Source organism: Camelus bactrianus, chromosome 9, assembly GCF_048773025.1.
Source record: "Camelus bactrianus isolate YW-2024 breed Bactrian camel chromosome 9, ASM4877302v1, whole genome shotgun sequence".
In the NCBI taxonomy this organism is placed as follows: Eukaryota; Metazoa; Chordata; class Mammalia; order Artiodactyla; family Camelidae; genus Camelus; species Camelus bactrianus.
The window spans coordinates 73,787,168-73,931,346 of record NC_133547.1 but is presented as its reverse complement, the minus strand read 5'-3'; positions in this window follow the sequence as shown (position 1 = coordinate 73,931,346).

Genomic DNA, 144,179 nt, shown 5'->3' with positions numbered 1-144,179 from the left:
ATTTATAAATTTATATATATATTTTGATATAATCTTTACAAAAGCCCCATGAAGTGGCTATTTTGATTATCCACATGTTCCAGATGAGAAAACTGAGGCAGTGAGCAAAGTCCTGTAACATGCCAAGGTCATTCAGCTGGTAAGAGGCAGTGGAATCTGGGCCAAGAAGTCTGACCCCAGAGTTTGAGCCTTGAAAAATCCCTCTCAAGGTAAATGGACAGAGTGGGACCACAGGGCCTCTAATCAGCATAAGCTAGATATAATCTGCAGGTAGGAAACTATGATTATACTTTCGTAAATGCCAATCCAGTTGAGTGCACTGTATCCTGCCTGGAGGAAAAACCTTGATAAACAGAAGGAGGTGGCAGCTTGAGAAGCAGAAACAAGGAAGCTCAGAAAGCTGGAAGCTGCCTGGGTGTCTCTAGCTGTCTTTAGAAGAGATGCTGACTCAGGGCACAAACATTCAGTCTCTGTTCTTGCTTTTCTATCACAGGGGCTCAGCCCAGCTTGGGTAACAACATACTCCTCACTTTGCCCAGTGTAACCGCTCTCATGCTTCCCAGGAATTCTGATAATAGAAAGAGAACTCTGGAAAAGGCATCTGATTGTTTTGGTGCCTAGGATAAGATACCCTCAACTACATGCTAAAAAATGTTTTTGGTGGTAAGTTAATAGAAACATATTTTTCATTAGTTTCACTAACATGAGATGGAATCCAAGTGTTAGGTGTGTTTTGGACCCTTTAAGATCAGATTGCTACATCTTCTGTTCTGTGCTGACGCCTTCATCACAACTGCTGAGATTCCCTGAGGGTACTGAGGACTTACAGTCTCCTGGCCACTTTTGGTCCATGGACCGTACTTGATTCCAGACCATGTCACCCCAGTGTGAGTATCAGCCTCTTCTTAAATTCCACAAACTTCCAAGTCATGCAAACATTCATGAGAATAGCATACTTTTCTGAATGTTGGGTCATGGGGGTGGGATAGAAGGTATTTATATCACAATATACCACACTTTATATTAAGCATTAAACATTTCCATTCCTGAAACTTCTAACTGCCCCCACATCACATATTTTTCATTGGTCACTTCACACCATCTCACCGGCTTCTATGTCTCTCTGCCCCTCCTCAGGAGCACAGGAAGAACCCTCTTCCCAAATACAAATATAAACTAGGCTGCCCTGTGGTCAGCTTGACCCTTGATAACACATCTATTACCTTTTTTATCCTATTCCAGTTACCAAGATTTTTTTTTTTTTGCATACAAATTCAGTTCTTTCTCCCAAAAGAGTTCCAGTTCTACCAACTTAAAGGCATAAAAGTCTAACATGTTATAGAGATAATATATTTAAAGCAATTTAATATATTTAAAATAATTCTCTGAGGCAGAGTGATATTTTTAAAAACCAAAATAAGATCTTCAAGACCTTTAAATTGTTTTCAGGCGGACTTAGAATGAACTTAAACTTCTTCCCTTGGCCTTCAAGGCCGTGCATGGGCTTCTCCTGGTTACTCTAACCTCATTTGATTCCACTCTCTTCCCCTCTGGCCCCAGTTCTGATCCTCGTACCTCCTGTGCTCTCCCCATCTTGGGGCTCCACACTTGCTATTCCCTCTGCCTGGTCTTTTCCAGGTTCTCCCCAGGCTCCTTCTATCCTCCAAGTCTCAGCTCCAGGTCACCTCCTCAGAGACTCCATCCTCCTCTGACTCCATCCTCCTCTGACTCCATCCTCCTCTGACTCCATCACTAACGTGAGCTCTGCCCACTCTCACCAGTAGTTCTTCCAGCTCCTCTCGCCTGTTCTTCACTCAGAAAACATCTATTGTTTCATCTGTTCATCCTCTTGCTTTATCCTCTCTATAACCAGTCTATGAAACAGCACCTAGCAGAGTGGGTTTTCCATATGTTTTTGTTGGATAAGTGAGTGAATGGAATGAATGGGCAAACAGTAAATATGCTTTCCCTCCTTCCATATAAGAAATGTGTGTGCGCATGTCCATAAATGTGTGCATCCACCCACAAAAAAATGAGTGTACACACACATTCATATACTTGACACATACATATATATATATATATATACACCTTATTCTTCCACTTACCCTTATTTCTTACACTATCTCAGTGATCCTATGAGCAGATATTATTATTATTATTATCATTTTACAGTCAAGAAAATTGAGCAAGTAATTTGTTACATTACTAAATCTTCAGGCCACATAGCTTATTAAGGTATGCACGCGCACACACACACACACACACACACACCCCTGTGTGTCTATGTGTTTCCCATAGATTAAATGAAAAGATTATTTAGGTAGACCAGCATACTTTTTTTCAGTTTTCTTTCATTTTTCAATTGAAGTATAATGTATATCTGTATCCTCATGTATTTTATACTCACATCATCCCCACCCAGATGAAGACAGGGACCATCTCAGCACCCCAGCGGGCTCCTGTGTGACCCCACCTTCTCCTCAAAGGTGACTGCTATTCTGACCTCCATCAGTTTTGCCTGTTTTGGCATTTTATAGGAGTAGAATACAACTCTGGGTATTCTTTTTTTGTTTGGCTCATTTCTCAGCATTTGAGATCCCAGCATCTCCTTTTTCATCTTAATTAGATAGGAATTCAGGGGATTTAAATATTAAGACTAGCAAGTGTACAGTGAAACATCTATTAGAGTGACATCACAGACCTTTCGAATTGAGCACACCCAAGCCCAGGCCCGCAGCTCTGGCTTCCTGCTTAGTGGTCGTTTCCCACTGGCTCCCTCCCACCACCATGACTTTTAGATAGTGAGCCCAGAGGAGATGGAAAACAATTGCAGGCTTCAGCCTTGTCATGAGGGTGAAACCCATTATTATGAAGAATGTTAACCTTTCCTCTTCTGGGCAGAAATAGCTCCTGCTGTCAGGGGATGCCTTGTTTAGAGAACCCTGTGGTTTCAAAAGAACTTTTATAGTTCCAAAGAGAAAGAGAGAGAAAAAAAAACTATTCATCTGCTCCAGAGTACCATTTTTATGTTATTTGACCTGCTGATTTGTCACCTAAATCTGCAAGACAAGACTAGTCATCATGCAAGAGGTGTCCCATATCAAAGACAGGTCTCTCTCTGTTTTTCATACACAAGAAGAAATGATTTAAAGCCAATTGGGAACTCACTGCCTCATATCCTCACTATGACTCACTGTCAGGAACATCATGGACCTGCCTTTTCCCTGCATCTTTCCAAGAAACTCCACTTTTACTCAAGGAAAGGAAATAGGTCAGCCAAGTAACTTTATTTGGTTAGGTGAGGTGCTCAATTTTGGGGCAAAGAAATTCAGGTTGGGGCTACTTGTTTTACCCAATGTGGAGCCTCATTCTAGCAAGCAGACTTGAAACCTCAACAAGGTTGATAACCTTCAATGACCCTCTGCGCTAGTCATTAGTGCTGCCTGTCGAGTCTCTCCATCCAGCTCCCTCCAGGCAAGTAGTAAGATGGCCCTTCCTGGCCCCTCGTGTTTAGGTGGGGCCATCGGACTAACTCTGGCCAGTGAGTTGTGAGTAGAAGTGACATGGACCCCATCTGTACTGGAGTTTTAATTTGTGGTCTCAGATGGGTCAGAGCTCACTCTCAGCCTCTGGGTGGGGAGAGCAGCTCTCAAGATGAAGGCTGTTCTATCCATGGGGGACAGAGACCTTGTGGTTTGCTGTCACTCAGACTTCTGTATCATTTGTCACTGCAGCTCAGCCTCACCTGTGCTAGTTGATACAGTCTCTCACTCAGCTCATACCCTTGCTTAAATGTGTGCTGGCTTACTTCTTTCAATCCCTAAGGAACTAAAGATTCTAGAACAGGGCTTCTTTCAAACAAAAAGTGCTAATATGGAATAAAAACTGTGTCGTTCTAAATGTTGTACTTAGCTTGCCATCAATTGTTTAATATTTAAACAATAAGTGGTGTACATCTTTTAAAACAGGGATCATGTCAGTAGCAGGAAAGGAAATGTGAAGAGGAACTGAAAGGAGATGAAAGGAACACTGCTTCGTTTGAAGATGCTCGCGGTGAAAGGCTGACACAGGGGCTTCCTGGCAGAGCTGACAAGAGGAAGTGGAGAGCATTTAGAAAGCACAGGATCAATTATTCAGACTTGTCCTACAAGATGATTTCTCACTCGCTCGCATTAAGGGGGAAAGTGAGAGGGAAGGGAATGAGAAAAGAATGAATATCCCCGAACGATCCTTTATATATACCAGGAAGTCTAGGCGCACACAATCATGAGCACAGAAAAGAGGAGAAACAACCAGTTAGTAGGATTGTCTTATTTCACATCACCTTTGGGAGCCAAACAGGTCAGATCTAAGTGATTCTTAATGGGGACAGAAACTGTTTCTATTTTCCTCACTGTTGTAATCTAGGTGCTTAGTGCCCAGCACACGGGATGAGCTTGATAAGGGTTATAAGATGAATGGATATATGAAGAAATAAAAGGATGGGTGGGGGGAAAAGTTGACATTGAAATAGCTTTCACTGCCAGTCCAAAGCCATAATTTTCTTTCTTGTTCCAAAACTTTGTGGAAATTCTCCCAAGACCGATCTCTACTGAGGATCACAGATGCTCTGAACTCCTGAGTGTGTGACAGGCCTACCCAGCTCAGTGGACAGAGTCAGGTAGCATTGTAATAACTGTCTGCCAAATCTGGTGAAGTACAAACTCAATGGACCAGGTGATACTGGTGCAGGTGCTTTGACTGCCGAAAGCCAGATCCTGCTCTTCCTCTCCTAGGCGCACTCAGCATCAGAGGCGAGGGGCTACTTGGGCTCTTGTCCCTGCTCTGTCACTGTGCCCTTCTTTTCTTAGGGTCTTTCTTTCCTCCTCTGAGGTGGCTAGATTAGATAAGGAATTGTGTATTAAGAATCACCAGGATGGGAATGTAAATTGGTGCAATCACTAATGTGAACAGCATGAAGGTTCATTATAAAACTAAAACTAGAGTCACTACATGATCCAGCAGTCCCACTCCTGGGTATATATCCAAAGAAAACTCTAATTAAAAAAGACACATGCATCCCAATGTACATAGCAGTACAATTTACAATAGCCAAGACATGGAAGCAACCTACATGTTCATCGACAGATGACTGGATAAAGAAGATGTGGCATATTTATGCAATGGAATACTACTCAGCCATAAAAAGAATGATATAATGCCATTTTCAGCAACATGCCTGGACTTAGAGATTATCATACTAAGTGAAGTAAGTCAGACAGAGAAAGACAAATATATGATATCATTTATATGTGGAATCTAAAATATGATACAAATGAACTTATTTACAATACAGAAATAGACTCACAGACATAGAAAACAAACTTATGGTTACCAAAAGGGAAAGAAAGGTGGGGGAGGAAGTTAAATTAGGAGTTTGAGATTAGCAGATACAAACTATTATACATAAAATAGATAAATAACAAGGTTCTACTGAGCTATATTCAATATCTTATAATAACCTATAATGAAAAACAATATGAAAAAAGAATATATATACATGTATAACTGAATCACTTTGCTGTAACCTGAAACTAATACAATATTGTAAAAATTAAGATTAAAAAAATTAAAAAATAAATTCCCTATTTGATAACTAACAACAACAACAACAACAAAATCACCAGGAGCTTTGTAGACATGTAGATTCCCCAAATGGCATTTCCAGAATTTCTGATCCCTGAGCCCTGGGGTGGGACCTAGGAACCTATGTTTTAACAAACCAGCGAGATGATCCTGCCATGGTTGATTTCTGAAACCACAATTCAAAATAGATTATCTTTAAGTTGCCTTCAAAGTCCAACATTTAATGGTTCTATCACAATTATTTTATAAATACTGCATTCTCTCCCAGAAGGTATTTTTAGATGCTAAATAAGTTAGTCCCTGCTAATGTGAAGTTACTTTGAGTAGTTGAACATCTTAACCCATAAAAGTAATCTCCCCACTTCCTCTTGTCAACTTTGCGAGGAAGCCCCTGTGTCAGCCTTTCACCGGGAGCATCTTCAGATGAAGCAGTGTTCCTTTTATTTCCTTCCAGTGTCTTTTCACAGTCCCTCACCATCAACTTAGAAAGGCTGGCACAAGGAGTTTGTTGAGAAAGCCAATTCCTTAAATTGTTTTGAGATAGAGCCCCAGATTCCTTTGGAGCATTTGTTAAACTCAAAAGCAATAATTTTGGGCTCCTGTCAAGTTCCATGCTCAAGAACTCATAGGTTTCCAAGAGAGAAAAACCACAGACATGGTCAAATGAGCCCCCACCCCCACCATGCCCAGGAATACATGAGGTACATGGTAAATGTGGCATGTGACAACCCTCTGCCCAAAACTGAGTAAATCCTAAAGGCTGCCCTAAAAGTTTGTTTTCAAGAAAGGTGGGGGGGAATTTGGGATAGAACACGTGATTTTGTCCTCTATCCCAACTTTACATGGGCCTCTGATGACGGCAGATCTCTAAATCCTTTCCACATAGGTTTCCCCTGCAGGTCAGTTCCAGGGTTGCCTTGATTCCCAAGCACTTGCAAATCTTTTTGTCATCCTAGATGTCTCACTCGGGGAAATCTAGGGTTAACCATGCAGATAGTCTACATTTCAATCCCAGAATTCCAGTTTCCTGCCTGTGGCTCAAGATGGGAACATTGGGCTGGGTGCCCACCCCATGGCCCGGAGCAGAAGTGCTGAGCCTACAAGATATGCAGTGTGAGCTCGTGCCCCAGCGACATCCGAAATGGACCCTTCTGGAAAATTTCATGAAATTCATGACCAACTGTTATCAGCGACAAAGAGGCTGAAATCCTAGAGTCTGCAGCATCCTGTCTTGCTATGATTCTTTTCTTGGTGACTCGCTGAGACTATCCTCTTCACCTTCCTTTCCAGCTTGGTTTCATTTTCCTCAATTCAAATGTTAGTATTTTGCAGCTGCTTCTACTGTAACAATGACAATGGTTCAATTATGTTCTTGCATATGTCAGGTATAGTACGGTCTAATTTAATCTTCATTACACATCGCCATATTGCAATTATACATGCTATCCAAGTGTTAACACATATTTAAACCTGCTATTCCTTTGTCACTGATTTACAAAGGAGGTACCTGAAAAGAAGCAGATGTCATAATTACACGCTTATTCAGCTCATTTTAAAGTAAGTCGCAAAGTAAATTGCAGATGAGCCAGGCATGTCTTGAAATTAATGTAGTGATAGGACACTAATGCTGCGATTCATTATGGTTTGTCAATGTGCCGTACTTCTGGAATGTGCGATAAAATTATATTAATACTCTGTGCTAATGAGATTAATGAATATGAACATGCAGGAGAAGAATGGAGTCCTTTGTTCAGCTATTGAAAAAATAACATATAGGTAATTAAAAAGAATTAATCAAATCATGTACAGCCTCATTTATATTAAATTAATTTGTCTGGTTTCATTTCTAGTAATTAATCACTTTTTGCAAATTACAAAGCACTTCAGGCGGATGGAAGCACTACTGTAGGAGTTGTGATTCAGAATATTTAGAACGATCAAGGTGGTCCCTGTGGGTTCATATTAATTAAGGTTTAACAGTTTGGAAAATTGTAGCAATATTTTATGATTCATGTAATTAAACTCTGTAACAAAATGTCACAACTGCTAGTTACTTCTGCGCCTGTGATTTATATCTTCCTCCTTTTGGAAAGGAAGCAGCAGAAATGAAGTCTTCTGAAGCGTGCCAATACAGTCAATGGGAAAACAAGCTGGTGGGTTCAATGCAAACTGAACCATTTTGTCTGGGGCACCATACACTCTTCTACCTGCAAATTCTGTCTTGGAGTTATGCAAATTAGATTGGGTCATATGATCTGACATACGGTGGAAATCTCAGAGGTCTCTTCTGGTACACTTTCTTGGATAAAAACTAAAAGGCAAGAGCTGTGTGTGCCTCCTTCCCAACTGAACTGGGTGCATTACAAACTCCCACCGACTGAGGCAACTCCCAGAAAGAAAGCCTACTGGGATCTTGGACAAAAAATGTCTGGTTTATATGGCCTGGGTACATCCTACAAACCACTTTCTCCAGTCCCTGGTGTCCCAGAGAAGGGACTGCAGTAGGAAGCACCTCCTGAGAACTGTCGTGTAGGTGAGCTATCTGTGTGCTTTCTGGCCATGAATGGCTTGCTTCACTGGCAGCTGGAGGAGCTGGAGAGAAGGCCGATGGGGATGCCTCCTCCAGAGCACGGGTCTTATTCCTCACTGTGCATTAAACCCACTCCATGCCCTTCTCGCCCTGGTCTGTGCCCAAGAATGCTGACTTCTGATGACTGGGTCTCTCTGCTCCCTTGCCAGCTGGATTACCGCTGGATTCTGCATGGGGGAGGCACCAGCTGGAGATGGAAAGGCAGGAAGGGAAAGAGGTCAGGTGTTTCTTTCCCACGTGGTGCTCCTTGAGACTGAGCCACAGTGAGAGACCGCGATCCCCTCGGGCAGCCCGTCCTCCAGGGTTCCAGCTCTTCCTGGCTCCAGTGACACGGTTCCCTCTCCTTCCTCCAGCTCAGCAGTGCTAGTGGCTTCTCACTGTGGCCTCATGATCCCTGTCTGATCGTTTAATCCGACTCTCTCCTCTGGAAACAAACACTTCGTTAAAGCTTCTTCTTTAAGTTATATGATAGTGAATTCATGCCTGGGCCTCACCCCAGAGATTCTGATTCAGTTGGCTTGGGGTGGGGACCCAGCATCTGTATTTTTTAAAAAAATCATTCCTGATGATTTCACTGTATAAGATGAAGAACCCTTACATCAGAGAGATTCTGGGAAGAGTTGGTATCTCCAAAAACAGTTCATGCTAACATAGATAGTACTTATTGCTGGTGAACTTCTAAGTACTTTAAATATGCTGATATATTTCATCCTCACAACAACTGTAAGAGACAGGTGCTATTATTAGCCCCATTCTACAGGTAAAATAGTTGAGGGCTGACAGCGGGAAACTAATTTGCTAAGGTTATATGGTAACCAAGTAGTGAAGCTAGGATTCAATCCAGAATCTGTTCTATCACTACTGTATGCTATAATGACGATTTCAATTTATTCTAAGGAATGATTAGGAAACAGGGAGAACCTACTTGTTTATTCACATTTACAGTCAATTGTGTCTTTACACATTCTTTTCAAAACATTTTAATGAGCAACTATTTATGTTCTAGGCATTGAGGGGACTATACTTATCAGGGCTAGAGGGAAAAAAAGATTTATAAATAGGTAAATAAACAAATATATAATTAGATGAAATTGGAATATTCATGATAAGTTGAATATATTGTGTTGAGGGAACCTCTGGAGAGTGAAAATGTGTTCACATCAGGGACATGAAGAAGCCTTCACAGGAAAGGGGACATTTGAGATGGGTCACAAAAGAAATAGGGCCATCATCAGAAAGTGTGGCACGGGGCCAGAGCCACACGCATCTTACTACCACTTGAGGACAGGATGGCTCATATGGCTGAGGCTGGGCCTGAAGGGTGATGTGAAGGTTTGAAGGATCATTTATCCTAATCATTTGGGTTTTGAATTTTATCCTTTAAGCACAGAACAACCAAAATAGTTTTTAAGTGAAGGAAGCGACACGATCATTTTGGGACTTAAGGAGATCACTTCATCCACAGTATGGGGAGCAGATTGCAACCAGCTTCATCTAGACTCCGTGACACCCTTTAGGTGACTTGAACCTCAGGTGAGAGATGATGGACTTGGAACGAAAGCCTCCATGGTGTGGAGGAAGAGGGTGGCTGTTCCTGAGGAACTTTTAATTCATTGACTTTTCTCCTCTCTGGTCCAGGGCAGAGTCTGGCTATTAAACCTAACGTGTGTGGTCTGGTAATGATGCTGATCTGCCCGGTTCTGCCAGGCCCTTCGGGAAGCTCTGGTCCCTCTCAACCCACACTCAAATTGGATTAACTTGGAAATGAGAAAGACCGTGCTTTTTTTATGCCTGTGAGCGGGTGCTAGGACTTTTGGGACTCCCATGGGAAAGGAACATACACCCCCGATCAGCAGCCATGGTGTTACATGTCTGTAAATAGCACTAATTGGGAACATTTTATTTTGTTTTGTTTTATTTATAGAGTGTACAACCCCATTGTTTCACTCACATATAAAATCCATCCAGGGGTGCTCTGTAGGTAACAACTCTATTCTGGTTGCGCCATGGTGGAGGTAATACTAATGGGATGGAGAGTAAAGTCTGCTCGTAGACAAATGATGATAAAGTGAAATCTTTAAGAAATCATCAAAAAAATGAGGCAGGGCCATGTGAGCTGTCTCTCCTAAGTGACAAGGCTAAAGAAGCTGTCAAGTCACCAGCCCAAGGCCCTGAAGCACATTTATGATTTAATTCCCATTTTGACATCAGTCAGTACATATTAATAACTTCAGCCAAAGAAAGTAATGTCCTGGATGTGCTTTTACAATGACATTTCTGCAACTAGGAGGCAAATTTTTGATTGCCAACTAAACCTCAAATAAGCTCAACCATTTCCACTCATCCCACTGTACAATTTTGCATTATATTTCGAACAGCACTGTGGGGCCCACTGTCATAACTTTGGTTTGGTATATTCCCTTAGAAACTGACACCAATTTTATTAACCCAAATCTGGTCTTATGGAATAATAAAATCTGTTAGTTGAAAGTGAAGGGGAAGGGTCTTATAAATCACAGAGTCCAACCCCCTGCCTGAAGCAATACTGTCTCATACTCCCCCTGACATATGGCTGTCCCACTTCAATAACTCAAGAGCTGAGAAGCCCCTTCACCCCAGGGAAGCTATATGGTTTGCCAGGGAATCTGTGGGTTTTAAGTCAGAGTCCTAGCTCAATCCCAGATAAATCTATCTACCTGTCTGTCTGTTTATCCGTCCTAAGTATGTATATATATATGTATCTTGTCCTATATATAATATAAATATATATATAACATATATAATATATATCATTCTCAACTAAGGGCAATGTTGCCTCCCAGGTGGCATTTGGCAAAGACTAGAGATACTTTTGGTTGTCACACCAGGGTGTGCTATTGGCGTCTAGTGAACAGAAGTCAGGGATGCTGCTAAACATCTTACAATGCATAGGATGGCCTCCCACAAAGTCCCCATTATCTGAACCAAAATGCCAACAGTGCTGAGGTTGAGAAGCCATGACCTACACAGAGAAAAATATGTGAACACATACACATAGTTGGCAAAGTGTCAGGCACAGTTCCTTCTACTCTGATTGTTAGAAAATTTATGGTTCCCTTAAGCCATTTAGCCTTAGATCTGCCCCCTTGGAAAGATATAGATTAAGCTTAATTCCTCCTCTAATGACAACCCTTCGAATATATGAGGCCATATATAAGCCATCTTCCAAAGTTACAATCTCCCCAAACCATGCACCCTCAGTTCCTTTCCATAATCCTTGTATATCAGCATTTCCAATTTACACATTATGATTTTGGTGAAAAATCATAAAATAATAAAAGCCACTTAAGAAAATTAAGGGGAAAATGGCAGGGGACAGTAGAAAGACTTGGGGTTTGTTGGAAAGACATTGGTGTATCTCAGAATCCAAAGGAACACCAAAACTATCTGGCCTTTGGAAGAGAGAACAAGATCGAGAACTCCAGTCTAGATGAGAGGCTAGGTTTGTCTTTATTAATCATTGAATTCTCAGGGCCCAACACAGCGGCTGGGAAGTTGTAGGCACTTGATAACTATGTGTTGGATGGCAGGAGGGAAGGAAGGAAAATAGAAAAGAAAGAAGGAAGGAAGGAACCATGAGAAGGAAATTTTTCATTAAAAGAGAATTAAGAGCAATAGCCAACCTCCTGGAACGTTCTTTGTCCTTTTTAGAAGCCAACACTCTCTGAACAACAAGGAAACTGTAAGCAAAAACAAGCATCCAGAACATGTGTGAAGCACTGACTCCTACCCTTTAAAGACCTCCTAGCTTTGATTCTTTGATTTCTGTTTGTGATGCTAAATTTCTCGCTGCCTCTTTAAGCTTACAACATGTTTTGGGGCTTTGCAACATGCAAGTCTGTTATTAGAGATTCTGTTGAATTATTCAGGGCTAAATCAAGATGCGAAGACACCTTTTTTGAGACAGAAAATTGGCAAACACTCTAAGATGCCTTACAGCCAAAAAGAAAAAAAAAAAAGCCCACAAATTCTTCCACAGCTGTTGTATTTACCATAAAATTGATAATGATAAAAAAATTGTTACCTGCATAAGAAATGACATGCATTCCCTAAGCAGTTCTTTTGTCTCCAGCGTCAGTTTAAGCTTTTGAGAGTTACAGACCTACAAGAGATGTGCCTAATCTGAGAACCAAGCGGTTAATTCTATCCTGGGAAGCTTCTGAAACACAAATGGGGTAATGCTCCATCAATATTAGAAATCAACATTAAGTGAAAAGATTCCCGTCTCTTTGACTTTCTATTACAGGCCCAGGAATATTGAAAACCGCAATGACTCAGGGGATTGTGTCAAAACACATTTGATGCACATCAAAAGGAATTGCATCAGCAGGGCTGAAGGAATCAATTGTTTTCCCTTCCAAAATGCTGACCCCAAAGCTGAGGGCTTCTGCAAAGTGCAGTGAAATTTCCTAGAAAGCTTCTGAATGCAGTCCAGGTATGGTACTGTGCAACAATTCTCTGCCAAAAAAAAAAAAAGCATCCTGGCAATGTTCAGCAGCCAAAGTGTGTTCCATACATCAACAAACAAAGAAAGAAGGTAGGAAAAGGAGACAAAACAGACTTGAGAGTCAGCAATACCTAAGGGTTACTGGCTACCAAAAGCATGGGCCATGAATGATAAGAGTACATCAATCTTGGGCATGTAAGCCAAGGCTCTAATTTCTAAAAGCTGGCATAATTTAGTGTCAAGGAATCAAAGTGACTGTGTCTCTGTCATCTTAGCAGTGTAACTTAGCTTCAGTCAAAGGTATGCAGAGAGAGACACTCCTTTCTGGAAGAATTCTCCTCTGGACTAAACTCCTTCAAGAAATCTTCTGTATAGTTTTCCATTTCACTGGCCCCTACATCAAGCCGTCCCACTCCTCCCCCACGATACATGAATTTGAGTTGTGTGCTTACGTTCTGAGAATTAAGTATCATGCCAACAAGCTGACGTCCACTAGCAATCAGGAGATTTGTAGATCTTCCCTATTTGCAAAATTGGAAAGGAGGTCTCAGCGAAAGATTTCAACTGATGATTGAAGTCTTTATTGAGAGAGATTAAACGGTCTTCCTGAAGCTGCTGAAACATACAATCTTTGGCTGTGGTCCTGATTATCATATCCCACCCCCACCCCCCACAAACCTACATAACCACACCAGCACCTCATACACACAGCACTTTCAACTTACTCATGTCCCAAATGTGCCACCTGCCTGACAGCCAAACTTCTGCTTGTGTGTTTTGGGCCAGAACCTTGTCACATGACCACCTCTAGCCACAAGGGAAGCAAGAAAAGTGGGTTTTTTTTTTTTTAAATCTGGGACATTGCCACAGTGAACAAACTGGAAGTCTAATAGTGAGAAAGAAATGAAGGTGGATTTTGGGTAACCAGCATCAGCTACAGTATTTTATTTTAATGACTTGCTTACTCATTAATACTCCCTATTGGAAGCTCTATGAGGGACGGGACCATGTCTGTCTCTTTCCTCACTGGATTCCCAGTGTCTTTCGCAGTGTATGGCGTAGCTCATATTAAAAGAAAGAACAAAAAGGAAGGAAGGAATGAAGAGAGAGAAGGAAGACAGGAGAAAGAGAGGAAGGAGAAAAGGAAGGAAGGAAGGGTGCTGGAGGAAGATTAACGAAACAGTAAAGCTAACACAGGAGGGGGAATACATGATTAAATCGAGTGGGCTAACTATAGGCCAGATCTTGCCCACCATCTGATTTTGTAGATAAAGTTTTATTGCAACATGGCTGCGCCCATCCCTTTAGGTATGGTTTCTGGGTGCTTCCCCCTAACAGCAGGGTAAGTGACTATGACAGAGACCGTGTGTCCCACAGAAGCTAAAACATTTACTATCTGGCCCTTCCAGAAGTTTGCAGACCCTTGGACTCAGTGACTGATGATGCCTTAGGCAGCTTAGGAGATAAGCTTTACAAAATGTTATTTTAAAATAAATAATATGGCTGCTTGTGTGTGGAGGGGCTGATGGAGTTGAACTCCTCCCCACTGTGCACTTTTCCAACCATATTCTCCTTTCACTAAACCCAGAGATGCATCTGTCAGACCCCATCCTTCATGCTCTAAGGGGCCTCCTACCTATACATGCCCCTGTCTCACCATCGGACTCAGAAAATAAGATGGCTTAGTATCTCTACGTTTATCATGGTGCTCAGTTCAGACTGAGTGAGTAAGCGGGCCTCATGGGGACAGCAGGACGGCAGGAGTACTGCGCCCTGGGGCACCAGCTGTGGCTCTGCATTTTTGGCTTTGCTTTGCCGGTGAGGGTAAAATGGGAGGCTGCCCAGAGCTGGCCCTGCTGCTGGGAGCTTTCTGGTCCCTTTTCTGGGAAGACTGAAGGGAACTTCTGGTGGGTGGGGTGGAGGCCTCGCTAAGGCCCAGGCTCCCTTCTTCCCACCGACCGGGGTAGGCAGGGAGGTGCGCTGAGCAGGCTGCAGGCCCCACCCTGAGCGCCAGGGGCTTCTTAATGACCTTTGCCCTCCTATGAGGGTTTACAGGACAGTCACCCCGCCTGGGTGGGAACGCTCCCACACACTCAGTCCCAGCCTCGGCCCCCCTTCCCTTCCCTTGCGTGTCCTCAAAACCAAGGCCAGATATTTATTTCCCTTTTCCAATTTCTTTAAATTTGGACAATTTTTACTTTGCAAACAGATGGTGAGAAGAAACATGGGCATCACCCCCAAGCAGTCCTGAGAGTCTGACTCCCCTGTGGTCCACGTCGCCAAACCCCCAGCACCTCTCCCCAAAGGGCAAAGGCCACTCTGAGCAAAATGCCAAACCAGCTCTTTACAAATAAACCTGTGACCAAACTGCAGCCATAAAACTTGGAAAACCACTCTGATTGAGGCATTTGGACTAATTACCAAGGAGCAGCGGCTATGGGCCCTCTCCTAATGCTGTTTATGACATTCCCTCGTTACGGGGACTCCCTGGGGTTGGTTTCTGAAATAAAGATTTAATTTGAGGGTAAATCAGAACAACAAAAAATGTAGCTCATTGTAAACAATAGTATCCCCAGCCCAGCTGAGCCCATCAGTATAAAAACAGAAGTCCTCCTCATCCTCTCCGTACTGTAAACACGTTAAATGCTATTTATTGTGACTACATGTGTGTGGCCCGGCATTAGTGAGACTGGGCGCATTTTCGTGACTGAGAGACATAAACATCAAATACTGCTTCCATCATTCTTCCAGTTTTAAAGTTATAAAATCTAAATATTAATTTTAATAGAAAGGTTAGGAAATTGGAAACTGCAGTACCCACTGAAGTCATCAGAATAACACAGAGCTCACAGACGGAGTACCAGCATTCCAAGGAGATTAAGGAGGCAGGTGGGGTCCAGACGTGGTCCATGAAATATGACATGTGTCATAAACAGTGGCTTAGGCCCCACGGCTCCCTACTAACCCTGAGTCCTGCCCAATGTTTTTTTTTTTTTTTTTTTAAACTCAAGGCAGGATATACACAGATACAAAGAGCGAGAGAGGAGAAACAGTTAATCTGCTGCCCACAAGAGAGTCAACTTGTGAACCTTTGATCTGGAGTCTGGAAAAAGGGCAGTTTGCTTGTCATTAGCCCAACATCCATTATCTCCAAACTCCATGATGGGTTAAGGCAGGCCTGTTGGAGGAACATTACAATTTTTCAACTCCTCATGTACAAACAGTCTCGATTCTAGATGAAACCAAGATGCACATATCATAGGCTTCTCATCTCCAGAGACTGACTCATATGGTCCTCTCTATTTATGAGGAAAGATTGCTTCCACATCTAGTCCCCTCCTCTCTGGCTGCAAGGTACCAGGCTTTGGCAGAAACTACCCAACTGTGGGTCATTGTCACTGTGGATAGTTGGTGCTTGATAAATATTTCCTGAGTGGATGGATGGATGGATGGATGGATGGATGGAAAACTGAACGAAGTATCACCTAGTCAAGACACCTGACTTTTCTCTGGGCCTTCTTTAGTCCTCACTTATAATGTGGGGACAATGCTAACACCTGTTTTATAGATTCTATGGGATCCTTGTGAGGAACAAATTATGTGACTCCTGGAATGACATTTTAAGGAGTGAGTTTAGGGATCAGTGGTCCTTGGAACAAAAGAGACTCCATTTTTTCTACAACCCACCTGCTGTCTCCCATGGTTGACTTTATACCAAACCAACATGCATCCTTCAATAAGTCAGGAAGCAGCATATCTGCCCATTCAAGGAGGATCTCAATCCCAAGTTGCCGTAGGGTCTCTGACAGTAGGTGGTGGGGGTGGAGTGGGGTTTCCTAAACTCTGAATCCCCACACATCCAGATCTTGCCAGGTGCCTCATCTACAGGATGAAAGAAAGGCTGAAACATCCCATGCTGTTTGCAGCCAAATTATTTTCCTCTTGATAAATATCAAAGAGAAAAAGATGACTGGCCTCATACTAATTTTGGATGGGTTATGTAAATTTCACATAGTCTCAGTTGACTAGGACCCTTACTAGCTCCCACCCCATCCTACCCACCCCCACCCCTACCACACTTAGCATTTCCCTATGGATTTCCATGGAAGAATATTCCATGGGATAATTCTTGCTATGACATGAATTCTATGGTCACATAAAATTGACAAATGCTACATTAAATAAAGTTAGACAGATTGTTTCTAACTTCTAGGACTTTTCAGAGCCTTTGATGTATGTTTGGAATTTTTATTGGCTATAGTATATGTATCTCCAAATTCATTTGAAGACTGAATCTTTTGTTCTCAGTTTACCTAGAGAAAATTACGTTTCCAAAAAATAGCTTGGGAAACTCCGGGGAAAAAAGAAAATTCTGTTTTGAGAAGTGATTCCCCTAGCTTGCTTTTAAAAGGACCAGTCCACATGGAGAAGGGTCTCCCATGCACAGTCTGCTTTTAATCCCAGACCTGGGCTCTTTGTCTTAATGGCTCAGTCTCTGGATGTTCATTTTGAAAGCTCAAGGCCCCCTGGGGAACTAACTACTGTGGACAAAGCTAGAGGACACCATATACTGACCTCACATAGCACACCTCAACAGCGTCCAGCCTGAGGGACTTGCGATTTATATATATGATAAGCTAGCAGCTAACCCTGTAAGACAGCATTTGTGAGAGCAGTTAAGTCAGCATCACTGCCTGAGAATGACTCAGCAGCTCAGAGAAAGGAAGAGAAAAGCTACAACTGAAAAGTGCAGGGAGGTTTCTGGGAGGAAGTGGAAACTAAGGTGGATCTTGACTACCTTGGAGAAGCAGAAAAGACCTGGGCTCATAGTTTCAAGTCGAAAAAGAAAAAAAGCTACTTTAGCAGTGTCTTAGGTCATGTTCCCTGAAAGGAGAGCATGAAATACAGATTCTAACGCATAAGTTGCATTGCGGAATTTCTCCTCTTCAAGGGAAGGGGGCAGGCCTTTTGAACCCCATGTCTGTCAATCATTGGTTATGGGAGGTCCCTTCATGGGAGGGGGTGACCTCATGAGCAAGGCACCTCAGCAGAGTGTGAGCGAGCCCACTGGTCAGATAAAGGGATCTGGGTGGGACCTCGCTAGCATCTGTTACGAGCAGCAAAGACAAAAATGTTTAAGTGAGCATAAGATTTCATGGAACGATAAGAAAACAGTTTGCGTACAGGGGAAGATTTGAAAGGTGGTATCAAATCAGGCATATATAGGCTGAAGGGAAGGACACATGAATACTTTTCAGAAGCATTCTGCAGGAAGCAACATATGCCCTAAGGTAGAGCCCCCGCCCCATATAATGTATTTTGAATGTGACCTACTCAGTGATTTGATTGCTTTTTCCCTATATCTGATTTTATTGCTGCCATCCATCTACATTCTACAACAAACACTAACAGGACCTTTCTAGTGTGCTGAGGCTTCAAATAAAAAGCTACATGTGCAATTCGCTTTTTCCTTTCTTGCATTTTTTTTGGCCTTTGGTAAGATTTTCCTCTAAAACTCTTCTTTTGGATAAACTAAATAATGGTCCTCAGGGAGACAAAGAATAAGACAGATATGGGATATGATAATGTCTAATATTTGCAGGCTGCAAGAGGAAATGAGTCATTTGAATAACATAAGCAATGATAACTCAGCTGAATATGACTAAGATGTTAAAAATAAGGTGTGTTTACAAGTGAATAAACTTCCTGATCATACTGCTACTCTCCAGAGAGATGGAAAGGGAATAGGCAAAGGTCCTCGACGTCCCATAAATTTCACTCTGTTTTCCACTGGTCAAGTGTGGTCCCAGTGGGTCGCTCATTGTGGCCTCTCATTGCCTATTGGTACAAAACTGAAGTATATGCGCACTATCAAGGGATATTCTTGACAGTCTACGTGATGACTCCATCTTTGGAGTCCTTTGCCTCTGTTTTCTTGAAGATTCCTAAAGTAAAGCATTGGATAGCTATCCTTTCTTGAGGAACAAGACCTCTGTATTCATTACCATTTAATTCTCCTTTCTCGTCCCTTCCCCCACTTTCCTTATTGAATCTCAGGATCCTGGCAGTTATACCTTACTCATCAGATCCAGAAAATTGATTAACACAAATCTGTAGAAGTATTCTGAACTTGGATCTTAATGTTTTACAATGGCTAAACATTTCTGCTACCCAGAAGACACTAATGACTTACCAAGGGTCTTTTTCCCTTAAGCCCCACTGCTGTCGATTATATGAAAAATATTAAAAGAAATATATTTTGGTAAGAGACTCTGTCCATCCAGCACTTAGATAACTTTCTTAATACTGCTTTCTGTCCCTTGGCATGCATTCTCAAGAGGTTGGTAAGATCAAAAAATTACTTTTCCAAGACCAACTTGCAGTCAGAATTCTGTGATTTGAGTTCTGGGAATGGAATGGATTCTCTGAGATTTGAAAGGTAGAAGGTAGACAGAAATACTATTCTCTGGCAACACTGGCTGACAGACAAACTACACTGGGCACGTGTGTTTGCAGTTGCCCCGTTTTATGTTCCATTGTCTGGGAACCAGATTTGTGGGTGCGAGACAGCTGTGGGGAAGCAGTTTCCTATCAGGTGATCCTGAAGTAAAAAAATCAATGGTATTTTCTGTATGTACATTACAGTTCAATAAAAGTTAAAAATTTAAAAAACACTAGTATCAACACTCTGACTTCTGAACCACTCAACTGAAAAAAATCAAAGTAGCTAAGTCCCTTTATTAAATATCTCTCTGATTATAATAGCTAGAGTGCTTTCTATTTCCTGCACAGATCCTTCACCAGTACAATAACTTTCTCCTTCATTGCAAAGACCACACATAGGGGACAGATGTCAGTTTGGTTAAGGGAGTTGCCCAATAGTGAAATGCACCATACTAATGGCTAGTGAGCTTTGTCACAGAAAGCATCTCAAAAAGAGACAGGCCATATGAAAGTGATGTTGTAAAGAGGATCTGAGTACCAGGCAGTATCTTAGGCTCTATAATTGCTACCTTCCTGTCCAACTCTGAGATTCTCTGATCTAAGGACAGCTGAGTCCCTCTGAATGTGGCCTCTGTGAGACTGTTGCAAGGGTTAGACAGTTAGCCACTCAAAAGAACTCTCTGGCCTCAATGAAAATCACAAGGACTCAACAGCACACGTGTTCAGGCTCTTTTGCTGGCTCTGAGTTTGAATGAAACATGACAGAAGGCAAGAACGCCACCAACAACAACTTGTAGACAGAATCTAGAAGAAACTCTTCCTAGCACAAAGGCAGCACAACAGGATTGAAGAACCCAAGGATAGAAAGATTTCTCATCCCACTTTTGCTGCCTTTCACTGGTTCAGAACTACAAGGATGACAGCAATCAGAAAACTGCTGTCTCTTTACTTCCATGAGTATTTCTAGTTGAAACAACTAGACTTGGGGATATTTCATCAGCTCTTGTGAATGATTCTCCTTTGATCTCCATCCATAGATTACAACTTCTAGAGAATTCCTGAATATAAAAGGGGATGGAAGACTGGAAATAATACATCAGCCCAGGCAGTAGTCATGCATAAAGAGAAGATAGGACGATCAGTGACAGTAATGTACATGCATCCCATCTGCCCAAAGCATCACAGACCTAAGCACTGAAGGAAGGAAAATAACCCCAGCAGACAGGGCCACAGCTGATAAAAATCTGCTAGGTGGTGGCCACGTCAATCTACTGTTTAGCTCTAGACACTACAACAAATTCAACAAATACTCACATGTAGAGAAAGCTGAACCAATGAGAAAGTCCATACACTTTGTTGCTATACTCTGGAACCAGGAAGATTTCTTCTCAGTTGGAAAAAAAAAAAAATCTTTTTTCATATTCACTACACGTCAGGCACTGTGCTAAGTGCTTTCTATGTATTATCTCATTTAATACTGAAAACTACTCCATTAGGCATATAACTATTCTTGTTGTACGAATGATGAAACTTATCCTAGAAGGGTATACTTAACTACTCCAAAGATACATAGAGAGTAATTGCAAGAGTTAAGATTTGAATGCAGACAGTTAAATATCTGAGTTTGTACTTTTAAGAACTCTATTACGTCATTTGCGGTTGAGTCCATGGAAAAATTAAAACCCGTGAAATAATGAAGAGAAAATACAGCTTTGCTATTCTGAAGACCTAAAGGAAAAATCAGAATTTGGAAAGTATTTACTATAAAAGCCCTATAACCTTTGAAAACTATTTTCTATTTAGAAGACAACCATAAGCCATAGCTTCTTTGAAGCTGAAGTATAAAGTCATAAAGACCAGAACAGGTTAAGATGAAAGGAAAATGTAAACTAGAGAGCACAAGCTCTCACAAGGGGCAGTGAAGGCAGAACTGGGGCAGCATGAAGTACGGCAGTGGGCAGAGGATGAAACTGAGATGCTCCCCCAAAAATCCAAAAGAAAAACAATGCTCAAGATAATAGATGTGGAAGATAAAGAATAGAGAGGCAAATTTTAAGACATTTTTTAAAAGGTCTTCTAAGGGAAGAAATCAAAACAGTTGGAACTATGCAAATCATCCAAATAGCTGAGCTGATGAAACACATGCGTATCAGAATGGTTCACCACCATCCAGCAAAAATCAGTGAAGAAGACGAATGATAAATCTCATCCTGATGACACTTCCAAATTTTAAGTACAAAGAAAATTACTGTAAGTGTTCAAGCAATAAACATGAGTTCTTCAAAGGAACAAAATCAGGCTGCTCTTGAATTTCTTTGAAACTTTTAAAGTTCAAAAACAACATTATCAAAGCTACAGACTTTGGAGAGAAGAGGTGATGGCAACCTAATATTTTTCTACCCACCTAAGTTGTCTTGTTTAGGGGAAGACAACAGAAGGGTATTCTCAGATATAGAAAAGTTCAGAAAACAAGCCTCCCATATGCTTTTCTTGAAAAGACTGGTGACATACCACAGGCAGCCATGGAACATACTAAAATGAAGATGGCAAGATGCCAGTAGAGAGATGACAGCAGAAAGGGACCAGCAGACTTGTCTGTGGAAGAGCAACATGAATAGCATCCAAACATCTAGATTTCTGAAGATCATCCCTCCACACATCAGACTCAGCTCAGTTTATCACAATAATGAACTTCAAAGAACATGGAGATCTGGGTGCCTCCTTTCACAATGTTATAGGAATAAAACCTAAAATAAAGTTAATTCTTTAACAGCTTTGTTGAGGTACAATTCACATACCATACCATTTACCTATTTAAATCATACAATTCAGTGTTTTTAGTATATTCATAGATATGTGCAAATTTAGGGCAACTTTATCTCCCTAAAAAGAAACTCTAGACTCGTTAGCTACCAATCCTGAGTAGCCAAAGCTATCCTGAAAAAGAACAAAGCTGGAAGTATCATGTGCCCTGATTTTAAACTATACTACAAAGCTACAGTAATCAAAACAGAATAGTACTGGTACAAAAAAAAACAGATACATAGATCAATGGAACAAAACAGAGAGACCAGAAATAAATTCACACTTATAGGATCAATTAATCTATCACAAAAATATACAATGGGGAAAAGTCAGCCTCTTCAGTAAAAAGTGATGATGATGGGAAAACTAGATAGCTTCATGGAAAAGAATCAAACTGGACTATTTTCTCAAATCATGTGAAAAAATAAACTCAAAATAGAGCAAAGACTTAAATGTAAAACTTGAAACTATAAAACAAATTCTTTAGGAAGTATTATCATTTATCATGGAAACAACTCTACTTGAATTCAATAAATTCCTTTGGTAGACTCTCTCAGGTAAGGTTAATTACACATGTAAATAAAACATCTTAAAAATAGAGACAGATACAAAAAAAAAAAAAAAAACCACTGTGGTCATTTTGGGATTAAAGGTAACACATATTTTCTATGTTTATGTATTTTCAACATTTAAAAAAGGAGCTACTCTACCTTAAAGTTTATTTTGAAAGTAAAAGACACAGTCTCATGTATGCAATTTTGAAAACACAAGTTTTTTCCCAATGTGATTGCTCTATTATGGAACAATTCAAATATCATGTGAATTTTTCTTATGCATAATTTCTTCTGCAAGAAACACTAGGTGAACACAGAAAACTGCACCTTACTCATGGGAGCCATGTAGGAATATACAAGACCCACACGTGCAATCGCCTTGGACATCTACCAGCTACTTTGGCTCACCTTGTGTTATGAGACACACCTAACCACATCTCATGTTTGAAGTTTCCATCAGATTTCAGGTGCTCTTCCTTTTACTAATTCACAGAAACTCACAACCTACATCCCTTCCAACATCCACTTCTACAAGCAGACTCTAGGTCTTTTGCAAGTCAAAGTGCCATATTATTGTAGTACTTATGTATTTTTTAGCCGCTTAACATGTTTAACACTCTGCTGCTATTTTTAGTAGAGTCTATGGTTTTTAATTTTTTAAAAAACATGTCATTGATGTTTTAGAGTGTTGTACCCTTACCCCCATTTTTCCCATAAGGCCTGTGGCTTTTCTTGTGTGATTTTGCATAATGTGATTTCTAGGAATACATATGTTGAATCACAGCAGGACTTACTGTTCAGATAATTCGGATGGCCAACTGGAAATCAGCGATGTGAAGGGAACTTACTTTCCGTTGGTTTTTCTTTTGCAATGTGTTTTCAAAAAGAAACAGATTTAAGAAGTAAAGTAACATTAACCAAATACTGTGACAAAAGAATCAAGACATGAAATTTTCTCTTTTCGTGGAAACCTGACTCTGCTGAACATCTGGAGTACAGCTAGGCAGGGAACTGGAAGAGGTACACCATTTACAATTAAAACTAGAGTTCACACAGTTCTCAGGCAAGGGTCCCTCCAGCGAGATAAGATTATATGAAGGACTTAGTAGGATACTTGGAGCATAGAAAATGCTTAATTAAAGTGGGTGCATGAGTGAAAATGGAATATATGGACAGATGGGTGGATGGATGATATTTAGGGAAGAAGGCCCTTTGCGAAGATCCCTGGTGGTCTGAATCCAAATCTTAGGTGAACACCAGAATTTCAGCCTGAAACGAGGCAAAGGTATCGGTGAAAACCAGCCAGGAGTCACTGGGGAAACCTTGCAGTTTTTTTCTTTCATTGTGCACCAAGGCCTTCTAATTATTGTTGCTATCTCCTGTGCTGTAAAATATTTTATCAGCTGCACCACTTTGCAGCATTTTGTCTAGAGCTCTTAACTGTCATAAATGCATCCAACTGTCTGCCAATGTGGAATAATAAATAATTATTATGTGAGTGACTGATTTACTTTGAAAAAACATGAAAGGCCTCTAAACCTGGAGTTTCCTGCCCCACATAATGTGCGTGAAAGAAATGAGCATCAGTAATCACTGTCAACAGTCTCTTGTAACTAAGAATTGAATCATTTATCTGTCCAGCATGTGTAAATTATCATCATCGTCTATTCCGCGGGAAGGCCTAACGGCAGTTTATGTTATAAAAATAATAAGATACGAGGGCTTAATAGAAATCACTTCTTGTTGCTCTGCTCAGGAGTACCAGACTTCGGGAACACCAGCAAGGATCGCCTTCCCTAAAAATGCAGGCATATCATCCAGCTGTTTATAGCTGACTTGCTTATTTGTATATACTCCCCTTACCTCCTCAACCAAACTAAGAGCAAAGAGCTTGCTTATCATATTTATGAGATGACATTTCCCTATCCGCTTCAAGGATACTTCCCTTTATGACCAACAAAGATAATGCCAGGGAGCAAGTGAGCTCTAAGCACTGAATAATTGTAAATGTTCCGACGTCCTCTGAAAATATTATCAGGGCTTAAGCTGCTACATATCCATCATGCCTTTTCTGGGAGAGTTTCTGTTTTTTGAACTTTGTTTTTTCCCTAAACTGATTTTAACTTTAAATGTTCAACAGTCCTTGGAATGTGCCGATTTTCTTAGTTACGTTGACCTTGAGGTAAGATTCCTTTGGATACCCCAAAAAAGGGGCTTTGGGAAGGAGACACTTATATGTTTGAAAGTGCTTAAGTATGTGGAGTGAATTAATCTTTTTGTTCTTTGGGCTGAGCCTTCAAGGCTTAACATCCTGAGAATATAATGTCCATTCTATGCAGAGGAGAAAACATTCTGTTCATTGCTTAATAGGAGAAATTTTTCACTTATTCTCCTAGGTAAGCTCCCAAATGAAGTTCAGCCAGATCAGCAGGTCCAAGGGGGTAGCTGTGCATTGAAGCTAGAGGATACAGTCTGGGGGACTGGGGAAGCTTGAGTGCTCACTAGAGGAATGAAAAGCCATGCTTAAACAATTCTGCTCCTTGTCAGTTCTGAGCTGTTTATATGGTCAAATTAAAAACACCCTCTTGACTCAGGACACTCAAAGATGTCTAAGGTATGGTCTCTATCCTCAAGAAACTCAGCCTCATGGGTAACACAGAAATGTGCACACATAATATTTTCTTCTGGTACAGAAACTATACTTTTAAGAATTTTCCCCCACTATAGTCAAATTTGTACTTATACGCAAAGAGTGGTTGCAAAGATAATTCTTGAATCTTTGTTTATTGGCCGTAGAATGACAACACCCCAGAAGTCTCTTAATCATGGATTGGCAAATATGCCATATACCATACACTGAGAATACTATGCTGGATTTACAAAGAAGGAGGTCATCTGTATATACCAGGTGAGGACTCCTGCCCCAGGAGAGAGGTCATGTTCTCAGTGAGGCCTTTCCTGACCACTCAATTTAATGTTGCAGCTCCATCTCCCAACATTTCCTATCTCCTGACCTGGCTTTATTTTCTACTATAGCAGTACCATCTGTCACAATGTACATTATGTTATATAACATAATATATTAAGTATATTACATATACATAAATATATGCATTGTGTGTATATACACACACACACACACACATACATAATGCTTTTGTTCTGTATTGTGGAATAAATCACTGAGGGTAGTGATTGTATCTTTTTGTTCGAACTTGCATCCTTAGAGGCTAGAGCAGTGCTGGCATATAGCAGGCATTCAGTAATGTTTGGATGAATGAATGTGCTGAAGTAGAAAAATCTTCAAGATATATTTTCAATATATAATATTTCAAAACAGATTTTCAGTGACAAGAAAAGCAAAGTGAGGAAATGGGTATAGTATGCTAATTTGTGTACTAGTGTAACTGATGCATACTCTTCACAGAGGACCTCAGGAAGGATATACAAGGGACTGGGAAAAGTGGTCTCCTCTGGGGAGAAGTACCAGGGGATGTGGGGTTAAAAGCGGGAGGAAAACTTAGGTTTTACTGTACATCTTTTCAGAAACTCTGATCTTTTTGTTTACAGTGTGCACCTTTTGCCTTTTAATAAAAGAATGAAATACTACCATTTGCAGTAACATGGATGGACCTAGAGAATGTTATGCTTAGTGAAATAAGTCAGACAGAGAAAGATAAATATTATATGACATCACTTATATGTGGGATCTAAAAAATAATACACATGAATCTATATACAAAACAAAAACAGGCTCACAGACATAGAAAATAAACTTGTGGTTACCAAAGGGGAGAGGGAAGGGAGAGGGGACAAATCAGGGATATGGGATTAACAGATGCAAACTATTATATATAAAATAGATAAACAACAAGGATTTCCTGTATATCACACGGAGCTATACTCATTACCTCATAAGAACTTAAAATGAAATACAACCTACAAAAATACTGAATCACTATGTTGTACACTTGAAACTAACACAATATTGTAAATCAACTATACTTCAATAAAAAACATTTAAAGTTAGTTTTAGAATCACGATTAAAACTATCAGATGATGACAGTATGATGAACTTCAAAAGCAGGAGAAACAAGGTAGCAAGACCTAGAGGAGAGCAAAATTAACTCTTCCTTTGAGAGTCAGGAGGTTGCTCAGAGTGCTGGGAGTTAGTAGATACCATTAGATACAAAAGAAGAACTACAAAAGACACCCCAGTCAGAAGGAGTTAACATGAGTGAGACAAAATGGCACAAAAGAGAAATACTTGTTTTGGGAAATGGTTTTTATTGTAGGCTTAAAAGAATGTTCTGAGGGAATTGCTCTATGGGACAAATGCATCATCCCCTCTTTGGAATCAAATATATGGTAAATAAATAGGTAGTTGGATTAAAAATAAATGAAGTAGGGAAAATAGAAGATCATCAAACTAGGATCTGGGAATCACTATGATGACTGGTTATAGAAGAAATGAAATGGGGCTTCACTGTAAGGCAATTGTCCAAGTTGCAAACCTCATAAAGAATTCTGTGCTGGATGTTCCCTTACAGTAAATCTGGACCCCTTCAGAGGTCTAGCATGGTTGTGTACTAGACAGATACAGGGAGTGGTACCTGGACTATTTATTTAGCATTTCCAGTCTAAATACCTACAGGAGTTAAGGTGGTGATAATTGGGATGGAAGTAGGCAAGGATAAGAAAACACCTGGGAGTAGTGATGACTTCGCTTAAGTTATAGAAAAGATAGACAACACTTTGTCTATCTTTTGCTTTCTACTTTTTTGGAGACATGGAGATTTCTCTATTTTAAGAAAAAAAACGGAGTCCACATGCCATGATAAATAAGTTTTGACTCTGACCTCTACTGTGGTTTACTGAGGGCAACTATCAGGCTATGAGAGGATAGTCTCTTGTCAACTCTAGTTTGTCACCAGGCAGGATTTCTGACTCAGTGTTGCCAGATCTGAATTTTTAAGAGAAACTAAAAATTCTAAGTGTTCATTTAAAATGTGCTACATTAAAAAAATACATTGATGACTAAGTGGAGGTTATTACAGGATTACAAAGCTGATTCAACTCTCAAAAATCAATCACTGCAATTTATCACATTATATGATTATATCAATAGATGCATAAAAAGCATTTGACAAAGTTCAACACTCATTTCTAATAAAAACTCTCAGAAAACTAAGACTAGAAGGAAACAATAAATACTGTCTATGAAGAATCCTACAGCCAACATCATATTGAATGTTTTCTCCATAAGAGATCAGGAACTAGTCAAGGATATCCACTTTTACACTCCTGTTCAATGCTGTTCTAGAAGTCCTAGCAAATTCAATAAGTCTAGAAAGAGAAATAAAAGGCACTCAAATTTGAAAAAAAATTAAAATAGCCCTATGTAAAAGAATCCATGTATGATTTTCTACATGGGAAAATCACCAGGAATCTACCAAAAAAAAAAAAAAAATTCCTAGAACTAATAAGTGAGTTAGGCAAGATTGCAGAATAAAAGATCAATATACAGAAATCAATTGTATTCTTATATACTAGCAATGAACAAACTATTGCAAATAAAATATTTTAAAACAGTGCTATTTACAATAGCTCACAAAAATGAAATTACAGATGTAAATCTAACACGAATATGTGCAGGATCTATATACTAAAACCACATAATGCTGATGACCCAAATCAGAGAAGACCCAAATAAGCAGAGAGACATACTGTGCCCATGGAGTGAAAGATTCAACATAGTCAACATGTCAGTTCTCCCCAAATTCATTAATAAATTTAATGCAATCTCAATCAGAACCCCAGCAGGCTTCCCTGTACATACACACTAGATAATTCTAAAATTTATTATGAAAACAGTCAGAATAGTCAAAACAATTTTGAAAAAGGACAAAGTTGGAGGATTCACACTACCAAATTCTAAGATGTATTATAAAACAATGGTAGTCAAGACAGTGTGGCATTGGTGAAATGATAGACCCATAGACCAATGGAATAGAACAAAAAAAACAGACATTCTCTAGTGTACATAAATGTCATCAACTGATTTTTAAATTTTTGACAACAATTCAAAAGGAAAAAGGATAATGCTGTCAATTAGTGGTGCTATAAAAAACTGGCTATCTATATACAAAAGAAAGATAAAATTTACTTGAAACGTGTCATAGGCCTAAATATAAAACATAATGCTATAAAACTTTTAGAAGGAAACACAGAATTAAATCTTCGTGATGTAGGGTAAGGCAAAGACTTCTTAGATATGACATCAAAAGCACAGTACACAAAAGAAAAAAATGATAAACAGAAAAAATGATGGGTCTTTATCAAAATTAAACACCTTTTTTTCCCCATAAATAACATAATTAAGAGACTAAAAAGACAAACCAAGGACTGGGAGAAATTATTTGTAAATTACATATTCAACAAAAGACTTATATCCAGAAAATATTTTTTAAAAAACTGTTAGAACCCAAAAGTAAATAAACAACCAATTTAAAAAAACAAGTGAAATATTTGAACAACCACTTCATCAAAGAAGACATATGATGCCAAATAAACAGAAGATGCTAAATGTCATTAGTCATTAGGAAAATAAATATTAAAATGAGATACTACTACATACCTATTAGAATGATAAAAATAAAAAAAATACTGACAATATCAAGTGTCAGTGAGGATGCAGAGGGACAGGAATTCTCATACATTGCTGGCAGGAATGAAAAATAGTACAAACATCTGAAAAACACGCTGGCAGCTCTTTAAAAAGTTAAAAAAATACTTACCATCAGATTCAGCAATCCTACTTGGAGATACTTATACTAAAGAAACAGAAACTTACGTTCACACACACACAAAAACTACACACAAATGTTCATGCCACCATTATTCATAACCATAAAAAAACTCAAAAAAGCCCAAATATCCTTCAGTAGATGAAGGGGTAAAAAAGACAGTACTAGATGCATGCAGTGGAACACTATTTAAAAGGAGGAAATTATTGACATATACAACATGGATGAATCTCAAGTGAATTGTGCTAAATAAAAGTATTTGGCCTCAAAACATTATACAACTATATCATTTTACTTATAAAACATTCTGGAAAAGACAAAATTATAGAAATAAAGAACACATCAGTGGTTGTCAGGGGCAGGGCTTGATTATCAAGGAGAAACAATGAGGGAATTCTTTGGGATGTTAGACTTGTTCTGTATCCTGTGTGCAGTGGGTGCAAGAATTCATGCATGTGTCAAAACTCATGCCAAAAAGAGCGTATAACAAAAAGAATGTGTTGTACTGTATGTAAATTTAAAATAGTAACAAATTAACTTTTAAAATAAAGTAGGAAAAAAGCTAATCAAATTAAACAAACAAAAAACAGATACTTTGGAGGCCAAATGAAACCCATCTGCAGATTGAATCCTACCCATGAACCTCCAGTTTACAGCTTCTGATTTGGACAAATAGTCTGTTTGACACAGACAAGTACTTAAGACTTCATCTGACCCAGTTTCTTAAAATGAGGCTCAGAGAGGGAAAGACAATTGCCAAAGCCACACAGCTAGTCCATGCAGTACTGTGAAGTCAAGTTGCCTTATACCTAATCCTTCTTACTCTCACTCCTGTCCTGTGATGAAGGTTGTGTATAGAGTTGCACCTGAATGACATCCTAAAAATCTAACCTCACTCTCAACCGCAGATTTTTGATGAAAGATAACAGGGGTAAGAAATTAATCTCATAAGAAAAAGGACAAACCCCTCAAGGTGTAGCATTTACAAGAAATATATTAAAAATTATGACTGCAACAAACAATTCCAGTGAAAGTCTGGGAATAACAGACCTAGAACGATTTAACTGTTGAAATAATTCTGTCAAAAAAATTAGCAGTATTACAGGGAAGGCTGTGGGCCTGACGGGTCCCCAACAGAGACGTGTCTGCTCAGGGCTGGTATTGATTCTGAAACAATCTCGCACATGATAAATGAGAATGTGCTTAGGAGAGGATTCAGTCACGAGAGCCCCCAGATCAATCAGCTTGTCAACAGGCAGACGAAATTCAATTTTTATTCTTAGTAAACTCTTATTTGGTGGCAGACCATCGTTTCTGTGGAAATTGCTTCACAAAGGCCGAGGGGCAGGCGTGAGAACATGGAAAAAGATAATCTTTTCAAAGCATGTTCAAAGTGAAGAGTTGGGGTTTATGACTAGGAGAGAGAGAATGTGATTACGGGGCAGTGGCTACCACTGCCCAAAAGGGCTAGTTAGAGCCAGCTCTCTGTGTCCTACTCTATGGTCTGACCCAACCATCTTGGAAGGAAACCTACTGAGAATGGGACCCTGGGCTTGCAGACAAAATTCCATGACCCCATGACAGAGCTGAAAGGGGCTTATACAGAGACTTTCTATTCCACTAGTTTAAACTATATAAAATTGCCACCTCAGTAAGTTTTGTTTTAAAGGTAAAATATTTGTAATTTTTATATGGTTGAACCAAATAGCTCTTCTCTCTCTTTTTCTAAATCTCTTCCTTTGCCGTGGTATTAGGAACTCCAAGGCATTTTTTTCTTGTTATACTCTATTCAAAGTCACCCAAGAAATTAACTTCAGGACTGGGACTAGGGCCTAGGATTCTTGACTTTCAGACCAAAGTCCTATCCAGCATTCTTGGCTGCCTCTTCCCAAAGAAAGATATGTTTCTCCATTTGGCTGTCGGCCCTTGAGTCAGCACATATGTATGGAGCACTTACACTGTGCCAGGCACTGAGCAGTGGTCCCATATTGTTCTTACAGCCTGGCAGGTGACATTGACCTTAAATAAACAAAAGCATTTATCAAATGATTATGAGCGTACACAGTGCTGCAAAGTTGATGTTCAAGAACACCGTGCAAATCTGCACGTTACAGGGGACCTCACATAACATGAGGGATAAGCAGAGGTCCCTGAGGAAGCTGCTCCTAAATTCAGGCCTGAGGGATGGAAGGGAGTTAGAAGGCAAAGATGAAGGTGAGGGAAGGGGGCCAGTGGTGTCCAGAGAGATCATTCCTAAGGAAACAGTGTGTGTCAAGGTGCTGGGGTAGAAGTTGCCACAGATTGTGGGGGATATAAAAGAAGGCTCATATGCCTAGAAAGAGGAAACAAGGGGGGAGTGTTATAAGACAAGATTGGGGAGGGAGGCAGCCCTGCATCATATAGGATCCCATAGACTTGCTATACCCACAGATCCCTCTTCTGTAAAGTGTAACTTTGGGGCAAAGATTTTCCTGAGCCCCCTGTCTCATTCAGACATACAAGACCAGAAGATCAGGGGGTGCGGGAGGGTGAGTAATGTCCTACTATATTCAGGCCTCCTTCAGAGAGAATCCAGCCCAGATATTCTTTCAAGAGGGTGTCGAGTTTTCCTGCTTCAAACCAACTAATACTCAACCACCCAGAGCCAGATCCTCCACAGACTGGGAGGCTTCAGACTGCCCCCAGGTCCTGCCTCCACTCTGTCCTGCTTTTCCCTGCTGCCTCCTAAGTGTTTATGTGGCCCAGTGGCCCCAGCAGTCCTCCCAAACTCCTGCCATGTTGCCATCAGCCACCCAGTTCCACCAGGGATTCCAGGCCTGTGGAATCTAACCTTCTAGTCCAAGAAGAAGTATGTGGCTTTCAAGACATTTATCAAATGTTCTTCACTATTCCCAAGCAGAGAAAATTAGTGCTGATTCTGAACCAATAAAAGGGCTCAGTCTTTCTTCAGATCATCAAAAACTCTGATGCCAATGACTGAAAGCACAGGGGGAAAACAAATGGAACTCTACCAATACTGAACTTGCAGAAACTGGATACTGACACAAACAGTCTTCACTTGTGGGACTTCCTTGAGCCTTACTGAGTGAGAAGTTAGAGAAATGCCATCAAAGAGCGTACAGCCAACTTGCAGGAAGAACGTGCAACCAGCGGACAAGATATCAGCCCCTGGGTTGAGGCCTAGTGGAAATAGCTTTTTGATCAGAGTTAAAATTCAGACTGGCTTTTCCAAACACTTTGTAATATTTTCCTCCAGCCCACAGTACAGTAAATACATCTTTGGGGCTTCTTTTACTCTTCCCTACCCTCCCACCTAAAAAGGAATGAACAAGGACTATATTGGTCAGGTCCATTCAATGAAAGGGCAGTGAAGAAACAATTTGTCTACTGGATAATTTGATAAATGTTCAACTCATCTCTAATTTTAATGTCACTATTTTGTGGGGAGCTTTTAAGACTAAGACATCTGGATAATGAGTTTAACCATGCAAAGAGTCATGCAATCCCACTTACACTCGGCCCTGGGCCTGGTACCTGAGAGTGTCTCCACTCTGGCCACAATACCACTGGGGCTAGAGAGATGGACCTGAGCACAGCTCTGTTTTAACCCCAGGCCACATTCCACAAGCCCAGGACCCTGATTTCCCCTGATCAATCAGTCTGGACTCTGCTTTTCTTGCAGGTCTGCTTTCCTGAGGATGGATGGTAACACTCAGCGTGCATACCCCTAGGCCTGAGGGGGAGCTACAGCATGGCCCCTCCAAAAAGGGAGAGACAGAAATCAGAAATGAGGCCAGATTGCCCACACTCAAAAGCTGGAGGCTCCCTGAGACGTGGGAGGAAGCTGGTGATGGAAGAGCAGGTGGACAGACCGCACACCACAGACAGAGCTAAGAGGTTCGTTCTCCGGGAACTACCACGTTCCACCATGCAGCTCTGCGGACTTGGGGTGTATATTTGTCAAGGATAGATCATACTCAGCAGTTTGTTAGCTTGGTTTATAGTTTTAAATATTTAAACATATGGTATATGTGCCTTTGTCTCCTTTCCCCTGAGCCCCAACAAATGTGACACGTTGAGTTCATAGTAGTTATATCGTCTTAGGTCACCTGCATTTGGGGGCACAGCTAATCCCCAAGCACTGATAATCCCTAAGCAAGAGTGATCCAGAAGCTTTTCTCCCTGGATTCAGAATTTTGTATTTAAAATTCCATTTATCATTATGTTTGAGTAAGGTATTGAAGTATATGGTATACATGATACATATAGCATATAAAATATGTGTGTATGTAGAAATGGAAAAACTCTCCATTCTCCTCTGTTCTCTATTCTCTGAACACAGTACTTCCAGTCACCGAATATGTGGGTTTTTTCCTCCATACCAACCATTTCTCTGACACCAGCGAGGTGTCCTGCAATTCAACTCAGTTCTAAGACGGTCTACCAGGAGTTAGCACAGACCCATGCCCCCTGCCTCTCCTTCCCCGGTTAAGGTCTCAGTCCCACAATTTCCCCCACTTCAGATACCAACTGCAAGTCCCAGGGCATCACTTGTATTTCAACCAATGGGCTATGAATCAGGGATAATCACAATCCCCTCTTTGGTTTCAATAATTAGCTAGAATGTTTCACAGAACTCAGGAAAACACATTATTATAAAAGCTATGATAAATGTTACAGATAAATGGCCAGATGGAGACGTACATGGGTCTAGAAGGGTCCCAAACTCATGAGCTTCTTTCCCCATGGAGTTGGGATGTGCTAACCCCCTGGCATGTGAACACATACACCAACCCAGAAGTTCTTCAAACTTCGTAGTTCAGGGATTTTTATGGAGACTTCACATAGCCATGATTATTAGCTCAATCTCCAGTCCCTCTCCCCTCCCAGAGGACAGTGGCTGAAATTTCCAAGCTTACAATAGTTGCTTTGTCTTTCTGGTGACCAGCCTCCATTCTGCAGCTATCCAGTGGGTCATGAAGAGTCACATCATTAGAACCAAAGATTCTCCTATCACTCTAGACATTCCAAGGGGTTTAGGAGCTCGGTGTCAGGAATAAAAATCAAAGACCAAATACGAGAACAAAAGATATTCCCAGCACCTTTATCACTTGGGAAGTCTCAAAGGCTTCAGGAGCTCTGGCTAGAATCTGAGAATTAACACCAAAAACATATATTTATTATTATATCATTACAGCATAATAGGTACATGACTAAGTGGTCTTTGAAAACCCATCTATGTCCAAATTATGTTTGCTTCAGAAAAGAGAATACCTTGTGATCACTTGATGTATGAGTTAGGAGTGTTAGCCATCAGGAGAAGCAGACCCTACACATCACAAGTGAAATTTTCTCTCTGTGGAGGTAGTTAGAGCTGGCTCTAGTCATTATGTATATTTTGGCTTTATTAAACACCTTGCAGAATAAAATGACATGTAAGGATGCCACCAAAAATATCTAGAGCCACCTGCAGATAAACCAGAAACACCTAATTCTGGAGGTGCCTAGAAAGAAAGATACATTGCCTTGTAAGTTGCACAGCCATGCCTCACACGGAGTTCAGTTCCTCCACTCTGAGGAATCACCGAGTCCTCTCCAATCACCGTCTTCCTCAAAACAAAGGTAGTGGGTAGAGAATGGATGGCACAAGGATCAAAAACTACTAGAAACCTCGAACAAACTGAAGACTTGGAGGAAATAGTGCCTTCTGCTGCTCTGGTTCTGTAGGAAATGAGAGGAGTATTTCATTTCAGGACTGTGTTTTAACATGAAAAATGACCCATATTCTTTATCCATTAAACTATTAGTACATCCCAGCATCGTGGCTTTTAATAACATTTCCTTAAATAACTGTGAAAGACTAGTGGTTGTATTTCTTCCAGAAAAAAAAAATTAAGAGAAGGAAAATATAACATATTGGACTCAGGGATCATGCTAATTAAAATTGTAAATGCCAATAATGTTATCTGACATTTCTTTTCAACAATAACCAATTATTGTAAGCACTCCCTCAATAGCTATTAAATCTATCTCTATAAACCTCATTTTTTCATTTAAAATATCTAACACAGATCATTTGTCCTGGCCTCTTCCATTAGTCTATGTATAAATATATATTCAGGGAATGGTATGGCTTATGTTTTGTCTAATTAGAGTATCACATTCCATGTTGAAAGCAATATTAAGTTACATTTAGAAAAACAGGAATATTACATGTTAAAAACCAGAATAAAGCTACACATCTGGTATATTTTAGTTGTGGGATACGTAATACCTCTATCTTCCCAAATTCTGTCTACTGGAAACCAAAATGAACAACTGTAGGAAGTGTTTCCTTTCTGCTGAAACTTGACGCCTAAACAGAGAGCTTGGTGAATGGATTGAAATGGATGTGGAAAAATCAGTAGCTATTGGAACAAGGAGATTAGTGCCTAAGGAAGAAATTATTCTGGTTCTGAAATATCACGGAGTACATCTTGGGATATGTGGGGGCTGGAAGGAGTTTACGAAAAACATTTCAGAAGAACATTCAGCAGTGAGTACAGGATGCTGAAAGGTGAACCGACCTACAGACGGGACCAGGAGGAAGGCTGCAACGGCTCTGCAGCAGAGGCGGGGAGCAGGCTTCCTTCTGGTCCTCACTGATTATTCCAGACTCTCACATCTTGTTGAGTGGGACACACAGTCGCCAAGTAAAGGAAGAGTCCCCTTGGTAGAAGGAAGTACGTAACTGTCTACTGGACTGTGTAAAATCCCCAAAATAGATTGAGCAAGGGCTTTTCAACAGAACAGGGGTATTCTAATGTTTGCCACCAAATAGCACTCAAGGAGCTAAAGAGAGATGAGGGAGCAACATTTTTCGAGCCCAGATTTTTGCGATAATCTTGAGATCTCCTGTTTATTCATGAAGAGAACCTCGTGAGAAAGCAACGGTGATCATTTCCAACTGTAGATGAGAAGATCCAGGCTTGGAGAGGACTATGAAAACTTCCCATGAAAATACAATCAGTAAATGGCAGGAATGCGTTTGGACTCAGGTCCCTGCCTACCCTGAGATCCATTTCCTGCCATTCTCCCCCTTGACAACTATAAGGCAGTCACACTCTCCTTTCTGTGCCTCAGATGTGCCAAAGACCTTCCTTCTGCAAAGTCTTTTCACCTGATATTCCCTCTGCCTGGAAGGATGGCTCCTTTTCATGGATCTCGTTCCACAGCAGAGACCCTTCCTGTCCGTCCTTGCTCAAGTACCTCCCTTCCCCCTCTGCCTGCAGCCCAGCCACCCTGCGCCGCATTCCTGTTCTCCCTCCCTTCTCAGCACTTCCCTCTCTGAATTCTCTTCTGTATGCCTGTGCTTTCTGGGCAATTGTCAGCCAGCTTGACTAAAATGCCAACTCCTTAAGTGCATGTCCATATCCTCAAGACCTGGCACGATGCCTGGTAGATGGTGGGCACTCATTCAGTGTTTACTGAATAAATGAGTGAATGAACGAATGAGAGAGGCTTCTAGCTCAGCTTTCCCTAAATCTGAAACCTGAGCTTTATCTACTCGACAAGGCTGGTTCTTTTGACAAGAGCACGGAGGCTTTGAAGTAAGCAATATACTTGGAACAACTGCTGTGACAGCATTCTGGAAGGTTGATGGAGGGTTGTTAGCAATTTTTCCTTGCCCAGAATTTCTGAGTGCCAAGTGACCAAAAGAGTCCACTCTGAAACTCAAGGGAAATTGGCTTTACAGAAAAATGTCAGAGTCAAATATCTTCCAGGAAAAGAGAAAAGGGCAAATAAGAAAAAGAGGTAAGCACACAAGAGAGCTTCTCTTTGTCTCCATTTAGTTCAACCAGATAATAGCTAATAACGTCTGTTTCAACATGCCACAAAGTTGTTACGTGCCAGTCACAATGCTGAGCCCTTAGGGGTGCATTATCTCACGTACATGACCATCACAACAACACATCAAAACTGCTACTATTAGGAACTGAAGCTCAAAGATTTTAAGCAACTTGGCCGAGATCATACCATTTCTGAGCAGCCCGCTGAGACTGTTAACACAGGTGTGTTGTCTCCAATCTATTGGCTAGTCCTCAAATCCACTCTGGTGAGAAGAAGGAGACACTCCAAGTAGAAGACCATGGTGGACGACTTCCCAGGCAAACTAAGACCCTAACAGCACAAGTACTACTACATCTAGACGAACTTCTCAACTGCGACCAAAACACACAGAACGGTAGTTGTCCACACAGCTGAGAAAGAGAATAGAAGCAACTGTTAAATGCATCTGGCTACCTCGTTCTTAACTTACTGCTTCCCAAACAGAGGATCCCAACGAAGCTTTGTGTAACTATTTGGCCATCAACCAACAATTTTGGTTCTGGCCATTAAAAAGAATTCTTCGATGACTCCAAAGAAATGAAGAGGTGGCCCTCAAATTTAATGGATATCCAGATCCCTAGTCTGTGTGAACAGGGACACAATCAAATCTATGTTTATTGTCTTCTCATGGCTCAGATGGCCGCATGTGTCTGTGGAAATGGTTTTCCCAGAAGCCCAGGGTAAATGGTGCTATGGCCCATCTTTGTGTAATCCCTCTGCCTTCTAGCAGTCCCCCCGAAAATGCATATTTATCTCATTCATCCTCCACTTCATACCCCTGTGGCCCTAACAGGTGCAGGAGCATAACTCATAAGAAATATTAACATTAGCTGTTTATCATGGAGCTTGCAAAACAGAAAAGCAATAAAAGTGCAGGCACACTCACTCAATTACCATTGAAATAGATATCACAAAAATTATTCAGTGTCAGAAATCTAATTTTGTATGATATTTCTATATATTTCCACTGCTAATTTTTCTTCCCTCCAGTATAAGTGAATTAATATGCTCCAAATGCCCCTCTAGCTACCCTGGAAAAAAAAATACTACTTATTTAGTTGAGCTACCCAAATCCATTAGACAAATTTCCTTTACAGCAAAGCATTGATGAATGAAATGTCTCATGCTAATGTAAGAATAATCAATTTAGAATGCTTATGACAATTAACAAAGCTGAAGATACGCCTTGAAGGCTCCATGCTTTGTCAGCCCTGATTTGGATTAAACTTGCACTAATGGGATCATTTTTCTTCCAAAAGGTATTCTTTTTAGGCAGACCTATCAATTAATATGAATTATGCATGTATAGAAGTACTAATGTCATTAATTAGACAAATTAATTTTTATGATGCAGTGGATAGACTAACACTAGATTATATGCGATAACTTCCCCACGGCGCCCGCCAATTTGAAATGAATGAATAGTTTATATTTGCGTGCTTTCCAAAGACTCAATCGGGATTAATCAGGCCGGTCTGTGGGCGGGAGATGGTTGAGATGCGGCGTGTTCTTCATGGTCTTCTCAACCAGAGGGGTCACTCCTGAGACAGCAGAGCCCAGATTTCAATAGGGAGAAACTTCAGAATAATCCTACACAGGGTCATGGGGGAAATTAGTAAACTGTAACCATTTGATCTGGCAAGCTTTTATTGATTGTCTTCCACAATTTACATGCTGTTGTCCAAGTGGGCTAAGAAACAAATACATTTCAGGAGACAGAGTAGAGAAAGGGGCACTTCCCTACTGTTGAAATGGCAAGCATAGCTTATTAATGTTGGTCAACTTTCACAGGTGAAATATTTACTTTCTAACTCTAAATCTAAGCTATAACTCCTTAACTAGTGTTAGCTACATTCATTCTCAAATCTTTAAAAACTGTGATTTCCTCAAGCCTAGTATGTTATCTGAAGTGTATGACAGTGAGGACCATGTGAGGTATTTGTAAGTGTAACCATCACCTTCTTCATCCATTTTGCAAAAAGGCTTCTGATTATAACTTAGTGACCACCACTAGGGAAGCAGATCCTAAATTATCTTACTCCTTTTACACTTTTTCTTTTTACTCTTTTAGTGCTTATTTTGCAGGAATTTGAAACATGGATCTGTTTTAAGTTTTGTGACTGGAATGACTGATGACATATTCTAAAGTCAAACTGGTGCATCCCATCAGGGCAAGGCTGGCAGGCATTAAAGCAAGCTGATATGACCTAGGTAATGCTCAAAGTTGGGTACAAGAGGTCCAAAGTGATTTCTCATTCAAGGTTCAGAGTTACTGTCTGGACCATAGTAAATGTTTAATAAATGCAGGGTGAGAAAAATGAGTAAAATTATTCATTTTGCTAAGGACATGACATGGTTTCTAAAAACAAGGGGCATCACAGACATGCAGAGGGCATTTACTCTATATTCTAAGAGGAATCCTTGTCTTTACTACCTGGAGCTAGGCACGGAAAGTAATGGCAACTCTTAGAGAAAACATTACAGTTGCCTATAACTAAATACCTCCTTGGGCAAATACACTGTTGAGTACTAGGATGGACTCAGACTCTAGTAAGAAGATTTGGGATAGTATCTTACCCTCTCATTCAGTTCTGATTGTATTTCCATCTTTTTTTGGGAAGACACAGGTGAGAGAGGAAAAAGTGATTAAGATAATGAACCTGGGCCAGACTGCCTTGGTTCAAATCTCACTCTCACCATATACCAGCAATATAATCTCAAGCAACATATTGAACCAGTTGACACTTCCTTTCCTTGTCTGTAAAATGATGATAATGGTAAGGTTAATTCTAAAAAACAACAGGGTTAAATGAATTAAAGCTTACAAAGTGCTCAAAACAAGAACTGCAACACAGTATGTAATACTATGCTAGTAACTGATAAAGGAAAATTATTTAGCCTCCTTGATGCTCTAGATGACTTATACACATTATTTCATTTAAACTTCACTACATCCTTGTACGGTTAGTTTAAATAACCTTATTTTACAGATGAGGAGACTGAGGCCCAGAGAGTTCATCTTGGTCAGTGTCACTGTATTTAATAAATAGAAGAGGAAAGATTGGAACTCAGAGTTTTCTGAGAGGTTATCCTATAGGACTGAGGAGTCCTGGGAAAGAGGAGTTATGAGAGGGAACACTCTTTATTTTTAGAATTCTGCAACTCATGGAAAAGGGAGAGGGTACTGGTCATGAAGGTAAGTATTGTGTAGATGGGATAGTAGTAATAAGCTCCGCTTGTCAGGAGCTAGGCACACCCTTGCAGGATAGATACTGTTAATATCTTCATTTTGCAGATTTGTTAATAATTTATATTAGATCTTGGAGGTGATACACAAATACTGGTTCATCTTATTCCTCAACCTGTGCTATCCCTACACCACAAGGCCTAAAGATTTAAAAGTAAACAATGATCATCAACTGGGGACTCCAAATACAGAGCCCCCACCTTCTGGCCAAGTGTCTAATCTCCCCGCTCTTGTCTTATTAACTGTGGTCACCAGGACTCTGTGATCATTCCCACTAGTTTCTGGAGAAGGAGAACCAGCAGTTTATAGTAGTCAAGCCTATAATTGTGAAAGGAACCAAAACTGTCTAGATCAGCTAAGTGATGTTAGGTAGTGACCAATAAGGACCTCATTTTATAATATCCATCAAAAAGATAGCTCCCAGAGGCGAAATGCAATCATCCAATTATTTTTAAAAACTTCTACATGGTCTGTGATGTCAGATACACTTTGTAAAAAGTTAAGTTCTTAGAGGAGGTTCTTTTATCTTCTTGTCTAGTCATGGTCTTTGTTCAGAGATGTTCAGGTTACTCAAGGTAGACCAATAACATGAAATTCCTGGACTTTTGTTGAAATTGGGAGCTATAGTGATGATGTAAGCTCGGAGCTGTTGGAGACCACCTTTTTGAGAGGCCTTGCCTGAGAATGAAGCACATAGTAAAGTAGAACAAAGAGATATAAGAAAGCAGGAGAAAAAAATCCTCGTGACATCATTTGAACCCTGGAACTTGTCTTTGCCTGAAGCCACCTAACCTTAGCCTTGTCGGTTACATGAACGACTGAATTATCATTTTCGTTTACACTAGTTGAAATCAAGTTTCTGTCATTTGCATCTGAGAGGAATTAGAATAATACAGGAAAAAAAAAAACAGAAACATCGATAATATCAATCAACATCAACAATTTCTAACAGCAAGGTTTGACATTCACTTAAATTCCCTAACTCCCTAAAACATTCCCAGAAGCTCACTCTCTGAATAAAGCTACCTTATAGGTTTTAACTTTCTGTTTAACATTTCAGTTCATGAATTCTTGGCTGCCAGATCACTTTAGACACAATGTCATAAACAGCATTTCAGTAAGATTTGTTAATGTCTCTTCTGGTTATTCTTGCAAAGGAGGTCACGTGGCTTCTTTATCCAAATGCTGGGGAGGGTTCCCTGGGAGAATAAAATTGCCACTGATCTATATGGTTCAGTCACAGTGGACTAAATCTTCAAAGGAAATGGCTACTTAGGAACCAGCGTCCACTTGTGTCTACATTTCTTCCTCCCTCAATATGTACAATTTAGTGATCAAACTCACGATAGTCGTCACTTTATAATTAATCTGAATATGAAGTTTCCTGTGGTTTCTGAAAAGTGAACAGTAAACATGTTCTACTGACTACTTGAGGGGTCCATCAATAGGATCAGCAAGGTTCCTTCAGGTATTCATCTCATCCTGACAAGTTTTGAGCCATACACTTGTTTCCTTCTGTATCTCCACAACATCCCGAGGGCATAATCATTCGGCTTTAAGGCAAGGGGTCAGCTCTAAAGCCATAGAAGATTTGGATCAGCAGCACCCATAGGATGCAAAGTTCCACCAAGATGTTTTCCATTCTCTGACCATTTTTATTTTTCCTAAAACTTCACAATAGGGTTGTGGTTAAGACTGTGGTCTTCCTGGAGTCTTATAACCTGAACAATACCCTTGCTTCATCACTTTTTACGTGCAGGCAAGTTACTTAACCCACATGTTTTCTATACAATGGAGGTAGTGATGAGAGTAAACGTATTTATTTGACCAACTTATTGAGCATCAACTCTTTACTAACAAACCAGGGACTCTTTTAGGTGCCTTGAGATACAAAGAGCAAAACAGAAAAAATCCCCTGCTCTCATGAAACTAATATTCTAGTCTATCTTGACATGATATTGGGAGGATTCAATGAGATCATGTCTAGAAAATGCTTAGCACTGGGCCTGGCACATAGTAAGTGCTCAGAAAGTGTCAGCTTTTGCTGATGTTATTACTGCTAGCTATAGTTAGTTATATCTTTGTATCTGCTGTGACGAGGATTTATTTCTTGCACCTGGCATTGTCTACTGCTGCAAATTCAAATTCCCAAATCCCAGACTGCACCTTTTCAAAGGAGGCTCAAACCTAAACATTAGTCATTTTTGTCAGTCTCTCCAAGCTTCCAAAAGACTTGATGACTCCCTCACTAACTCACTCCAGTGAAAGTTTCTTTCCCTAAAAGCATCCCATGTTTTGGTTGTTGTTGTTTTGTTTGAGTTTCTTTGTTTTGTTTTGTTTTTTGGGTTTTGTGTGTGTGTGTGCTCTGTATAGAAGAAATAGCACAGCTTGGGGTGTATATAAAAGAAAAAGAAGGGTGGGTGACATGAACTCAAAAGTGCAAGCACTTTTTGTGGACTGAAGGGAATCACAGAGTTTGAGGAAGCCACGTGAGGCTCAGCTCTCACTGTCTTTCTCTCCAAAAGTGTGCTTGCCAGCTAGACACCCACTTGCAAAATACAGGGGTCTCCATGCTGTGCAAGTTGGTAACATGGTATGTCAACTAGGGTTCTTTGGTCAGAAACTAACTCCAGGTAACCTAAAGCGAAAAGAGCAATCATTGGTAGACCATGTGGCAGTTCCCACAAACCACAGAAAAGCTGAAGTACTGGCATAAATATTACAGTGATCCCAGCAGGGATCTGAATAGCAAAACTTAATGAATTGTCTCTCCCAGGAATTCCCTCAATGGAAGTTTTTCTTTTGTTAGTGGTTAGTTTATTCAATGTCAATTATGGCTGATTCATCCCCCACAACTACCCCAAGTTCAAATGTACAATCTATTGCCCTCAGCACCATCTTCTAGTGATCGTGGTTGGGTTTCTCAATGACTGGAAAGAAAATATGAATAGTTTCATCCTTGACTTAGCTTACTCTCATCTCAAGGGAAATATATGGGGAAAGATCTTTTTTTTTTTTTTTTTTAATTGCAACCTGTGTCATCCTGGTCTAAACACTGACATGAACAAAAGATATTTTTGGTACATGGTCCTGATGGTGGAAGGCAGTCTCTAAGCTCTGTGCTCCTTCTGTCTGCTCTTCAGAGAGCAATTGGTGCTCAGTGCTCCCCATGAGGAAGAAACACCATTTTTTCCATCAAGCACTGTGGAAACATGAAACCATGGGGACTAAAATTGTTAACCTTTATCCATATTCAGTGTGCTTTTCTTTTTAATAAACTTTTTAATTGAAGTATAAAAGAGAGAAAAGTACATAAATCATACATGTACAGCTCAATAAAGTTTCACAAAGTGAGTACACCTGTGTGGCCACTATTCAAATCAATAAATGGATCACGATCAGAACCACAGAAGACCCCTGTGTACTCCTCTAAGTCACAGCTCACCTCTTCCCCAAAGCTACCATTTTCTTGACTTCTTACAACATAGATTAATTTAATGTTTTCAACATATATAAAGGGGATCACATATTAGGTATTTTTCTCTGTGTGTCTGGCTTTTTTTCATTCAAATTGTGTTTCATCCATAGTTTTCATCCATGTTTTTGAATGTAGCAGTACTTTGTTCACTTTTCATTGATGTAAAATAGCTCATGGCATGAATATACTACAATTTATTTTTCCATTTTACTGGTGGTGGGCATTAAAGTTGTTTCCAATTTTTAACTACAAAGGATGCTGCTATGAACATTTGATATATGCCTTGTGCACATGTGTATGTGTCTCTGTTATGTTAAATCCAGCAGAGGAATTTCTGAATCCTAAGTTAAATGCATATTCAACTATAGTAGAGATCACCAAACAGTTTTTAAAAAGTAATTGTACCAATATACACACCCAACCCAATGTAGGAAAATATCCGTTATTCCACATCATTGTCAACATTTCGTATTTTTAGGCTTCTTAATTTTAGCCATTCTGGTATATGTAGTTATATTTCATTGCAGTTTTAATTTGCATTTCTCTAATGACTAAGGAGGTTGATCATTTTCACATGCTTATTGGCCATCTGAATTTCCTCTTTTGTAAGGTGCTAATTCAGACTTTTTTACATGTTACATTAAATTTATTAAATTTTAAATTATCAGAGTAACTTTATATTATCCTTTTGTTCCTGATATCAGTTATTTGCAACCTGTGTGTGTCTGTGTTTTTTGGGTCCCCAAGACCACCCTCAGCCTCAATGATTTGCTGGAAGGACCCGTGGTTGTAGTTTATTACAGTGAAAGGAAACATTAAAATCAGCAAAGGGAAAAGGTGCATTTGGAGAAGTCCAAGAGAAACTAGGTGCAAGCTGTCAAGTATTCTTACATTTAATTCTCCCAGCAACAATGTGCAACAATATGTGCAAAGTGTTATCAACTGGAGCAGTTCATTTGACCTTCAGTGTCTATGGTTTTTTATTGGGGTCAGACATAAGGCAAGCAGTACTTGCGTGACTGACTTCAGCTACTCAGCTACTCCAGGCCCTAGTCCAAAAAGCAGGTGTTTACCACAATTACATTGTAAGTGTAAACTATCTGATCTAACTGGTAATGTGTGGCTCTAGGTCTCAGACTTAAAAGCACTCTTACCAGGCAGAATATTCCAAGGGTTCAGAACTCATTACCCAGGAGTCAGCCAAGGCCCAGTCTTGGAACATAAGCCCTTCTTAAGAACGTGAAAGGTTTGAAGGTTTGAGCAACCAAGGTCCACTGGTTATAGGAATACCTCAAAATATTGTGAGTTTGGTTCCAGACTACTGCAAAAAAGTGAATATTGCAACAAAGAGAGTCATAATTTTTTTGGTTTCCCAGTACATATAAAAGCTATCTTTACAGTATGGTGTAGACTATTAAGTGTGAAATAGCATTATGTCTAAAAAACAATGCAGACACCTTAATCAAAAGATACCTTATTGCTAAAAATTGCTATCACCTGAGCCCAAGCAAGTACTAACCTTTTTGCTGGTGGAAGGTCTTGCCTTGATGCTAAGCTGCGGACTGATCAGGATGGTGGTTGCTGAAGATTGGGGTGGCTGTGGTAATTTATTAAAATGAGACAAACAAAGTTTGCTTCATTAATTGGCTCTTCCTTTCACATATGATTTTTCTGTAGTATGCAATACTGTTTGATAGCATTTTACCTTCAGTAGAATTTCTTCCCAAATTGGAGTCAGTCCTCTCAAACTTTGCTACAGTTTATCAACTTAGTTTACATAAGCTTCTAAATTCTTTGTTGCCTTTTCAACAATCTTTACAGCATCTTCACTGGGAGCAGATTCCATCTCAAGAAACCATTTTTTTCAATCACCCCTAAGAAGAAACTCCCAATCTGTTGAAGTTTTATCATGAGATGGCAGCAATTCAGCCACATCTTCAGGTGCCACTGTTATTTCTAGTTCTCTTGCTATTTTCCCCACATCTGCAGTTGTTTCTTTGACTGAAATCTTGAACCCCTCCCAGCATCCTGAGGGCTGGAATCAGTGTCTTCTAAATACTTGTTAATGTTGATACTGTGGCCTCTTACTACAAATCATGAATGTTCTTAATAGCATCTATGGTGAATCCTTCCCAGAAGGTTTACAACTGATTTTGCCCAGAGCCCTCAGAAGAATTAGTATCTATGGCAGCTATAACCTGATAGAATGTATTTATTAAATAATGAGAATGGAAAGTCAAAATTACTCCTTGGTCAATGGGCTGCAGAATAGATGCTGCATTAGCAGGCCTACAAACAACATTAGTTTCATTGTACATCTCTATCAGAGCTCTTGGATGGCTGGGTGAATTGTCAATGAGCATCCATATTTTGAAAGGAATTTTTTTTTTTCTGACTAGTAAGTCTTAACAGTGGGCTTAAAATATTCAGTGAGCCCTGTTGTAAATACATGTGCTGTTGTCCACATTTGTTTTTCCATTTATAGAGCACAGGCAGAGTAGATTTAGTGTAATTTTTGAGGGTCCAGGGATTTTAGGAATGGTAAATGAGTACTGGCTTCAACTTAAAGTCACCTAGTGCAGGCATTAACCCCTAAGAAGAAAGTCAGCCTGCCTTTTGAATCTTTGAGGCCAGGACATTGACTTCTCTCTTGCTATGAAAGTCCTAGATGGCACCTTCTTCCAATGGAAGGCTGTTTTATCCACGCTGAACACCTGTTGTTTAGTGGAGCCACCTTTGTTCATGAGCTCAGCTGGACCCTCTGGATAACCTGCTGCAGCTCCTGTATCAGCACTCACTGTTTCACCTTGCACTTTTGTGTTTTGGACACAGCTTCTTTCCCTAAACCTCATGAAGCAGCCTCTACCAATTTCAGACTTTTCTTTGCAGCATCCTCACCTCTCTCAGCCTTCACAGAATTGAAGAAAGTTAGGGCCTTGAACTGGATTAGGCTGCGGCTTAAGGGAATGTTGTGGCTGGTTTGATCTTCTATCCAGACCACTCAAACTTTCTCCATATCAGCATGAAGTTGTTTTGCTTTCTTATCATTTGTATGTTCACTGGAGTAACACTTTCAATTTCCTTCAAGAACTTTTCTTTGCATCCACAACGTGGCTCCCGGTTTGGTACAAGGGGCCTAGCTTTGGCCCTGCCTCAGCTCTCAACAAGCCTTCCTCACTAAGCTTAATCACTTCTAGCTTTCGATTGAAAGTGAGAGAGATGCACCTCTTTCACCCGAACACTTAGAGGTCGTTGCAGGGCTATTAATTGACCTAATTTCAATATTATCGTCTCTCAGGAAATAGGGAAGCTTGAGGAGAGGGAGAGAGACAAGGGGAACAGTCGATTGGTGAAGCAGTCAGAACACACACACATTTATCCATACATTTTCTTTGATCCATGTGTTATTTGTAAGCGTGATGCTTAATAGCCAAGCATCTGAGGATTTTCTAATAACTTCAAAAAAAAAAAAAAAAACCTAGGTTAATTTCACTGTGGTCAAAGAACATACTGTAGATAATATCAATCCTTTGAACTTCATTGATATTTGCTCTATGATGCAGTATGGGTTGGTAAATATTCAGTGTCTACTTTAAAAAGAATATGTATATGTATGTGTATGACTGAAACATTATGCTACACACCAGAAATCAACACAGTGTAACTGACTATACTTCAATTAAAAAAAAAAAAAAAGAATATATATTTCTGCTGTTCTACAGGTCTGTGTGCAATGTTCTGTAATGTTAATTAGGAGAAATAAGTGAATCATGTAGTTCAGTTCTCCCATGTTATAACTTTTAATGTCCATCTCTCAGTGATTGAGAAAGGTATATTAATATCTCCAACTATGCTTATTTTTTATTTCTCCTTTTAGTTCTGTTGATAGTTGCTTTATATTCAGAGGTTATGTTTTAGATACATAAAAATTTAGCATTATTCTATCTTCCTAATATATTATCTAATATTGTGAAGTATCCCTCTTTATTATGCACCTCTGCTTAAAATCTACTTTTCTGATATTAGTCTGTCTATGCCAGATTTTGGCTGGTGTTTGAATGGTCTGTCTTTCATGGCATATTGTTTCACTCTATCTATAACCTTGCATTTTAGATTTGTCTTGCAAGCTGTGTATAATTATGTTTCGAGTGTTTTTTCAATCTAACAATCTTTGTTTTTTAACTGGGACATTTAGTCTGAATAAATTTAATGTAATTACTGACATATGTGTTTATATCTACCATCTTAGTTTTTGTTTTCTATTTATTCCACAGGTTTTATGTTCCTTTTTATCTTCTTTCTTGTTTCTTTTTGGATAAATAAAGTAGTTTGAACTATTCCATTTTTCACTCCACTAATTGTTGATTATATATAATTTCATTGTTTGTTCATTAGTTAAACTGGATATTATAAGATGGATTCTTTTTTGTGGTTCTTGTTTTTTTTTGGGGGGGGTGATTTATTTACTTATTTATTTTTAATGGAGATACTGGGGATTGAACCCAGGACCTCACGCGTGTTAAGCACGTGCTCTACCACTGAGATATCCCCTCCCACCCTAATAATATGGATTGTTGATAGAGAACAGTAAGTTAGTATTTTTACCAACTTCTGCTTAACACATAGATCTTAGAAAACTTTAATTGCATCTTCCGTCTCATTAATTTTATATAATTACTATGCTTTTCATTTCTCCTACATTTTTAATTCCATAAAATATTGATATTAATTTAATCACCCACATATTTGTGCGTTTTTTCTTTTGTTTTTCATGCTTTCCTTCATTTTTATGTTTCAAATCTGACTGAAAAATATAACCCTTTCCTTGACCACTAATACCTTACTCTTTCTTTTATTACAAGTCTGCTGCTGGCTAATTATTTCAGATTTTGTTTGTATGGAAATGTCTTTATTTCAGTCTCATTTTTGGAGCATATTTTCACTTAATATAGAATTCTAACTTAACAAATTTTTCCTTTTTTTTATTACTTGAGATACTCAACACATTTTTTTTTTTTTAATGGAGGTACTGTGGGGCCGAACCCAGGACCTCATGCATGCTAAGCATGCACTCTACCACAGCACTACACCCATCCCCTGACAGTTTTTTCTTTTAGCACTTTGAAAATGTCTTCCTTTGTGTTCTGACTTGCGTCATTTTTGTTGAAAATTTGCTGTCGGTCTTGCTGTTGTTTCTTTGCAGGTTAGAGTTCTGTCCCCTTGCCAGTCAGCAGCTTTTACATTTCTCTTTGTTGTGGGCTTTCAGCAGCTTTGCTACTGTGAGCCTAGGCATGTATTCTTTGTTTTTATTTATTTTTAATTTTATACTGGTTCTGTTTGGGTTTATAGAGTTTAAATAATCTATAGCATGATGTTTTCTTCAGTTTGGGAAAATCCTTGGTCATTATCTTTTCAAATACTGCTTTTGTTCCATTCTTTCTCTCCTATTCACTAAAGTTCAGGTTACATATATATGTTAGATTTTGTATGTGTTACCCATTTTTTATTGCTCTCTATGCTTCAGTCTGAATATTTTCTACTGACTTGCCTTCCATTTCACTAATTCTCTTTTCAGTGTGTTTTATCTGCCATTCAACCTATCTATTACTTCTTAATATCAATTATTTTTCAGTAACAGAATTTCCATTTGTTTTTTTTATAGATTCCAATTCTGCGATGATATTCTTCATCCTGTTGTCTACTTTATCAAATATATTAAGCACGATAATTTTAAAGTCTGTGTCTTAACACATCAATATCTGGATTATCTATGGATCTGTGTCATTGTCAGCTTTTTTTTCTTTTGAATTTTCTTATGTAGTACTGTGTCCTTGTAGCCTGGTGATATTTTAGTAATTGACATTTATTGTGTATGAAATCAGTAGAGGCTCTGGGTGATGTCATCTACATCCAAAGAGGTTCTACTTCGCTTTATCAGGCAGTTGGAGTAGGGGCGTATCACCTTAGTGCAGTCTAGAATGAAGCACATTTGAAACTGAGACACTTCTGAATTGCCCTTACCCCCAGGATGTGGCCATTTCAGTGGTACCCATTGAAAGCCAGGGATGTTTACCAAAAGTCCTTCTCTCCCTGGAAGGCTCCAAATTCTAATTTTGCCTCCCTGGCACCAGAAGACTGTCAAAACTTCTGCCCAGCCTCTTAGCCTCTGGGCTTCTGATTACAAACTGTCAAATGCCTCAACTGAAAAAGCCACGTGGAATATGAAACTGATTTCTCTACAGTTTCTTCTCTAAGACTGTGGCCTCTCAAAGTCTGGCTACCTTGCAGGTTCTAAATCCCAATTTGTATCTTCCTGAGCAAAATTTTTTGCTCAAATTCTCCTTGTAGCTGCTGTTTTCTACTTAGTTTATATTCTCTTCCCTCTTGCTGCTTATGAATCAGCAAATGCCTCATGTAGAAAACTGCTAAAGATTTTCAGATTTAACTCAATGCATTTCCCGTTTCTCCAAGACCACAGTTCTTTAAATCCTGGTTGCCTCATTAACACTCCAATGCTTTCAGATGGATTTCTAAAACATTTATCCAGCTTTTCTAATTATTCTCAGTGGGTGCTTTGGTGTGATACAAACTAGTCTGAAGGGAAGTTTGTTATAACAATAATCATACATCATAAAAACCTGTAATCTTATTGCAAGTATTATAAATTCAAATTTCTACAGAGATCAGGCAGGTAAAATAAATGGGGGAAATGTGCCAGGTAAGATCTGTCAAAGTGCAAACCACATACATACCCCGTGTAAACAGGGAAGTGTTGGACATTTTCCATCTTTGGACTTACCAGTTGAAGCCAGAAATGTAGAGATTTGTGTTTAATTTTCTTACTTTTAAATGTTGTCGACTTTAAAATTTTTTCTCAACCTGGGCCTACAAATTTATCTCCAGACTACATCTAAGCATAAACTGATAGTTGACAAGCTCTTTCAATTTTTATTTTTTGAAAAATCTGTTCTTTACTAGATCACATCCCCTTTTCTAATTTATTCAAAGACTATTTTAAAACATGTATTATTCATAGAATCTGTGTTAGCTACCACAGGAGACATATGATTCACAGTTTTTTACTTTTTGGAATTCACCAATAACTAATGACTTAAAACAAAATAATATAATTCAAGAAAAAAATGGCTATGTACTTAATAGGCATGACAGATATGAAGAACAATGGAAATTTGGAGGAAAAAAAGATTTCTTTTACTTGGGGAGCTAGGGAGAGATTGGAACTGAACAACAATTTGATAGAAGATGTAAAAGGAATGAACTGGGCAAAGGTAGAGAGTCCAGGAGACAGCAGGCTGTTTTGGGAAACGAAGAATGAAAGAAATTAAAGAAGCACTTCTCCACTTCAGGAAGATGACAAACAAATCTGGGTTTGGCCTTGCACTCCAGAGTAAATCAGCCTAAGCTTAATTCCTAAAAAGAATCATCAGTGTCTTTATCAAAGCATGCGAGAGAACCACCAAAGCAGTGCGGTTGGGTCAGTTTCTCAGCTTCATAAACAAGTTCCTGTGTATGTAATTATAACTAATATATGGGAGGAATGGACAGGGATGAACAGATGTTGGAAGCAAATGAGGATACACAGAACACAACAGTGTGGTATAAAAACCTGAGTTTATATGATACAGCTGGCTGCATTGCATGCTTTTCTTTTTTTTTATTATTTACAAAGTGTGGCATCTGGCCTTCTATTGTCAAACCTCAATTTTTCTTGCAGACAATTTTCTCCTGATACAAAGGGGCTCTGGCATTCCTGGCGAGAGACTTCACTAAAAAACCTCGCTGAAACTTCACTGAAAAGAAAGCCTCGAAATTTGAAAGAAGGGTGACTCAGTGTTCCCATTAGAGCTACACGGACTGAGTTTCATTTGTCTACATTTTAAATCTGGGCTCTGTGAATCTTCTAGAACTATTGAGAAAGCCAGGGTCTATTTTGCCTGTCTCAACATGATGCTGGTCAGGCAGGTTAATGGATTTCCCCCCACTGAGGTGTCTACTGAGTTGGTGCTATGCAGAACGAAGCAAGGAGTCACAAGATGTAAGAAAATACATGCCATTAACAAGAGTGAGATCTGACCTAAATACACCTTCAACTCATTTTAAATCGGCCCCTTGGAACCATCCTTCCTCAGTCAGCAGTGTTCAGACCGCCACTGCTAAGCCAAGGGTTATAGAACCCGCCATAGAGTCACAGAACTGCTACATCAACATGGCAGCTTTGTGGCGGCAGTCACCAAGGGTCATAGACTTCCCAGTAGCCAGTGTTAATTTTGTTTTAACGATACTTAGTTTTTAAAAATCTTTTTCGGTTCAGAAACCCATGAAACTTCCTTTATCTCCAGCCACAAGATGCTTTGGCAATCAGCTTGAGTGGCAGGATGATATTTGCGTTAAAGCATAAAACTCTACATATAGGGAGCTTGAGTTCAAATTTTCTACCAAGCCGTGTTGATTGGGAGAATTGTTTAACCTCTCTAGACCTCAGTTTTTGCATCAACACCAGGGGCTAACACTATCTAATTGAAACAATGTGTAGGAAACATTTGGCATAGTGCCTAGCACATGGTAAGCATTTAGCAAATAGTATCTATTTTTAATCCTATCTCCTTGCACCCATCAATCTATGACAGAGTTGTAGCGGTAAGCTTGCTTACATGGCTTATTGATCAAGTTCACTGCTTTATGAATAAAAATCTTCTCTTAGTAAATTCCTACCCCAGCTTGCAAACTCAAAGCATTGCCCTTTCTGAGAAGCTCTCTTTTATTCCCCTAGCCTCCTGAGTCTGTCACCTCCTCTGGGTCGCCACAAGAGAGCAGGCCTCTTATGCACATGAGCCTCCCCATCCCAATGCTCTCCAAGGGGAGCTCTGTGCCCACGTGCAATGATTAGTGTATCTGCACATCTTCCCTTCTTGATGCTATGCGCACACAGCCACCCATCTCTTACTTTTGAGTATCTTGCCCCCTGAGCTGTTTCCAGGGCAAAATTGAGGTCTAGAAATGCTGTAAAGTACGCATGTATGGGGACAGTAAGCTCTTAGTGAACTGGAACATTCTCTTGCTTGCTCCAGACTCCCACACTGGACAAAGTTTTATCTTCTCATAGCTTATTCACAGGCATTCTCATAGCTGTGCCTCCTAGATTGCCTTTGGAAACAGGATGTGATTGGAGCAGGCTGATTCCCCATCTCCTCCCCTCACCCCACTGTGCACAGCATCTGGGGGCCTCCTCTGCTGCCCACAGTATTAAGGAGCTGGACCTCCTGACTGGGAATATTACTTCTCCATAAAAAAAAAAAAAAATAGTTTTCAAATCAATTAGAAGCTTCTGTGACCTACAGCAATTTAGGAAATTAGCAAATGCTCCGTGTTCCTCCTGCAGACTACATTTTATTATTGGATTAATGTGCAAAAAGCCCCTATTTTGTAGCACCAAATATTTACTTTAGAGAAGTTCTCTGGTTTTATCATGGATTTGCCTTGTACTGTCAACAAATTACTGCAGTGCGCATAATGAACTATGGAAGTAAAGAAAATATACACAGGGCTAGACTCACTTGGAAGCACTTTTTTTTTTTTTTTTTTTTTTTGCTTTTAGGGAGGGGATCAGTGAAGAGTTAACATCCGGTCACAACTGACTACATCTTGTGACCTTATCTCATAAATCATGCAAAAATTTTTATTTTAAGCATATGGTCTACTTTAAGAGTATGGGCCAGAGATCTATTCCCAGAGTTCAATTTTTAGACTTAGTTCTGTATCATAAAGAGCAATTACAGCTTCTCCACGAAGTCAGGTAAAACAGTCAAACGACAATGGTGGTGGGGCTGTGAAATGCTGTCCAATGGTCAGGAGGCTCCTGTGTCTCTACTCAGAAACCATTTTTCAGGAGCTACATAAGCAGCAAAATAAATTCTCTTTAATTGGAGAAATATTTAGAGGGCCAAAGTGTGATATTTACTCAGTTCTCTTATTGATACATCCAGGAGTGTTTGGACAAGAGGAAGAAGCAATCTTCCTTCATAGCTGGATACTTGATATTTTTGTACCCATGGCTACCCCACATGTTTCTACCCCTGGAATGGGAATCAATGTGAAAACTGTCCATTAGTACATTCAACATGGCAGCCTTCTTCCTGTGCTACAGGGGCTGGGACAAAGACGTTCTCTGTATTATGTTCTTAGTTTTCTTATTGCATGTACAGCAAGGTTTCTGAGTACCTCTCCCAACCCCACTGTCCGTGACTGTTTTTCTGCTCTGCCACCACATCCTAGTCTAAGCTCCTGTTTTACAATGTGATTGTCCTTTTATTGCCCTCAGCATGCATCCCTGTGGCTCTCCATTTTCTGTACCACTCCCAGAGCACTGGTTTTGAAATGCAAATCTAGTTTACTTGGTCTTCAGATAAAGACAGTCATCCTTAACCAGGCCTACCAAATCCTGTATGCCAACTGCACGGCTCTCTATTTGCCCAACCAGATCTTCTTGCAGACTCCAGAATGCCTCCTTTCCTTCCTGCTGCCGAGCCTTCACCCATGCCATGCCTTCTGCCTACAGTACGCTTCCTACTCACACCACTCGACCTAATTAACGTCTACTCCCCACCAAGACCAGGTCAAATTTCCCTCCACGGCATTTTACTGCAGTTAGAATTTTACATTCATATTGTCATCATTCCCTTAGTGTGTGCCTCTCCTAACACAGTTAGAGCTCTCTCAGGACAAGTAATCTTTTCTTTCTCATCATGGCGTCACAGTGCCGAGCACAGTGCCTGCCACATAGGGAGTGCTTAATATGCACATGTTGGAAAGAATGTATGATGCCCCAGATGTGAAGCTGTGAAAGAAAAGTAGCTTGCTTTAACTCACCAAAACATCTTGTATACGAAAGAAAAACAAACAACCGTGGTCAATATTATTCCAAGGTAATTCTATCAAAAAGTAATAGATTCTGGTCAGGACACTGCTTATTGCCCTCGGCAGATCTGAGTTGAAGGCTTAATAAAGAAAAATGAGCAGACCCTGTAGAACTAGAGGCCCTGTTCTCTATTACCTTCCAGTGTGACAATCATACTGACAAGGATTTAGGACTCACAGAAGCAGAACTCCTATGAGGTACACCTGCTGCCCATACCTAGAGGAGGCTTGGCTGAGTGTGGCAGAAACTCCCTGCGGGGCGTGCAGTATTCACATTGCCCAGTGAGGCTGCCATTACGACTTTCTACAAACATCCTAATTCTTGTCTCTTAGGCACATTAAATTAGAGGTGACCATACAGATTCCTTTGGCTAATAAAATGTAAGCGGAAGATATACTTGTCATGCCAAGTGGAAGCTTAGAGTCAGAGCACGAGTCCTACTTTGACTATCACGGAAGCATCTGGAACCTCTGTCGACCTGAGTACCGGAGTCACTAGAGATGAGCAGAGTCCTCCTACAAATCTGTGGTGGACTTGTACTGATAAAAAAAATTAGACTTTGTTGTGTTAGACCACTGAGATTTTGGGTCTTAGAGTATGCTGCGTGATGCACACCATCAGTCCTGCTAACAAGAGTGTTCAAATCAGGAGGACAAGTTGAGGGAAGGAGTAGAAGAATGTGAGAATGGGAACAGCAGTAGGAGGATGGAAAACCTACTGAAAGGAGACATGCAGAATGCATCTGGGAATTAGTTCATGCTCATAACTGAATACGATGGGTTAGTTCTAGAACTCTGCCTCAGTGTTGAGGCTGTGGTATAGTGCAAGGGCAGGGCTGCCCAGAGGCTTATGGATGGTTAGATAATGAAAGACAAGAGAACCATCAAAACACACACACACAAACACACACGCGCATGCTTCACGGTTTGCTTCTAGCCCTCTACTTCCTTTACTTTGGCCACAGCAACCATGCAAATACCACCACCCCCAGCCCTGTCCCCACAAAATGAGAATCTAAAAATACTTCTCTAACCTCAAACCCTTAAAGCCTTTCCTCCCTACTTCGGCCATTTCATCTCTCATCCTTCATTATAAAATCCACAGATTTTCAAAGAAATAAACTCATTTATTAAGAGTTAGGGGTATTTTTTAAAATCTCTTATTTGTAACTTTCTACATTTTCCAAATTTTCTGTAATTAACACTTTCATAATCCCAAACCAAACTCAAACAAGTATCACCCATTTAAAAAAATATATATAAGCTGATTTGTCCATATTCAGTTGCCAAGGCCAACCTTAGGATATAAAACCAACTACAGCAACAGCAAAAACCACATCATAGTGAGGAATAGCCAAAATCTTGCCCATAATACTCCCCATTGACTATAAGATCATGTCACAACACGGTACCAGAGGACATGTTTGCAATATTTTTTAACTGTGTTGAGCTACTGTCAACATTCTGTTAATTTCCCTCAACTCTCTCCAGCTTGTCCATTTAATGGAGGGTGTTTCCACTGGGAAAGATTAAAAGCTGAAAATATTAGACCAGGCTGGCCCCAACTATAGAACAAATTATTTTTACTTACTTCTTCAGGTGACAAGGCTTGGGATGAAACTGATACAGTAATAGCTGCCTGGAGGTTCTTTCATTTTCTGTGAATTCTATAGGACACACTGGATCTAGCTGTGTATTTGGAGGAATACCATCCCTCAGTCTGAAACCAAAGTAGTCAGCATCTCAATTTTGGGACATTGATAAGAAATAATGATTTACATTTATACAGTGATTTTCAGGGTCTGTTGCTTTTTATACCCTTAAGTGTTTTCACATCCATTGTCTTACTTGTTCCTTTCATCAGCATCGTTTCATAAGTAAGGCCAGTATCATTCTTGATTTACAGGTGAGAAGACCGGGGCCTAGAGAGATTAAATGGCTCATCTAAGTGAGAAGAACAAGTCAACCGCAAAGGAGACTGAGGAATTCAGGTTACAGATCCCACTGCTTGTACAGGACTCTGAGATGCTTCTACTGGGCCCCTACGATATGCCAGACACCTCACCCTTATTAATTCCTTCAATGCCCACAACAACCACATGAGAGAAATTGTATTATCCTCAAAGGAAGCGTAGGTAAACTGTGGCTGAATTGAATTGAAGAAGGGATGTAACTACAGCCAGCAAATGAAGCTCAAACCCAGACCAGTCTAACTCCAAAGTCCATAATCTTTACACTGAATTGGCTTGCACAGAGGAGCACACTCATATTGATTTTAAGAGCTGACATGGTGAAGAAGAGCAATAGATACTTTCACACACACGTCCATACTCATCCTGCAAATTAAACCACAAGGACCAAAGAATAAACGTCACTTCTAAAGGTAATACGGGGGGGAAAAAAAAGACACAGGACCTCTACTTAGCCAGCAATTATTTTTCCTAGGTTTATTTAATTTGTTTACTTCAGGGCAATCTCCCAGTTTTGTGTAATAGAAAGGGCTAGAAAAGAGAAACTTAGGGTTGAGTTGGCAGGAAGAAGGTAAATGGACACGGTAGAGCTGGTATGGTGTTTGTTGGTTGCTTTGTGCCCTGCAGGCTTGGGAAAGGTAAAGAAAGTCGATGTTAAAACCTTGAGATTATATTTCTATGGAGAGTGGGAGAGGAGAGAGTCCAACTGAGGAGAAAAAAGGCTCCCAAATTGAGTCCCAGTGCTTGGAAAATTTCTACAACCCTGTGCACTGGGGCGAGGGTTGTACCATGAGTACGCAGGCCAGAAGTTCTGTGTGTGGTAGGGGCAGGGTAGGGGTCTGGTTGTCATGGAGACTACTTGAAGTCCACCCAATCTCTCTTCTCCTCTCTTCATAGGATTAGAATTGCAACAAGGCTCCCATCTGCTCAGCCAGACCACATTTTCCAGATCCCCTTACAGTTGATGGGCCAGGTGACAAAGTGCTCACGTGTAGAACGTGAGAGGAAGTCATGTGTCTGGTTCTTGAGACATCAGATATGCTTCCTCTACACTTTCTTCTTCTACTGGCTGGACCCAGGATATGGTAGTAACCCAGCTTCAGCCATGAGATGATAATCCCTCAGGTGTAAAGAAACAGTGATTTGGCAGCAACCCGGGTCCATGTGTGAACGTGTGGAGCAGGGCTGTCCTACCAAACCAGACTGCTCACATGGGACCTGGTACATGAGGGAGAAATAAACTTCTTTGTTATTTATGCCTCTTGCTTGTTGGGTCTCTTTGTTACAGTAGCAAAATCTGACCCTAATTAATACAGCAAATTGATGCAGGGCACTCAAAGTTTTGCTCATCTTAAGCATCCAAGTTACTCCTCACAAATGGACCAGAAACTCAGGAACAATAATGTAGACTTTGCTCAAAAAGAAACTAACTCTCATGGATCAAGTCACAGGAACCTAAGATCACCTCCTGATCAAAAATTCCACCCTGGTTTTGACCTAACAGGCATGCAGTCGGCAATATGTCCTATTTGTTGAAGAAGAACGTTTTGTTCTGATCATCTCCTCTTTTGACCAGTTTTCGCGTCACCTTGTATTAAAGGCCATGATGCAACTTGAGGCCATCTTGAGGGCAGGCTGACTTGAGAATTTCATCAGTTGCCATTTTTTCCAAAACAACAGCCTGAACCACACATTAAAGCCAAATTTTATTTATCCTAATGTTCCTCTGTAATAAACCTATTTTGTCAATCAATGTTTAAAATATAATTTATTAAAAATAAAAACAAAATCAATTTCTTAAAAATATACAAAGATAGGTAGCCACACAATGCCAAGAAGTCAAAATTAGGCATCTATTTTCATATCCATCTGCCCGTGTTCTATCACAGGCATGTGCTCTCTGTCCCCTCAACTTTCACATTCCCCTCAACTCACCTCACATTCTCTTTAGGGCTCTGAAAAGAAGGCCGCAGACTTGTTTAAAGTTCCTGGGACACAAGATGACTGAAACAGAGAGCATTTAAAATTCACATGTGCAAGGTGAACATCTGGAACACATTCAAAAGAGGGAAAAATTATGAAATGAGAATGTTATTAATTGCTAACACATTGCAAGACATGAATCAATGGGCAATCTATTTCCTAGATTCTTTGGGGGAAAAATATTTGAAAGGAAAATGCACAAGACTGCAGAATATACTACTACAGTGGAAGGAAATAGGATTTACAACATCACTTTCCAGAGGGAAACTTTTCATTCGTTTAAAATGCCGATAATGTCTGCACTCTATTCTTTCCTCTTGCTTTACATGTTGCTGAGGGAAGATCTTTGTAGTTAACACGGAGTTTTTTCTTCACCAGGAAGTGGGATTTTCACACTTGCACTTGGTGGTAGCGAGTCTCAGCCCCGCAGTTTATTTTTGTAATAATTAATAAAATATCACACTTCCTGGCTTCCTTGCCCCTGCCCAGAGAATGGCTTGCTGCCACCTTTCTGGGTGTCTTTGTAGAAAACAAAGTGATGTTACAGGAGGATCCAGCTTGGGAAGGAAAGCATAAGAAGGCCCTTGTGCTCCAATTGAGTGCTTTTTCAGTGACAGCTTCATCGAAGGGTGATTCCAGTGGATCCCCAAATGTGTGGTGCGGTAGAGACGGAGACTGGTATTTATAGGACCAGGTGTTGACATGCTCAAACAAACTGTGTCTATTTTATTAAGAGGAAAATAGTCCTCTATTACTCTTATTTTAAGCGTAAGGAAAAGGAACTCAGTTGCAATGAATCTGGCAAATGTGTCTCAAGCTAAATACAAAAAGCTAAGGATACACTTTCAGGAGTAGAAGAGTCATTCATACATACAACAAATATTTATTGAGTGTCGACCAGACGCCAGGCACTATTCTTGGCATGGGTGATATGGCTGCGAACCAGACAGACATGTCCTACAAAAAAAAAAAAAAAGAGAGAAAGAAAAAGAAAGAAAAGGCAAACACAGTTTGGGGAAAAAAGACATTTCAGCATCCCAGGTATGAGTCACTCTGAGGACCCAATCACTTTGTTAACATCCAGGGAAATCTAAGAATGTTGTTCAAAGCTTTTCACATCCTGTCTTGCAGGCAGACAAACCCACCTCCCACTAATTCTGCATCATCTCCATCACCATCACCATCACCATCTTCTTCAGCAATAAATACGAGCAAATAAGGTTTCTGAATGCTCACTATAGGCCAGACATTAAATTCAATGCTATATGTGCTTTACACCTTTCCTCTTCTCAATAATCCCATGAGTTAAATGGTATTATCACCCCCATTTTACAAGTGAGGAAACTGAGACGGAGATACATTAACAATAACTTTGCCCAGAGTCATACAACCTATAAGCGAGAAGCCCAAGATGAGAACACGGGCAATCTGGCTCCTGAGCCCATGTCATAGGCACTATTTCTCTCCGATACACTAGGCCTTTGCACAATAGATCAATCCCCAGTGAATCATGCATTCTCCTGTCCCTGCATGTGGTCCGTGTTGTTTGCCAAGCCCTGGAAAACTTCCTATCAGGACAACAGAGAAAGTCTCCTACAAGAGCCAAGATCAAAGAAAGCATATGGGACTGAGGACCCACACAAGTCCTCTGGTTATCCTACTTCTGATACAACACAGACCTCAAAAGGAACCCATGCACTAGCCAGTATGCAGTCTAATGAATGAGCAGAATGAGTCTGAAGGTCACATTAAAAGTGAGAGAAGGTTCTGCCCCCAATTGGAAACAAAAAAATGAAATGCGCAGCTTCTCATTTGAGTTAAATTAAAAAACTATTTGTTCAGTCCATGCTGCCTGGAAACCCATCCTACAGGCCTTCAAGCAGCTTCTAGTTCTAAAGAGAGAAGTCATGCTACAGTAAAACCAGGATCTCTGCCATCTTGCATCTAAAAAGCCCTCCCTTAATGTTTTCATAATCATTCTTTCGTTTGAAAGTCAAACCCCTGGGAGGTAGGAAAGACAGCAATTATTTTCACCACTTGACACATGGGGAAACTGAGGAAAGAGAAGAGAGTGTTAATCACTAGAGACGTGCTAAGAAGTTAGGCAGCTGACTCATGTCTCATCAGAATCCTTGGTCAATCAGGAATCTTCCGAGGGAATATGCCCCTTCATTAGTCATATTTCTGAAGAACACAGCAGGTCATACTTCAGGTCATACTGAAGCAAAGGTGCTCACACTAACACGTCTTTTGCACCCATCCTATGTGCTGCCTTAAAGCAAACTCCAGCAACAGTGACTCTGCAACACGCCGCCACACCGCAGCGCTGCCTGAAGACATTGCACAAGTTTTGGCAGCTCAGGCAGCTAGACTTTGATCATTTGTTCACATTAATGTACTTGGCAATCACACAGAAGAGCTTTTAAATCTAATGGCTCAAACAATAGCAAAGCAGATTTACATGAGCATTTTCAAAATGATGGGGCTCTGACCCTTTTAGGTATGTCATGCTGCTTTATCCCAGGGACATGCCAGAGTTGCCGTATATGACATAGGCTTCAAGTCTGTTCCCTTTTGTCAAAGCACCACACTAGAGGTCGATAAATGGAGAAAATGTGCAGCATGAGGTTTCCCCAAAGAGCATGTAAATCCGAACCTGTGTGGGTGTGTGTTCCTGCGTGTGTTTGTGTGTCTGTGTGTCCGGGTACATATGTGTGTAAATTTCTCTGGCCCCCATGAACTTCTCTGGTCAAAATTAGGATCAGATAGGCTACCTGGAACATAGATATTCAGGCTAAACAGGACTAAACTCCAGGCTGTGAATCACAGCTTCTAAGGGCTTCCTTTGTGCTCTGTTTCCTTCTTGAAGGTTCTAAAACCTCTGTTATTCTTCAATGATCAAGAAGTTTCTTTCCTAGACTAAAAGTGTATTTAGATTTTAGGTAGCAAAGTTTATAAAGTAAATCAAAATATTTTTCATCAAGTTTGAGGGTTAGAAAATCATTTTTATTTTTTTTAATGAAAGGGTAGAATGTGAAGCATTAATGAAATACTTTTAACAGTCTCCATATTTATTGAGGGATTTTTTTTTTCTTGAATTACTTGCACACCCCATTTCCAGGTGATACCATCATCGGTCCTCTTATCAGTGTCAATAATTCCATTTGGCAGGCAGCAGCTAATTCTTTTCATGTGCTAATGATTAATCAGACAAGCCTATTTACTAATGTATCAGAATGCATTAGAAACATAAGGTAATGGCGGACAGAACATCAATTCAGATATAAATGAACAACATTTACATTGGATACCTATTGACTTATGTCACCGAATGAAGTAGAAAATGCAATTTACTTGTAAACCATTAAAATGAATGAAAATAGAATTTCAAACTCCATCTTCAAACATAACTTTATTGACTTGGCTGTGAGCCTTAAGGGAGTGTCTAACTAAGTTTAAAATATATAAATAACACACTAATTCATTTTGCCATAAAAGAGTTAGTGTCTCACCAACTAAATGCCATGGAATTTACTTAAGTTGGAACTAGTACAAAATAAAGAGAGGTCACAGAGCGTAGTGTGAGGACATATTAGGGTTCTCATGTTGGGGTTTTCTGATTTTAGCTCTCTTCTTAATCTGGTTTTGTGAGAAATTCTGCATCTGTGCATGTCCCAAAGGCACTGGCCCACATCTTAAAACCAAAAATTCAGAAGGAAAACCCTTGAGATAGAAAGGGAGAGAGAGGAAGGAGGGCCTCAGGGAGTTAGGTCAAATAATGTTATGCTAGTAAACATACTGTCGAAAAAACACTAGAACACTGGAAACTTAATTTAGGTGTCTACATTGGGTGAAAGGGGATATCAGAAGATACTCAGAGAAAGATGAGAATAAGTTTTAAGATCATTAAACAAGGGGGTGGATTTGACTTTAGTATAAAAAGTAGCTGGATCTATGAGATGATTCTTTTTTCACTTTTCATCCAGATGTTGAACATGAAATAGACACAACTTCTTGTATCAGAGCTTCTCAAGTGTATAGGAACAGACATACATAAGGAAATTGGAGCTGCTCAAAGAAATATAACTAAATTCCAAGCTAATTGTATCTCTGTGGCTCAGATCCAGCCAAATGACCAATTACTACCTTTGAATTAGAGACTTGAGAAATTGTTGCAGTTTTGAAAAAAAGAACAGTCTGGGGAGAACTGGGAGATGTGGGAGTGTATTTTAAGGGAAAACCTAACCCACTTGACTTTCCCTTTCTTTAGGGTCTCTTCTTCTTAGACTACGCTGTAAGTTGCCAACGCGTGAAATGCAATACGTGCCCAGAGCAGCAAGCATTTTCCAAAGCATATTCCCAAAAAGTTGTCCAGAGAGAGAGATTTGTTGATAAAGAATTTCATGATCAAATACATTTAGGAAATTCAATATTAGCTCCTTTTTTCTAATCCCTTGAAAATTCACAAGGCACCTTGGCATATTAAAAGCTCTGAAAAGTCCTGCAGTAAAGAAAACTTTTACGATTTTGTTCCACCAGCATTTTTCAAGCTTAATTAAGCACAGGGATATTTGCTTTCCATACACACGGATTCAGTGTTCCATGAAGCACAGGGTTAGAAATATTAATGATGATTTTAAAAAACCTGAGAATGTAAAGCAAAATATATCAAGAGAAGTACATGTATTTCTTATCCTCAAGAAAAATGGAAAGCATCTCTCAATGCTATTAATTTGTCAAGAAAGAAGCTAAAGGAACCTCCTCCAGGCTCAGAAAGAGGAAGCTCTCCACACATCTGAGTCAAATGCTCTCTTTTCTGTGCTTGACTCCTGTCTGCTAACAAACACCAGATACACCTTGCACTGAGGGGCACATGCCAGAATGGGCACAGGTGTAGATGCCCCCCCCCCACTAAGAAAATACAACTTCAACACTCATTAACCCACTCAGAAGGACCTTGTGCAGGTATTAACTGTAGGTACCCAGGGAAGAATTAATAGCAGCTTTGTCTGTGCCCAAAGAGGAACATAAAAGTGCCTCCAGTTTATTCCCAACATCTAATCCATCAAGAAACTGTCCAAAAGATAAATTGGAGCTAAGCTGACTTTTGTTAATAATGTAACAATTTTGAAAGTGCAGCTTTAATCAAGGGGAAAATTTTCCAGAATTTGACAACCTTTTCCATTCCCTTTGGTATAGGCTCCATTTTTTTTCCCTCAAAACTGTCTAATGCTATTTCTTAGGTGGTGTTCAATAGAAACCAGTCTATAATGCAATGCACTCTCTTTATGTGATGTTTAGATATGAGATTGATCTCGGTGGACACCCTGGAGTTCTGAAAGTAGGATTATTGGATTTTGTGGCTTTCTCAGATGTCGAAGATCTTTAAACAGTGTCTTGCAAAGTTGCTACATCCCTCCTGTCTGTGAAACACTTATGAACTCATCAAAGAAGGTAGACTCCATGTTAATTAAACATGGTGGGCAAAGGGGGCTGGAAGCCAACTTCCTCCCGCCATCTAGTGAAGTGTGCCAGGACCACCTCCACTTTCATACCTTGAAAAGAAAAATGAGTTCATCCGTCTCCAGATCAATAGGGCCTTAACAGGAAGACTGCTGACACAGGATGGAATTCACAATTCACGACAGCAGTGGAGACAAAAGACATGGCTGTAAAAAGCAGAAGTTTAGCAGCCACATTATCTCAAGACTCCTCTCAAGAAGATTTTAATAGCTCTAGACTTCAGCTGAATCAGATGAGAGCAGCAAAATGATAGGTTGGCCTCATGGATTGTGGTTTGCATTTAAGAAAACAAGGTAAAGAATTCATATATAACCAAATCACTTTGCTTTACATCTGAAACATAAATCAAGTATACTTCAAGTTTAAAAAAAAAAAAAAGCAAAAAAAAAAAAGAAAGAAAGAAAACAAGGCAATTAAGATATAGTATATTTCCTCTGACTTGAAAAGTAAGGTAGCTGTTGTGGAAAAGACATTGCACTGTTGTAGGCCACACCCCCTCCGAAGGCACCTGGTGTCAGGCATCAGGAATATCTGGAAGTGAACTGATGTTACTCCAGAGGGAAGTTGCAGGGATTCCTAGAGCACAACCACCTTGAACTCACGCTACACCAGCTGGGTCACGGATCTTGTCACTGAAATCCAATAATGGCTCTGCTTTTCAGATTTGCAGCCAATGGATCAAACAATCCATACATTCATACATGAGCTTGAATCAATAGGTATTCTCATTTCAAGTTTTCCCTCCAGTATTTTTTTAAACTAGTTAAACTAGTATTCATGGTTATATTCAAATACAACACAAAACTCTATCTATCTGATGTGGCACAAAGTTCCATGAGGCCTGATGCCCATGTAGATACAGCAGCACAGGTGTACTGACCACTGTCTTGGCCCTGAGGAGACGAGAGCTATTTGAGATGGCCCAGCTGGCTCCACTCAAGTACTGATGCTGAGGGCTTTCTTTAAAATATCACCATCACAACAAGATACCATTATACCCCTACGGGAAGGACCAAAGTTCAGAACACTGGCAACACCAAATGCTGGCTTAGATGTACAGCAGTAGAAATATTCATTCACTTACATTCACTGCTGGTGGGAATGAGAAATGGTGATAGTTTGGCAGTTTCTTACAAAACTAAACATATCTTTACCATATGATCCAGCAGTCTTACTCCTTGGCATGTACCCAGAGGAGTCAAAAACTTATGTCCACACAAAAACCTGCACAGGAATATTTATAGCAGCTTGATTCATAACTGCCAAACCTTGGAAGCAACTAAGATATCCTCTGGTAGATGAATGGATAAGTATACTCTGGTAAATCCAGATAATGGAATATAATTCAGCACTAAAAAGAAATGAGTTATCAAGCTGTGAAAATACATGGAGAAAACTTGAATGCATATTACGAAGTGAAAAAAGCTAACCTGAAATGGCTACATACTGTATGATTCCAACTAAATGACATTCTGGAAAAGGTAAAACTATAGAGACAGTAAAAAAGTCAGGGGTTACCAGGCATGGGGGGTGGGAAGGGAGGAACAGGTAGATTACAGAGTACTTTTATGGCAGTGAAAATACTCTGTTGTGATACTCTAACGGTAGATATATGTCAGTATATATTTCTCTAAACTCACAGAAATACACCACCACCAGTAAACCGTAAACTATAAACTCTGGTTGATAATGATGTGTCAAAGTGGATTCTTCAGTTGTAACAAATGTACCACTTTGCGGGGGCCAGTGACAATCATGGGAAGCCGTGCGTGTGTGGGGATGGGGTGTATGGGAAATCTCTAAACTTTCTGAACATTGGTGTGAGCCTAAAACTGCTCTAACCAAATAAAGTGTTCTGAATAAAACTAAAACTAAACAAACAAACAAACACCACCCCGCCTTCTGGGTGCTCAGGGTGCATGCCCTGTGCCTCAGATGTATATAAGTCTCCCATGGAATTGAAATGGGGGCTGGCCACATGGGGTGGGTTGGATGAGGACTGAGATCTGTTTTGGGGTCAGTTGAGCACAGCATGCTGGCTGGGCCAAAAGGGCTCATCCGATGGGAAGGGCAAACACTGTAGGTCCCCAGGGCGGGCTCTATGCGACACTCAACCGAGGGGTGGCTGGACCTTCTGCAGATACAGGGAGGTCCCCTTCATCTTGTAAGGGTTAACCATGGACAAAACCTTCTTGAGAGGATGCTGGGCGGAGGCTGAGGAGCCTCCCGATGGGGCTCTGCTCTGCCCACATGCTCCCTCCACTCAGAGCCAGCCTCATCAGACCACCAACCTCTCTCTCTCTCTCTACCCACTGCCATCCTTTCCTGTCCCGAAGTCCAGCACTTTCTTTTATTCCTTACTTATTAGGCTTTCCCCAGATCCATGCCCAAATTATGCCAGTGGGTCTTCCCCTCACCCTACAGCCTGGACTTTGGAAATGCAAGAGCCACTCCAGAATCCCTCCTTCCTCTCTCCATTGTCGGGTGATCTTTCCCTGGAGCAGCGAACACATAACGCCTAGGTGACTGAAAGGAGAAAGACCAAAGGGGAGAAGGAAATGCCTCATGTGTCCTCAAACACATCATCCTCTCAACTTTTAAAATCTCACGACATTCTATAAAATTCTCCAACACTTCTAGAGACAATGGCTCCTGGATTTGCTTAAAATGTCAGGAGTAGAGTTTTAAGACAGTGTTTCTTTAGTAAGAAAATGGGAAACTTAACTGGGACCCTGAGGTTAGGGTGTGTGGGACAGTACTGGGGAAACACAGAAGATGGAGGGCAAGGGGACAAGGGACTGTAATAAGTGGCTCTGCACCCACACCTCTGACACACACACGGACACACATGTGCTTCATCTCAAAGCACAATGAGTGTCTATACACGGTTGTTCATAACCCCCAAATTATTTGTTTCTAAGCAAGGGAAATGACCAAAGGCTGTATGTCACAGTGAGAAAAATATTAGATTTAGCATTAAAAGTCCTGGAAGCAATGCTCACTTATTCTTTAAGAACTGCGTGACCTCAGAAAAGTCCTCTTGTATTTCTGAACCTCAGTTTTCTCATCTCTTAAATGGAGATAATAATCTCTCTTTCCTGCTGGTCTTGCAGGATTGGGAATTTTACATGAGATCACAAATAGTTAAATAGTTAAATCAACTGGAACATATTATTGCCTCCCCAAAGTTTTAGGTTGGGAGGAACTAATAAATAATTATCAAATTTGGGAACGAGAAAAGGGGTTGGGAAGGAAGAAAGAAGATATAAGCAGCGTGAATAAAAAGGAGTCACCAAAGCTCATCTTCCCACCCTTATCTCCAGATGGGGTCTTATCTCCCAGCCACCGTCTGAGCCGAGGAATCGAGCTCTGTGTTAGGGAAGTAGGGAAAGGAGAGTGCCCCCAGCAAAGCCCATCCAGAGTCCAATTCCTAGAAGGAAATATAAAAATAATTTAAATCTGCTCCCTGGATGTTTTTGGGCACTGTCTTATTCCTAGCAGGTAGAATTTAGACTGAACTAGGTATTCAGCAAATGCCTCAATTTTCCATGCATGCCATAGAGCAGTACTTTCCAAATGTGATTCATGGACTTCCAACACCAGAGGTGGCAGTAAGGTTGTTAAAATGCAGAGTCCTGGGCCCTAATCTCCCCCAGGTTTTGAAATCAGACAGTGGAGTCTGTGGCCCAGAAATCAGCATTTTAAGTGATTATGGCAACTAAACACTAAAATGGACACAAAATTTGAGGTTGGGGATAATAGTAATGATAATCACAACCATAAGGGTCCAATTGATTTAAACTTTCCTTTACACGTTAGACACTATCCTAAGTGCCTGGTAGGCATTAATGCCCACAGTCACACTGTAGAGTAAGTACCATAATTTTCTGCAATTTGCAATGACAAAAAAGGGAGCTCCCGGAAGCCAGCGACTTCCCAAAGGTCATGCAGGGAATATGGAGCAAGGCTGGGGTTACCACCCAGATCCTGGGCTCTCCAGTGTACATACACTGAACTCACACCCACAGGCAACATAGGACAGAAAGTACATGAATGTTCTGTGTCCCTGCCCATGGGCAGGGTATACCCCTCAGGTTATACCGAGGCAAAATCAGCAGCTCCCAGAGTGACCATCCCTCTCAGTGCCCACAGTCCCCAGAGCCAGACAACCCCTCTCTTCTTATTTCATTATGTTTTGCTGCTTGAGATGCATTTGTGATGTTTAATTTATATCCCCTGATCATAAAGTGATTGCATCACTAAAAAGGCTGTGATGTTGATTTATACGATAGTTGCCTGTGTCTGTTAATTAGAGAAATATCATTTGGCTTCCTGCAGAAGAAAAACAATAAATTATAGAGCAGGAGGGAGGAGCAATCATCCCCCAAACCTGTGCCCGTTACTCCTCTTGAATTTTATTTATGATACCGAGCAATTTCATCCCATTTACACCAACAACCTTTGGAAAAGGCTGTAACTTGGGTTGAAAGGGAAAGAACAGTAGGGGGGAAAAAGGTGGGAAAGTAAATGTAGGTGTGCTCTCTATATGCGTGTGGGTACACATGAACACTCACACGGTGATGAAGTATAGGTCAGCCCACTGCGAGCGTTCATCCTCAGACACTCTTCCCCCAACAACCCTCACCACGAGCATCACTGTCTCCAAGGCAGGACTCTCCCTAGTGAAACCAACGAGTGGGCAACTGGCAAGAAGAAGGGATCGGCCTCTTCAGAGCAGTGACCCAGTGTTTTCTCTGCAGTGGACTGTGTGCCAGGACAGGGACTGTCTTTTCCTCCAACAACTGTTACTGACCTTGTTGGTGCCTGAAAGGAGAGTACAAAGAAAAAAAGACTTTGATTGAGTGATTCAATCGTTGACTCATTCAACAAATATGAGGAAGTACCTCCTACAGTGCAGGCCCCATGTTAAGGAGGGGCATACTGTGGTCAGCAGCAATGGTCACAGTCCCAGCTCCCAAAGCGTTTACTCTCTAATAGGAGAGATGACATGAATCAGGTATCAAACAGATTGACATGAAATTGCAACCATGCCATACAGGAGAGGCAAGTGATCATGAGAAGTTTCCTTGAAGAAATAATATTTGAGTTAAATCTTAAGAATGAGTTCACTTGGTTAAAACAGAGGGAAAAGCCTTCTAGAAAGAAAGAACAGCATGTACAAAAGCTTGGAGGAAGCACGGTAAATCCAAAGGATTAAAAGTGTCCACTGTGACCACAGTGGACAGCAAGAGGGGATGGTGACTGGAGATGGAGCTGGAGAGGCTGGAGCCACACCACCCCAGGTCCCCAAGAGCAGTGAGACACCACTGCAAGGTTCTAAGCTGGGGCAGGGGAGTGGTAGGACCAGATTTGCATTTGTAAATGTCATTGTTGTACATCTTTAAAAGACTTTGAGTTTACTGAGGTCAAATAGTCCACACAATTAGGCTTAGGTAGACAGTCCCCAGGTGGGTGTGAAACATTATGAAATGTCACGGCACAACCGGGGCTTTGACACTGTCAGTGACAGTGAGCCCATCTCCTTCCCAGTGCCCACCCCAGCCCTGGATCATCTATTTGTACCCACCAATATTCATGCACAGAAGTGTTTGTAACTGGCTGAAGGGGAAAGTAGAAAAGGGAGGAAGATAAACTGATGGAGAGGATGACTTAGCACGTGCTCCCTCCCCAGCTCCTGGGCCTGGATTTGAGCCCACATCATGAGAGGGGTGAGAGGTAGAAGGTGATGGAACAGAGGCTGCTCCTGCTAATCCTCTCCTCACAAAGTCTTCCTTGACCACTCAGGGTCAGGTAGCCCCCAGCAGGTCTCCCTGTTTCCACTGTGACATGACCAAGCACGTTTATTCACTTCTTTGTTGTTGTGTCTCTCACTTGAAAGAGGGCAGCTGTCTTTCTGTCGCTCCTCTCTTTTTCTCTATAACACAGCATGGTCCCTAGCATGTAGTAGGTGCTCAAGAAGCATTTGTGCAGTGAACGAGTTGGAGATCAGTGAGTTTTGACTTCAGCAGCATCAGGGGCCATGTACTTTGGGGGAACGTGCTAAAGCAGGCTAAAGAAAAATAGGAAGAAGTTAGGGCAAGGAAGATAAACAGTGAGGGGTGCTTTTATTCTAGGGTGGCCAGGGAATATTCTGGTGATATCTGAGTAGAGACCAGAAGGAAGTGAAAGAAGGAGCCATAAGATATCTGGGGAAGGAGCACCCCAGGCAGAAGAAAGGGCAAGTACAGAAATGAAAAATAACTGCTAGAGTTCATGCTTCTGATCCAAACAAAGGGAAAGAGAAGCCTCATAAAGGGCCCTCTAAATGTGTGTGTGTGTGTGTGTGTGTGTGTGTGTGTGTGTGTGTGTGTGTGTGTAATGTATATATATCTCAGCAGCAGATACCTGAATCTCTTAGTTTTCCTTTTAACTTTGCAACTATGCTTTTTGGTCTAATTTCACCACAAAAGGAAGGCCTCAGAAAGTAAAAACAGGCAACTTTGTAACGCATTTGGTATATTATGTCTACTTCTATTTTTCAAACAAATGTCTATGCTTTGGAACACAGAAATCATTCTGTCAGAGAGGTTGCCTGTCTTAGAAATCATTTGTTATTTGTTGAATTCTATTCCTTAAAAGCATACGTTGAAGTCCTAACCCTCAGAATCTCAGAATGTGATTGGATTTGGAGAAAGGGTTTTTAAAGAGGTGATTAAGTTAAAACGGGTGTTGGGTGGGATCTGTTCCAATCTGATTAAGTATCTTTATAAGAAGAGGAGATTAGGGCACAGAAACAATGGAAGGAAGACCATGTGCAGACACAGGGAGAAGGTGACACCTACAAGCCAAGCAGAGAGGCCTCAGAAGAAGGCAACCCTGCCCACCCCTTGCTCTTGGACTTCCCGCCTCCAGAACTGTGAGAAAATGACCTTCTGGCATTTAAGCGGCTAAGTCTGTGGAACTTTGTTACGGCAGCCCTAGCAGACTGCTGCAGCCACGGTCTATCCCTGTGTGGACATCGTAACCCAAGCCCCTGGTACTGAGACCAAAAATGTGAAACTCAGCTCACCGCTGCCCTCGTGCCCGAGATGCCTCTCCCTCAGGCAGCTGTTCATTTTCATTTTGCCTCTCCTGCCTGCTCAGTTGGAATCAACGGAAGATGCAGGAGAAGTCGAAGTCTGGGTCGATCCCCAGGCTACCTCAGAAGTCACTGCCCTGTGGTGAAGGAGCATTAGCTCAGGAGCACACAGACATTGGGTTCCAGTCCTGGCTTTGCCACTGTACCAGCCTGTGCAGGATGCCATAACAGAGCATCACAGCTTAAACCACAAAAAGTTTATCCTCTCACAGTTCTGGAGGCTAGAAGTCCAGGTTCAAGGTGTGGCAAGTTTGGTTTCTGATGAGAAATTCTCTTCCTGGCTTGCAGATGGGGGACTTCTTAGTGAGTCCTCACAGAGCCTTTCCTCTGTGCGTGCATGGTGAAGAGAGATGTCTGGTGTCTCTTCTGCTCCTTATAATGACACCAGTTGTAACAGATTAGGGCCCCATCCTCATGACTTCATTTTAACATTAATTACCTCCCTAAACATCCTATTTTCAAGTATAGTCACACTGGAGTTAGGGCTTCAATATATGAATCTGGTGGGAGGTGGGGGGATACAATTCAGTCTGTGACAGCCACTAACCTTCCCTGTAATCTTAGCCAATTCAGCTCACCTTCCTGAGCAATTTTATTGCTATACCCTTTCTCATAAGTGTGACATGAGGATTAAAAGAGATTACAGACATGAAACAGAAAATGGAAAAATAATCAGAAGTTTTTAAAAAAAAATAATAGGGACTATCTTGGCCTTTTTCCCATCTTTGTGTATTCTGGGAACCAATAAATGATGTTGAATAAACAAAAGACAGAATGACCAAATGAAAAACCAAAACTAATGAATGGGGGAGAATCATTATCGTGACACATGCAAGAACAAAAGAAAGTTTTGCCTAGACTCCAATATTCCTGCTGGGTATATGATGGAATCAGTTATAACAATGATGAAGAGAAGGCTGAAGGGGAGGATGAGGATGGCTGATACTCTGTGAGCCTTACCATGTTCCAAGGAACATGCAAATGGTGCATATACTTCTGTTGATCTGTGTTACTATTGAAGTAGCACAGCCAGCCGCTGAAGAAAGCACAATTAGGTTAGATCTCTTGAGAGAGGAATCAAAAACCCGACTAAGATATTTCAGGTCGACCAGAAGAGAAGTCAGAGGTAGGAAAGAAGAATAATGAATGAGACCACCTTTAAAGGAGGATCTGTTCTGTATCTCAGTTAAAAAAATGAGGGTAAAGGGAAAGATGAAGACAGGAAGCAGGTAGGAGATTTTTGCATAATGCCTTGAGGAGGAGGAAGAGGAAGGGGAAAAGGGGAAAAGAGTGGAAAGAAGGAGAAATAAAAGTAGTAGCTGTGGGCCTGGCGCCAGGAGGTGCGGCAGCTGGAGCACCAGCAGGGCGGGCAGCATGGGCACGTGACCCGCACAGGTGCACAAGGCCTCACGCTCAGAAGGGCTGTATGCTTCGTTAATGCTCGGCTGTCACCACCTTGCAGTTCTTCATTTTTGATCACTTTGCACTGGGCCCCACACAATACTACGTACTGTCCTAGCGCTGCAGTGTGAAAGCTCTCATGCACTGAGCTTTCACTGCACACACAGGAGCCCGTTTCCGTGAGACACTGAGTCTCACAAGGGCTGTGAGCACAGACAGGAAGGACCCAGGAGGGGACGGGAAGAAGGCTGGTAGACTCCAGTGGCTAAGAGGCTGTGGAACCAAGAAGAGGAATAACCAGCATAGCCTGTGAACACAACCCCCACGGTGGTTCCCTCTTCTCCAGGGAGACGTCCAGTGGCCACAAAGAGGGAAGCTATGCCCATGGCCCACGCTGGTCAGGTTAGAGGAGGTGTCCTTGGTAGCAGAAAGCTGGTGTCCCAATGGCCACATCATGACATGACAGGATTCTGCAGTTCCTAGATTTTGCACTGGCTGCTGCTAAGCCTGTTATTTAACATACAGGAAATCCTGAAGACATCATTCATTCATCCACACATTCATTCATTCAGTCATTCATTCTGCGTTTTATAAACTCTCAGAGAATGCCAGGTGCCATAATGGTTCTAAGAATGAAGTGGAAATAAATAAGTTCATCTCTTCCTTCAGGAAGATCTCAAGCAATGGCCTGAGAAGTATAGCACATGCCCAAAGTAAAACAAAAGAAAGAATCAAGTGCTGAGATCCTGAAGTTGGCCAGAGACCAAGAGGCCCTCTGAATACGCCCTGAGTGGCAAATGAATGGTGGAAAATTGGGGCTTGTCTTCTAATCTCAGTCTCTCCCTTTACCCTGCCAGCATCCCTGTTTCGAGAGCATCTCAGAAAATGGCCTTTGCTCATAGCCAGTGTGAATCCTCTCGTTCCCTGCCAGCTACAAGTACTGAGTTGTAACAGCTCTTCCCCAGAGCTCTAGATGCACTGGGTTGGACCCCTCAGCTGGGCAAACACATGCACACAGACTCTCTGGTTGAGTGGATGTGGGGAGAGGACGTGGCATGAAATGAGACCAAAATGTAAACTCCCACACAGTTGGAAGCCATCCCGTCCCGTAAAACCCCAGCACAGCCGAATCAGCGTGGTAGCCCTCCACCTCACCAGTGTAGAATCAATGGAACCAGGAACAAGAAGTTAAGCCCCCGGCTGAAAAAGGAAAAAAAAAAAAGAAAAGAAAATACAAATCAAATCAAAACAAAACACTGCATTCTTAAAGCCACATTCTTAGAAGTTGGGCCCGGCCACTGCACTTTCTACCTCCCCACTCCCTAAGCTTTCATAAACACTTACCATTTCATAAAAAGTTACAGTTTTACACATGATTTCTAAGCTGCCAAAAATGTACAGTGTGCACGGCCCTGCCTGTTCCAACATGTTTTATAAACATAACAAGCTGTAGCAGCCACCCCAGATGTTTTCACAACTTAATTTTTTTTTCATAATTTAAAATCTGTTCGACCTGATGTTTTTTGCTCCGTGCGCATTTCAACTGTAAAAAAGGAAACTGAAATATTATTCATGTGGTGCTATGCTGTTACACCTAATTTCTTCTCAAGTTCACACTAAACTGAAATGTCTCTAGGAACCTTAAAAAAGGCAACAGCCGAGAAAGTGAGGAAATATGTCAAGAACTTGTAAATAAACAGCTGGCTCCCAACATATGGATTTTCTTCTATATTTTTCAGGTGCCACAATCTCCCATCCGTATCTGCCAGCCCTGCAGCACACGGCATAATTCAACTGTAATTGATAATGTAAGGGCAGATGGAGAGGACTGTCAGCTCCTCCCTTGGATCTCTGGGGACGCTGCAGAAATCAAAGCAGATGGCCCAATTGCATCTTCTTTATGTGTTACTGCAAGCTCCTCTGTCTGCAGGATAATGGATCATTACGGCCTGCTGTGTACAAACACCAATATGCTTTTAAATCTGGTTCTCCAGCTTATGAAAAAGCACTATATTTCATATTAATTTGTGAAGCTGCACTTAACAAGGTCCACTGTTAATTTACGATTTGGGAGGGGGTGTGTGGGGGAGAAGCTCACATGGAGAGCTCTCCCCCGCCTGCTCCCCTCCCCCACTCTGGCTCTCTCTCTCTCTCTCTCTCAGCGCCCCCACCCCCCAACCCCAGCCCTGCCCCCCCTGCAGCCAGCGGTGGCCAGCTGTAGGGACACACAACATACAGATCTGCTGCTCTGATATTCAAAAGACGAATTGGATTCCAGCAGTTAGGGGTTTGCTGAACATGCCATTGTAGAGGTTGGGCATTAATGCCCCATCAATAGCATGGTTGATGTAAAGGTGAAAAGTCTCAGAGCTGCTCTTTCCCCAACATCTCTTGCCTCTTTCCTCCTGCTTCTTCTATGAGAAAAGAGAAGACAAGGGGAATAGGGTACCCACAGCACCCTCTTCAGTGGAGAAGTGCCCTAGGCAAAATTGCAGAATCAGTAAGGTTTCTAATGGAACAGACACATCCACTTTGAATACATTCTTAATTTTTGCTATTTCTTAATTGGCAAATACTTTTGACCCCCTACTGTGTGCCAGAAAACATCCTGGGTCCAGAGGAGACCAAGGAGAACACAAATGACCCCGACCTCTGGCAGCTCCCAGCTGTTAGATATCTCAGTTTGAAAACTTTCAAAGAATGTGATCGAGGCGTTGAGCTAGTGCCAGGCTACAACAGGAACAGGAAAGTAGAACAAATAAATCCCACTCAGAAACCTAGAATTTGTGGCCTAAGGAATAAGTCGGACTTAACCAGGTGACAGAGTGTGCAGAAGATGTGGGTTTTGGGGGATGGAGAACTTTGAAGAATCTTAAACTGGAAAGTAGAAGAATTACACCCTCCATTCTGGCTCAGGGCCTACCTTGTTCTTTGTCCGGTTCCAAAGGAGTCTTAACACCAGCTGCACATGTGTTACTTTTCCTGAGATGCTAGTAACTAACGGCTTAAAGGAGGGTCTGCAACTCTAATGCCTACGAGGACCCAGCAGGAAACAACACTGTGTGCAGGGGCCATCCGCACAACACAGGGGTGAGCAGAGGGCTAGGGAGTGGACAGGCACACTGCGTAGATCAAAAGCAACCCTTCAGCTGGCCAGAGAGGTCCAAGGCCTCCAGTTTTCAGTTCTTGCCTTCAGGTATTAAAACTAGTTACTTCACATTCATTGCCTCATTTTTTTTCTCATGTAGCACCTCAAAGTCCCTGAAAGACCACAAAACAGGGAACTTGTATAGAAGAGCTGTGGGCTTGGCTTGCATGGCTCCCTATAGATCTGCCCCCTTCATGGCAACTGTGAGCAAGGGTAGCCACAGATAAGAGACCAATCCCTGAGTCTAGGCTGTGTCCAGGCCATCCTTCACCTGGACTCCAGAAACCACCCCACACTCATATTTGTTTGACTCTCACAATTTAAAACCAGAATTTTCACGTAGAAACAACTGACAAGATTTAAACATTGGAAGATGCTACCTACAGCACTAGAGTCCTAGCCTCTCCTAAGAAATGCGGAAGATCTGACCACCCTAGGCTGCACCATGATGTGGCCATCATCAGTCATTGCTCAGAGCTGAGTACCACCAAGGACTACCCACCTCACTGGGACCGGGCCTCTGGTGACACAGCCTAATGCCATCAGTCAGGGGAGCTCGTCAGCTCAGAACAAATCATTCTTGTTCTCACCTTCTTACCAGGTGGAACCTGAAATCCCTTGAAAAACAAGGCAGCATTAATCACACAAAGCAAAGACTTTCATATCGGCCTTCAGATGGTACATAATATAAATATCATGATTCTCACAAATTAGTAAAAAATAAAACAAAGCCACACATGGCAGCCCCTCAGTGTGTTTTTCCTTACTAACATGAATTAATTACACAGAAATCATTAGTGAGACAAGATGGGCATGTTTGTTACCTCATTTGCTAAATATTTTTGGTGAAGGTGAAAAACAATTCATGGTTTATGGCTAAACAAGCTTGAGTGGGGATTGTAGCCAATTGTCTAGAGCCAGGCAGGAACTGGGTTACACCTCCCAGAATCACAGCCTAGGAAAGGACCCGAGGAAAGCAAACCTCCTCAGGTGAACTGGACAAAAGCAAGGACAGTAAGTCTTAAGGGTTAAGATTCCCAAGCTTTCCCCTCTAATCCTTTTTTCAAAGCTTTACAATTTCTCTTTCTTTCTCTTCCTCCTTTCTTCCCTCCTTCCTTTCCTTCCTCCCTTCCAAGCAGTGGTGAGAGGGAACATCTCTGACTTGTTCCTGCCCTTAGTGGGAAAGCTTTGAGTTTCTCACCACGAAGTAGGTTAGCAGCTGTAGGCTTTTGGAGATATACTGAAGCAAATTGAGGAAATTCCCTTCTTCAGGGCTTTAGTTTTTACTTGTTTGTTTTTGCTTTCATTTTTAAGACTTTTATAGCAATCTTAAGTTCACAGCAAAATTGAGGGGAAGGTACAGAGATTTCCCATATACTTCCTGCTTCCACACATGCATATCCTCCCCCACTATCAACACCCTCCACCAGAGGGATACATTTGTCACAACTGATGAACCTACCTTGACACATCATTACCTCCAAAAGTCTACAGCTTACACTATGGTTCACTCGTGGTGGTGTACATTCTATGGGTTTGGGAAAATGTATAATGACTTGCAGCCATGATGATAGTATCGCGCATAGAGTAGTTTTACTGCCCTAAAAATCCTCTGTGCTTTACCTGTTCATCCCTCCCCACCTTTCCACCTCTGGCAATCACTGATCTTTTTGCTGTCTCCATAGTTTTACCTTTTCCAGAATATCATAGTTAGAATCATACAGTATGTAGCCTTTTCCAATTGGCTTCTTTCACTTAGTAATTTGCATTTAAGATCCCTGCATGTCTTTTCATGGCTTGGTCAACTTGTTTCTTTTTAGCACTGAATAATATTCCTTTGTTTGGATGTATCACAGTTTATTTACCCATTCATCTACCAAAGGATGTCTTGATTGCTTCCAAGTTTTGGCAATTAGGAATCAAGCTGCTATAAATATTCATGTGCAACTTTTTGTGTGGACATAAATTTTCAGCACCTTTGGGTAAATATCAAGGAATGTGATTGCTGGATAATATGATAAGAGTATGTCTAGTTCTGTAAGAAACTAAAAACTGGGGATAGAGCTAGAGCCAACTCACCAGGCCCATATTGTGCAAAAGCTGTTCACTCTGTTATTCTATTAACCACTTTGGGTCTCAAATTTTATTTATTTACACCCATTAATTCATTCAACTCCCCTATATTGAATGCCCACTATGAACCAGACTCTTTACTATTCAATTTTTTTTTAATGATAAACTGAATTTATCTGGTTTTAACACATGGTCGTTGCTAGGCAGATATTTTATTCAATCCCTTCTCCACTGTCTCCATTCTAGCTTTGCAAGATGAGAAACCGTGTGCACACTCACCTCATATTGGGGAAAAGGGGGAGGTATAAACGGAGCTTGGGAAGACCTCTGGAAGGTCCTCCCTGGAAGGTTGGGACCCACATCCTGAAACAGATTTGGGAACCTCCCTATGGTGTTTTCTCATAGAATTATGAGGGAAAACACAATTGGTAGTTCAACTACCACATCACAAGGATAAAATTACCTGTGTGTTTTGCATACCAGTCTGTATGTTCTTTAAGAGCCTTGTGGCAATATATAATGAGCATGGCCTCTGGGATCAGTAGGACCTGTGCTCAAATCTTGGGTCTGTACCTACTTGCTGTGTGATCTTGGCTGGCTTATTCAATCTCTCTGGATCTCCATAAAATAAATAAAAATCACATTGTAGAGTTATTTATGAAGAAATAAAATAAGGCTGCAAACACACATATCACCTAGCATATAGCAGATATCATTTGTGATCGTTCCGCTGTCTCTAGTGCTGATGTCTCATTTGTCCATGGTCCCCAAAATGCACAGTGCTCAGAGAATATGTTTTAAACTAAAAGGATGTTTGCCTTACCTAACTTACCATTTGGCTTGATCTCCTTTCAAGGAGAGTTAAAAGATATCAATGCTTACTTTCATATTATCTTAGTGTCTCTAATGCCATTCCCCAAACATTAGAATCATGGTCAATGTTTGCTCCTTAAATTCAAGCCACAAGAGACCCAGTCTTTGTGGTTTGGGGTCTCAGTTTACAATGTGAAGAGAAAACACAAATCCTAAATTACAACATTGTTCGGCAAACATGGAATGATTTCAAGTTGTCTTAGCCAGAGAGCTCCTGGGGCTCAGGGAGAAGCTGGAGGTCCTGACACTAAGCTGGCCACAGAGTCTTTGCCACCCACCCCAGGAGGCATCGTCTGCATGAGATGGGTTTGAAGCCTCATACTGAATAACTGGACAGGGCAACTCAAAAATACTTTGTGAAAGTTAGTGCATGCTTATTAAGGGCTTGGAAGAGCCTTGTTGAGATTCTAATAGCATCTTGCCAGAAAGAAGGTATATATGGATGAGAAGAAGCATCTCACTTCCTTCTAAAACTGCCCCTCACTTTCGCTACCTATCAAATGTGACGTCATTGTCCCAACTCTCAAGGAATGTTTTGAAGATAAAGAGAGACCCATAAATGAGAAAGAGCTCCAAAATGCCACATGCTTGAAATTGCTCCATTATTATGGGTGAGGCAACAGGGCAGCAATTCAAAGAACATGGGCTCTGGAGTGGTGAAAAATAGGTCTGAAGCCACTTGTGAGCCGCAGGTTCTTATCTGGAAAATGCAAATAACAACTACCTGCAGGGGAGCTGTAAGGACAAATTGAGATATATTGTCAAAGGGCTTAGCATAATTTTTGGCAAATAGCATATACATGGTAAATAATAATAATAATAATAATAATAATAATAATAATAATAATTATAATAATAATAGTAATTAACATATATGGAACATTTTCCGTGTTTCAGGTTTGCCATCAAATACTCTGCATGTTCTATTCCATTTATTTCTCATAACTATCCCAAGATTTGAGTTGTTATTGGCCCCCTCTTTACAGAGTAGGAAACTGAGGCCCAGAAAAATAAAATTATTTCACAGATTCAAATCAGGTGATCACAGTGCTGAGCTCAGAGTGCTACAGTGAGAGCCATTGTTTCTCATCCTCACTGTTAGAGCTAAATAAAGTGTAACTTCCATGTCATCAAGCCCCCTTCCTGTGCCTACATATATTCCCTTTGCAACATCTATTAGAGTCAAATCATTCCAACTTTCCTGGAATGCTCCTGATGATGGGAACCTCATTACTTGAGACTATCCATCCAGCAGCAAAACTCTGTAACCCTAACATTGCTTAAATAGCTCTTTTAGGGGTTTTCTGCCCTTAGGGATCGTTAGGAACAAGGAGAGTCTAAGGAATAGTCACAGATTGGAAGAGACTAAGGAAAAGTAGCAACAAAATGTAATGTGAGATCCTCGATTAGATCCTGGAAGAGAAAAAGAGCACTGGGAAAAGAGATTCAGACAGGGCCCACCATTTAGTTAAAAATATTGTACCAAAGTTTTAATTTCTTGGTTTTTGATCACTTAAGTATGATTATGTAAGATGTTAACATTAATGGCAGCTGCGTGATGGGTATACAGAACCTCTCTATTTTTGCAACTTTTCTGTAAATCTAAAATTGGGTCAAACTAAAAAGTTGAAAGAAAAAAAAAAAACCTGTCCAGGAAATAAAGGAAATTTGAATAAATGCTGAGAAAAGAGATCAATTTTTCTCTAGAAGGAAAAGAGACCCGTACTGTGTTCCTGGGGTCTGCTCTACACAGAACTTACATCAGAAGAAAGCAAAGACAGCCAGCCTGCGAGGGCCCTCTGGGCTTGGAGATGCGATTGTTCTGACATTAGAAGTCCCTCTCCTTAAATCCAGCCACTCTTTACTAGGCCCAGGCCCAGCTGCCCTACCTGCTACTCGGATACCTTCAGCCTCAGCTAACCTGAGAGCATAAGGAATTCACAGCTGGCTGCAAAGTCCTCCTCACCACAGCAAATCTCAGGCTGCATTCTGGAGCCTACTAACCCTAAAAGGGCTGATGGCTGTAGCTGTGGGAGTGGGGCCATATCTTGGTCACCACAGGGCTTTCAGCACAATACTCATGGCACTCCGTAAAAGTCCATTAAAAAATACATCCATTAGTAGGTAGGTGGGGGGATAGTCAGTAACTTGCCATTAAATAGTCCTCTGGACCTAACAAATTCAATATTTAAGATCAACTTTGAAAATAGGTTTATAACCAAGTTATATAGATTATATGCAGGAGAAATTTTAAACTGAATATAAAATTGCCTCAGAAATTTGCTATGAAATTGACATCTGTATGAAATTTTAAAGATTAAATCCTTTTGCAACATGCTATGTCTATATATTATGATGCATTGAAAAAGACAGTATTAATGAGGGTTTCTGAGTTACGTCCTTCCAACAAAACTAGGAAGCAAGCATTTGTTTAGTCTTCAATTTTCCATCCTCTTGAAACTCAGATCAGATGCTATCACTTCCCCTCTCAAATCTTCTAGTCTTACCTTATATATTTATTTGCTATTCTTTGTCTCCATCACCTGGAATCAAATTCCATGAGAAAAGGTACTGTGTAACTTGGTTCAGTGCTGTACCCCAAGAGTCAAGGACAGTTTCTCACACAGAATAAGTGCTTGATAAACATCGATCAAATATAGGACTATTTTTAACTTCTGAGCAGTGACTAACAGTTAATAAGTTCCTGTCATCAATCAGATCTGTGCCCCTATCAGCCCAATGAGGTGCTTGGAAATGGAGGGCACTAAGAGATTAGGTCAAAGTCACACAGCCAACAAGGAGGAGCCTGGACTCCACCTCAGAGCTTCGGATTCCACAGTGCTGGCAGCCTCCCTCAGACATCATCGCACAAGGCTGCCTGAAACTAAGTTCCACTTAACATCCAGCACCCCCTCCCACAAACCTTGTCAGGTGGGTGCTGCAGCCAGACCCCAGGGCCCCCTCTCTCTCCCTTAACTGGGTGTCAAAATGTTCCTCTGAGGGATGAACAAGCTGAGCTGGTTTTCTTTTTCCCTACCACATAGAAAAATGCCCCGCTTTCTTTCACAAACTTTCCAGCATTAGTGTCATTTCAATAAGTGCATTATAACAATCCCAGGACACTGCATATTATATTGTCTCATCTCCCTGGAGAAGAATGCCCTCTATTCTCATCCCTGCTCCGTTCTCATAGTTCCCCCGCTCAATGGGATTTATTAAGGCAATTTATCACAGATGAATAGGTATCTAAGCAGTCAGTCTAATAGGCAGGGACTCACTTTTTTTAAGTCAACAGATTTGGTGGTCATTTCCTTAATCGGTACTGATTCAGCCCTTTCTGAATCATAGGTCGGGGCACTCCTTGAAAACTTCACAGATTAGAAGAAAAGTCAGAACCACCCCTGACTAAAAATAGAATTCTAGGATTAGAGGGATGTGTTCACTCGACTCTGCCTCCCCTACTCCCCGTCAGCAGACAGCCTCTGATGAAGGGGCAGTGCCAGAGCTTAGGGGGACAAGAAAGTATTGACGGGTCTCTTTGACCAGCTGTCACTAGGGCAGCACTAGAAGGCTATGGTCCAATTACCCAGCCCACCTTCATTTTTAAATTAGCATCAGCCTATATGAACTTCCACCACCATAAAGTTTCACGGTGATTCCCAAGCATTATTTCAGAGCCTTTGGGCAAGTTTCCCATTCAGAAATCATTTTCTTCAGCTCATAGTGGGGAAACTAAGATATTGAGAGATAAAATGGCTTGCCCAGGTGCGAAGGGGAGGCACCAAGGATGAAAGACAGAGTGTCTTAGTCTGTTTGTGTTGCTATAACAGAATACCTCAGACTGGGTTGCTTATAAACAACAGAAATTTTCTCATGGCTTTGAGATTAAGGTGCCAGCATGGCCCAACATAGTTGTGTTCAGTTGAAAGCCGTCTTTCTGGTTAATTGAGGGCACTTTCTCGCTGTGGCTTCACATGATCGAAGGGGCTAAGGAGCTCTGTAGGGTCTCTTTTATAAGGGCACTAATCCTATTAATGAGGACATGACCTAATCACCTCTCAAAGGCCCCACCTACTAATACCATCACCTTTGAGGGTTAGGGTATCAACATATGAATTCTGAGTGTACATAAACATTCAGGCCATAGCGGAGAGCATGAACTCTGGAATCAGACTGCTAGCATCATTACCCTGGGTGCTGTGTCCCTAGTTGTGTGACCATGGGCTACTCACTGAAACTTAAAATCTCTAAGCCTCATTTTTACTGTTAGCAAACAGGAATAATAATACTACCTTGCTCAAATAAAACAGTATATTTGAAGGGTTCAGTACAGCACCTGGAACACAGAAAGCAGTCAGTAAATGTTGGCTTTCACTGCTATTATTGTGAAAACTGAAAGTACAGTATTTTCTCTGGGTAACTGGCCTAGAGTAAGTGGAATTGTAGACTTAAGGATCTATGTGAATCCGTAGGAGATGGCCCCTTGTCTGAGGGTCCATTGGTGTGATCCAGTCGAGAGGATTTTTATTCTTATATTATGTACAGTAAAATAAGGCCAAAGTTTGGCACTGTGTCTATAGGACAAACTTATAGGGGCTCTCCCCTTCTAATAAGACTTATGTGATAGTTGAGAAACTCAACTCTGAATCTTGAAACACAATTTGTTTCCACAGAATTTCTTTCATAGAAAAGCAGAATAATTCAGTTTTGTAGAGAGGAGCAGAATCAAGCATGTATTTAATGTTTAAACCTAACTACAAGTGCTCTCTTTATAGAGCAGCATACAATTACACTTGGCATGTTGTTCTGTTATATCCTCCAGGTTATGTATCGTCTGTATACATTTTACATTGACCCAGCCATATTAATATACATCCATATCATAGATGTTTCCCTAATTGGGCCATTTATAACAGTTCCAGGGGCAATTGTGATCATGCACAATTCTCAGCAGTCTTTTGCAACCACCCTATCTCTACATAATATGCAACACTATATTACAGTGTTTTTGAAGTGCCATTGTGTTTAGAAGCCCAAAGCCATTGCCTCTAAATTCCTGACAAGATCAAGACAGTGTAGGATGGTTGATGGTTAGCCGTCTTCTTTCTCAGATGGAAAAACAGGCCGAGAGAAAACATCCCCCTCTCCTCCATCCAGGATGATATAGTGAGTTAGTAAAACCAAGAGAATGCCTAGGTGAGCCAACACGAGAAAATGGCCAGTGACTTGGACGCTAACAAATGGGATATGCTGGCTGTTCATTTTCTAATGTAAATTCTAGAAGGGAACCAGGGAAGAAGGGGGGCGAGAGAACAAATTGGATGTAATCAGAATCAGATTCAAGATAAACTGTTAATGGTTAATAGGGTCAGCCACCCGGTCAGCAGCCAGACCTGGAATTTTCCACCCTTGCTCCTTGCCCAGCATTCACTAGAGACCACGTGTGCATTCGTCTCTAGTTCAAGGAACCAGTTCCTGGTGCTGCTGCAAGGCAGGGGAAGTAACAGGAATCACGTTCCACTCTAAGACCAGCCTGCCTTTAAATGGAATACTCCAGAGTAAGGGAGGGACTTGGCATCCAGAGACATTATAATAATAACAGTAATAAACAGTAATAATAATAGCCACGTCCCCCCATCAATTATTGAGGGCTAATGGCCAGCACTAAGTAAAAGTCTTTGAATACAATGCCTCATTAAATACTCACAACGACCTTTGAGATAAACATGGTAGTAAGTCTTACTTCAGAGATGAGGAAACAGAATCCAAGGGGTTAAGACATTGACCTAAGATCACCCAGCTGAGAGGAGAGAGACCAGGGCGCCCTGAAGCACTGTCATGCACTATACCAACACTCCCTTAGGAAGGTTAAAGCTATTGTAAAAATTTAATTTGAGTTATATTTATTTTGCATGTGCCTCATAGGTTACAAATCATTTTCAGAGATGGGTATTCTCATTTCGAAGACAGGGAAAAAGTGAAGAAGGTTCAGATCAGTATGCAGAAGAGGAGTTCCAAAGGAGTGAGGTAAAGGAACAGAGAGCACCCCCTGTTATCCTCCACCCCCAGACACACCCACCTCGAGAGGCAGGAAAGGAAGAGTTAGTGTGTAAAGGGGCCTCAGCCTAGGTTTCTATAGGTTAATGTCCATTTGATACAGACCGACTTCACCCCTGTGCTGGGGGAAAGACAGAGAGGGAGGAGGGAGCAGAAAAGATCAGTGGGGCAGGGCTCTGGGACCCAGGTTCCCTGCCCAGGCCCAGGCCCTGACCAGAACCCCAGTGGCCAGAGCTCCCTTCGTGAACAGCCACAAGGCAGCGAGTGTGTTCTCACATGCTGATTCCACCTCCCACCCCAAAGTTAATATAAAACCGCCTCACTTGGACATATTTGTACTTCTCCATGGAAATGAGGGGTTCTGTATGTGAATACACTCACGGCTGCAAAAGCTCTCTTTTTTTCAAGCTTCATTGACTATCAGGATATTCAAGCCCTGAAGTTGCAATAGAATCCTTGTGGGGAAAACTCAATTAAAGCCGCTACAGAATGCACACAGAACAAGAAGGAGGGAAAAGAACAGGGGGTGGGGGAGACATTTCTTTTGAATAATAAAGCTCCAGATTTAAAATTAGACTGTACAATAACAGCCCTAATTCCTGGAAACCCAGATGGGGAACTAAATACATAATATATCGAGAGGAATTTATTTTCACAGACTTTGAGGACGTAATATAGCTCTTGGCACTTCACACAGCCTTGGCCCGTATTTCTGACAAGTGGAAGAGGCTGTTAACCACCTTTTCATGGAAAACATACCTCCATCTCAAGTCAGAGGTTAAGTTATTCTCTGGCCAAAAGAAGCAATCCATCATGCTTCATTATGGGGTAGATCTCACAATGAATAGCATTTGGCAGAGATGGATAACTTAATATGACTCCATTCGGCAGCGCTGTAAACGGATCTGTCATCTCCAAGACTGGCGGAGGTGGTCAGACGCCACTTGAGGTCCTGAACAAAATTCTGGCTGCTGCAGGGGAGGGAGGAGAGTGGAGGCTGAATTCACACCTGAATAATAATCACCACCTGAATAACCGCCGAGCATTTATTTAAGCACCTACTAAGTGTCAGACTGCTGAGTAGAGATCTTGACTCTGCCACTTATAAACTCTGTGATTGCGGGTGAGTACCGACCTCTAGCTCAGTTTCCTTATCTATCAAAATGGTGATACTAGCAACACCTGCCTTAGAGACATGCAAGGCATACAGAGCTCTTGAGACAGTGACAGGCGTACAGTAAATGCTAAATAAGTGTTAGTGGCTATTATCTTAACAATCTCAACAAGAGCCTGGACCGCAGTGAGGCAGAAGAGTCTTCTGAGATGCAGCATTTAAGGGGCACGCACTTCCGGGGTCATGCATCAGTGCCTCTGTAAATGTTGCACCTGGATGCCCTTCTTGCTTCAACCTAGTCCCTGTCCAGATCTCAGAGTCACAGATGTAGAAACGAAGTTCAGAGAAGTGAAGTGACTTGCTGGACTCCACCCAGTACGGTCCATACAGAACCTGGTCTCACAATCTGTCCGTCCCACTATACACTGTTGTACCACGTCCCACTGCCTCAAAGGCAGTGTGGGAATGAACTATCCACTTCCAAATTTTGGTCAGCATCATGAGCAAAAAAAAAAGATCAGATCAGACGGAAATTCTGGCTTGAATGGGTGGGTCATTTGTGGGGACCCAGAGAACAGAGAAAAGCACCTCAACATTAAGAGGCCTCTGACGACCCAGTTTAGCTGCTAAATAATGCAACACTGCTTACCCTTGAAAAGTGGCCAGAGTAATGAAAACTGCATCTCACTGGTCAAAGGAAAAAAAAAAAAAAAAGAAGAGATACATGATTCTCTAGCAAAACCTTCCTTATCAGCTCTGTTGGGGGAAGGCAAAAAAAAAAAAAAAAAAAAAAAAAAAACAAGGCAAATAAATGACAAAAGAAGAGGAACCATCAATCACGCCGTTGTTGGTCTGCCAGGCCCGGCTGCAGGCATGCAACTCACAGGCCACCCTTTGGCTTGAAGAAGCTACGCTCAGCCCAGCTCCAGGCAGGAGAAAAAGGTGTGAGCGTGGCTACAAACCAGACTCTCAGATCCTCCTTGCAGCCCTGCCACCCACTTTCTCTATGACTTTGGTTAAGTGGCTAAACTTCTCTGAGTTTCCTTATTTCTAGCACAGGGCATTTCATCCATGGTCTCAGAATTCCTTTCCAGCTCCAAACTCTCCAACCTCCATGAACACTGAGTTATATGAGCCAAAAGAATGATCTGAAATAGAATCTCCTTTCACTTCATTCCTCTATCTTTTGGAAAACTTTTTAGATCCTTCATATATGATGACTTACTGCTGTTATTTTTTGTGATCAGTGAAATAAATAAATAGACAAATTTTAAATAGCTTCAATGAGCAATTTTATCCTCTCACTGTAATTTTTTGAGCATTTTAATTAGTATCAGCAAGCCTTACCAATGTATGATGTTTCCATACACTAAAGCTTTGTGTCACTTCTCTTGTCCTCATAACCTCCATTTAGCAAATGAAGAACTGAGGTCAGAATCATGTAATGGCTTCACTGGTTCATTCATTCATTTATTCATCCATCCATCCATCTACTCAGCAAACAATATCGTGAGTCTTCTAGGCATCAGACTCTGTGCAAGGGACCAGAAATTCAGAGACAGATAAAATAGAGTGTCTACTCTGATAGAGGCATTATAGTGAGGACACTGAGCACATACCCTTTGGTGGAACTTAGTCCAGATCCTGCTTTAGCTGATCACAAGCTCTTTGACCTTGGGCAACTTACTTTAACCTCTCTGAACCTCAAGTTACTTTTCTATAAAATGGGGATGTTATCTACCAGTTGGAGAGCAAGTGTGGACTAGATGAGCTAATCATGTAAAGCACTTAGCACAAGGTCTGGGATCCAAGCAACATGAATAGCCGCTTTTATTATGAGCCTCAAGAACATTTTGCATTGATGGCTGGGCCAAGCATGGAGAATGGCTATTTTTGTTTGATTATTTTTTGTCTCGTTTTGCAGAGGGCAGATCTCCCACGTGCTGATGATCTTGCGGCTGCCAAGAGATGGAGAGCAGACCGCCTGCACAGCGAAGATGGGGAACTCTGCAGACTGGCTTCCAGTTCCAGGCTTGGCAAAGAACCTCAGGAATACTCACCGACTCACATTTAAAGAGGTCGCTCTCCTTCCTGAATCAAAGGAAATGCTATATCCCTTGGCCACGCAACCCAGATAATTGCAGCAGCTCCCAGCATGGTTCAGACATTCTGTCCAAGAAACAAATGTTCTTCTTCCCCTCCTCATGCCAAGCCCCAGGGCTAGTCCAGCCTGGCTGGGACTCTCCAGTTCAACCCATGACAAGTTGCCCAGCCCCAAGAGCCAGGCCTTGAGGCAGCCCAGGGCACCAGCCTGGGGCCATCTGGAAAAGTCATTGTGCAGGAAATCCCAGACACAAGGCGCCCTGTCACCATAGTGAGGGGGACACTCACCAGAAGGGACTGCATCGATCCCCTCCTGCAGTCTGAGCACCATCGGCATGCAGCTCAGCACAGAAGGTTTTGTCATTTGGACTGTAATAAACCTCGCTTCCTGAACCCCATGCCCCTCCAGGTTCTATATCAACCACGCCACCCGGCCCTGCAGGTCCCCCTGCCCTTCAGAGCCCAGCGCACCTGCGGCCTCCATTCGGAGGCCTCAGGTGCCACTCACATGTGCTAATGAAAAGTGCCCTCTGGCCACTTGGAGGATGGGGGATGTGTTCCAGCTAAGGCAGTGGGTCTCAACCTCAGCTGCACTCAGAATCCCCTGGGAGCATTTACAATCCTGATGACCAGGCTGCAGACCAGACCAATTAAACTAGAATTGCTGGGGGTGGGACCCAGGCATCAGTATTTTTTTTTAAGTTGGCCAAATGGTTCCAGTGTGCTGCAAAGTTTAAGAACAAGGACTTAAGCCAGAGGGCATCTTTCCTTTCCTTTCTCACTCTCTTCCTCCCTCTTTCCCTCCCTCCTTTCCTTTCTTCCTTCTGTCTTCTTCCTCCCTCCCTCCTCACCTCCTTCCTTCACTATCTACTGAAGCAGCATATTCTGTGGTTAAAGCTCAGGGTTTACAGTCAAACCATTCTTGCTTTGAACTCTAGCTTTTCTGCCACTATGTGAGTCAAGACAAATCACTTCACCTCTCTGAAGTTCAGCTCTCATTCTACAAAATGGGGGAAAAATAAAAGGAATTACCCCAGAGAATCCTTGTGAGGATTAAATTTCACAGATAAATTGCTTAATATAGCACCTAACAATTAGTATGTGCTCAATAAATGTGCACTACTTTCCTTCGAGTTATTACTGTAATTTGCCAAGAGCTATCCTTGACACTGGGAACACAAAAGAAACAATACAGGCACGATGTTTGTTCTCACACAGCTAACTCTCTTCCCATTCTGTCCCTGGGTGGACAGTGGTCCCACACCACTGGCCAGGGCAGAGTGAACAAAGATTTCTCTTAATGGTAATAGTTATCTTATAATGAGCACCCTCAGTGTGCCAGGCACAGTTCCATCACGTCACAAGCATATAGGGGCACCTGCTAGAGACGGACAGTTCGAGCATGATTCCATCACAGGCCAGCCACCAGCCAAGAGGAGATGACGCTATTGATATTTACATTTTGCCGATGAGGACTCCGAGGCTCAGACTGGTGAAATATTTCATTCAGGGTCAACAGGAGTGGATGCAAAATCAAGGGTTTTTTTTTTTTAGTTAAAAAAAAAAAATGGGTGGAGGTAATTAGGTTTGCTTATTTATTTATTTTTAGAGGAGGTACTGGGGATTGAACCCAGGACCCTGTGTGTGCTAAGCCTGTGCTCTACCACTGGAGCTATACCCTTCCCCCACCAAGTTTTTAAGCTCCACATTGCTCTGCTTCTTGAATGGACATGCCGAAGAGGGGATTCTGAAGTCTGATCAGAACAAAGAGAACAAAGTAGTTCCTCGAACCTGGAGGACTTTAGGGGAACTGGGGTGATGGCAGGGTGTTGGGGGACCAAGAGCAGAGGAGAATAAGCAGGACAAATGGGGGTGAAGAGGGAAAGGCCGGATGAATTTGGAGTAGAGGAACAGGTGGAAGCCATCCAGTAACGAGTGGGCAGTGAGTCCGTTTAAAGGGTCCAGGGCAGACTGAAGTTCCCCATTCATAGAAATCCCAGCTGAGTCCAACGATCTTGATGTGCCTCAGTTTAGCGTACCTGCACCCTGAAGTTATATCACCAGTATAGGCTGCTGAAAATTAAATAGCAAAATACAAGTGGTAAGCAAACACCTTTGAGCATGCTTTAGATGGCTTATGTCTGTCAAAGAGGATTTAATTTTACAACAGGGCTCTACTACCTAAAGTCTGAACAGCAATCAATTTAGGGGGGGAAAGTCATTAGGAAGCATTATTGAGGCTCCAGCTCAGGAAAGCTGGATAACCTAAGTATCAGCACACAGACTCTAAGTTTAACTTAAATTCTGGCTTAAATCAAGGCTCTGCTACCTGCGATGGTGCAACTTCTCTGGGCCTCAGCTTCCCCATCTGTGAAATGGAGCAAATAATGTAGCTCCCTTGGTGGGTTGCTGTGAGGATGAAATGCTGCCGTGCCTGTTAAACACTTACAATGGTACTTCAGATACACGGGAAACATGAGAACCAGCTGCTGTGGGTGAAGGATGCTAGCCTGTACTCAGGGACTGCTCTCCCTCAGCCCAGGCCTGACTGTTTGCAGATTTCCCACTGGAGCCAAGTTCACTTTTGCTCTTTTGCCAGAGCTAGTTACATGCTATTTGTTTTCTAGGGTGTTTGTTTTCCAATATTTTTACTAAGTAGGACAGCTATATCAATGAGGTCTGCTGCTTTATTGGTTGCTAATTGCAGGGGCATAATTGTTGTAACGTTATTTGGTGTTCCTATAATTCTCTGCAGCCAATCAAGGTGGCCAATTCTCTAATTACAGCACAGTGAATTCTCAGTCACCAGCATCCAAACACTTGGAGTGCTCAGTTTGCAAGAACACTTCTCAGCACTTTTATAAGACAGGGCTTAACTGACAAAGGCAAAAAAGTCATGTCAGGAACTAATTTTTAAAGTAATTTGTAAATATATATTAATTTATAAAATAATAAATATTTTATAATTATATATATATATTAGAATTATAACTATGTGTCTGTTTTTTTAAAACAGTTTCTCAGCTCTGTCCCCAGACCTTTGCACATTCAACTCAATCTCTAGCTGGACAAGAGTCAGGGTTTGTAATGATCATAATTTTGAAACCCAGACAGATCTCAACAGGCCTTTACAAACATAAGATGTTAGTCGTGCTCAGCCAGTTTTAGCACTGCAAGCATTTTACAATATTGGAAAGTCTTCTGGAACTTGTAACCCATTGTGTCCTTTTACAAGACAGGGAATCAAAATATTCAATCCACTAAATCACTGAAGATTATGATAGCCTTGGAAGCACTGTGTGTACTGCAACAGAAAGTTAAGTTATTATCAGTAGTATACCCATGATTTTTATCAGATGACATCACTTCTTTGCTTCTGTTTTCCTTAGAGTAAAATCCACACCTTCACTGTAGCCTCTAAGGCCCAACATGTTCCAGCCCTACCGACCTCCAGCTTCCTCTCCTCCCACCTGCCCCGACCCCTTCACAAGCTACCATCCCCGGGCCTCCTTTCAGCTCCTCAAACACACATCGTGGTTCCCTGCTCAGGCCTTTGGCCTTGCTGTCCTCACTGCCTGCTGCTCCTCCTCAGCCCTTCCCACGGCTGGTTCCCCCTTAACTGTAGGTCTCCCCTCCCGCCTGGTCTCCATAGTGAACACTTCCTCAGCACCCAGAGGCCATTCTCAAACTAAGTGTCAAATTATTTTGCTTTTATCTTAAATAGCTACAATCACAACCTAGTCTACTCTTGTGAATTAATTTAACTGATGCCCTTTGTCTATCTAGAATGTAAGTTCCATGAAGACAAAGTCTTGCTCACCATGGTATCCCCAAAACTGGTAGCAAAGATGGTCCATAATTGGTACCCAAAGAACAGCTGTTGAACAGAGTACATGAATGAATGCATGAATACCATTTTCTGCTCCTTTATTTCAATATTTTTCAATCTACTTTTGCTTTATCCAATATATGTAACTATATCTATCTTCACCTGCCCTACTTTGTATCACCACAGGGTTTTCTACTATTATCACTGCCACTGGTGCTCACTCAATTGCACTTACTGACCATCCATGAAGTGTGGAGCACTGCACCAAATGCTCTGGAGGAAAATGAAGAAAATGAAGATTGAAAGTCACCACCTTTGCTGTCAGAGATCCCTCAGTCTAACTGGTGACAAGAATAAGCAGATTTGGGGTTGAGGTCCTCTAGTGAGTTTCTGACAGGGAGTGAGTCCTCAAAAGTGAGAGACGAGCTCAATAAGAAAGGCCGACAAAAAGTCAAAAGCAAACTTAACTTATGTAAAACTTCATTAAGGGCTAGACTTGTACTAGAATGGAGAGAAAAGATTCCCTCCTGCCTCGCTGCCAGAATGGAAACGTCATCCTTGTGCACCCAATGTTACCTTCGGCTACATCACACACTAAACTGGTTTTGAGGACCCTCCATGAACACCTATCCACTATTTTTCACATGATCCTTATGGACCCCCCCAAAATGCATTCTGCATTCCCAAGAATCAAACAAGGTATTAGATTTTGGAATAACTTACTTGAAAGCTCAGGGTACTCAGCAATTGTGCCAACGAATGGCAGAGAATGAGCCCAAGCCCAAAGGGAACATAGAGCAGCAATAGTGAAGTTTACCGAGAGAAAAATAAATTATACTTATTTCATGGATGTGGACCTCAGCAAACCCTTTGTTGTGGTGCTAAATACACCCCAAGGTACATCCTATTTTCATGCTGGAAAGGCTGGCATTTTCTAAATGGTCCCCCTTTACTTACTTCCGTGAGCCTGCCCCAATCACGTGTCTGGGCCTCATGGGCTGCTCTGGAGTTTGAGGAAAGCTTCAGGTAGAGATTTTGTCAAAGATAAATGGCCCAGCCCAGCAAGCAGCACTGAGCTGGAAGGAAACCCGGGATGCAGTGCCATGAATCAGCGGGTTCCCTCAGGAGGAGAGGTGGTCTGCTTATTACACAACCTTGTCATCGATCGGAACCCTACGGACATCAGGCCTCACCCTGCAGGCGGCCAAAGCAGCAGTTTCCAATTTATCTGCAGCAAGTTGAGTCCTGGAAACTCCAAAGTACATGCACTCAAAGTACAGGGGTCATGAGCCACCCCTCCCCACAGCACATTGGGTGGGAGATGGAAGGCACCTGAGTGTGATTTCCAACCCGGACAAGACAGAAGGGTGTACCCTAAGGGGCATCTCTCCTTACCACTGAATACCTATGGCCCAGCCAGGCCCCAGTAATGTTTATCCAACAATGAATAAATAAATTTTAAAAAGCAAACAAATGGAGAAGGGTTTCAAGATGGCAGAATAGAAGGATGCAGAGCTCACCTTCTCCCACAAATACATCAAAATACATCTAAGTGTGGAACAATTGTCACAGAATACCTGCTGGACTCTGGCAGAAGATCTTGCACAAGTGGAACTGTAAGGAAAATCATCACGAATCTGGATAAACAATAAGGTCCTACTGTACAGCATAGGGAACTATATGCAATACCTTGTAATAGCCTATAATGAAAAAGAATATGAAAAGAAATGTATATATGTATAACTGAATCACTATGCTGTACACTAGAAATTAATACACCATTGTAAATCGACAATACCTCAATAAAAAAAATAAAAATTTAAAAAGCAAACAAATGAAATACGTAGGGATTTAAATAATTTTAGAGCCTATATAATGATATGAGTAAATAGCTTACTCTGTACTACTTAGGAAAATATATAACACCATAATGTATACTCAGTATGATACCAATTTTATTATATCTTACACATAACTTTGATAGTACATATACCAACTTGTCAATAAAAGTTACCTTTTGTTTTGTCATCCTGGGCAATTTTTCCTTGCTTGTTACGTATGTTTTTATCTTTTAATTTTTCTGTGTTATGCGCTTATTATTTTTAATAACAAGTGAAAAATAAAACCCAGCACTGTGCCCCCATGGTGCCTGGTTGCCTGATTATAAAGAGTCCTCAATCTGTCAATATAATGCCCTTGACATGCAATATTCCCAAGTGTGAGGGCCACTCAAAGAGGAGAAGCCAGCACCCACATGCCAGCACACTGTCACCACTACTCATTTGGAGTTCTTCTTTTCTAACAGGAGCAAAAGGTGGCACCATCAGGTCTGTAGTTTAGTTCATGGCATCCTGTCTCCTGCCTCCTATAATAAAGTAAAATTCTCAGTCACTCTAGGTACCACCATGTTCCATTTCACAAAACCTACACCACTTCTCCACCTTTGCACAGGGCATCCCTGACAGCCGTCCAATGTGGAACCCAGATGTTGGTTTTTTCTCACTAGACTTTCCCCTGAAGGACTTGTGATCTACACACTGGGCCAGATAATAAGATTTCAAGCTGCAAGTATTGATCCTTGCTTTGGCTGGGGCGATGCCTGGTGTGGCCAGTTCAGCTCAGGGAGGTTTTCATTGCTGCCTGTGAATAAATACATCACAGCATTGTGAAGAACCCCTGTTCAGTGCCTAAGGTAGGCTTAGTGTGCAGTTTAGGTACCCAAGTATGGTGATGCATGCATATGAATGCAGTGGTATGAATGACCATAGCCAACGTTGACCATGCATACACCAAAAGGGTCTTCACCCAGGAGATGTGAAAGTCCCATGAGAAAAATCATCTCTCTGATGATTGTACTATTAGAACTTCTTCCCATTGAGATAAGCATCACTTCCCTCTTTTAAAATAGTTATAATTACAATGCCTATGAGTATGGAAGAATTAAGCTGGAAAATCGCAGCAAGGCAGCCAACCATGAACCGTAACCATAACATCTGAGCTGGAGCATGTGACGGTGAAAAAGAGAAAACAACCATAGAAGAACTTCTGAGTAATTGGAGAGAAGCCTTCGGGCCCCATTCAGCTTGAAAGAGATCTTTTCCTTTGCCTAAAATCAGTGAGAGTTATAAAAATCCCACCCCTTACACCAGTGCAGGGCAGAGTATGCTTTATCTTTTCTCTAAAAGATGTTCCTAGATTCCATGCAGATTGGTAGAGAGCCAGAACTCCAGTATTTCTAGACTTTCAAGGATTCATGAAACAGCAAATAAGCCACAGAAAGGGAAGTGAGGGAGCATCTAGGCCAGTGGATCTGAAGCCTGAATGTGAATTGGAATCACCTGGAGGCTCATTAACACAGATTCCAGGACCCAACTTCCAGAGTTTCTGATTCAGGAGGAGGAGTGGGCCTCACCTTGGTTCTGCTTGGCCTTCTAAGGTGGGGCAAAGAGAGGTGGAAAAAGACACTTCTTAAGCAGGAAGGAACACCAGGCCCATTTCACCCCACCAGCCGTGGAAGAGCAGTTTCTCCCAGAGCAGAGCAAGCAATCCTAGCAAGGTCATGCCACGAGGAAGAATAGCCAGTTACCCCGTCTTCTTCTCCCAAGATGGCACCATGCCGCAGCATTGCACTAGTCAGGAAAGGCTAGGTTAGGCAACCATGATACCAAAATATCAGTGGCTTAACATAACAAAGTTTATTTTTCACTCAAGGTAAGTCCACTGCTGGTTGAGTTACGCTCTTGGATTGGGTTATCTTCCATGTAATTGTTCAGCATTCCAGGTGGCTTTGGTCTCATGGCATCTCCATATAGACCTTTACCCCCATGATCTGTGACAGGAGAGGAGGAACCTGGGAAAGGCTTCTACTCTCATGTCACTGACCAAAGCAAGTCACATGGCCATGGCTAACTTCAAGAGAGAGGAGAGGTATAATCTTCCATGTGCCCAAACATGGAGGGGAACAAGATTCACTGGTTAACACTTACAATGTCTAACATAGTGACTCAATTGTATATTTCCTCTTGATCACATTTCACAATTTCTCATATCACCTAGGGAGTAAAGATGGGGCTAGAAGCCTCAAGTACTCATGATATCAGGGCATAGGCCCACCGCAATGACAGAGTGGTTGAAAAGAAGGGATAAAAGATACAAAGTATGTTGTATTTTATGTTTCAATCATTCAAAAGCTAGAAACAATATGGTGATAGTTGCTAATATTTAATGATTAAAAACATATTAGATAATCTGTTTATGTAGTAACATTTTACAGAACTACACAGACAGACACATACACACACACACAGAATGAGTGCATGTAAAAACTGGTGATACACAATAAAGCCAGTATGCTAGTTATCAGTATTGTACCAATATCACTTTTTAATAATGTATTACAGTTATGTAAGATGTTAACACTGGGGGAAGCTCAGTGAATGGCACATGGGGGTTTTCTGCACTGTTTTTGCAACCTTTTGCAGGTCTATAATCACTTCAGAATAAAAAAGTTAAATAAAACAGCAGAAGATTTTTCCATCCAGATCCTTTGCCTCACATCTTCCCTACAAATGTCCCACACATGAGCTGTAAGAGAAGTTGTCTGAGTAAAGTGACCTTTTACTGGAAAAGCAGGAAATCTGATTAATGTGCCTGGGAGATGGCATAGACATTCACCTGCCTGTCTGCACCTTCGGTCTCTGCAGAAACATAGATGAAATCTCTTCTTTGAAAGTTAAAATAAAAGCCAGTCAATCCACACACGAACCACCCCCACCTCCAGCCCTTCACCACAGGTAATAAGTGGGAGCCCAGGTGAATTGCTATGTATTTCCCTTTAAATTCTTGGGATTTCAGTGACAGACCAAGGCTCTCATCTGTCAGCAAACTGTTCCAGGCAGACCCATTACTTTACACTACAATAAAACGAAGGGCATCAGGATAATCCGTCAAACAGAAGCAGCTGGGAGCATCATCTCGTACCAGGGGCTGTATTCATCTGCCCAGAACATTTAAATATCTATGCCCCAGCTCTTCTCCCCAAAGTCCTTATTTCTCCCAATAAAATAAATTTAAAGTGCATAAATGTATATTAAAAATATCTAAGCAAACACTTGCAGCTAAATAATGTTCACCCAGATGCGCCTACAATTTTTTTTTATCGTTAGACATGTTTCCTGTTCTCCCAAATAAATATTTCACTGAAAATGCTCCCCAAGCAGTTGTTATCTCGATATTTTCACAGTAGAATATTCTGTGTTCTACACATATAAATACTGTGAATAACCAGACATTTTCCCAAAGAGGCCCCTGATTTCCCTTCACTTTGCAAAATGATTCTCACCTAACGCTAGCCCTGAGAGCAGACCCCATGCTTGGCAGGGTGTGTGCTCCAAAATCCAAGTCACCAGCTCCCAGGAATTTTTCAGAGCCTGAAATGAGATGGGTCCTTACAGAATGTGTAAGGATGTTCATTAAAGGGTACCATAGGCTAGCGGAAGGGACTCAGATGTTGAGGTCACACAGACCCATACTTGAAGCCTGTTTCTTCTGCTTGTATGACTTTAGGCAAGTTCTTTACTGCCCCATCTGTACAATGGGAGACCCCAATACTACCTGCTACTTCTGTGTATGGAGTGGCCAGCCTTCCAACAATATTTAATCCTCTCGCTTTACTACAGCATGGTCCTTCAGGGGCAAGCCAGCCAGGTGGCAGCCCAGGGTATCCACTGTGGCTGTAAGTTTCCCCGCCAAGAATGCCCCACCTTCATAAAGACCCTGTGCCAACTCTTGAAAGGATTTACTATTCAGTGTCCCACCAGGCTCTAGCTATGGAGTTACTCTACAGAAGCGGTTCTCAAACTCAAGTGCGCGTCAGAATTACCTGCCAGGGGCGAGGGGTAGGAGGGGAGGATCTTTAAACTATAGATTTCTGGGCCCCACCCCTAGAGTTTCTGATTCAGCAGATCTGGGTAGTACCGGAGAATCTGCATTTCTAGCAAGATCCCAGGTGATACTAACGCTGCTGACCCGGGGACCACACTTTGAGAACCCCTGCTCTAGAGCAGGGATGTTCGAATTTTTTCTGAACTAGGTTAGGCTTTGCAAGCCATACGGTTTCTGTTGCAACTGCTCAACTTTATTGTTGTCAAACAAAGAAGCTATAGATCTTACATTCTACATTCCAATGAAACTTTATTTATGGACACTGAAGTCTGAATTTCATACAATTTTCACATGTCACAAAATAGTATGCTTTTCTGGTTTTTTTTTTTTTTTTTTCCCCAATTGCTTAAAGATGAAAAAACTGTTCTTAGCTCTCGGGCCATGGGAGAACAGGTGGTTAGTTGGCTTTTGGCACTTAGCCTATAGTTTGCCAACCCATTACAACTAGAACACCAAGAAAATGCAATGCTTCCAGCCCTCTTGGATAAAAAGGTCTCCAGTTTTCCTCCTCCATCTGTTTCTGTGTCGAATGAGCCACGGCGCTGTACCTCGTGCTCCCCACCAGCGCTCCCCGGGCAGCGGCAGCCTCAGCTGAATCAACACGGCCTTGGCCACTGAGGTCTTGAGAGTTTTCCCGGCCCCCACCCCACTCCAGCCTTCTCCTCTCAGCTTCACTTTTGCTCTTTTTATAGCTTTGCACAAATTTGTCTCTGTGGCAAATTTACAGCACGCACTGCTTGTCTGAACTATTTAAAGGCACAATATTCTCGACTGTGCCATAAAGCTTTCCCATTCTGTGTGTTTTATTTCTCTGTTTGAGGACCTTTTATGAAATCAGCAGCTAGGCGGAAGGAAATCATTTGCATACTTGGCTCCATACACCTGGAATTCCTTAATTTTAGGGATTAGCAAAATGAGTCTAATAAAAAGTAGAGGCCCTTGTTAATCATCTCTGTAAAGTCCCTTCATTACCTGTTACTTGTGCCCAATCTGAGTGCCCAGTTCAGGAAATTCACATTGTGCAGGTCAGTTATTACAATTTTATGAACTGATTTGTAATTTTACGTGACATAGTTTGTGTTTTTAGTGTTCCTCAAAGTTAAAATGACCGTTTTCCTGCCTTGTTCCACTCTTAAGAGGACACGTCTGAGAGTTATCACAGAGATGGTCCAACGATGATGAGTGTGAGAACCGTCTTAGCTGCATTGCAGTCCTGATTATGAGAGTGGCATCAATTACATTATTTGAGGTGACCTGTGTGCAGAGAAGTGGAGAATGTGTATATCCTCCTCTTCTGTTCTGCTCTACACTCACTCCCCAGAGAAACCTGGATGCTTCTAAGAATGTCTCCATCCTACTCACCCCCTCCCAATAGAATCGAGGAAAACTCATTCAGTTGCCCCTGGTCTTAAGGAGATTCTGATTAAGGTCAGATCAACAATACAGTCATAGCTAGCTTTCTGCAGGGGGCAGGAAAACACCCTCTATACTGACTGCCAACATGTTTCCAGTTAATTCAGATTTCCACATGCAACTCCTTACAGAATTGGTAAAACATAAATTGGTCCCACAAAAGTAGACAGTTCCCATAATTGGAGATTAAAACGAAATAAAACAAAACAAACAAAAATCCTCTCTGAAAGTTCCTGATTTATTTTTTTTCAAAATACAACTACTATGTCACCCACCTCGAGAACAGAGAGAGAGCATAGCTGCCTGAAGTTAGTAGTTGTAATCAGGATAATTCTGAAACTGAATAATGCATGCTGGAATGCTGTTTACAGGAAATGAGCAATTTATTTTATTATCCGAATTTCAAACCCTTTTAATATGCCTCCCAAGAAGATGTCTGATTTGGAAAATTGCAAAAGAAAACCTAGGAGAGGACAAGGGTTACTAAAAATTTTCACCATTGTAAAGGCCAGATAAAGGCACTTTAGAGGCAGCTTGAACAAAACTTCAGTATATCTGCATAAATTACCCTTATGTTGGTGACTGTAAGGGATCAACATTATACTGCTTTGAGTAATAGAAAAATAGTGAGACAAAAAATTGAAATAGATTACATTCAATGGAAGTTACACATTTGTTAAATTCCTTCTCTGCAATGAATGTGTGTGTGTGGGATTACGCGCACATGCTCACTCAGGCACACGTGTAATGGCAAATACGTAAAATGCTCCCGGAAGAGTTGCAGAAAATAACAACAGTGAAAAGGGACTAGAGAAGGGATTTCTCTGCATCCTCCTCCTTTCTGACCTGTTTACATATTCCGACTGTGTGCACATACTTTTGTTGGATCATCAGAATTTATGTGGGTGGTGAAATTTTGGGTAATTTTTGTGTTTATCTTTATATTGATCTGTATTTTTAATGAACAAATATTTTAAAGGAACATCTTTTTTCAAGGCCTTAATAAGCCCCTCATTTGAACATAAAGGCAGAGGCATATGAAATGTTTGTTTGCAATTCATTTTCATTCTTAGATATATCAAGTTCGTGCACACGCACTACATATACAAGCATGTCAGGAACATGTTTAAAGAGGCACCAAGTCACCAGCTTTCCCCAGGAATCCATGTTTCCTAGTCCCACACTGCCCTTCAGGAATGACTTTGTGATTCAGAGGATTTCTGTCTCCAACCAATCGGCCAGGCCAGCTCCCCATGAAGGCTGAGAAAATAGTCAAATGCATAAGTAAGAGGGTAACCAAGACCTAGTCTCACCTCTAGGAGAGATGCATGGTCTCCTGGCCTCTCTTGCTGCCCGTTGTAGCCACCTTTGCACTCATAAAGTACACTGACGAAGGGCAGGAGGGACCAGTGAAGAGGATTCAGTCCACCCTTTACATGGTAGATAAGGAGCTGGCACTGGGGGATGTGTCATGGCTTGTCCCAGATAACTCAGCTGGTCAGAGAGGACTTACACTCACATTATCCTTCCACCACCACTAACCGCCTTAGGGAACCTAGCTGGCTAGCTCCCCTGGCTGTGTTTAGTTCATCCAGCTAACTCATCACAAGCAGAAGAGAAAACAGGGTCCTGAGAAAAAAGGAACAGGGAAGGCTGGTCTTGATGGAAGGCAAGTGTCCTGTGGATACCCCCTCTTACAGCCAGGGCATTAGGGAAGAGCCATGGTGAAAAGTGCAACACAGGGGTGAATTGGGCATTCAACAGATATGTTTTAAAAAGGGGGAAAGGAAACAGCATGGATCAGATGCCTATATGTATACTTCGCATTCATTCCCTCAAACAGGTGATGTGTTGTCATCCCTAGTTTAGAAATAATAGTAAATAGCACGTTCTAGACCACACAGCTCTTAGTTGGGGCTGGGTTTTAAGCCCAAGCCTGAGTCCAGAGCCCAGATTGGAAATCTCTACATCTAACAGCCTTTCATATAAATGGAATAGAACAGGCAAAGATTGCTGCCCACTGACCATGCTGATGAGGAAAGAAATAGAGGGAAATATTTTTTGCCTGTTAGAGACAAAAAAGGGAAATTGCACTTCTTGAGCATTTAATGTTCATTAAGCAGTACTATGTGCACTTAACGTGTGCTGTCTCATTAGATTTACACGAGATTGGAGGTTGATACTACGTTAGGGAGCAACCAAAGAACGGCCAACAATTCCCACTCTAAAGACTAGCAGAGGTAAAGGAGAGGGGAGACGTTTTCCAGATTACTTCATCCAACGCAGTTAGTTTTGACTTGTGAAGTGCCTGGCTTGGGATAAATGATAAGCAACTAACTACGCATGAGCTTCTGAGATTGGATGCCAAGCTGAGTCTCTGCTTCAGCACCATCTAGAGGCTTTCTCTGGACACTCCAAGCTGAGGAATCATAATTTTTAATAATAATAATTCTTTGGGATAAATACCCTGAAGTGGGTTGCTGGAGCATATGGTAGTTCTATTTTTAATTTTTGAGAAGCCTCCATACTGTTTCCCATGGTGATGTACCACTTTGCATTCCCACCAACAGTATGCAAGGGTGCCAATTTTTCGCCAACACTTACTGCGTTTTGTTTTGTTTTGTTAATATCCATCCTGATAAGTGTGAAGTGATACACTTCGCTGTAGTTTTGATTTGTGTTCCCTTGATGATTAGTGGCATTGAGGAATTTTTCATATATTTACTTATTGGCCATTTGCATGTCTTCTTTAGAGAAATGTCCATTCCTGTCCTAAGTCCATTTTTTAATCTAGGTATTAGTTTCTTTTTTTTTTTTAATTTTGAGTTGAAGAATTCCTTATATTTTTTTGGAGATTAATCCCTTACCAGACATATGATTTGCAAATATTTTCTCTTACTTCGTAGGTTTTTTTTTTTCACTCCGTTGATGGTTTCCTTTGCTGTGCAGAAGCTTTTTAATTACAATCCCACTTCTGGGTATTTATCCAAAAGAATTGAAATCAGAATCTCAGAGATATGAGCACTCCCATTTTCACTGCAGCACTATTCACAATAGTCATTATGAGGACACAGTCTAAATGTTCATCAACAGATGAATAAATAAAGGAAATATACTATATCCATGCAACGGAATACTATGCAGTCTTTAAAAGGAAGGAAGCTCTGCATTATGTAACAACATGAAGGAACTTTGATGATATTATGTTAAGTGAAATAAGCCAATCACAGAAAGACAAATACTGCATGAGTCTACTTACAAGAAGTTATCTAAAATAGTTGCAGTCATAGAATCAAAGAGTGGAATGATGGTTGTCAAGGGCTGGGGGAAGGGAAAAACAGGGAGTCACTAATCAACAGGCATAAAGTTTAAGTTAAGCAGGATGCAAAAGCCCTGGAGATTAGCTGTACAGCATTGTATGTATAATTAACAATAATGTACACTTAAAAATTAGGTGAGGGTAGATCACAAGGTAAGTGTTCTTACCACAGTAAAATTTTTAAAAAAGCAAAAAAGTGCTAAGTTGACTTTAGGCACTTAAGGGCCTCTTGAATTAAATAAAAAGTTTTATTCATACAAAATCATCATCATCATCATCATCCTCGTCTAACATTTACTGAATGCCCACTATAGGTCAGACTCTATACTGAGGGCTTTGTGTTTTTCATCTCATTCAATGCTCTCAGCATTCCTATGAGGCAATCATTTTTATTATCTCCTTTTTACAGAGAAAGAAACCAAGACTCAGAGTGACTAAGGAATTTGTCCCAAATCACAAAACCACTAAGTGGTGAAGCCAGGATGCAAAGTCCAAGCGTGAGTTTCTAACCACTGCACCCCATCCCTCTCCAGCAACAAGGTTAATAAAGAACCTTGGTCAAACACATACTAGCTATTTATATCCTATTTGTAATTTTATGAGATACAATGTGTGGTTTTGAAGGTTCTGAAATTTAATTTTTATTCCTCTCTTCCCACAAATCCTGCTCACCTCAAGTCAAACAGAGGAATTAATATCTCCCTCCAGACCCTGCCACCCTCCCTACCTTTTCATCTTCCTCATCAGTTGACGAGGAAGCAACCACAAGCCTGGTTGCTTGTGTATACTCACATGCCATCATCCAAATACCAAAAGAAGGCTGCAGTGTGACTGTAAACTTGGGTGTCAACTCATCCCTCAGGTATCTAAGGCAACAGCCCAAGGATGAAGCAGTGACACACTAGGGAAGGTTTTAGTGCTTGCCACAGATGCCAACTAGCTTTTTATCAAACCCTTCTTTTCTTCCTTCTCAGCACACAGCTGGACTGCACTATCAGCCTCACATGCAGTTAGTTCTGACTGAAGGCTGATTCTGGCCAATGGAAAGAGGGAAGAAGTGACATGTGTCACTTCTGGAACTGGTGCATACCCTCCCAGTGCCCTCACCTCACCCCACAATATTCTCTCTTCCCACTCTGCCAGCTGGCAGTCCACACACAGGGTGACTTTGAAAACCATCTCTTGAAGATGGCAGAGCCACCAGATAGGAAAAAAACAGGATCCCTGAATCACTGTTTATAGAGAAGAGTTCTCAGATGATCAAGAATATCAGTTTAGTACTTTTTGTGACTAGGAAATAAACTCTGGAATGTGTTTAGTTCAAATAATGAAACACTGCTCCTCATAGCTAGGAGTATGTGGGCAGCAGTCTGGTGCTGGGATGTGGCTTAGGATGGTGGCCCAGGGGCTTTCCTTTTAGATACTCTGCTCCCTCTTAGTCAGTATTTGCCCATGTCCATATTACCTCATGGTCACAAGATGGCTGCTGTATCTCCATACCTTTACCCCCACACTATTCGAGGCAGGAAAAAGAAGAAAGGAGAAACTAGAATGATGATATTGATATTAGGAAAGAAAAAGCTTTCCCTAAACTTCTTAATTTATGTTTCACTGGGCATGATTGAGTCATGTGCCCACTTCAAGTGACCAGGGGTCTGATATAGTAAATAACTGTAATGAGGCACACTGAGTGCCTGAAAAAGGGACATGGTAATTTTTTTATAAGAAAGTTGGTGTCTAGGTAAGCAGCAATATCTGTCTCAGTAATATACAGAATTAGTATACAGGACTTTAGCAAAGAAAAATCACTAAGAGCCCCCTGCCTAGCCACTGTCTTGTCTAAGAGCCCCCCATACTTCCTCTGTCCCAACATACACATTTTGATCAACTCTTCTACTTTTCTCCCCTCCATGATACCTCCCACAATACACGCATACATTTTTAAGATTTCACTTCAAACTTGTAATGAATTAGATAAGGATGCTACTTTGGCTTTTGACTGAAATGTGTCATGTCTTAGAGTTGGAGAAGCATGTCTATGGGGAACAAAAGGTCATCTCACAAGGCCAAATTGGATTTTGTCCTATCCTCACCCTACTTCTCTACTATCTTCCACCAATTCAGCTCCCATCTACCTCTCGTCAATGCTCTCAGGTCCTGAGTGTGTTACTCCACAAGCAAAAGGACAGATTCACATCTGAATAAAGAGTGGTTTTGAAGGTTTGGAGGAGGACTTGCTACTAAAAGTCAACAGGTAAGAATGGCCATTTTGAAGAAGACCCACCTGCAGAAGAGGATGAAACATACCAAACTGCTAGGAACGTAGCGCATCAGGGAATGGAACCAGCAGTCTGATCTTGCAGATTGTTTGTTCTGATCTTGCAGATTGTTTGTTCTGATTTTGAGGAAGAAAAATACCTGTGTTTGAATTAGAAAATGTTCCTAAGAATAGTCATCAGCCTAACCTAACAACATACCACCACATTCACCATGGATCTGCAATTTTAATTACCATACTCCCATGGACAGATTGACCACATAAGCCACTCTAGCTGAGAGGAACAACCTGCATCAGGCTACAAACATGCAATGGGGGAAAATGCTGCATTCAATCTGTTGGGGGATACACATTAGGGTGGTTGTTCAAAAGAAATGAATAGCTCACAAGGGTGATCTTGGGGTATGGTGGAGGCCAGTGTCCTGAAACTGATTTTGAATCTTATAGCCAATATCGACAGCTATGGGAACAAGGATGCTTTATTAAATTCAGGTGCTCAGCATCTTGCTTATTTCTATCATCAATCTATAACAAATATTGTGTTGTGTTTGAGCCAAAAGACGTCTTGATCTTTTCAGCCTCACTAATCAACCATGTGAAGCTCATGGCTAATGCTGTTGCGTGGGGTCAGGGACTGTCTCGCTTTTTGGAACTGGCAGCATGAACCTGGGAGATTTCTTCCCCTTTCTATTCTTGTTGTCCCTAAAATGGGAATAGTAATATTTGAACTAATTATATAGAAGACATAGTATAATGAAATAATGTACTAATAGGGATAATTATTACTAATTCAAGTCTACTATGTGCCTGGCTTGGTGTCACTTGCCTTATATACAATTGCAATGAATCACATTATTATAGCCACTTAAAATAGAAGGCAAGTCTCCCACTCCTACCAATGAGCACACCTGAGCCCCAGAGAGAACCTGTCACGTTTCTGGTATGTGGCTGAGTTAGACTGGAACTTAACGTCTCTGTGGCCACAATGCCTAGGCTACTTCAAAGCCTTATACGAACGAAAGATGCCAGTTGATTTTAAAAATGAACTTACTGAAGGGTTTGGGATGAAGTGTAGTATTTTCTGACTGTTGTTTGTTTTAAACTTTGCCCACCAGTGAGGAAACAAATGTATTCAATTCTATGAGAAACACAAAGACAGTTTAGCTCAAAATATAGATTGGAATATATGCCCTTGGGAAGCAATCATCTAGAAACCAGACACCCATCCTGTCTTCCTAGCTTTACTATCACACCTGCCAGTGAGGTGAAAAGATCTTTCAAGATAGTCTTTAGAACTTTTATCGAAAGATTTGGATTTTAGAATTCCTTTCAGAGATTTGATTTTTTTTTATTCCTCTGATTGATTGATAAATGATACTGAAGTGTAATTACCTAATATTTAGCCTATGTGTGTCTGTCTCTCTTGAAAGATAATTTTGGAGGAAGCTGGCTAGCTGAGGAGGATACCAGGAGTTGCCAAGCAACCCTTCTATTGACTTTGTCCTTTCCCTTTAAGTGTCTGTACTACAAGCAAATAGGCATGGTTATTTATGAAGCTTTTAGATGTTAAAAATGTTGTCTCTGAAGCTTGCTACTCTGGCACCATACCGACTTTGACTCAATCTGGCATGCTGATGGAAAATAACCTGCAAAGATGTTAAGATTGAATCATATTCTGGTATAAAATAACATGGCAGCCAAGTTTTTAAATAAACATGCCTTCTTGGAGTTTAAATGAATAAGGGTTCCAATTATATTTGAGACATACGTAGAAGCTACAGAAATGTGTGGTTTCCCTGAACAAAGGAAACTCTAGACAAGTTGTTTGGTTTTGATAGTACAACGATTTAATTAAAGTAAAAATGCTTGTCCCTTTCCCATCTCCAGCTAGAAAAATTGGGATATGGTTAATAATAGGGAATGAAACCCACTTAACAAATCTGTAGTCCACTTTCCCCTCAGGGATATATGTACTGAATTACATTTCCACTGCACTACTTAATTTAGGAATTGATTGAATGCAGTCAGGTAGAGAGTGTGGCTTTTTTTTTTCCAAACATGAAACTGAGTTATAGAAAACATTGACAAAGGGAAACTACTATACAGATAATGCCCGCTCATATTATCTGTTAAAAGAACAAGCATTTTTGGTAAGATCCAGGGAAAGCCTTAAACTATGCATGCCGTTTGACCTAGCAATTTCACTTCTGGGAAATCATCCTACGGAAATCTTTAAGAATGTGGATAAAGCTCTTGGAACCCTACATTGGATACATAAGGCACAAGCCCAGGCTAATCTCCTTCAGGATAGAAGGTCATATGGTCTTCCAATCGTCACAGCCACCCTGCCTGTCCCAGCCAATACCAACCACCAACCAGACTTGTGAATGAATTCGTCTAAGATTTGCCAGCTAAAGTTGAGCTACTGTGATGAAAGTTACATGAGTTAGCCTAGACAAGACTGCCAGAAAAATACTCACTTGATCCCAGCCCAAATTGTTGATCCACAGAGTCACCATTATAAACCGTCCTGATATGGTCTATTTCATTTGTCTTTGGACATAACCCTGGCACCACTATGTAGTTAAAGATCGTATTAACTAATCAGTGGATATATGTTGGAAGGAGTCAATGGAATGGCCCAAGACGTAGTAAATGCCATAGGTAATTACATTAATTTGCTAAGGCTGCCATAACAAAGTACCACAAACTGAGTAGCTTAAACAACAGAAATGCATCATCTCACAGATCTGGAGGCTGGAAGTCCAAAATCAAGGCATCCACAGGACTGCTTCCTTCTGAGGCTTAAGAGGAAAGGATCTGCCCTAGGTCTCTCTCCTTGGCTTGCAGAAGGCCATCTTCTCTCTATGTCTCCTTCATTGTCCTCCCTCTGTACTTGTCTGTCTCTGTCCAAATTTTCTCTTTTTATAAGGATGCCAGTCATACTGGGGTGGGCCAGGTCTCTGCCGACCTCCACTTCCGGCTGGAGTAGTGCCACCCTAACATCTTCATTTTAACCTTTGTAAAGACCCTATCTCCAAAGAGCTCACCTTCGGAGGTGCTGGGGCTTAGGACTTCAACATATCATTTTGGAGGGACATAATTCAATCCACAACAATACAGATAGGTAACTGTACAGACTTGTGTGTGCTGGATATCTTTTAGGCACAAAGGAATAAAAGGTATTGCAGAGAAAACAAACTTCCTGTCTCTTCCGCTTGATCCTTTACTTCTGTTCCAGAAAAGCTGGGTACTTCGTGCCCTTGCACCACAGTACCAGAGGAAGATTTCTCCATCAGCAAAGGAGACTAGCTTTTTTGGATTTCCCTCTTGTAGCCAACACTTACCAGGCCCAAACAGCAAGGACCCTGTGGGCCAGACAGCCCCCCACTTCCCAGGAAGGCTGAGCCTCCCAATTCCCTTGGTGATGAGGGTCCTAATGGTGCTTTGGCTCATGAAGCTGCTTAGGACTCTCTTTTCCTCATGCACAACACATCATTTGGGCCAAAAGTATAAAGGGCTCCCTGACAGCGAGGAGGAGCCAACCCTGACAAACAAAGGCGTGGAACCCAAGGAGAGTCTGCTTGTTTCCTCCACTAAGTCCCTGAAAGTGAGGGAAGCACAGCAGGGCCAATGACACATCTCTTTTTAAAAAATGATTGAACGACAAAATCATGACCTAAAAAGAAACTTGAATCTTTCTTTTCTCTCACTAGGCACCACCAGTTCTGATCACTGTATCATTCCACTGCCACATCTCCTTCCCCAATGAAAGTGAACAGTGGAGGTGACACTGATTTTCTCTGGTTTGTAAAACAGTCAAGTATCTCCCAAAGCACCAGACTTCTAACCATCCCACCTATCACCCATCAGTCACTGAATATGGGTCCCTCAAATGCAAACAAAAACAAACAAAAAGGGCTGATTGCATTTAATTGCAGCCTGTTGCTTATTTTCTTTAAGGTTTCAGCAACTCTGAGGCCAGAGTCTTCACTAGGAAAACGATGCCAGGACGGTTTCATCTCTTAGACCCTTAGACTAGACAAAGGCAACAGGGATGTATTCCACACAGCATCTTCTAAATGTGAGAAGGGGAGAGATGTGCTGTTTTGCAGGCACGAGAACATGAGGGAGAACTTTAAGACCTGAGGATCCCATATTGTAAAAATAAGGCAAATGCTTCTTCTCATGCTGGCCCACCCTCCTAATTAGATACATCAAGTTACTTTAAGAAGATCAGTCCAATTCGGGCTATTGTGTCTGCCCCAGCCAGACAGTTAGGAAGTGTTAACTGAGTGAGTACTATGTGTCAAAGAATTAGAGAGGATCCTGCTATCAAAGAACTTATGGTCTTATGCACGAATGAAGGCATAACATATGTGCAAAAATAATTAGAGAATAATTAAGCACAGATGTCTTCCCAGGCCAAGCAGAATCCACAGCAGTGTACAGCTGAGTACTTGTCAAGGGGTTTGAATCTGTTTTTACACTTGTTTTCTCTCAGTCTCTCTCTCTCCTTCATCTTTCCCTGAATTCCTCACTCTCTGTCAGTCCACCTCACTCTGTCCCCAGCAGTACTTGTTTCCTCTTTTAGCTAGTGTGAACTTTACAGTTCATATTTTTTTAAATAAATATTTTCCCCACATGAAAAATGACAGTGCCATTCTTCCTTTGGCTCAGGCCGAAGCCTTGGCACAGTCCTTTCCTCCCTTTGGTGTTTTTGTCACACCCACGTCAATTCCCATACTTTAAAAATGTATCAGAATCTGGTGCCTTCTCTCCTCCCCTCCCACTCTTTAGTGTCAAATCCCTCCCCTCAGCGCTGCTCGTCGCAGGATAACTGGGCTCCCTGCTTACCTGTGGCCCCACTGTGACCATCAGGTTTCTATACCAGGGAGTAGCCAGAAAGATTCCAAGTCCTTCTTCCCACACATTACCTCTCTGAATTTATGTTCTGATTTTCATGGTCAAAAGGATTTCATTCATTCAAGCAAACAACTGAGTAGCAACTGGAGGGACAAGGGAGAGAGACTGCATTATCTCAGGAGGCTGGCCAGTGGAGAGGCTAACAGCCAAGAGCAGGACTTCCCATTTGTAAAAGACAGAGTGGCATCTCAGCCCCTGTCTCCTTTCCCTCGCTCCTCTGTATGAAAATTAAATCCTGCGGTAATTATATTCATTGTATCAATTTACATATACAGCATGTTTTATAAGATCCCCTGAGTAAGGTAATTAACACGCTCTGTTCTTCAATTGTGTCTCCTTTTTCCCTTCCTGCTGGTGCTGGAGCAGGCAGCATCTTTCCTGTGGCTGGGATCCTGTCCTCACTCTCTCCAATGTATGTAATGGATGGTTCTTGGGCCCTTGACTGGTGTCACCAAGATCTTTCCTGATGAGTTCCCTCCTCCAGCCCTCAACTCCTCTGTTTTAACAGAAAACCCTCTACCATTAAAACTCTCCTATTTTCCTCAGCATTCTCAGCAGGAGCAGATGGATGTCTTTTCAAGAACAGGCAAATAAATTGTCCCAGGCTTTGATATACTGATTAAATGAATTGGTTCTTGTCCACATACTTCTATAAGGCAAATCATCCAAGCTGGTGGGACGGGTGAAGGTATAACGGGGTGATGTGGACAGGTCAGAGTGAGACTCTTGCGTGCAAATTAAACTGAGTCAAAAAAAAAGAAACCCTAGATAAAACATAACACATATCCAGTGAAATACAATAACAAAAAACAGTAAAGCACACTTTACAGTTTACAAAGGACTTCCACAGACACACATCATTTTTATTCCTACATCCCTGAGTATTAGAACAAGAACTGCCCTCCTGTTTGGGGGTTAGGACGTGTAAATTTGAGAATGGTTACACAGATTCTCAGATGCTGAGTTGTACCCTGGGACATATTTTGAAAGCTGATTTTGCCTTAAATACACCTATCAAGATGATACATAATGAATTTCTAAGATTTTAAAACCAGCCTTTGTTTTCCATCTTTTAGTATTTCTGCAATTAGAATGGACCCACAGTTGATGTATATGTTTAATCTGGCAGTGTTTCTTTTTTTCCTTTTATTCCCTGAAAGGCTGGTATTGACTCAGTGGTACGTCTGACAGTCAGTGGCGTCTTAGCACCAAGGAAATAGGGTGTACACGCTCATGTAAATGTGAGTATGGAGTGTACACGCCCCTCTCCGGGTACATCCATGCATTAGCTCCTCTTCACTGTTAAATGCACTCCAATGCAGCCCTGAAGTCCTGGGAGAGCCTCGTCCAAACTCCACCAGCCAGCCTGTAGCCTTCAAGAAGAGCTCCACACCTCCATGGTCAATTGCTTATTCTTGAGGGAGAAGCCACAACCAGCGCTAAGCATCGCCAAGAAGTCATGGAAGGTAGGACTGCTGTTGTCGTCAGGTCCCTCAAGGCAGAGAAGAGACCCCATGAAGAGTCCAAGCCCGTGGTGGTCCCTGCCTCTCTGACCAGGATGAGCACTTGTCCCATCTTCTTTTGTGCTGCAGTTCCTGTTAGTGACACCAAAGCCGGGAACTAAATGTATGCAAGACAGGGCCACACTCTGCAAGTGAAGAAAATGCCTCATGGTTCAAGCAAGATTTCTTTACAAACTCCTTAATTTCACCTCCCTGAATTTTACACTGAATTTTGTCAGTTTATAAATTTGCACTGCAGCTTGGCACTGGGAAGAGGAGGGGGGTGGATAATCAAACCTATGGGCGTTTTACACGCAGACACTGAAAAATAAAGACCATTAGCAAAAAGTATAATTAAATTAAAATGCCAACTTGCCAAAGAAGCTCAGTAAATGGGAAATATATCAAACTGTGATAATACAAATGGGCTATTTCTCAAGGTGTGAGAATGTCAATGGAATAAACTCTGATAATTTGCTGACTTTTTATGCTGAAGATAGAGTAATAGCTTAGAAATAAATTACCACAATAACACACACAACTGTGTGGTATGTGCACCATTGTTTAACCATGTTAGTACCACACATCTGGGTACACCAAGGGCTGGGAGACATACAAAAGTCACTTAAAACCAAATTTCTCCTTTGGGTAAGTTGGCCAGCCCCCAAATCCAAGCAGAAGTTTTTATTAGTCACTGGATCTACTTTTTTAGGTCCATTCAGCCTGATTTATTTTTGAATGTGTGTTTGCCAGTTAAGTTTAACATATCCAGTTAACGATAGCTGAATATTCTCTAAAAGCAATCTCATAATGAGGCCACGGTTCTTTGTAGAATATTGAAAATTACTTTTGGCATGCAAGTTCATTTTGTTAATTCCTCTTTTAGTGCACAAATAACCTTTGAAAACCTGCTTCTAGGTGTTTATGTGTCAGGACAGTATCAAAAATTATTCAATTGCCAAGTCACATGTCAACACTTCAGTGTACAAAGCCTCTGAGAACCCCCATTCTCACTACTCTGCTGCCCTCTAGTGGATAGCTGCCAAATCCTCGCCCTCATTGCGATGCATTTATTTCAGCTGAAGCTTGCAATGTCAGGAACTCCTATTTGCATCTCACCATGAAGGTAAGTGGCACTTTCGAAGTGGTAGAATGTAAACAAGAAAACAGGGACCCAGCTGAAATTCCTTGGGGGAACATTTAACAAAGGTGAGGTTGTCAAATATTTTCTAAGAACCTATCCATTTAAAAATAGTCACCTGTGGCTAGAGCCATGCCTTGGGAACAAAAGATGGCAGCCCCACCAACGCTCAGGTGGTGGGTTGAACAGATCATCTGCCCACAGGAAATTGAGAAGTGGTTCAGTCTCTCCCTCTTAGAGTCACAGGGCATTGACCAGAATGTCAGAGAGAAAGGACATTCAAAGTTCACCTACCCTAATGCTTCTCACACTAGATGATAAGAAATACTCAAATTCTTGGTTGAATTAAAGAAAAATCACTACATAAGTAAAAGCACCGTTAGTATGCAGTTATGACAATCACACATAATTGACCAGCCATTTCATTCTCATAATTATCTGATGAGAAGGCAGAAGCCCAGAAAGGACAGAGAACTTGCCAGGAGCCCACAGCTAATAGTTGGCAAAGCTGTAACCAGAACCTAGTTCTCGTGATCCATAGCCCAGGGCTCTCTCTGGCACTTTTTTTCCTATAATAATAGCAGCAAGTCTTGAACACATGTTCACAATCAGTTGCAATGGGCATAATGAGTAACCTGACAAATGAGAATCAAATTATGGAAATTTGTGAATTCATTACTTTTTTAGAAATAAATTATAGTGGATCTACATTTATTCCTATAACAAAATCACTCTTACTTGCGATCCATGAGTGGTAGAAAAAGTGATGGAGATACAGCTGTGAAAAACTATGTTAGGAATACAAATCTCAGTCCATAAACACAGATGAGCAAGAAATATGTTTGGTTTTGTTTGTTTCTCTATAGACCCTATTTCACGAAGTGATTGTACACACTTCATTTCAGCTGAGTCCAGGCTGCTCCGTCCTCCCAGCTTACCTGGACAGGGGTAGAAGGTCCTACAGGAGGCAGCAGTGGGAAGGCTTAGAGAGGGGTGGGACACAGCCCTAGTCCTCAGTGTTGCCCTTTAAGACAGTACCCAGTGAGATTTCCTCACTCCTGTCTGGGGTTCCACTCACAGTGCCAAGGCCTACCAGTTCCATCAGCTCTCTGAGACAAACCCAGGGGACTCTGAGTGCCCGCAAAGAATTCTTCTTCTCCCACACCATTGGCTGATGTGTCTGCCCAGACATTTCATGCAGTTACACCCACTCAGGAAACTTCTGAGTCTCTACCTCCCCAGTCTCTACCTGCAAAGGAGCACAGTTCTCTTTTGCCCTCAGATCTCCTAAACTATGTGGTGTTTCCATTGCTCCACCCTCACCCTACACCCCACTTGCCCCAGGACCTGATTTATGTTATCAAAGGCCCACCAGTATCCAATTCACCTCATTTGTTCATTGGATCTGTCTCTGTTGTGCTGAGGATACCCCAGTGAACAAGGTTAACCAGGTGCCTGCCCCCATAGGCCTCAAAACCTAGAGACAAGGACACCATTAAACAAGCAAAATGTACACAAAATGATCTCAAGAATGACTGCGGAGAGGGATGAGGGATGGTGAGGAGTGACATGATTTTGGATTGGGTGATGAGCAAAAGGAAGGGTACACTTGGGCAGAGGTCTGTTTTAGTGTCCAAGCAGGGGCATATTCCCTAGTCCTGCAGTCTAGAATCTCTACTAGAGCTGATCATCTATTCTTCCAAACAACAAAAGCCAAAACACCATCCCTTTGTGTGCTGGCCATTTTAGGAGCCATGAAAGCAAGACTCTTAAGTGATAGGTTACAGGGGCTCAAAGGAGGTACAGCAGAAAACCACTAGCTAATATTCCAAAGTTTTACGACAAGACACATACACCCTGGGTGGGCTTTGGGAGGGAAGTCCCTTGTGAGCAAGTCATCTGTCTTGCTTGCTGAGGAGGGGAAAGTAAGGCTGAGACCATGGTCCTAAAACCCTCCTAGCCTCTGGAGAGCAGAAACCCCATCTCAGTCACTGTGGACCCCTCGCTCTCCCACTAGTCCAGGCCTGTGTCTTGGCATCTTACCCTCAGTAGGCACCCACTGCGAGGCTGAAGGAAGTGGTCACACCACACCACTGTAGGTGATAATCTATATATGGCACCTCTGGCTCAGAAAAGAACTCTTGTCTTGGCTCAGCAATGGCCTTAGGGGAAGAGAAGGCATTTCCCCACGTTTAATCCCTAGTCCAGGTATCTGAAATGCAAATACTCATGAGGACTTGGGTAATGTAAACAGGTGAAGTGGGCTGGGGTAGGCACAGTTCTTCACTTTCCCAAAGAAATATACTCTCCATTTTTTTTCTAAACTTCTCTCTTGTTGCTTCATTATTCTGTCTTTTATAGGAACAAGGGAAACATAAAAATTTACATTCCTCTTCACTATTAGCCTATATGTAAGCATCACAATAAATGGCAACTTATTCTATGCCTCGGAGGCAGGAAAACAATAGGGTGTGGAGGAGACCCTGAGGGACTGGAGAGCACATGCTCCATCTAAAGAGAGAGGAGCTGAAGCCAATTTTCCCCTCATGGGAATATAGAGCCAGCATCCCCGAATCTTATGATTTTTAAAGAGAATTTGGAACCTAATCATTCTTATGGCATATCCTGATATTTAAATATTTGCAATTAATTCATATTATTTTAAAACTTTATGCAAGAAACATGGGACACATCTTTGGACCAGAATCATGGCATGAACCAGCAATTTGGAAACAATTTTAATCATATGTTCCCTCACTTCTGGATATAGCCCAGAAACCCTGGCCTGTAAGTCCAGAGACCTACATTGAAAGCTTCATCTTAAACTAACTCTGTGTAAATACGGGCACATTGCCATCCCTCTCCAATCTTCTGCTTTCCTCTTGGAACACAGAGGGAATTAGAGGAGACCAAATTTGTTTTTAACATATACAATCTTTAGAGTTTAAACAGCTTTAAGAAATAGACCCTAAAATGTACATGGCTAAAGAAAAAAGAGAAGCCTTTTTCTCACTCACCCTACAATCCAGCGTGGGACAGCTGGCAGCTTTCTTACATACTGTGATTCCTTCTGGTGTCTGGGCCATCTCCTAGCCTTGCCATTGTCTGCATCTTGCTGTGCTAATGGAAGAGGTATTATGGAGAAAGGATACACCTGCATCTTTAAAGTTATGGCCTGAAATCAGTCCGTAACATTTTTATATGCATCCCATTGGTGAGAACTAGACATAGAGTCACACCTAGATGCTAAGTGAGTGGTGACTACCTTGTGAAAGGGGAGAACTGTTTTAATGGACATCTAGCATTCTTTGCCATGCTTGCTTCAAGCAAAATGTTGCATATGAGTCCCATTTATTAAACAGTTAGACATGGAGATACACTAGTTGTAGCCAGAATAGGGAATTCCTAAACTCTATGATGAAGACTGTATCACTACTCAAAATATTTTCTCCATGCTCCTGGAGAAAGAATATACTTCCTTGTTGCACTGATGTCAGGTTTGGCCATATTACTTGTTTTCGGCCAATGAGTATAGGAAGAGTGACAGGTGTTATTGCCAAGCAAAAGCTTTAAAAGTCATGGTCCACCCCTCTCTTTTCGCTCTGAAATGGACCCAGTATGTCTTAAATAAGAGCTTTTTTTCCAGTAGGTTCCAGAATGAAGAAAATATGAAGCAAAGCCAGAGTTAATCTATAACGATCATGTCACATGAGTGAGAAATACACCTTTACTATTGTAAGCCATTAAGATTTGGGGGGTCATTTGTTACTGCAGCACAACTTGGCCTGAACTGACAAATACACTCACATCTTTTTGCCTCACTAGGAGCCTAAGAAGCACAACCCCTAGAGTTCAGCAACACAGAATCTGAAGAAGCAGTAGAATAAATTATTGCTGAGATCCTTCAAAGTCCCATCATTCTGTGATTCTAAGTCTCCAGATAGCAGAGCTTCTGTGTAAGTGATTTTTGTATTCCCAGTGCCTGACAGTGTGCCAGGTACACTGTAGATGCTCAGTAAGTCTGTTGAGTGTGTAAAAAAATTATTTTGACAACTTTTTGTAACATGAAATGTTATAATTGATATCTCTCCTCACAAGCTCTTTCTTCTAACTTGAATACCCTTCCCTTCCTCCTCTACGTGGTGGACTCCATGCTTCAAAGCTCAGCTCAGATGTTTCCTTCCCTATGAGAGTTTCACACCTGAGCCAGAATAAGTGTATCCCATCTTGGATCCCATAACTCAGAAATTTCTCTAGGCCCTTTCATGTCATATTCCTTTGAAAGCAATGCTTGGTTTAGTGATCTTTATACTCTCAGTTTCCAGAGATTGCCTGATTAGTAACAAATGCTCACAACGTGCTTATTAAGTGAATGAATGAATGCAACATTTCCAAATTAATCATGACATAAAAACAAGGAAGAATTTGCTGTCAGATACGCATCTAAAAATGTAAACTTCATGTGACTTAAGACTGTAATATAGGAAAGGTAATATTTTTGCCTGAAATAAATGATCTTTTTCAATAACCTGACACTGCATCCTGTATTACACTATCCAGTGTATGTGTGTGTGTGTGTATAATATTATTTTATATTAATAATATAATTACATTAATCATAAAATTATAGCATTTGCTATCCATTTCCTCAGGTCAAACACTGCCCTTCTAGTCATTCTTAAACAAGTGTGCTTGGAGGAATGTCTCTGGGAGGAAAAGTATGTCAATTCATTTACACTTAGTATGAATTAGTTAATTAGTTCAGGATTTTGCTTCCCTCACTATATACATATATATGTTTATGCACACACATATACATACACACATATGTGGGTGTGTATAGAGTAATACATGCTATTTATTTACTTAAATCTTTAGTTTTCCTAAAACTTTTGATTTTTTAAAAATGATACATTCCTGAGACCTCTCTCCTAAAATTATATTTTGATTTGACTTTGCACACCATGTAGAACACTATGCTGTGGGATTTGGGTTCATCTTCATCATTGACTGGCCCTGATCAGTCAAATTCCCTTAGCCCCCAGAATGAGATAACGGATATTTCATAAATGGTACTTCAATCCGCACATATTAGTTATTATTAAGAAGGAGGAGAATGGATTGATGATGGATGGATAAAAAGTATAACATGATATAAAGTGCTAGAAACTTCTCCTTAAATTACACCCACCTGTGTGAACTAAAAGAAGATACCCAGGTCAGAAACAAAGACAATGAAAGCCTTCAGACTCCTATGTATAAACTAAAAGCACCCTTCTCCTATAACTAGAGCAACAGGAACCTTGTCTTCTTCTTAGTCAGCTTTACTAGCCTTAATCTGGAGGCTCAGTGAAACTCTTTCAGGGCCTCACACTGATGCTTGAAACTCCTGCCCCTCCATAATTTAACTCGTTAGATGGCGATGACTTTAACACCACAACCACAAAAACAGACTGGAACAAAGAAAAGCTGGCATTCCAAAATAAACCCACTCCGCATATCAGGAGCAAAGATGGTCTCCTCTAACCAAGGAGACGGACAGATCCCGCTCCCTATCCAGCAGGAATGGAAATGATGACTCTTCCCCCAGTCATAGTGACTACATGCTCAACTTGAAAGCCTAAAACAAAGAAAGAATCTTGTTGCTTCTCTAAATTACAGGCATTATGAATGCAATTGACACCTTTCATCTTCTCACTCACAACAGCTGGCTTCTGAGGAATGGCCTCTAGGGATGACGGGTGGCTGGGGTGTGCTGGGGGCCATTCACTGAGAGACAGCTGTTCCTCAGGTTTGCTGAAAGGAAATTTTAATCAGGGTCAAACTGAAATTAGCTGTGTGGGCTTAGACCTAGGCATGTCCTGTTGGACAGAGGAAGCAAACTAGAATACAGAATAGCATAATTTAAAACCATCTTTTTGGCACAATTTATATGAAAAATTTAAACTCAGCTGGTGGCAGAATTCTCAGTGTATTTACCATTTCCACTATTTCAAAAATAATAGAAAGTCAAAGCTTAACCCAAATCTCTAACATCATCACCCTCGGGCAAGACTTGGTCATACTCAGAAAGAGAAAGCAGCAAGAATGATTATTATGTCAAGCGTCACAGCCTGGTCTGTGTCAGGCTCTGGGACTTACATGGAGTTTCTAGAAGGATGCTGGGTCCAGTGCATTATTTGGAAAAATGCCCCCACATTGAGCAAATGAGGAGGACCACTAACAAGGCCATTCGACTAGTATCCGGGACACATGCTCCCAGTCCACCTGCACACCAAGAATATTAGCTCATCACTGAGCATCTCTGAGTGCCACAGGGACATGTGGTCCAGGCCATGGGAAATCCTCAGTGACAAATTCAGCTATACTTGGCACAGAGCCATCGCATTATTCACATGCAATTTCTTTGGGCCTCTGCCAAGCCCCCATGTAATGCAGGAATCACTGAACAGAAATTATTGGCCCTGCCCAAGAAAATCACAGAAGGCCCTATGAAGCAGGTAGAAAAAGAAATAGAAGCATAGGATGGGAAGAAAGATGGAAAGGAAGAGGGATAAATTACTCCGATACCCAGACTGCTCCCCACAATCAGTATCACTGCCAATTCCCAACAGGAATTATAAATAACTCCCCATTCTCAGTAAGAATTTTCAGTCTTCACTTACTGGTTCATCTTAGTTCTCTCCTTACACCCAAAAACAAACGTTGGAGCATTAAACTTTTAGCGCCAGAAGAAAATCACAGGACAAAGGCTACAAACTGACATCCCATAAGACGAACTCGGCCCTTCAGAGGTAGATTGCCTGGTCTATACTTTCATGCCTTCTTTTTTTTTTTTTTATTTCTAATTTGAAGCTCTTCAAGCATTTCTTATCTCTCCCAGTTTGCCCCTGACCCTACCCGGCCCACTCTGCTGCTTTGGGTTCCTCACCCAAAGGCATTTGAGGGGGCCACCCTGCCTTAGAGAGGACCATCAGAGACCAGCTTCCTCTGCCATCTTCCTTTCACAGATGAGGAAACCAAAGTACTCAGGAAAAAACAATCAGAGTATATCTCTGGAAATCTCTGCTTACTAGGGTAGCCAGTGCTTGCTTCGGCATCATGAAAGGTCATACGTCCTCATGGCCTTTAGAGGCGATGCTCTGAGCTTAGGATTATATATGTATGAAGAATCTTTTTGTCAGAATGATTTTGATAACAGTGAGGTTGATGGTCACTTCGTGGTGTGGAATGTCTCAGAGCTTACTCATCTGGAGGCTCAGTTTGCAGGGCTGTGCACTCACCTGTCAGCACTCCACTCCCTCAAAATAGACCCTCCAAGTTAATTATCCCTGAGTGGCTCATTTTAGCTTTTTGCCTAACACTGAACCAAGTGCCTTGAGAGACAAATCCTGAACCCAAAGGAACAGCTCCCTAATGTTGCAATTTACAGCAGTTGCATGACAGAGGAGAAGAGAATTTGGACCTGGAAATTCTCCTCCCTCCTTAAACCATATGTGGAATCCTGGCAATGACTCTAGGACACAAACCAGTGGGGTTATCACTTCCCTATGATATCAAATTTTACAACCCAGTCTAAAGGATCACTTTATTTCTAGAAATAGATACTCACTCAAGCTGGCTTTGGCAATAAGGAATTTATTAGAAGGAGAATCTTGTGAAACCCATCTGAGGAAATACAGCTGGTCATTATGGGAACTGGAGAGTTACCAGCCAGATCTTCTTTTTGCCTCCTTATTTTGGGAACCACTCAACCTCTCATATTTGCTTCTCTTTGCAAGCCCGTTCCATTCTCTCTGAAGGCTCTTCTTCTTTGAGATTCTTTTTCTGCTCTTCCAAACCTTTGCAAGTTTTATTCAGTTGTTGCTACTTGTGAACTTCACTCCACATAGCCTTTATAGTCCCAAGGCCAGTGTGGCCTGGCTGTTTTCCCTGCCACTCATACCTTTGAGAGAGACTGATGGGTTCACCTTAGGTCAGGTGACCATCCAGTCAGTCAGCTTTAGTAATGGGTAATGAGCTATGGTAAAAGTCAAGTGGAAGGAACAAAGAAAGTTGCTCAGACCTAATCCAGGGCTCTTAGAAACATTTTGAAGAAAGGGACAGCATGAGCTACCCAAACCCTCGTCCCTGTTCCTGCCTGTCTCACAAGGCTGGAGCTCGAGCATGCCGCTCCAGCACAGAAACTGGACAGGAGTTTGGGGGCAACAAGCCTCAGCAATTCTCCAGCAGAAGCTCTGCAGATGCATTCCTCCAGGGGAGACTTCTTCCAGCACTCCCCATCCTCCTGGGGAAAAGTGCTCTAGGGTGAACTATTTCAAATTTCCAAGGGCAAAAAGAAAAAGGGGAGAAAGCTACAGGAGGCAGATCTCCGCTCAGTTGTAGGAAATACAAGGTAGCGGTGGAGGATGCCCATGGGAGAGACCCATCCCTGAACCTCCAAGCTGAGGCTAGATGGAGAGGAGGTGCCTTCCTGCAGGAGTGGAGGGCCACAGCCACAAGCTCCTGATGCCTCTTCCTCCCTCCCTCCCTTCCTTCCACACGTGTCTATCATGTTATAAGTCACACACCTCTTTAGCAGGTCATCCACGCTACAGAAGGATTTTACATCGTAGCATACTTGCTTTACTTGGCCCAGGCTGGCTCCATGCTTTGCTGGAGGAGGCATCTGCCTAGGGGTACAAGCTGAGAAGAACCTCCTTCCCGCCTTCCTGTCTGCCCTGCTGAGGTGCCAGAGCTCTGCTGTCCAGCCGCACTTCACAACCAACGTCCAAGTAGAGGTGTAGGGGTTGGTAAATACAAAGGGAATGTAATGTGACAGGACATGAAACACAATTCCATGGGAAATCAGCTACATAAATTATGAAATGTAAGTCAAAGCTCTGTTTTCTCTGTGACCATGTCAACACTGCAGACTTTATATCAACATAGAAATGAAAAGAAGAGAACTCATGGAATGATCTACTTCAATCACGGCATAATATAAATCTCTAATGGTAAAGAGGGGAACATCATAAGGTATGTGTGTGCATGCACGTGTGTGCAGGAGGGGGAAGAGGGCAATATTGTGATGGATGTGGTCAAGCTACTATCTGAAATTCTACCTTGTATGCTTCTTTTGGGCTAAAACTTTAAGGGCAAGATTTTGTTTCTGACACATATAAACTACACTTTTTCAAGACTTTTTCAATTTCTAGAGTAGATGATTCCATTTCCTGAAGGTAATGTCATTTTCAGTTTTAATATTTGCTATTTTGGTGCTAACATACCATATTCCCACATCAACATTCTATTTCCTTTCCCTTTCAAGGTTGATGGTGATCTCAGCTATAAGTCCAAAGCCACTCTGCTGGGGATGCTCCACAGGACACACAGTTAGGTTTGAGATTTGGGGAGCTCTGGAAAATGCTGATGTAATACCTTGGCAAGTGTCACCTTCACCTCGCCATCAACCGAGAACTCAGTCATGGACTGCCATCAGGGGATGTGTTTAGTTTGAATTGTGACTCACCTGGCAGCCTTTCTGCAGTCCCGCTTACCCAGGACAAAGACACTCCTCAAAGAGAGGCTTCTGAAATGCAAATACCATGAGACAGAGACACTGTGGCTGATCTGGTTTCTAGCTACCTCATTAGCTCCATCCCTCACCGAGTCCTCATCCCCAGGCTCCAGCCTTATGGCCTCCTTCTAATTCTCAAGCCACCAAACTCTCCTGTGACCATCACACCCCTCTGTTTGAAATGCCCTGCCTCTTTCCTTCCATCCTTCAGTTTACAACTACTTCTCTTTCAGAGTTCAGTTCAATTATGACTTCCTCATTGAAAGCTTCCTTAACTTTTTAAAAAAATTGTTTGGGGTACTCTTTTATTTCTTTCTTTGAGCTTTACTGAGCTACAACTGACACATAAAATTGTAAGATATTTAAAGTGTACATCGTGGTGATTTGATATATGTATATATTGTGAAAGGATTCCCACCAGCTAGTTAACTAATATGTCCATCACCTCACATATTTACCTTTTGTTGGTGGTGGTGGTGGTAATGAGACATTTATGTTTTACTCTCTTAGCTTATTTCAATTATACAATACACTGTTATCAACTACTGGCACCGTGTTTTTTATTAGATACATAGATAATGTTACACATCAGACCTTATTCATCTTATAGCTGAAAGTATGTACCCTTTTACCAGCCTCTCCTCATTTCCCCAGCCCCTGGGAAAGACTTTCTACTTTCTCTTTCTATGGCTGTGGCTTTTTATTTAGAGTCCACAAATGTGTCACCATGCAGTATTTGTCTTTGTCTGACTTATTTCACTTAGCATAATGCCCTCAAGGTCCATCCATGTTGTCACAAATGGCAGGATTTCTTTCTTCCTCCTGGCTAAATAATATTTCATTATATATATATACACCGTATCTTCTTTGTCCATTCATCTGCTGACATTTAGGTTGTTCCCATATCTTGGCTACTGTAACTAATGTTGCAATGAACATGGTGGTAGAGATAGTTACATCAATATCCTGTTTTCATTTCCTTTGGATACATACTCAGAAGTGGAATTCCTGCATCATATGGTAGTCTTATTTTTAATTTTTTTTTTTGAGGAACTTCTAGACTATTTTCCATAGTGGCTACACCAATTTACATTCCCACCAAGAGTGCACAAGAGTTCCCTTTTCTCCATATCCTTCCCAACACTTATATTTTGTGTTTTTGATGACAGCTGCATTCTAACAGGTGTGAGGTGATATCTCACTGTGGTTCTGATTTGCATTTTCCTGATGATTAGTGACATGGAGCACCTTTTTGTGAACCTATTGGCCATTGTATGTCTTCTTTGGGAATATGTCTATTCAGTTCCTCTGCCCACTTTTTAATCAGATTTCTTTTTAACTATTAAGTTGTGTGAGTTCTTTATATATTTTGGATGTTAATACTTTACCAGATACATGATTTACAACTATTTTCTCCCATTACGTAGGTTGCCTTTTCATTTCCTTAATGGTTTCCCTTGCTGTACAGAACCTTTTTAGTTTGATATAGTCCTTGATTATTTTTGCTTTTGTTGCCTTCACTTTTGGTGTCAAATCAAATAAAAAAAATCATTGCCTATGCTCTCTTCTAGCAGTTTTATAGTTTCAGGTATTACATTTAGGTTTTTAATTCATTCTGAACAACCTTTACCATGAATTCGGATGATAACTGCAAAGGACCGAATGTTTACGTCCTCGCAATATTCATGTATGGAAACCCTAATCCCAACGTGATTTTATTTGGAGTTGGAGCCTTTTGAAGGTAATTAGGTTATGAGAATGGAGCCCTCATGAATGTGCTTTATCTCTTTACAAGAAGAAGCCAGAGAGCTAGATAGCCCACTTCCCATCATGTGAGGAAACAGCAAGAAGATGGCCAATTACACACCAGGAAGAGAGCTCTTATCAGAACCTGACCAAGTTGGCACCATGAGCTCAGATTCCTAGGCCCCAGAATAGTGAGAAATAAATATAAGTTGTTAATAAGTCACCCAGTCTATGATTCTTTGTGATAGCAGCACAAAGACAATGGCTATATCTTTAAAGGTTTTACAGGGGGTGGTAAATTAGGCTTGTAGGCCAAGTCTGTCCTGCCAAATGTTTTTGTATAGCTTGCAAGGTCACAATGGTTTCTACATTTTTAAATGACTGAGGAAAAAAATCAAAAGAATAAAGATATTTTATGACACATGAAATTTTTATGAAATCAAGTTTTACTGTCCATAAATACAATTTTATTGGAACACAACCATGCCCATTTATTTACAAAATCATTTTCTGTGGCTGTGGCAGAGTTAGGTAGTTATCTATGGCCCACAAAGCCTAAAATACTTACTATCTGGCCCTTTACAGAAAAAGTTTGCCAACCCTTGGGTTTAGGGTAGCCAGGAAAACAAAAAAAAAAAGATACCTAGTTAAATTTTTATGTCAGATAAACAACAAGTGATTTTTAGTATGTCTCAAATATTGCATAGAATATACACACTCAAACATATTTTTTCTTCATCTGAAATTCAATGTGAACTGGGAATTCTATATTTTTATTTGCAACTCTGGTGATCTTAACCTGGGCTAGAATATGGTTATCTATTGGATAGCTAACTATGGGTATTTATCTAGTTATCTAACCATGTATCTATGCTTACCTATCAAGATGAAGACCTATCAGGATCTCACTGATAGAGAAAAGCAAGAGACACCGATGAGAAATCTCCCAGGGAGACTTCTAGCCTCTTCAAATCAGCAGTGAATATTTTGGACACCAAGACTTTGATTTTGAACTCAGTTCAAAGGCACTGGGAGTGAAAAGGACTGCTTAAACGGTTACTGGGGAAATGGTTTAAATTTTATTATACTAATGGTTAAGAAGATGCCTAGGTTGAAAAATCCCCTGGTAAAAAGTATTTTTACTTTTACATTAACACATTAGGGAAACAGTCTCAGTACGTGTTTTTAAGTGCATACGCTTGTAACTTATTATTGGTTTTCAATACTTTTCATAGTGAATTTCGTACTTTTAAAATAGGAATCAGCATCCAGGAACAGAAGTCCCATTTATAATATTTACATAGAGAATAATGGGGTACACTTAAAAGGGCTCGACTCTCAAATAGCCTCCAGGAATACATTAAACCAAAGCCAAGGGTCTGAAAAACCAACTTTGCCTTCCTCTCCATTTTTCTGAGAGCCAGCCCTACCCTCGCCTGGAGAGGCTGAAAAGAAATGTTCCCTTCAGCCGAACATGAGTAGGCTTATGTAAGATACAGGTAAGTTCTCCATTACAGTCTGGGCCCTGGGCCGTTAATATTTGATGCACTCCTCATCATCTCTGTTTGTGTAATTTGTCAACGCCCAACAGGTCCTCTGCCAGCTATGCATTAAAACTATTTTCAAAATATGTCATTGTCAGCCCTTGGCATACTCATTACTTATTAAGATAAGAGGCCGAATGAGGCAAGCAGGAGGTGGCTTGCTTACTTAAACACACTTGACTTAACTGCAGGGGAATCAAGCAATCTAGAGGGTCACGGATGGACGGCCTTGGAGAGCCCCTTCCCCTCTTCACTGAGCAGATAAAGAAACTGAGGCCCAGAGAGGGGAAGGAATTTGGCCATTACAAAGAAGTTTTGTGCCAGAACTAGAAATATCACTCAGGTTTCTTAAGCTCTTAGTTCTTCCCTCCCCCACCATCAGCAGCACATTCTCCTATGTGTACAAATTTGAAAAAAGGACACAACTTCCCAGATACTATCTCTTTGAAGAGCAGAGTCACCTATAGGAACAAATGAAACAATGTTTTCCAAGTATGGAACACACACCCGCAACACTACTCAAGATGATTTAAGATGTCAAGCAAATAAACCTTTTAAAGTTAAATGATGTGTTTATTTTAATGCATTACAAAACACACATCAAAGTTATGATCTGGGGGGGGGGGGTGCACCAAACCCATGAATTTGTAGATATTATTGCCTAGATCAACACTAAGTCCTGCACAGGGATTTAATTTGAAACCACTTTAAATATAGTTATTCCCCATCCTATGTTTTCAATTACATCTATGTGTATCTTTTTTTATTATTATTTTTCATAATCAACTTTGGTGTTTTAAAGATAGGAATTAGCATTCAAGAACCAAAATTAAAAGACTCACACACTGATGATAACACAGGGGTCTACAGACATAGCAAGAATAATATAGGTGACATATGAAGGACCAATGTTTAGGGGAACCTAAGTTATAACAATACTAAATCAAAAGTATTAATATAAGCTTTAGTAATAGTTGAAAATATATAATCTAATAGTTGTAACTCTGTTATAATATATTATAATAATACCTAAGCAGTATACTACACATACAAAAACAGAAAGAATATATGTTACTAAAATGGTCCATGTTTGGCTCCTATACCTCAGTCACTGCTGTAATTCTCCATCTGATGCACCAGCACCTACATTCTCTTGCTCATTTCCTGTGACATAGTTTACTCCTAAGAAATTCAAACAAAGGTGTCCCATCCCCAGTCTGGCACAAGTCTGAAGAATGACACAGGAGGGCACAAGGAGGAGGAGATAAGTGAGGCTACTTGACACTTGATGGGGAGCCCACAGAAGGATGGGGTGACCAGGATGACCAATCTGGCTGTCACAGTTGGGGGCTGCCACCTTCAGGGGCTGTGGACCTGAGGGAGCACTGTAGTGGAATATGCATAGTAGGGAATGTGGGCATGGTCTACATGGTGGCCAAGCCTACGGGTCTGCCAGGGACTGCTGGTCGCCCAGAGATGTCATATACCTGATGTGAGAGCCATTCAAAATCAGGATATCAGCAGCATTCTGGCTGTAGGATCCCACAGGATCCTATGAACACAGATACAGTGCCACAGGGGGAGCAATCAGCTTCCAGACCACCATTCTAGAAGCAAGGCCATCAATCAACTCCACATGTGGAGCTCAGCAAGTAGAGGGTCCGGAGAGTGCCCTGAAGGGGAGGAACCTGGACTGGGCCCATGTGAATCCCAGCTGGCTCAGATATTCCAAGTACAGGAGGGGTCTTTAGAAAATTTCCAGCATGGCATTCCCAAAACCGGGGGCCCCTGAAGGCTAGGCTAGGGCAAGGGCTTGCTTGCCCATCTCGAAGGATTTTAGGGCTGTGTAATAAGGGGAAGAGGTCAGAGAAGTCAGAGGCCTTCTTTTGAGCCTCTCTTGATACTCAGGGGAAAGAAATTCATTGAACGGCCTGGCTATGGAAAGGAGTCCCTGTTCTCCAAACTACTCCGAACTACTCTGAACGTCTATTCTCTGATGATAGCCAAACAGCACTCAGAAGCCAAAAGGGCACAGCTGGCCCTGCTCTGGCTGCCTCCTGGAGTCAGGGGCAAGGCAGGACTCTGGGCAGTGATAGACAGGAGTTTGTTGGGAGGTAGGGTGTCTAGGGCAGGGGTTAGATCATGGTGATATGACAGTATATGAAGGGCTGGTCAGAAGGGACATTAGCCCCTGGCCAGCCTGGGGGACCAATGACTCCCTGCAAAGGCAGGTTGATGGGGGGTTCCTGCTGTGCCAGAGGCTAGCCCTGGGTGGTGAGGGAAGGTGCAGAGGCTGCACAAAGCAGACTACTTGCCCTTTAAGTTAAGAGTCTGATGAAAAAGGAGCAGATTTTCATCCTTTAGGAACTCCAAGTCAGATGGGGGTGGTAGGAGGTGGAGGGAGGGATACAGTTAAAAACAGCAACAACAACAATAATAGACCAATGGGGTAGTGGGGGAGGGGAAGACAGTGTACCTGTGCTTACCTGGGAGTATTTAGTGAGCACTTATTTTGGGACAGTCACTGCGATAAGCACCTTACATGACTTCCTTCATCTAATTCCCCTAACACCTCTAGAGATGCTATCATTAGCCCCATTTTACAGAGGAGGAAACTGAGCACAGAGAATTTCAGTAACTTCCTTAAAGTCACACAGCTAATAAATGATGCAGTCAGAATTAGAACACAGCTTTGTCTGCTTCTTTTTTCTTTTTTTAAAGTGAGGTATAATTGACATAACATTATTTTCATTCCAGGTGTACAGTGTAATGATTCTATATTTGTATATATTGCAAAATGATCATGACCATAAGTCCAGTTAACATCCATCACGATACATAGTCATTAGCTTTTTTTCCCTTGATGAAAACTTTCAAGAACCACTCTCCTAGCTACCTTCAAATATGCCACATAGAAGTGAGATCACCAGGTACTCACCTTTTTCTGTTTGACTCACTTTACTTAGCACAGTGCCCTCGTGGTCCATCCATGTTGTCACAAGTGGCAAGATTTCATTCCTTTTTATGGCTGAATAATATTTTAGCTTTGTCTGTTTCTTAACTCCTGTTTAATTGTTCCTTTTTGTTTTGTTTTTCTGGGTTTTTTATTTGGTTTGGTTTGTTTTTCCCTATGTTCTTCTGCTTTCTTTAGAGTTCCTGATTCATCAGAACATATCCTTGGAAGTTTTACTAGAGAGTGTGTATATAAGGTGGGATGAAAGGCAAGAGAAAGAGACAGAAGAGACAGGGAAAGTTGAGCTGTGAGAGAGGGCTGAAATTTTGGAGAAAGAATATTTGGAAATATTCACAAGAACAAAAATAAGATATTTGTCTATCTGTTTTTCAGTGGGGAGTCTCCATAGGAAAAAAAAAAAAAAAGGTTTTGCCTTGCTTCATCAATTTAGATAATTATGAAGGATAGACAGAGAGGTGAAATACAAAAGGAAATAAAAAGAACACTGGATATGTAGTTGAAGCTGGACTTAAACTCCAGCTCTTCTACCTTGTAAAGTCACATCACCTCCACCCATTCATGAAATGAGGATAATAATTATTTGTGTAACCCACATAAAGTTAAGTTGCCTCGTGGTCAGTCTGAGCACAATATCAGGTTTTTAAAAAGTATCAGTCTGACAGTCTTTATACACTGAAAGGCAACTTTCTTCTTTACTGAAGTCTCATTAAGAGATGACAAAGAATTGCACTCATATATTTATAAAACTTACAAAGTTCTTTCCCAGTCTTGCTCACATTATCTCTCACAAAGGAGCAGCACCCTCAATCTCAACTTTCTCCCTCCAAAATCCCACCTCCCTCAAAACTCAACACCCTCTCCTCTCCTCTCCTCTCGTTCCTCCTCATCCTTCCCTCCCTCTATTTTTGCCTTCCTCTCTCCCTCCTACACTTCTCTCTTCCCGCCCCATTTACACTATCTAGTAATGCAACCCAGACTGGCTTATTTCTCCAGTTCTCTGCCTCACCTGTAATCACAAACATCACAAGAAGGCTCAGGCACTAGGCAAACCAATAGAGACCTCTTCTCAGAAGGCCAAGGGTAGGAGGAGGCAGTGAATATATACATATGACTACTTTTTACTGCTGTCATATAGAATTTGCTCTAGGCTGTTGTGAAGGTCAGTGAGATTATGCTACCAAACACACTATACCTGGAAGGGGTGTTTATTATCCTTTCCCTCCATATGATGACTTTCCAGCACACTATTTGCCAAAGTATCATGTGTTTTATTTTAATTGTGACATACTTCAATTTGCATTTGGGAAAAAAAAACTGTCGTACACCTACTTATCAACTGAGTATGTTTGGACAGCCTGTCAGAGGTTGGGCTGAATGCTTCTGGGATTCTCATTTATATCCCAGCATGAAAGACACTGAATGGGTAGAATCTGCTATGTCTAAGCCAACCACACCTGGGTGATTATAAAATTGTGGAAAAGCCAAGATTCATCACAAGATTCTTTGGACAGATCTCAATGGTGATGGAACTTAAAATATCCTCCTTTTTCTCCCAGCTAGTTACTGAAGAGTTATCTCCTCTCTGATAAAACATGGAGAGTGATCTTGGGTCCGGGCTTCATTAGGAAGCTCCCCAGTGATTCCATGTTATCCAGGAATGCCATATTATGCTATTAGACTGTGTCAGCACGGCTGGGTATAACAGGCAGTGCTGTTAGCGTCAACCTCCCTCTTGACGGTAACATCTCAGTTTCATCATCAAAAGAATACAGAGCTTGTTCATTCATTAATTCTTAAGACCACAACTTCCTTTTAAATATAACTATGATGTCACTGCCCAAGATTTCAAAGTTTCTTCTTTTTTCTTTTCCTTAACTTCTTCTGGAAATTTTGCTGAGAAGTTCACAATTTCTTAAACACAAATGCCATAGCAATAGGACTTCAAATTCATCAGAAAACAAATTAAAAAACCACACATACTGAAAGTTTTTATCTTACTCTGGTTTATCTGGAAAATTATTTTCCACGCAAGAGGAAAAATCTTCATCTTTGATTTACGACATTGTCTTTATTTAACTTGTACATTTTGGGGAAAAGTTGCAAGGTTTTATAATTGACCTAATTCTTCATAAATACCTTTCAGTCAAAATTCAGGAACACTAATCAAACACAAAATACCCACCTTTTGCCTGACATTTAGAGAAAAAGGTAAAATTACATAAATTGATGAAAGATAACACTGGAAAAGCCACCCTCTGTGACTGGATTTTAATCATCTGTTTTCAGATTTAAACTTTCCCATCCTGCTCCAGCACACCTAGAGGCATTCCTAGCAAGATGCATCACCTCACATTTTTGAGGGTCTTTGTATTTTCTAAAGGACTTCCACGTGCATTACAATGTTTATGCCTCATGTAAGATGACCAAGGTCCCAGTTTGTCCCAGTTTTAGCACTAAAAGTCTGGTGTTCCAGGAAACTCTTCAGTCCTGTTCAAAATAGAACAGTTGGTCACTGCAGCCTAGCAACTCAATGAGTTAGGAAGGGAAGGGTTTATGCCCATTTAACACATAAAGAAAATGAAGTACAGTTGTATCGCTTCTCCTAAGGTCACAGAACATCTTATTTTAGTCCACTTCTCTCTCCACTGAAATCTACACCATAAATCTTCCTTAGAGGCTCTGAGCTTCTCATGAGTACGGATTTTATCTTCTTCATCTCTACATCCCTGCCCCTGCAACAGTTCCTGGCTCCGAGGAGTTTCCCCCACAATCAAAATATTGGAAATAGTGGTTTTCCTTATCTTTCTAAGGCCTATAGTATAACTGACTCAGATCAACACTAAACACTCCAAGAAAAATCCAGATGACAAGAAAAGTTGTCAACCCAGTGAGGACACAATTTTGCCTCTCCTACCGGAGGGCTCCATTGCCTAGATGCTGCATTTCCACAAGACGCATCATCAGTCTCTTCCAGATTTTTAATTCTCCATGTTAAATACATCAAATCCAGTCATCTCTGTCTTCAGAATCTCTCTCATTTCACATCTACAACTCCATCCCTGGTGCTGAAGTGCTGGTCCAAGTCCTCATTGCTCACCTTTCATTTCTCCCTGTTTTTTATCCCACGTACAAATCTAGACTTATCTTCCTAAAATTTCCCTCCCTTTGTCACTCTTCAACTCATGAACTTATAATGGCTCCCAGATGCTTAACAAGTTGAAATTCCCTTCTTACCATGAAAGTTCCCTAAAAATCCCTTCCCCCACAAACTACTTGATCTTGCTTCCTACTCTTTCTTTAAGTAAGCTCTCCATTTAAACCAAGAATCTCTTTCTGTCTCTCTCTCATTTTCTCTCTCTTTCTCTCTCTCTCAATATTCTCTGAGCTTCAAATGTCTGTGAAACATTTTGCAGACACTGCAGAACATAGATATGAGACAAGAGAGAGTGGGAAGCTTATCCCACAAACCTGGGGGCCCTGGTTTCTGCGTGGTGGGTACTTGATGTCATTGGAGTAGAAAAAGTCACCCAAGCAGAGACCCTAATTCACAGCTCACACAGAGGTGGCCCTTGACCTGAATTTCTATTTTTTTTCAGTACCTTACAATAATTTTTTAATTGAAGCAGTTTTCAATGTTTTATAATATAGTCTTAATATAGAACCCAGACTTCTAGCTTCTCTTGAGAAGGTTTTAGACCTGGCCACCTGTGGCTGCTCTTCTACCTGGCAACAATTAGCTGGACTTAAGCTGTTCTTTAAATGAGGCAGATATTCACTAATCCCCTCTTTACCCCATTATCTTATTTATATGGGTCTACAGGCTTCTTAATTTGTGACTCTCTGTGTAAAGAAAATGGAAGGCAGAAAAAGCACAGGGAGACAAAATAAAGAGAGAAGGGAAGAGAGAAGAAAAGAGAGAAAGAGGAAAAAGAAAAGCAAAAGGAAGTGAAGGGGAGACCCAAGAAAGGTGGGGAGCTCAGGCTTTACAGTTGCATGAGGGCCAGTCCCTCCACAAATGTGTGGATGATGGTTCCCATCATAGTCTCTCTCACACCATGGAGAAATACTGCAGAAAGTCCAGAACACAAAGGAAGGAATTTAGCTGAGACAGGAGTGAAACTCCACTGAAGAAGAAAAACAAAGATGGCATCCACTGTGACACTGAAACACATGTTCAAAGACTGAGTAGCTATGAAACTTCCCCTCTGGGCCTGTCATCAGGGCCCATCTGAAATGCACACCTCCCATGACCTTTGTCTGTCCCCACCAGGTGAACACTTAGTCTGTCAGGCATTCATCTGCTTATCAGGCCCTGCCATTAGCAGTACTCTGTCCTTTATTTCCGTCAGAGTCAAAAGTGAGAACTTCGCATAGGCCTGTCCCTTTGTCATATGCTGGTCTGCTGTGACCACAGACAGAAAATCAAGTCTGCTCAGAGAAGGGGAAAAAACTCAGATCTGCATTGTGAAATATTGCACCCTCCAGTATCTACTTAGATGCCTCCTCCTGATTATACTGATAATGTCCCTTTCTGTGAGGACCCCTTCAGAGCATCCTGGCTGCTACAGTTATATCCACATATCAATAGAATATTTTAAGAAGCCCGTATCCTCCAAACCTAGGGTTTCTGTGATGCCTCAGGCTGATTGGAGGTTTCAGAAAAGAGTCAAGAGGACAAGTGATTTGAATTATCTAATGTACAGGAGCAACAATGTTATCAGCTAAGGCTATGATATCAGACAAGCCAAGAGTTAAGACATAAAATAAATCCTGCTTCAAGATAAAGTGGAAGGGTGCCTGGGCTCTCTAACTTGTGTTCTCAGCACTAGGCCTTCATTAAATAAATCTCTACAAAATGATGGATTGGACGAGCAGAACTGCAAAATGAATATGTTGCCTACTGTTTAAGAGATAAACAGAGCTTTCATCTCCTTTTCTATCCTCTAAGTCTTATGGTTTCCCATTTCCAACAGCCTCCAACAAGCTCTCTTATTAGCCTTAAGAGGGATAATTTTGATAAACAAGTAAATATTACTCGATACTTTTAGGCTGTTTGCCTAAAATCGGGATTCACTGACAGGCTCCCGTGCTTAGATGGGAGGTGCTGACTGCTGTAATCTACATGTAATAGGCATTATGAGATTTAAGAAAAATAGCTCAGGCTGCAGTTGAGTCCGTTTAGGACAGATCATTATAAAATTCCATTATCACCACTACAAGTTGGACTATTTGTCATCACAGAAGAGATGACAAGCTCAGAAATACTACATTTGTTATTATCAGATGATAAATGATATTCCATTAAAGCTGCAATACATCATCGGCAAAGCTGCAAAGAAGATATCAAACCTATCAGGACTTGACTTATAATTTAATTTTCAAAAGCTGTCAACTAAAATTCCAAAGGCTAAGCATTTTCATTTTTAAAGTTCATCTTATTTATTTTCCTCATCTGTTAGTCTAATTTCAGTGATATGGCAAAAATAACTGATTATGTGCAATGTATAATTCTCTTCTTTTGATTAGGTAATATATCAGGTGTCACTTAGGTATTAAAAATTAAATGACAGATAATAAAACAAGAGAGTCCCATAAAGCACACCTTACTTTGATTTACTCACGTTTTGAAATATAACAGTAAAGGACAGGTCAATATTTGTTAAAGACACACACATGCCACAAAAAAAAGCATATTTACCCATTATGGAGCATTCTTTCATGCCATCTATAGGAAAGTTGAACATCCTTTTCCATTTGGTGTTTATAAAATCTTTTCACAGATGAACAACTATTCTTTGGCTCAATTCTATAAATCATAATCACATATTCCTTCTATATGTGCAAGTGCTCATGCTCTCGTTCCCTGTTATTATCATTGTTACCAACATTAAGCACTGACTGGCACGGCAAAAACAACTCTCATCAGTTTCTACTGGTGCAAGCATAAAGACACATCCTTTCAATTTATGTGTGTCTTGCTCATGATCACAGACTTGCAAACGTATCAGAAAATGTTTGTGGACAGCCTGATACTAACTATATGAACAGAATCAGCAAATTTGAGAGCTAGAAGGCAACTTCTAAGTCATGTGAAGGCTCAGAGAAGAGAAGAAACTTGCCCACTGTCACACAGCAAATGAGTAAAAATGATGAGAGAAGAAGCCATGATCCTCAATGCCCATTCTGATTTCTTTGCTATAACACTATGCTGATTGACAGTGTATTATGAGAAATGTGCCTCTTAATGCTCAGTATTTGACCAAGGTTCTAGCTTATAGTTGGTACTCCTTAAAGTTTTTTTTAACAGAATGGACTTACAATGGATGTACAGATGGTTGTGTGGGTGGGTGGGTTCGAGGTTGGTTGGATGGATGGATGGATGGATGGATGGATGGATGGATGGATGAGTAACTGCCTAGTCCTCTAATCCTCCATTCTGGATCCCGGTTTATATAAATAAAACCTCTAGAGTCCAACTCAATCGTATCTTTTACAAATGCAGAATGTAAGATGTTTCCCATTACTGTGCTGGCTATCTCTCAGATCTTGTAGAGCACTCCCAGGTACCCTGACAAGGTAAAGGGGTCTCTCTGCATGACACTGAGCTGATCACAGTTATATGCCTTAAAGTAATGCAGGAAAACAAAAGAGCTGGTGCTTGCAGGTACTTCCCAAAACTCACAGACAGCCATGTAAACAACCTGTCCAACTAGGTGAGGCTGCAGTTATATCTGGCCCTGTGAGCCACTGCCTCTGCAAGATACAACGTAGTAGAGGCAAAAATAAGGAAAAAAGAACGGTTATAGAGTATGTTTTCCAAAAAAATAAATTATTTCAAATCAAAGACCATTTTTTCTACTTTTTTTTTTAAACAATTGTGGTAAAATACACATAGCATAAAATTTACAACTTTAATCATTTTAAATGACCAATTCAGTGGTATGAACTGTATTCACAATGATGTACAACCATCACCACAATCTATTTCCCAAAAGTTTCAAACTCTGTACCCATTAAGCAATAACCCTCCATTTCCTGCTTTCTCCAGCCCCCGGTAACCTCTAATCTACTTTCTGGCTCTAAGAACTTACCTGTTCTACATATTTCATATCAGTAAAATCATACAATATATGTCCCTTTATGCAAAGGATTGTCTTTTTAACTATAAAAGCAATATATATCTGCTGCAAATATATAAGGCAATTTATGAATTTATAATAAAATATAAATGTCCCAAACCTCCCTTGCCCCTCCTCCTTCCTCCACTTTGTCACTCTCCAGATGTGGCCACTGACAACAGTCTGGTGTATCCCTCCCTGTGTTTTTCTAGGCGTGAACACTTAAATTTCATAATGACTTGTAGAACAGACTCTGGAATTAGACCACTTAGATATGTCCACCGGGAAAGTTATTCCACCTCCCTAAGCCTCAATTTCTGCATTAGTAAAGCGGCATCGATAACAATACCATTCTTCCACAGTTGTGAGCATGAACAGAGATAAAGGTTCTAAAAGCACTTAGTGCTGTGCTAGATAAACAGAAATAATTCATTAAAAGGGAGCTATGTATTATACAGGGCTTTGGTTTTTAAAAGCAAAAATTTAATGACATTATTCACGTTGTTCTAAACTTGCTTTTTTAAACTCATTTCTCATTAGTGTACACACACCTACCTCATCCTTTCTAAACTGCTGCATAATATTAAAGGACTACGATTTGTTCTCAAATTACATCCTTCTGATATTTTTATTTTATATTATGAAAGTAATTAAGCTTGTCATTTGGGAGCCAGCACTGTTCCCAAGTGGGTCAACACAATCCCAGGAGGCTAATAATAATGACAGCAAGAAGAACACGAATCATTTAATGAACTCCAACCGTATTCCAGGCATTGTGTTGGTGGCTTTGTATATCTTATTTCTAGTTCTCATTACACTGTTCTGCCTATGCTGAAATGATCTCAAGTGTAGATGCTCCTGTCTGGGCGAATGGTGTCTACAAGCTGGCAGGCAGTTCTTGGCATTCTGGAGAGCTCTCCATTCCAAAAGCAATTCACTAAGCCATGGATCAGTCCTTGATGAGATCTACCAGTCTTGGTTTGTTCATTTCTTTTGCCAAAATTTGGTCCAAAGGAGTGGAGAAGAAAGGATGGAGGGAAGGCACCTAGTGAATGGGGACTTGGAGATAATCCATTTCTTTCTCTAACGCTAACCTTAACCTTCTAGTTTCAAGAGTGAAGCTGAGAAGCAGAATCTTTTTAAATGAGTGATATTTTACCTAGACACAAACCAACAGAAATATAAACAAAAGGCAAACAAGTCTTAAAACTATCTGCTGTTGTCCCCATCTCTAGGGTGGAAAAAGGGGAGTGTTCCTGTTCAGAGGAAAGTTCAGTTTTCCAACACTCTCAGCAAGAAGCTGTTCATGTTGAATATAAAGAAATTGGAGCAGGGACAATTCAATAGCCCACAGGTTCCCAAGGAGACTGGGACCTCCTTCTCTATCTAGTCAGAGGGAGGAAAAGCACATTTACCATGAAATCTTAGTAGAACTGAGTTCCTGTGCTCTTGTTCTATTGTCCCAGAAAGCAGATTGTCTATAATATGAAGTAAGCTGGGTGTTGTCCTGACTATTGTTAAAAATAGTTACAAATTCTGGGACAGGACTGCCCCTTCTCAGGTTACTCACCAGTCCTTATAAAAAATATAGAGAAATAAGAGCCCACTACTGTCTTACTTTTCAAATAGTAGATACTGAATTTATATGTTGGTATCTAAATTCAAACTCCTGACATATAATCTGGTTGCATCAGCCAGCTTTATATTTAAAGCTTATAGGTTTCAACTACTTTCAATGAAAGTCTGATGAACAAAGACACTCTAATTACAGAGTGACATTTTCCTGGAGTAGCCCAGGCCCTAAGAAAAGGAATTTTCCCAGAGGCCTCTTGTGAAGAGTTCATTTTGTTGTTGTTGTTGTTGTTGCCTGGAATTATATTTATCTTTTTATCTTTTAAAAATTCTTCCAAGTCTTCCCAGCCACATTTATGTCCCCTTGACCCCATGAAATCCTACCCGTCTACTCCAACCCACTGATCTCTTTTTTTGATTCGTTCCTACAAGTGCCATATTCTGAGAAACATCATTTGAGGCATTCACCCTTTCCCTCATTCGTATTGCTTTGTTGGATTGTAAGTGTCTTGGAAATAATAATGGTTTATCATTTTCCTTCTATATCCATCATGAGTCCTAGAATAATCCTGAGTGCATAGACTGGGCTCAGTAAATACTCATAGGCTGTCATCTGTAGATAATAACAACAGAAAAATCTCAACCAGGAAGAAGAAAAACAATGTCCACTTTGCTTTTCTTCTTAATCCAATAATGAAATCCTTAGGCAAATGCTTTCTTTGTTTCTACATAGAAAACAATCGGGTGATGGAATTTCAAGAAAAGATATCCTTTATTTGGTGTTTCACTGGGTTTTCTCAATTCTTACAACCCATGACTTGAAATGGGCCAGGTTAATAAATATTTGCCAGTTTAAATATGACCTCTTGTAGAGCCTCTTGTAAAGAGCAAACTCAGATGCTAGTAAACTTCCAATGAGAAAACGAAAGTGGAGAGAGAAATGATATGTATAAAGCAGTCTTTACTAAATGCAGTTGGAGTTATTTGTAAAAGAAAAGGTTTTGGTGGTCAAACAAGGCTTGAGAAACCATGATTAAAAGAAGTTATGTGTATTTCTTCATTGCAAGATTCCTCCATACCTTTAATACGCTCATCACCTCCAAGAAAGGAAGTTAACAAGTAGCATTTCAGTTTCTCTACCTGAACCCTCTCTCCATGGAGTATCTCTGGGTCTAGAATTTCCGAAGTCATATTTTTGGACCTCTGCTCCATGGTCACATATTTGGTATGAAGCCCTGCACTGAGGCCTTCTGACCAAGCACAGGTTACCTGTTTCCCAAGACAGTAGAAATCCTGGTTCCCATTCACTCCACCTCCATCACCTGCCTTTGCAGAATCCTCTACTATGGTAACAACAGTGTGTTCAGGAGAACTCTCTTCAGCTAGAGTGACTCTTCTACTAAGCCTGTTTATTTCACAGATTGATCACAGAATGCCATAATAAATCCTGTTCCTCAGTCATCATTACAGCATCTACATATAGTAAATGTGCCACTGTACAATAATCCAGTCAGCAAATGAGACAGGTGGTTAGGCTTGCCAAACATGAAACTCTTGCTTTCAGAGCCCAGATACCAGTTACCCAGGTATACAGTGGGGGAAGGGGTAGTTAATAATTGACAGCAAAACAAACAGAAAAATCCTGAAGTTTCCCATTGAGTTTAAAGTAAAATGTGTTACTATGATATTGCTAAAAACAAACCCAAAGTTATTATTTTAGGCTGAACTGACACAAGTACATATGCAGAAGTTCAATGACTTTTCCAGGGTTGCACTCAAGAATACAGTGCAGGGCAAGATGAGGGGCTGCCCACTGTCTGCTGGTCAGACTGCTAATTCAGAGTCCGGTGATCAGCTGTGAGTCCTATATTCTAAGAAGTCAGGTGACAATTTTCAAAGTGTGAAGAGGTGAGTGAGGGCAACCAAAATAAGGTTTTGCAAGGAGCAGGAGAGCTGGTACTATTTACATATGTGTTAGGCTGTCCTGGGAGTTGCCTTCTGACCTGAGCTCTAAGCACAGAGCCAGTGGGTGGATGATACAGGCAGACAGGTGTGGGCTGCACATGGGAAGACATCTGACAGTTAGAGATAGCAGAAAATAGAATGAACTGTCTCTCACATTCAGAAACATCTCATCATAAAGGACATTTAAACAGAATCTAGACAACTTCTTGGTCTCTACATCTTAAAGCAGATTCAAGAATAGGGTAAGGATAGAACCAAGGCCATCAGTAATGTGTTTAGGATCCACTGTAAAACTTTTTCCAGGCCCTCTGGAAGGGGCAGATGAGCTAAAAATGTGCACTCAGGCCCTGCTCTGTCAGGGCCCAGAATTTGTACCGGATTCCCCCACTTCCTGTGTTCCCTGGAACCCTGCTGATCTCTCCCAGGTTCTATCCCTGCTCTGAGATCTTTGAAGAATATATGATAGATTGTTTTTACCAGCCTGTCACGATGTCATATGGTCATAACCGCAAGGAAGTCTCTTCCCATCTCTTTGCACTGGTTTGCAACTCTGTAAACAGAGTACATTGAATTAGGTGGATCTGAGGTCCTCCCTCCCTGACAGTTCGTGATTTTATCAATGCATATGAATCAGAGCTGGAGGAGAGCTTAGAAATACTTTGTCCAACACATTTTAACTCAAGGAATCCCTCACTGAAAAACAAACATTTAAAAAATTCAATCTGTTATTAACTTCAGAGTACAGATTAGTTCTTTTGGTGGAAAACAGGGATTCATAGAAATAAAGCATATTCAGGGGAGTTTTTAAAAGGCAGAATGGGAGGAATGGATCTGAGGACCCAAGAGCTGGGACTGTACTCTATGAGAAACAAAGGACAGAGAGAGAGGACATTCGCCAGCCAGTCCCAGAAAGGGTCAGATCCTTCCAAATGTTCCTGAGAAGAATTAAATAGAAAGGGGGTCATTGTCAAGGCCTTTTTCTGAGCTGCCCCCCAACAGCCATGGGCAGCCTTCTCTGATGAACATTTCTCTTCCGTCACCTGCTGCCGCTGTGGCTTGTGTTCACCCTGGTTGTTCTTTCCAGGCCTCAGTTTCCCTACCTGCACTCTCTTTATTATCTGTCCCTTCCATCTCAACAAACACTGGGCTCCACTCCTACCCACTACAAGTAAGCTATCAGTGTCCTGCGCCTTCACTACCTGGGAGCTGACATATAGTTTCCAAAAACACTAGCCACCTACAGATCCCTAAGGGCCTTCCTTCTTGGGAACAAACAGTACTCTTATCAATGAGGAGGAAGCTGGTGGAGGATGTACTTCAGTCTCCTGACCCCAGAGGGTCTCCTCCAAGACGTTTCTCAGAGGGTTCCCAAGGGGACTGAGCCCATTGATCCACAGCAAAACTCCCTCCACCATTAACATAAAGTTTAATTGGCCTTTTCCCCTTCCTGGTCACGTGGACTCACTCTCTCACAACACTTCTAGAATCATCCACCCAAAAAATTACTTATACCTAAATCCTTGTCTAGGAGGCTACTTTTAGAAGCACCACAGGCTAAGATACCCATTAAATTTGATGTCTGCCATTTTGGACCCTGCTGGCTGCAGTCCCATTGCTAAGTCCCCTTTCCTGGGACTTCGGAGGGAAAACAATGGCAGGGCCAGAGCGGAAGTCCCTGTGAAAACCATAGCCCTGAGCACCGTGTTCATCCCCCTACCCCCACCCCCTGCATTCATCTCTGTCTTCTTTTTCAAATTTGATTTTAAATATTTACAGCATCATACATCTTCCCCACTAGATATTACTAATGAACTGTTATTGTCTGCAAAACCTACCAGATGAGTGATGGCCAACTTAAAAAGAGCATCAATGTTTTATTCGTAAAATAGAAGCTGGGAACAGAAAATGCTTATGCGTTTTCAGGCCTTTTATCATTGTTGTTATTGATCCTCTAGTAGAGAGTAGACACTCTGGCAATTAGCAAAATCAAACGGAATTGGAGATTTCACATGGCACCAGGAAAATTTTTATAAATATGTAAGTGTTCATAACTGTTTAAATCAATAAGTAGAGCAAATTTGAAGAAAATGTAAATTTTCAATCTGTAAATTTCAAGAAAAAAGTGGAATGTTAAATGTCTCGTTGACAAAGAAGGATCTCTCTATATATTGGCCTGTCCTGCCGGAGAGAAGACTGCGCCTCTCTCCCAGGTATTACTTTGTACTTCTGGTTTAAGGTGACAAATCAGAGACCTGGTGGGCATTAGCATCAGCCTCCCAGAGTTGACCTGCCTTCCATCCCACATCTGCCCTCTCCTTCCTCTTACTGCTTGCTCACTGCTGTGACCCCCATTCTGCCATTCTGAAGCTTCTGTTCTGGAAGGCAGCCTGGCTGAGGGTGCCTAGTGGTGACTAGATTCTGGGAGTCACACAGATCAGAGTTGGAAGCTCAGGGGCCTTCTCAGCTGTATGACCTGGGGCACACCAGTTGCCCTTTCTGAGTCTCAGTTTCTTTATCTTTGAGGTGGAGGTAAGAGTATCTACCAACTTTGCAAGCTCTCAGTATTAGGGGCTATCCCCTGCCCCACATGCAGGAAAGGAACCCAGCCTCTACTAGCTAACTCTCTGGTTATGGATGAATCTGCATTTTTAAATATTACCTTTACCAAATGAATCTCCTTATTTCAGGTATACCAATCTAGGTGAGACCATGGCATTCAAGTGAGTTAAAAAGCTCTTACACCATGGATTTAAGGCTTTTACCAGCAATAGTGCCCTTCTAGGGTAACAAGGTGTAACTGAGAGTCCATACCCACCAACACAGCCCCCTTGGAGCAATAGCCAGCACATCTTCTCTAGATGCCATTCTGCTAGGTTGGAATTCAGGAGGATGGATGCCATACTGGAAGACTGAAACATTGGAAAAATATCAGACTAGGCAGCAAGCACCTGGGTTCCCCTCCCAGGCCCACCACTGGTGGCTGTGTGCCCTTAGTATAATATGTGGCTCAGGGTCTTAGAGTGTGAACCTGGGGTCTAGACATACAGCTTTACCACTCTCTTAACTGTGTGTTTTAAGTGGCTTAACCTCTCTGAGCCTTGTCTTGCCCACCTTTAAACTAGCAATTGGAGGATGTTTTAGTTCAATGAGGTCGGTGCATAGGAAGTATTTAGCACAGAACCAGACTCACAGGACATGCTCAGCTGTTATTCTCATTCAAGTCTTGGTTCCTCATCTGTAAAACAGGATGATGGCCTCTTGCCTGGCTACCTCACAGGCCTATAGAGTTCCTCACAGGCCTATAGAGTTCCTCACAGGATGGCTATGCAATCATTTGTACAGTCTCAGAGCATATTGTTATCTCTGTTCTGAGCCAGGTTCTGGATGACCCATCTGAAAGATCATACTTCAAATTGGCATTGTCCAATCACAACAAAGAAAGAACACATGTATGTGTTTCCACACAACCATGTCCTAGCTGAAGTTGTTGCTTGAGTTACAGAAACTGATCACTCAACCCCTGCCCTCATAGGGAGCTGATATCTTTCTATTCTTCTATTCTGCTGCAATTTCCTGAAACAAGAGGTCCAGCTCTTTCCAGAAGGGAATGTCTTCAGTTAAACCTTGGGCAAAGCAAAGCAGAAATGAGGCCCAGAGGCATCCTGGGAAAGGGGCAGTCCTCTGCTGGGATGGGGTAAGAGAGTGAGGTGGGTGAAGTTCCCAGGGTCACTGAGCCTTTCCTTCCAGGTTAGGCTGGTTATAATGCAGCTCAGATTCAGTCATCAAGCTTGGCGTGTGGGTGACAGAATGATTTAATGCCTTCTCCATGAGGGATGAGCAAGCTCTAACAGCAGACCTTTCACAATCACTGTGCAGGCAGACCCTGAATCTACCTGGCTGAGTCACTTCTCTGTAACCCCTAAAGCACAGAGCACAGTATCTGACATATGCTTAAAACAAATGTTAACTGATTAAAGGAATGCAAAAATATATGGGAGGGGAGGATGGGAGAATGGCTGGGTAAATTGATGAATACCAGGCAGAGAGCAATGGAGATGAAAAGAGAATCTGTGTCCTGGAATGTACGTCTGGGGACAATTGTCCCAGATTCCAGGTCAAGTACTCGGTTAACTGCAACGAAGCCTGCAACGTTTTGCTTCAGAAGAGGCATCAGCTCTATTAATGGTCCAGCAACCAGGGTATAGATGCTGCCTCACCCTTTCTAACCTATGGGTCCATTCAAGTGCCAAGAATCAGATACATGATCAGACGCTGGGGTGGGGCTGAGGGGTGCAGTATAAGTCAGAGACTATTCTGCAGAAATGACCCATCCGCATTGGATTTCCAGGCTGGCTGGGGGTCAGAGAAGCCCATATTCTTACAAGATAAAAAACTGAAAGAACAAAGTGCCTTTTGAAAGGAGAGCATCAAGAAGATGGGGCTTAAGAGAGGGAGCCTAGCCCCTCCAGGACTTCCCTGTGCTAGCTGGATGTCCAGAAGGCCTCGGGACCCACCTCCTCTTTTCACACTTCTCACCAAGCTTTGGTTCAATCAATTCCCATTTGAGCAAAGGATCCTCAGTTATCACAAGGTACAACTCTCCCTCATCTGTGTAATTCTCAGGACTCAAAGTGACTCTAAAGAACTAGCTATCAGTGCCCTTTTTTCTCCCTGGGGAGAAAATGAGTAAATCTCATGTTCAAAGGTACGTTCCTTCCACACACCACATCCACCTGATCCAGCCCTTTCTCCAGAGCATTTCTACTTGGCCAAAACCTATTACACAGCCGGCCCTCCATATGGTATTCCACATCCTCGGTTCAACCAACTGTAGGTCAAAAATATTTGAAAAAAATTCCAGAAAGTTCCAAAAAGCAAAACTTGAATTTTCCCACAACCAGCAACTGTTTACATAGCATTTACATTGTTGTTTTTCAACTAATTACAAGGCACTTACATTGTATTAGGTATTATAAGTAATCTAGAGAGGATTTAAAGTATACAGGAGGATGTGCATAGGTTGTATGCAAATACTATACCATTTCATATAAGGGACTTGAACAACTGAAGATTTTAGTCTGTGTAGAGGTCCTGGAGACAATCACCAGTGTATACAGAGGGATG